Source organism: Podarcis pityusensis (assembly GCF_964106645.2).
Source record: "Podarcis pityusensis genome assembly, chromosome: 2".
Lineage (NCBI taxonomy): Eukaryota > Metazoa > Chordata > Lepidosauria > Squamata > Lacertidae > Podarcis > Podarcis pityusensis.
Genome location: NC_138029.1, coordinates 111,590,998 through 111,732,501, shown reverse-complemented (window position 1 = coordinate 111,732,501; position 141,504 = coordinate 111,590,998). Strand labels below are relative to the sequence as shown.

Below are 141,504 nucleotides of genomic sequence, written 5' to 3'. Positions count from 1 at the left end.
CATTTTATTTTATTCTTAAGAATAGTCATGAATTGCTAATTGTATGGTGCAGTGTGCAGTGAAATTACCAAAGCACCATGAAATTGTAAAATCATAAAATTCAGAACAAATGACCAATGTTAAAAAAAATTCAAATCTCTAAAAAAGCTTGGTTTTCAGCAGGTGATGAAATACTGCAGTTGTTAGTGGGCAATTGTAGCAGTGTTCCAAAAGACTGGTGCCGCAACACTAAAAGCCTTAGTAGTTCATGTAGACACTAAATGAATAAGATACAGTATATCTGTGGGGGAAATCAAGAGGGCTAGAGTATCACAGTGATCTGGCCAGTGAATAAAGTACAAGGCAGCCCTCCAGCTAACCTTGTCCTGGCCTTTTAGTTCTTTATACACTAACACGGGGATTCTCAAACGTACTGCTCCCAGGCCCTTGAAATGACTGAAAGTGATTGAGGCTCAGCAATCACAAAATGGTGTTGCAGGGACAGAGCTGGTCACAAAATGGCGGCAGATGTAGGCTGAGTTTCACATAACCAGATGGAAATTACAGACACCGCTCCATTGTTGGAAATTCCAAAATCTTCCTTGTGGTAAGGAGTTCTATGCGTAGCTCAGCTTTCCTCAGGTTAAATAGAGGCATTTGCTCTGGAGGGAATGTGATTCAGCCTGCCCATTTTAGGCAGAACTTGCTGATTTAGAAGGATCTGAAATGGAAAAAGGATTTTTATTTTGTATTTCTCGCTTCCTACGCCCACATGTCTATCAAAGTATTTTCACTTGTCTCCTGAAATTTCTCCCCCCCCTTCTCTTTTCACACTTAACTTGTATCTTATTCCACCCCCACCCCCAAACTTCTAGTTTCTTTCATCCATCCTCTCTTGTCCTTTTATCTTCATTTCTTCCTCCTGTTACAACTTTCCTCACTTCTCTTCTGTTTCCAGCTGATTTATTGATGATGATTGTTATGTATTGAAGTTCTCACCCTGGCCACCAGGGGTATTGTGTATATAGTTTTCACTCAGGTCCACTTCAGTTAATTAGACGGGAAACCCTGTGGTGTTGCTGTTACAATGTTGACAGCCGGCTGCCTATAAAAGCAGGCCGGCTGAGCTGTTCAGTTCAGTTCAGTTCCAGCTTACTATAAAGAACCACCTGGAGAAATCTCTGTGTCGTCTGCTATGTCCACCCACAACTTAATAATGATGGTATCAAATATTAACATTTCCCCCTAGTTTTCTTCAATATCTCCTCTGGACATTTTTCTTCAGAGGAAGGAGACCTTTCCCCCCATCCCTAACCCTCCACCAACTTCTCTGGCTCCCACCCTCCTTTACTCAGCATCCAAGGAGTTGCTGGTGCTGGCATTGCTCCAACAAAAAGGCTGTGGGATGGCTAGGAAATGGAACAGGTTGAGGAGGCACTGAAGGGTAGGCCATGGCACTGTGACTCACCTGAAAATGGCCCAAGGCCCACACGTAGCTTCCAGCCCACCAGAAATGCTGTAATATCTCGAATGAAGTCCTTTAAAGTTACTTCGCGCCTGACAAGAATTAGGAACTTTTCTTTCTTCAGGGAGAAAGAAAAGGTCCTTCGTTCATGTCAACTTTCCTAGAGTTGCTGGTTCTCTCAACTGCCGTCTCACTTTGAGGCTGCCCTAGATTACTCTCTAGGCCTCAGTTTCCTGTGGGTAAATGTAGCGTCCAACCTGCACTTTGAGAAACAGCTCGTTCTTTCCAGCGCACGGGTTTGTTTGGTGTGCGTGCTTCAGGAAAAGGGAAGCTGGGGGAAGTGAAGTGAAACATCCTTTCGTTGTTATGATGAGGACAGAGGTGTAGAAAAGTAGAAGTGGAGATAAGTGATGCCAAAATGAGTGGGCTGTCTCCGCTGTGGCAAGTCTCAGGTTGTGGTCCGAGGGACACTTGACAGAGCTAAGGAGGACTGGGTCTGAAAGGAGACCCAGTTGCATAAGAAATACAAAAATGAAACAAATATGTAGGCTATAAACTAACAACTAGTGCAGCAGCACTACTAGGGACACATGTGGCACTGTGTTCTAAACCACCCAGCCTCTTGGGCTTGCAAATCATAAGTTCGGCGGATTGATTTCGCATGGCGGGGTTGTTGCAGGTCTAAAACCTGTTCTTCCTGGATTTTGTCAGTGAGACACAGGAGACGGAGAGGAGAGAGAATACAGCATTTATTAGTTTGTGCAGGCTAACTGATTCAGCAGGATATTTCCCAAAGTCTGATCCCCCGGTGTTGTCCGCTGAGAGTTTTTTGTAGGTTTACACACAAAGAATACACACAGTCCAATTAAAAGCCCCCCAAACATCTGCAGAAGATAGCTGGCAAAAACCCACTGGATGCTTTTTGCCGCAGTGCTCTAGCATACTAGAAAGACTGGACCTGTAATCTTGCTGATACAGCCCTATCTGCTAACTCTTATTGTGCCTTTGTGGCCTTCGCCTGCATACATTTTATTGCAATGCTGTTATCAGCAGAGCTGTTTGTTCTTTGAGCTTATGTGATCAGGGAGGTAATTGACTTCCACGTGGCGCTGTGGGTTAAGCCACAGAGCCTAGGACTTGCTGATCAGAAGGTCTGCGGTTCAAATCCCTGCAACGGGGTGAGCTCCCATTGCTCAGTCCCTGCTCCTGCCAACCTAGCAGTTCGAAAGCACGTCAAAGTGCAAGTAGATAAATAGGTACCGCTCCGGTGGGAAGGTAAACGGCGTTTCCGTGCGCTGCTCTGGTTCACCAGAAGCGGCTTAGTCATGCTGGCCACATGACCCGGAAGCTGTACGCCGGCTCCCTTGGCCAATAAAGCGAGATGAGCGCCGCAACCCCAGAGTCGGTCACGACTGGACCTAATGGTCAGGGGTCCCTTTACCTTTGCCTTACCTCAGGGTGAGCTCCCGTTGCTCTGTCCCTGCTCCTGCCAACTTAGCAGTTCAAAAGCATGCCAGTGCAAGTAGATAAATAGGTACCACTGTGACAGGAAGGTAAACGGCGTTTCTGTGCACTCTGGCACTCGTCACTGTCCTCCATGCACCAGTAGCAGTTTAGTCATGCTGGCCACATGACCCAGAAATGCTGTCTGTGGACAAACGCTGGCTCCCTCGGCCTGAAACATAGATGAGCACCACACCCCATAGTCAAATTCAACTCAACTTAACCGTCCAGGGGACCTTTACCTTTACCTACTGGTGCAGCATCAGTAAGGAGAAACCCTCTTTCTCATTCTCTCTCTCTCTGCTGTTACTGTTGAAAATGAGGTGGCAGGGTTTTGCTTTCCATCTTACATATGAGTGCTTGTGGGCAATGATTTGTGACACTTGGGGTGAAAGACTCGGTGGGTTTGAGAGTGAGGATCAAAAGTGTAAAGTAGCTCATATGCCACGGAGTGATGTGAGAGGAAGAGACGCAGTGAGTGTACTGACCCAGGTGAGAGATGGGGTGACTGAAGCGGTTTGGTTTAATTGGAGATTATCACTGTTGTTCTCACCACAGGTTAGTAATGCTGGTTTGATGACAGAGTTCTTGGTTTGTTTAAAGCAGGCATAGGCAACCTTCGGCCCTCCAGATGTTTTGGACTACAATTCCCATCACCCCTGACCACTGGTCCTGTTAGCTAGGGAGCATGGGAGTTGTAGGCCAAAACATATGGAGGGGCAAAGGTTGCCTATGCCTGGTTTAAAACATCTAGCTGACTTGTTTTTTCTGGATTCTGTAATTATTGTCTGTTATTATTATTTGCTGTACATTTTTTTGTATTTCACCTCAGGAGGTTGCAGACACTTCTTCCCTGGAGGTTTTCAAGCAGAGGCTGGCTGGTCATCTGCCATGGATGCTTTAGTTGAAATCCCTACATTGCAGGCGATTGGACTAGATGACCCTTAGGGTCCCTTCCAACTCTGCAATTCTAGGCTTCTAAGATCATTACTCTAGGATTGAAATCATGGCTGGTGCCAGCAAGGGGCGGGGTCAAGTGCTTCCCCAAACATTATTTTTGTTTCAGGGATCTTAACATGTGAGACACAACTTGCCCATGTAGAAATATACTTTTGCCCTGCTGCACCCTGCCCAAATTTATTTTCTTTTGCCATCACTGACTGAAATATTCAGTGAAGAAGGGTTGTAAATATACACATAAATAACAGGTTCCTGAGAATCCTGAATAGCTGTCTGGGAGGTTGCCAGCTGTACCTCATAATTTACTGCTTTGTGTATGTCTCTTTCCAGTCAGACTCCTCTGGGAGCTGGCAACGTTGCCTGTGTTCCTAACTGGGGCCATTAGTTCACTCCTGACCCAGAGAAGCAGTAGAATTTCCTCTGGGGAAGCTTCCTGTTGCTTTCCTGAATGTTGCTGTCTGGGGCTTAACAGGGCCAGCCCTCCCATTAGGTAGTGAGGCAGCTGCCTCAGGCTATTGATTTTGGGCAGGGCTTTTTTTCAGATGGAACTTGCTGGAACTCAGTTCCGGCACCTCTCAGGTGGGCACCGTTGCTGTTCTAAGAAAACAAGGGAGGTTTCATGGTGAGTTCCGGCATCTCTTTTTCTGGAAAAATAGCACTGATTTGGAGCATCATGAAAGAGCAGCAAATCGGCAGTCGTTTAATTTATTAATGTTGCATTTTTAATAACAAGAAAGAGAGAGGGGGAGATGTGCTTGTTGAGGTTTCTGCTAAATATCTTGACTGGCCTTCAGTGTTATTCACCTTGACTTGAGGGGGCAGTGGCTGGCGGGTTCAAATGAGGTGCCCCCTGCTCTTCCCAAATTTGCGAGGCTTATTTGACTTTTGCTCTGTGCCACGGAAGGCTCATGTTTGGAAAGAAAAAATTATTTGTTTTTAAAAGGCCGCACTGAGAGCTTGGAGCCAGAAAAGTAAAGTAAAAGGTCTGGGCTGCTCCTGAGACTTGGTATGCAAAAAAATCAGCAGGAGCAGTTTTTCAGGGCATGAAGTGCAAACTCTTGCTGATGTCTGAACTTCAGTAGTTTTTTTTTTTTTTTTCAAAGGCACAGGGCAGAACCTTAGTTTAGCAGAATTTTAGTGCTTTAAAAAAGTTAACCTGGTCGCTGTTCATCTGACATGCAGCATCACTGCACACACTTTCCCCTGCAGTTTTTTCAACAACTGCCAATATAACTTTCTAGGTTTTTAAAGCACAAGCAAACCTGATGAAAATCATCAGATGCAAACTCAGTAACTTCCCCAGAGAGAGAGCCAACGGAAAACAATGTAGGTGTTGCTTTGGGGTTGTGCATAACCCCTGTCAGCCTTAATATGTACCAGCAAAGTCAACATCAAAGGAGGTAGGGTTTTTTTTTGCTTTTTAACAGCTGAGGCCCCTTACTTGAGTAGGAAAGAGATTGATGATGACAGCAATTAGGGAGAAATTAGTCCCTGCAAAAGAAAGAAACTTAACGTGCAACTACATGAGTGCTTTAAGGCAGAATGGTGTCTTGGGGATTTAGATAGAATAAGGGAGAGGAAAACAACACGCTCTGTATATGGTAGCAAACCTGACTCTCTGTTGGAGAGGCTTATCTTGAGACTGTGGGTGGTGCAGTAAACTAATTCCTCAGAGTAAAAAACAATTAAATGTGTTTTCTTCCACACTGACTTCTTTATTTCACAAGAGTTAGAAGAATGGAGATGATTCTGGGCTGAATCCAACAAAGCTAGAAGTGCTTAATAATATTTAACCCTATGCATGCCTCCTCAAGTGCAATTCTCTTTGAGTCCAGTGGTACTCACTCCCAGACAATGTATTACAGGGGTAGGCAACCTAAGGCCTGTGGGCCGGATGTGGCCCAATCGCCTTCTCAATCTGGCCCATGGACGGTCCAGGAATCAGCGTGTTTTTACATGAGTAGGCCTTACTTCTGCTTAGGCACCTATAGGATTGTCCTGGCCCTCCCTGTCAGATGAAGAAAGTGAACTTCCAACTCCAGTTCTGCCAAAGGCTTTAATTTTTAGGTCAGATAGGTACATAAGGCAAGGCTCAGAGTGTAGAAATTAACAGGTACGTGAGAGTTTAAATGCATGGCTGAGCGCGATCTAAAACACTGATCTAACAAGTGACACTCCCCACACCTTCCTTTTGAAGAGTGGGGCAGACAAAGTTATTTGCATGACAGGCAGATGGTGTTCCAGGACTGGGCAAGCAAATGGGCATCCCTCCCTCTGCATCGTCTAAAAGAGGTTTGTTCATGCACCAGCACTGGAGTCTCCCTGTCCATGGTGATGAAATTGAGGCTGGCTCCACTTTACTCTCAGCTGCTTCCCCTAAAGGCAAAGGATTTGGGGTGACAGGAGGAGGTAGACTAGGCATATCTGAAGGTAGAACAGTGGGACATTCCCCTGTTATCCCACTGTTATCCAGATGTCCTAAACTGCTATGCCTGTCCCTGGAATCTGAGATCTCTTGTCTGGAATTTACCACCTCCACCCTGCAACCCACTCTGGGATACTCTAGCTCTCTGAGCTCCTCCCACTCTTTTCCAGATCTCACTATGCTTCAAGACACCACCACCATTTATTTATTTATACCCCACCCCTCTGGTTGGGTTTCCCCAGCAACTCTGGGCAGCTCCCAACAGAATATTAAAAACACAATAAAACATCAAGTATTCCAAACTTCCCTAAACAGGGCTGCCTTCAGATGTCTTCTAAAAGTCCTTGACATCTGATGGAAGGGTGTTCCACAGGGCAGGTGCCACTACCGAGAAGGCCCTCTGCCTGGTTCCCTGTAACCTCACTTCTCGCAGTGAGGGAACTGCCAGAGGGCCCTCAGAGCTGGACCTCAGCGTCCGGGCAGAACGATGGGGGTGGAGACGCTCCTTCAGGCATACTGGGCCGAGGCCGTTTAGGGCTTTAAAGGTCAGCACCAACACTTTGAATTGTGCTCAGAAACGTACTGGAAGCCAATGTAGGTCTTTTAGGACTGGTGTTATGTGGTCTCGGCGGCCACTCCATGTCACAAGTCTAGCAGCTGCATTATGGATTAGTTGTTTCTGGGTCACCTTCAAAGGTAGCCCCACATAGAGCACATTCATGAGACATGCCCAGGGCTTTTTCCCCCAGCTGGAACTTGCTGGAACTTGGTTCTGGCATCTCTCAGGTGGGCAACATTGCTATTCTAAGAGAACAAGCATTCATGGTGAGTTCCAGCACCCCTTTTTCTATAAAAAAGCACTGCTTATGCTAAGGACTGTAGCGCAACTCTCTTTAATTTCAGCAGGACAGTTAAGCTCATGAAGATTTAAATTTGTCTCATGGCCTGTGCATATTATATAAACGGAACCACTGTAGAATAATTTTTCTCTTTCATTTCATACAGGAACATGTAAATAAAACCAAAGCAGGGCACGCTTACAAAGAAGAAATGCTACACATATAAAAATATACGGATAAATTCATAAAGCATTACAGTGGCAGTGGCTTTGGTGGCGGCAGAGAGCGGCTAGCAAGAGTGTTGCGCATGTCTGCTGTGGCGGCAATGGAAGGGGGAAAACAAAACATTCTGGGGTCAGATCAGAAGCCGGGATGGCTTCTGTAATTCCCTGAATATCCTGGGGAAATAGTGACACTTGAAAGGTCTGCCATTACCCTTCTAAACCCCTTGTAATCAGCAGCCAGCAAAGAACAGGAAGGGCAGGGAAATGCTGAGCACCATGACCTTATGTTTTAAATTATAAAAGCAAAAAGTTATGTGGGGAGGAAATGCAGTTTGGGCCTTCGATCAATCTGGGCCTTAGGTGCAATTTGAAGAATAAAAAACATAACTCATTTTTTTTCTGGTCTTGCAAAAGCAATCAGTAAGTATGTAGCAATAGGCTTCTGTACATAGATCTGAATCAGGTGATATATATAATCACTGACAAGAACTCCTCATGGCAAAAGCCCTACTTTTAGTGCCCGGTACCTGGTACTGATCTGAAGATCTGTAAGAGCAGATGGCAATAGAACAGGCTTCCTCAAACTCGGCCCTCCAGATGTTTTTGGCCTACAACTCCCATGATCCCTAGCTAGCAGGACCAGTGGTCAGGGATGATGGGAATTGTAGTCTCAAAACATCTGGAGGGCCGACTTTGAGGAAGCCTGCAATAGACTAATTGCTCATGGCAAGGAGCTAAGGGCACTTGATCACCTTCTTGGAGGCAAGACAGGCCTGGTTCATACTTCATGCTAAACCATGGTTTGTAATCTGAACCTGGCCAACAAAATGAATTATTAACTACGAACAAGGTGTATTTGTAAGCGATGGTTTGTTGTTGGTTTATAGACCTTGGTTGATGTTAGCCATTCCTTAGTGTTATGTGAAGTGTTTTTAAAAAATCAAAAAGTTAACAACCATGCTGTTGACGAAAAACTCCTCAGCATTTAGAGTGATCTCAGTAATCCTTATAACAGCCACGTATGATAGGCTAGCAGTATCTTCTTACATGTGCAAGGCTGAGACTGACAGGCCCACCTAAGGACATCTAGTAAGTAATGGACGAGGCGAAAATTTCACTTGGGTCTTCCTGACAGCTTGTACAATTACAGCCCCATCCTATACATGTCTGCTCAGGGAAAAAAAATCCCAATTAGTCAAATGGAATTTAATTCCAGATAGGTGGGTGTAGAATTGCAGCCTTAGTTACTATGCTGAGGCAATGGACTTATGAGCAACACAAATGAAACATTTCCAAATAACTACACTTTTTGCAGAAGGTACATAAGCAATGGTTTGGGATAGGGACCTTTGTATAATAGTGTGACTGCAATTTTGAAATGGCTACTAGTGTACAAAGTTATGCATTCAATTTATTTTAAATGCAATTATTCCATTTATGACCCACCTTGTTTCTGTCCTCAGACACAAGGCAGCATACATGTGGTTGCCAGGTGTCCAACATTCAGCCACTAGCCAGTCCCAGATTTAAGTGTTTTTGTTGTGCGTTGCTCTCACAAACTCATAACTTATGATGGGGATAATTTACTGTTACTCCTGTTTTACAGTTGAGGCTGAGAGGTAGGGACTTAGGCACTCAAAGCTGACGGTGCTTGAATTCCACTCTACATGATCAAAGGCCAATTCAGTTACTAGTACACACTGGCTCCAATCTCTCCCACCCATGATGTGCAAAAATGGTCATTTATGGCAAATTCTGAGAACGACTGCTGGAGAAAAGAAATTCATGCGTTGTTGTCATTGTCATTGTACTGTGTCTAGTTTGGCTTGATATAAAGTTCCATCTAGTTCTGTCGATCCGTCTGCTACCTCTTTTGCTATGGAAGAGAACAAAGAACAGAACTATTGCACAAGAACAAAATCTATATTTTAACTATCAGACAAGTGTAGTTATCAAAGGGGATGAATTATGGCTACCTGAATCATACTGTTATGAGTGTTGGGGGGGGCCTGAATGGTGCAAATTTTTACCATCCAATGTCCAGTGTGGTGTAGTGGTTAAGAGCAGTAGATTCGTAATCTGGGGAACCGGATTCGCGTCTCCGCTCCTCCGCCTGCAGCTGCTGGGTGACCTTGGGCTAGTCATACTTCTTTGAAGTCTCTCAGCCCCACTCACCTCACAGAGTGTTTGTCATGGGGGAGGAAGGGAAAGGAGAATGTTAGCCGCTTTGAGACTCCTTCGGGTAGTGATAAAGTGGGATATGAAATCCAAACTCTTCTTCTTCTTCTCCCCCCCCCCCCAATTTGCTCTTTGAATGGAGTGATAAACCGGACGAAAGTCTTTCTGTAACAGTCCTATGTATTACAGTAAAAGATTTCTAAATACCCTGCATTTAGGGCTACATCAAACAAGCAGATTCGCTTCGCCATACAAAAACAAACACAGTAATCTTTGAGTCCAGTCCTGAGAAACTTGGTCATCAGAAAGGGTCTAACACAATGGATTCCTGGGCTGTGGGGTTTTTTTGGTGCACAAGCTGGATTGTAAAGGTTGCCTGATGTGAAGGTTGGGTAATGTAAAGTCCTTCATGGCATTAGTGAATTTATCCCAATGAATTCAAGAGAACTTAAATCACTTATTCTTCGGTTTATATGGTGTTGTGGACTGGACTGCTTGAGCTTCTAGCTCTTTTGTTTGTTTTTAGTTTCAGGATTGAAAGATAATAAATGCACTATAGGATCTGGAATTTAAAAGGTGAAAAAACAGACAAGTAAATAAGCATAAAACTCCAGAAGCTTCCCTAAGTATAGTCACTTACCTCTCCCAGCAACAGCTGAAGAAATTCTCCTGCCATTCTTCAATTAGTGTGATGAATGCCTGCTTCCTTCACCATCTCCTAACATATTTGAAAGGGAAAAAGAAAAACATGGACAGCATCACTCAGAGGTTGGAGTCAAAGGGGCATAGCAGAGGAGGATACTGATCCATCTAGTTCAGTATTATCTACACTGACGGATAGCAGGTCTCCAGGATTTCAGACAGATGTTATCTAGTCTGTGTAGACAAAGCTGAGCTAAATGGATCAATGATCTGACTCAACATAAAGTTGCCCCAGATGTTTCAGGCAGATGTGCAAGTACCCTTTCCCATTCCTGCTCAGAGCCATTCTTCCTTCCTCCCGTATGGTGCTGGAATGATTGTCCTCACTCTGATTTGGCTTCAAATTTCATCACACTGCCCAATCTCATACGTTACATGGCACTGTCATGAAGTCCATTTAGAGGGAGGGCAATGCTGGATGGGAAGTAAAGCTTGCAAGGTCTCCCTGAGAACATCACGAGAAAGGAGAGAGCCCTGTCTGCAGTCTATGAACATGGTGCATTTTCAGCTGAACCCTAATTTCAACATGCAAGAACAAGAGATCAGCCTTCAGATTCGAATTTCTCCAACTGAACATGGAAGAACTGGCAGTGGATATGTTCAGTGCCTTCAATATATTCACTTTTCTAGAGGAAAAGAAATACAAAATGGCTTCCTCAAAGCTCCCCAAAGACCAATTCCATTCCAAGTGGCACTCCAGTACAGTGGTACCTCGGGTTACATATGCTTCAGATTACAGACTCCGCTAACCCAGAAATAGTGCTTCAGGTTAAGAACTTTGCTTCAGGATGAGAACAGAAATCGTGCTCCGGTGGTGTGGCGGCAGTGGGAGGCCCATTAGCTAAAGTGGTGCTTCAGGTTAAGAACAGTTTCAGGTTAAGTATGGACCTCCGGAACGAATTAAGTACTTAACCTGAGGTACCACTGTACTGCATTTTATACTTTGTTAAATCTGCCAGATCTTATTCAAGGCTACATGCCCTCAGTTCATGAGATCTGTGCCTGTACTCTATGTAAGCTACACCCGGGGGGGGGGGAGAACCTTATTTATAGGTTTACAAATACCAAACATGGTACATTTGATCACATCAACTGTAGGTCAGAACTATCACATTCTACAGATTTGTTCTGAAAGTGCACAGAAAGCAATATGTTATGAATATTTAATTAGATTATACCCCATAAGATGCAAAACAGATTTCACATTGCACTATAGACCACTAGGACAAAAAGTCTGTCCCCTGCCTAGCTGTTACTCAGATGTGTAAACACGTTATGTTTGTGCACTTTGAGAGTGCTAGTGTGGTGTAGTGGTTAAGAGCGGTGGACTCGTAATCTGGTGAACCAGGTTCGCTTCCCCGCTCTTCCACATGCAGCTGCTGGGTGACCTTGGGCCAGTCACACTTCTCTGAAGTCTCTCAGCCCCACTCACCTCACAGAGAGTTTGTTGTGGGGGAGGAAGGGAAAGGAGAATGTTAGCCGCTTTGAGATTCCTTAGGGTAGTGATAAAGCGGGATATCAAATCCAAACTCTTCTTCTTGATTGTTTTCTGGCACTGAGGTTTCCTGCTCCCTGCCTCCAAGAACCAGTTTATGCATTTCAGATTCTGTTATGCCAAGCTGGAGAAGGGGTTTGGCACAGTCAAATGCTTCCTCATGTAAACACGCAGAAAACTAGCACAATTTCAATCTCTTGGTAATGCTTGATTTCTGTGCTCAGGGTTCTCTCTCTTCCACCTCCAAGTGGTAAAGAATTCAAAGACCCATCCTCCACCCTGGAGACTGAAAAGGTGCAAACCAGAAAAATGTTTTGCCACTTAATTCTCGGTCACCCAGGATGGTTTTGTAGGCCCAGGTCTGTGCTGAAGTGTACTGAACCTCCATACACCTCTCTGCCTCCTCTTACCTCCAGCCACTGAAAGATTCACAAAACTACATGCATCTTTCATGTTGTTGGATATCACTGTGATTTGGTATCTCCCAGAATCTTCCGGTTGCACATTGCAGATGACCAGCCAAGCGTTCGTCATGACTGACACTCTCCTCCGATGTTTCGGCAACACCTCGTAAAAGAGGTGGCAATAACGCTGCCACCACTTCTGCGGGTTGCTGGTTAGGCTGCATGACCTCATGTTAAGTTTCAGAATGAAGTCTTCTCCCGCTCCTTTGATGTGGTGCCACTGGATTTCAATGAAATCCCAGTCAGTCTTTGGGACTTGGACATCAAGAGGGATGAATGCCGTTTCATTGACTGCTGCAGTGATGGGGGTCTTTGGCACTTGGATGCAGATGTCAGAAGGTTCACCTGCGTGTCAAAGAAGGAAAACCAACAAGGTTGAAATTGAACTTTCATAGAATCATTGAGTTGCAAGGGACCACAAGGGTCATCCAGTCCAACCCCCTGCAATGCAGGATTCTTTTGCCCAACACGGGGTTCAAACCCACAACCCTGAGAGTAAGAGTCTCATGATCTACAGACTGAGCTGTCCCTTTCTAGGAATGTCAAATATGGAAGATTTTCAACATGTTAATCTGAATTTTCAAAGTTTGATATTAAAAATTTAGTGGGTTTGTTTGTTTTTAAAACAGCATTTTGCCCTATTATGATTAAGGGGAGATTCAGGAAGTTGCCATCATATGCTAATGATGACAGTAGAATTTTCAGAATAAGTCAGTGACAAATTCAGCTCTTGCTGCAACTTCCATCTTGCTTAACCCCCAGTTGTCCTATGAGTCATTAGTTCCCCGAAGATGTGAAAAGGTTAAGAAGATCATGAGGTTTTGGATCAAACTGAGCTCACTGAAGAACATAAAATTATAAACAAACATCCATCTGACCTTGGGCTAACATTTTTACATGCCGAGGTTGGCTGGATATAGACACATAAAAAAACCAAAACATTTCAGGAAAACACATTGTAAAGCTCATAATGCAAAATCACATTGCTGAAGGATCGAACTGTACAGAGCCATCTGGTATCAGTGTTATAACACATTTATAATGCCCCCACTTTAACTAATGTAGCTGAGTCCCTTGTTCTCCCTGGAGAGACATTCTGCTCATTTAAGTATGTTGTTGCAGCAGTGGAAACCCAATGAACAATGCCAGAAACCCGCAATTTTCCAGGCAAACTATATAGCATTTTTAACATGTTCAACTTCTACAATGTGCTGCACATGGAGCTGATTTCTTTGAAGACGCTGCAGAAGCTGCCATTGGTCCAAAATACAGCTGTTAGACTATTGAATGGGATCAACTGAATGAAACATTTTGCCCACTCTTAAACATTTTTTTAATGGCTGCTGGTCACAATTCAAAATGTATGTTGAAATTCTTAATGCTTGATTTTAACGTTGTGTGGCTTCCAGGTCTGGGAGTTGGGAAGTTCACCTTTTCTAAATGGGGTTGCATTCCCTGTGAAGCAACAGGTGTATTGTTTGGAGGAGCTCCTAAATTCAGCTTGTCACTGGAGGCTCAGATGATCTCTATGATGATCAGTACTGAATATCAGCTTAGGCTGGCACTATCCCTTTCCTGGACAACAGGTTGTTCATATCCACCCATCTAGCTTCAAAGTCTGGGCAGACACAGCCCCTTCTCTTGAGAAGTCTCCATCTCGGTGTGAGTTGCTGGTTTGCAAGCAGGCACTGGGTCTGGGTGGATGCAGCTTCTCCCATCTCCTGAGGTGGCATCTGGTCCAGGGAAAGAGCACGGGACCTGCCTCCTCGCCCTGATTAGCCATCCTAAGCCACTGCTCAGAGCCTTCCCTAAATTCTGGCAACTCTCCTCATCAGGAAGGGAAGGAGCTGGAAGTTGTGTCTTCACACTAGAACCAAATGGAGACAGGGGTTCCATCTGTTCTTGCCTCATCTTCCTCCTCTTTCTCCAGAGTCTACTATTCCGGGATTGAACCCAAAGGCACTGTCATGACAGCGAGGCAGGTGCCAAACAGACTAAGAACCTCTTTGGTGGTAGCGGGCGGCTCCACATCTGTGGAACTATCTTCACAGGGATGCACACTTGGCACCACATCCACTTTCAGCAAAATATCCAGTCATCTTAACCTACTTGTGTGGGATGTAATCCACTGAGAGCAGTCAAGTACAACGTTCCTTGTTTTGCTAGAGTGGAAATGCAAGGGAATGTTTGGTCCAGCCGGTTGAAACCTCCTGTTCCTCCTGGCCTGGAGCATCCTTCCTTGCATGTGACTAACAGGTGGGCGTGACCTTTCCAGACCTGGTAAAAGGGCAAGGCATGCTGCCACACTCTCTCTTTTCCATCTTCCTTTCATCCTGCAAGCTTCCAAGATTGCCAACTGCAGTCACTAGGTCAACCCACAAATGGGGTAAACCTGTCTGAATATTCTTGTAACTTTAAGCCTTAACCCTGCCTTCAGGGATCACACTGTGCTCTGCCTGAGTAAACTTTCTTTTTATTGCTTATGAATAAGACTGTGGTGTCTTTATTCCTTTAGGATGGATTCAAGGGGTCTTTCCAGGAAAATATTAGAACACATTTCATCTGGACAAGCCAGATTGAATTGTGTATTGTCTTAAGAAACTCATAAAAGTTTGCATCTAGTTTTCTGCTATGTAAAGGAGAATGCACTCTGCTAAGTAAAGAAACTTGGTAACACAAGTTAGGAAGGATATTAATAAACAATATATCCTCTCCTGCCACCCTGAACATTCCCACAACATACCCAGTTTTTCACTTTATTCAACACTGCTGTTTCAACAACTTGCCTATATGGAGGTCACAAAGATAGGGAAAGCTGCTGTAAGATTTTGCTCATCTGAGCTAGTGGCCGATATCGCCGCATCTCAGGGCAATGAATTTCACAGCGTGAAGAAGAAGTGTAATTAACGTTTGTGTTTTTGAATCAAAGGACTCCTGCATCTGATTTGCACCCACCCACCACAGAACTACCGTACTTACGCATACATGAGGCAAAAGCGTCTTTGCATGAATCGTATCTTGGGAGTTTGGAGAGACGTTCCAGCGCATTGCTGTTTGGGTAGTCACATTGTTGTGCTGAGTAGATCACTGGATGTGGCAAGGTCACCTGGCTTCTTTGAGCAGAGCCTTGGGAAGCTTGGAAGACATGGAAGACATTAGAGAACTGATATCAATTAAGGACAACAGGACAAAAAACAACAACAATCAACCAACCACAAGAAATAGGCATGCTGTCTTTGTACAAAGTACAGTCCCAATCTTGCGCTACTTAGCTTTTTTATTTTTTGCTTCCTACTTCCTGTTAGACTTTCAGTTCAGCAAAATGAAGTTTACCAATAGCTCTTGTGAGTTGCTTATATCTCTATACAGATCACATCTGGGCAAATGGAAAAAGCCTCATTTCCTTAGCAACAAAATATTGCTGTTTTAGAGATCTGCTCACTTTCTGTGGTGGGTGGTGTTGCAGCCCCACATCCAGGACCTTTAGTGACCCTGCTGGGGGGCGGAGGAATGCCGCCCACGTCATTCTGACTCACCTCACTGCCACGCTCATGGCTGTCTAAATGGCACTAGCCATTTGGTTTTCGCCTACCTTGTAGCAATCGTCGCAACTTTTTAAGGTTAGGCATAGGGTAAGCCTTTGTTTCAGGGAGGTGAGGTTGTAGCCTCTGCATGCCCCTCCTCAATAAGAGTATCCTGTTAAAGGGATCCGGGGGGCGTGGTTCCTGTCCAAAGCCTGGGCATGGGGCAACCCCAACGGGGACCCCATGGGGTGCCCCAATTTGACGTATGTCATAGGGCTCCCACTACTGGTGGTTCACCCTTAGTGTGACTCCCTGCAGACGGGCAAGAGTCAATATATAGCCAGGTGTCACCCAAACCTAAGCCAAACCGCTCACATCTATAACCAATAAAGCTGTGGCCTAATTTATCCCATTAACCTAAAATAATTGTGTCTGTGTGTTTATTATCTAAGGGAACTCTGGGCCTTGGCTTGCAATTATTTCTTTATTAAGGATATTAATCTGTCTTGGTTTCTAGTCAATATTGGCTACCAAAGCGGCCTACGCTAAAACATCCACATTATAACAAAAAACCAACAACAAAACATTGTATAAGGAGCAAGTGGAAAGTTTATGACATCCTTTCTGGTCGCAGGCAGCTGATAACATTGGCCAGGTTCTTCCCTTCAGAGCATCCTTCCCCAATCTGTTGCTTTCCATATGCTTCTGGACCACAACTCCCATCATTTCAGACCTTTGGCCATGCTGGAATTTGGGCTGGTGAAATTTGGAAATCAACAGCACCAGGATGCAGAAGCCTGCTCCAAAGGGAGGGCACTAAAGGAACAGCAGGTGGACTGCGGGGTTGGCAGATGGAGTAGAAGCACCCACACACACCCCTCAATATGAATAATACTCTGCTTCCTGGCATCTGAAACCATCTAGGCCAGGGGTCAGCAATCTTTTTCAGCTGTGGGCCAGTCCACTGTCCCTCAGACCATGTGGGGGGCCGGACTATATTTTGAAAAAATAATAATGAACGAATTCCTATGTCCCACAAATAACCCAGAGATACATTTTAAATAAAAGGACACATTCTACTCATGTAAAAACACACTGATTCCTGGACCATCCGTTCAGAAGGCAATTGGGTCACATCCGGCCCCCAGGCCTTAGGTTGTCTACCCCTGATCTAGGCTTTTCCCTACAGAAAGAAAGGGCAGAAAGCACTCCAGACAGAAACTGTTCTGCAAGGGAGAATGGACAAAGGCAATATCCCTGCAAGAGAGCAAATGAATAGGAACTCTGCCTTATTTATTGCATGAAAGCAACAGTATCAATGGCATGAGGAAGTCCTCTTACAAACCAGGATGATCGGAACAGGGATTACTTACCTGGAAGAGTGAGAATGATCAAAGCCAGTGTCAAAGTAACAATTCCTGCCAATGAAATGCCAAGACCAATTTTCCACCAGAGAAGATTGGAGGATGGATCTGTGGAATTAAAAGTATGTGGTGAAGACCACTGGCTGCTCCCTTCCCCCCACACTGTTGAGTGTTCACTGCTGCTGTTACTGAGTCTGGTACTAAGTGGCAGCCAAGACCACAGAGGAATCCAATGACTTCATTGCTCTGTGGAAGACCACATACCGCTAAACCAGCAATAGAGATCCACACTTGGAAGCGGAATTCCATGTGTTTAGCTGACATCAATGAGGATTTTAAAAATTTTAATGTTGGGATATGTGTCTAAGTGTATCTCGAGCAGCTGCAGATGTGCAAGTATTTGCTCTTGAGCAACAGTTGAAACTAGACTGGCTTCCTTTTTGTGTCTCAGAGGCTCAAACGTTATTGAGCTTTCTAAAATCACATGTACCGGAGATGGTAAACTCTGAGCCTTTCAACCCCAGGATGCTGTTGGTACTCGTACTATGACTTTCTGACCTCTCCAATCCTATGGTGAGTGGTTCCCTAGTCCAGGTGGCTGGGAGGTCACCTGCTTTTGATGGTTACACTTCCTCTGAAGGAGCAGGTTCGTAGCCTGGGGGTACTCCTGGATCCACTGCTGTTGCTCGAGGTTCAGGTGGCCTCAGTGGCCGAGAGTGTCTTCCTTCAGTTTCGGATGGTGACCCAGCTATGCCACTATCTGGACAGGGATAGCCTAACTACTGTTGTCTATGTTCTGGTAACCTCAAGGTTTGATTACTGCAATGTGTTATACATAGGGCTGCCTCTGAAGACGGTTCAGAAACTTTAGCCCATGCAGAATTCAGCGGCCAGTTTGCTCACCAGAGCAAGACGGTTCAAGCATATTACACTGATCCTGGTCCATCAGCACTGGCTACCAATTAGTTTCCGGGCTCAATTCAAAGTGCTGGTTTTGACCTATAAAGCCTTAAATGGCTCAGGACCGCAATACCTCAAGGACCGCCCCTTTCCGTATGAACCTACCCGGACCCTGAGATCATCTTCTGAGGCCCTCCTTCTCAAGAGGTCCGGAGGTTGGCAACATGAGAACGGGCCTTCTTTGTGGTGGCTCCCCATCTGTAGAATGCTCCCCCCAGGGAAGTTTACCTGGCGCCTTCATTACACATCCTTAGGCACCAGGCAAACATGTTCCTTTTAACCAGGCCTTTGGTTGATCTTATTGACATCAAACACCCTTTTAGAATGTGGCTTTTTTGGGGGGGGGGTTATTGGGTTATTGCTTTCGGTTTGATTTTATATGTTGTGGTCTTGTTGTGAACTGCCCTGAGACCTCTGGGTATAGGGCAGTGTCTAAGTTGAATAAATAAATAAAACAAATAAATAAATATATTGAACCCAAATTCTTAAAAAAGTATATCACATCAAGACCCAGATCTATCCCATTAACAATTTAAAAGAACCCTCCAGTACCATCAGATTTTCAATATCATAACCGAAAAATCTTTTTTTAAAAAAAATGAACTGAATCCTGAAATCTTGTAAAACCTTGAAATTTCCTCAGCTTTTCATTTCAGCTCTGTTGCTAACGCTCATGAAATCAAGGTTATATTTATGGAGTCTTTTGTGTTTTGAATTAGGTCTGGTTTCCTGTGTGCCTGTTAATTTGTATTTGCTTCCTGAGCTGTCATTACCATAGCAATATACTTTTATGTGGTAATAATCACTGTGGTAATCCAGGTGATCAGGCACGATTCAGTAAGAACATCATCTGGAAATTCTGCATGCTCCAGGCAGTTAGTATCCAAAACGTTTACTCAGGTTAATTAACGGTGGTTTGGAGTGAAAGGGAAAATTCCCGTCTGTGTAAGGCATGGAACAAGCAGAAGGGTGGGCAAGCCGGTTTGTTCCATACCATGGAACCTAGCCATGAATCGTTTCAGCAGGTTGGGGTTACAATTTCCGAGTAGAGGAAAGGAAGCCGTCCTCAGAAAATGTCACAAGCACATCTAGTGCAAAGAGGTCTATTATTTTAATTGCTTACATTCCCCATCATACACCACACACTAAAAAGAAAGGAAGGAAGGAAGGAAGGAAGGAAGGAAGGAAGGAAGGAAGGAAGGAGTTCAAATCATGCTTTTATGTGTTACTTTTATTGTTGTTAGGCGCTCTGAGCCCGGCTTTGGCTGGGGAGGGCGGGATATAAATAAAATTATTATTATTATCATTATTGTTGTTATTATTGTTATTGTTGTTGTTGTTATTATTATTATTATTATTATTATTATTATTATTATTATTATTATTTGCTCCGTGCTCACTCCCTGTATCAACAGGGCCAGAGGAGCCAGTTGTTCATATCTATCACAGCAATGATTCATTTATGTATTTGCCTTAGTGCAGTAACTAGCTGGAACAAAAAAAAGTGGTACTTTAAGGATATTTGGTGTCTAAGGATGCAATGAAACATGCCCTGCCCAGAAATGAAGGTGAGGTAGAGGAGGCAAAAAAAGAAGTTTTTAATATGGTTTGTACAGTTTAAGTACAGAAACTGAGCACATTCTACCATTATAAAATCTGTGTACATGCTGTCCCTGACATTGCCTGTCTCTTAAGTGCTTAATAGACACATATATCTATTGTGTCTAATCCCCTGCTCACATTTTCAAATTGCACATTATCAGCTTTCCGGCTGCATAACTTATGTCTGCAACTCCATATTCTGTGGACAACTGCACACTAAAACACACCTGATTTTAATGATTCTGTTGAAGAAGAAGAAGAAAAAGCCACACGCACAAAGTTCACTGCAAACTCCTTCCAAATCAAACCTACAGGCTTCCTCTTAAGAAACTTCCTTTTTTAGTCACAGCGGCTGCTCTCCTTAAAGAAAAAGGGTGGACATTTCAAAGTCAAGTACCTTTGGTTTTCTTGAGAGGTGGTCTTGGGTACGCGTCCCGGGTGGCTGGGTCTATAGCCATGTACCCATCTTCATCCTCCATCTTCAGTGTTAGTCGCCAGACGGACAAGACTTCAGAAAAGGGACTTGCAGGTCCTTGAAATTCTTCCTGGCAGCCTGATGAAATTGTATGTAAACGGGTTTACAAAACCAACTTCCCAGTTGGTGAAAGTCAGTTTCATTTAGCTGGAATCCATTAGTTAAAACTGGTATTGGGCAATGTCCGCAGGGGGCCACCAACTGCTAGTTAGCTGATAGAAGCTGTCCTTTGTGACAAGTTTATGGCAGTCGTGATCCTTTCATCCTCGTCACCTTCCTGGCTGCTGTAGCGAGCCAAACTCCAGGTGCGCAGCACAGCAGCTGGAGGAGAGATCAGACAACTGGGCTGGAAAGGAACGGGAAGGAGAAGCTGTGTGGCTGCAGCTCTTGCATAATCAGTATTTTTAAAGTCACAGAACAAATTTCCAGGCACTGCTTGAATGGGTCTCTCTGTGTGTGCACGCACACACACTCTTGTTGTTTAGTCGTTTAGTCATGTCCACTTCTTCGTGACCCCATGAACCAGAGCACACCAGGCACTCCTGTCTTCCACTGCCTCCCGCAATTTAGTCAAACTCATGCTGGTAGCTTTGAGAATACTATCCAACCATCTCGTCCTCTGTCGTCCCCTTCTCCTTGTGCCCTCCATCTTTCCCAGCATCAGGGTCTTTTCCAGGGAGCCTCAACTTCATGATCTGTCCTTCCAGTGAGCACTCAGGGCTGATTTCCTTCAGAATGGAGAGGTTTGATCTTCTTGTAGTCCATGGGACTCTCAAGAGTCTCTTCCAGCACCGTAATTCAAAAGCATCCATTCTTCAGCGATCAGCCTTCTTTACGGCCCAGCTCTCACTTCCATACATCCCCTTCCATACATTCCCCTACATGGATCACTGCCTTGCCGTGGTGAAGGGGCTTGAATAACTCAGAGAAGCTATGAACTATGCCGAGCAGGGCATACACACACACACACACACACACACACACACACACACACACACAGACAAATGGACCCCGATTCCTTGCCTTTTGTGATGCTTCCAAGCATTTGGCATTCAGAGCTGCACCCCCTCAAATGTTGGGAATTCCATTCCTCCTGTGCTGCTGATGTGTGGCATTGTTACATTTCACATGTCTGTTTACATTCCAGCCCTGATTATTGGAGTCTTGTGAGTGGAAAGGGAGATACGCTGTTTCCGCTCTGTATAGCTATTGCTTTTGCGGTTCTCTCTCCGAGGACGAAAGACAGAGAGAGAAACCATGTTTTCTTTGTTCTGTTACATTTGATTTAATTTGCAATAAATTGGGACGTGGGTGCCACTGTGGTCTAAACCACTGAGCCTCTTGGGCTTGCCGATCAGAAGGTCGGCGGTTTGAATCCCCGCGACAGGGTAAGCTCCCATTGCTCGGCCCCAGCTCCTGCAGTTTGAAAGCACGCCCCCAAAGTGCTAGTAGATAAATAGGTACCACTCCGGCGGGAAGGTAAACAGCGTTTCCGTGCACTGCTCTGGTTTCACCAGAAGTGGCTTAGTCCTGCTGGCCACATGACCCAGGAAAACTGTCTGTGGGCAAACGCTGGCTCCCTCGGCCTGTAAAGCCAGATGAGCGCCATAACCCCAGAGTCGTCTGCAACTGGACTTAACTGTCAGGGGTCCTTTACTTTTTTTTAGGCTTAGCTTCTGTTTGGACTCTGCTAGTCATGTGCTCATGTCCTTGGATATGGGTCACATCAGCGTGATGGGAGACCGGAGTGATGAATCCTAGGTGACGCTGCGTTTGGGGGGCACCAGCCTCAGTGTTATCACCCAACATCAAGCACAGCTAATTGATGCTGATAAACCTTCCCTGCATAATTTTGTCTAAGCCCCTTTTGAAGCCACCCAAACTGATGGCCGACTTCTACACCTTGCGGGAGTCGATTCCATATACAGTGGTACCTCGGGTTAAGTACTTAATTCGTTCTGGAGGTCCGTTCTTAACCTGAAACTGTTCTTAACCTGAAGCACCACTTTAGCTAATGGGGCCTTCTGCTGCTGTCGCGCTGCCGGAGCACGATTTCTGTTCTCATCCTGAAGCAAAGTTCTTAAGCCTAGGACCCTCGTATCTACGGGACCGCCTCTCCCAGTATGCCCCATGGAGAGCCTCAAAGTCCATAAATAGCAACACCCTAGTGGTCCCAGGCCCTAAGGAAGTTAGATTAGCCTCAACCAGAGCCAGGGCCTTTTCAACACTGGCTCCGGCCTGGTGGAACGCTCTGTCTCATGAGACCAGGGCCCTGCGGGATCTGATTTCTTTCCGCAGGGCCTGTAAGACAGAGTTGTTCCACCTGGCTTTGGCTTGGAGCCAATTTGATTCACTCCCCCTCTTTCTTTTTTCTTTTTCCTTTCTCCTCCTGTGATGAGGCTGCACTTTAATATTTTAATGTTTCAATATTTTAATCTTGTTTTTAAGTTGTTTTCATTCAACTTGTTTTTATTATTGCTTGTTAGCCGCCCTGAGCCCAGCCTTGGCTGGGGAGGGCGGGGTATAAATAAAAATTATTATTATGATTATTATTAACCTGAGGTAATATTTCTGGGTTAGCGGAGTCTGTAACCTGAAGCGTATGTAACCTGAAGCGTATGTAACCCAAGGTACCAATGTACAACGCATGAAAAGCATTTTCTTTCGGGGAATCCAGCCTTTGAGAACCTGAACGAGCAGCGAATGCTCAATGCGCTTCTGTATATCTCAGCTGGCCTCTTCTGAACCAGCCAAGCAGGTAACAAGGGTGGGGCTTTCCTGGCAGCAGGCGCTGAGCAAGTGGCAAGAGGTAAGTGCCCCAAATGCCTTGGGGAAGGGCTGTGGCTCACTGGTAGGGCACCCACTTTGCACGCAGAAGGTCCCAGGTTTCATTCCTAGCATCTCTAGGTCGGGTTGGAGAGTCAGCACTGAGCTAAATGAGCCAATGGTCTGGCTCTGTGTTAATCGACTTACTATGTCCCTGTATGATTCGTGGAAAATCAAGGTTGAGAATTCGGGCCTGGCAAATATCTCACAGGCTGCTTGTTTGGTTTCGCCTTTCTATTCAAATGACGGGAGAAGCCTTTAGGCTGCTTCAGTGTGTGGGTGCACTCCAGGTATCTATTAAAGATGCAGGCCACAAAGAGAAATGGAAAACCTAATAATAATAATAATAATAATAATAATAATAATAATAATAATTTATTATTTATACCCCGCCCATCTGGCTGGGTATCCCCAGCCACTCTGGGCGGCTTCCAACAAAACACTAAAATACAATAACCTATTAAACATTAAAAGCTTCCCTAAACAGGGCTGCCTGCAGATGTCTTCTAAAAGTTTGGTAGTTATTTTCGTCTTTGACATCTGGTGGGAGGGCGTTCCACAGGGCGGGCGCCACTACCAAGAAGGCCCTCTGCCTGGTTCCCTGTAACTTGGCTTCTCGCAGCGAGGGAACTGCCAGAAGGCCCTCGGTGCTGGACCTCAGTGTCCAGGCAGAACGATGGGGGTGGAAACGCTCTTATTGGCTCCCTGCTCCAACCTGTTATGTTGGCATACTTTAAAACTGACCTTTTTGCCTCTTTGTGGAAGCTCTCTAGCTCTGGTAGCTTGCAGGGGTGCCAATCCTGCCCTCAGGATTGTGGGTGCCTGGCCCCCCAACATGCAGGCATTGCATGTTGGTGTTGCAGTGGCTGCTGCCAGCTCCTCTTCCTCCTCCTCACTGCAGCCAGCGAGGCACCCTTTTCCATGGGGAGAGGCTCAGACCTGAGCCCCCCCCAAAGGGTGCCTTGCTCAGTGGTTGTGGAGGGCGAAGCTGAATTGCTTCTCTCTCAGAGGCAACACTGCTGCTTGCTGGCTTTTCTCATTGACTTTGTGGGTGCCCAGTCTCCACAATTATATTATTGTGGCTGCCCAAGCACTCGCAGCCCCCTGGAGTTGGCTCCTATGGTAGCTTGCAGTGGTGAAGATTACACAATTCACGTGGCAGGTGCCTAAGTCTGCACACACACACACACACACACACACACAGGCCAAGGTGAAGGTACAAAACAGACCAAACTGAAGTGTGGGGTGAAAGAGGCCACACCTTTATTGTCTAGAGTGATGTAAGCAGGGTTGGCATGGCAATGGAGCTTTAATAATAATAATAATAATAATAATAATAATAATAATAATTTGTATACCGCACAATACTCACAGATCTCAGTGTGGCTCACAACATAAAATCACGGTAAAAATGCATAATAAAAACTTCAAAAGAGCAACCCAAGAGTGGTTATTATTATTATTATAAATTCTAAATTATTATTATTAATTAAATTTGTATACCGACCTTCATTCATAGATTTCAGGGCTGTTCATGCTGCCTGAGTTGTTGTTGCCATGGATATTTGCTTACATATGATAGCAATCACTGTTGTTATCCAAGTGATCCTGTATGATTCATCCATTCAGAAATCCCTATCTGGAAATTCTACCTGCTTCAGTCAGTTAGCGTCCAAAACATTTACTCAGGATAATTAACAACAGGGTGGAGAGTAAAGGAAAATCCCATCTGTGCAACTCCACAAGATCTCCTGAATTAAATGAAATTGGATTTTTCTAGCAGGGTGTAGACAGAGAAAAGAAATCAATGAGTTTTTATTTAGGTCATTGAAGTATTGTAAGATAAATGAACTCAGTGTGGATGCATGGTCACCTGCAATAGTCACACATAGGATTCCATTCCATTTGAACACTGTTCCTATTATGTGGAAGCAGGGCTTTTTGTTCAAGGGGAACTCACAGGAACTCAGTTCCGGCACCTCTCAGGTGGGCACCATTGCCATTCTAAGAGAATGAGGGAGATGTTCATGGTGAGTTCTGGTGCCTCTTAACTGTGGAAGCCTACAGGGAAGCAACTAATGGGCATCCAAAGATGGAGCCAACTTCATATATATATATTTCAAATTTACATTTTGGAATATTTGTTTAAACAACCTTAAACCAATGACTTCCCTTCTTCTCTTTCCGTGGTTCAGTTTGCATACCATACACCCCTGCATATTCTATGTAAGCTAATCCATTCAGTATTCCATTGTTACATCCATCAAAACTTATTTACGCTGTTGAATTTATCTTAATGCTGCCAGCATTTTTAAGTATACACAATTTTCACCCATATATTCCATAGGCATATGTGCTTCTCATTCTCTTCCATAGCTGTCAACTTTTCCCTTTTCTTGCAAGGAATCCTATTCGGAATAAGGGAATTTCCCTTAAAAAAAAAGGAAACATTGACAGCTATGTTCTCTTCTTCTATATGTTAAATCTGCTAGCTGCGCGTATTCTATCAGTTTAAGTTGCCATTCTTCTTTGGTTGGATCCTAGCTCATTTTCCATTTTGGGGCTACCGAAACACCGCAGTGGTGGCATACATAAATAACATTTTTTTGACACCTGGGAATTTCTGACTGAATTATCCCCAACAGAAAGGACTCTGGGGTTTTTTTTGGGTGGAGCAGGCCAGGAGCACTGTCCCACCTCCCAGTAATTTCATGCACCATTTGGGCAGACGAGATTTATGTTTATTTATGTTGCAACATTTACCACCCACCTCTTTGGAGAGCCAGCGTGGTGTAGTGGTTAAGAGCGGTAGACTCGTAATCTGGTGAACCAGGTTCGCATCTCCGCTCCTCCACATGCAGCTGCTGTGTGACCTTGGGCTAGTCACACTTCTTTGAAGTCTCTTAGCCCCACTCACCTCACAGAGTGTTGTGGGGGAGGAAGGGAAAGGAGATTGTTAGCCACTTTGAGACTCCTTCGGGTAGTGATAAAGCGGGATATCAAATCCAAACTCATCTTTGCCCGACAACAGCCCCGCTTTCAAATATGGTCATTATTAAATGCAAACTTATACACACTAATAAGATACTTTTCGAAGATGACTTATGAAGGCTGTTGGGGTGAAGGGATGCACCAATGTTGGGAAAATGTCCTTTTCCTAGGACCTCAGAGCAGACCCAGGAAGTAGGCGTTGCCACCCTGAAGAACAGATTCCTTCACAAGGGCAGAGGAAACACTGTGTGGCACTTGCAGGCTTGCACACATAGCGGGAGCATCACCCTGGTTATTCATCACACAGAGAAGAAGAAAAATGGCGTTGCAACTTGTTTATTTATTTCATAAAATGTATACACCGCTTGACTGTAAGGAGAAACTTCAGTGCAATTTACAAAGAGTTGTTCAGAGGGGCTTCTGGGGCTCAGATTTTTCTGAACAGGTTGTTTCTGAATATAAGGAACTTGCAAGTTTTCCAAGCTCCCGGAAAAGGAAGATTGTAGTCGAAAACATGCAGAGTCTATGTAACAGCCTTGTCTCAGTAAGCGCTGGAACCTGCCCTCATATTTCTTTATGTTCTCCATGGTGCTTTCCCCTCTGCCTGCACAGCGCTAGCAAAGCTGCCAGGTCCACAGAGTGACCATTTGTGGACGGAAGTTTGTGCTTTCTAGATTCTCTGTGCTATTTTTAAAAAACTGTTTTCTTTTTTTCTTTTTAAAGTCCTTTCTCTCACTTTCAGCCATTTCGCTTTGGGATTCAAGGCTGCTTCTTTCCTCATAGTGGGGACCTTGGGACGTGTTTGTGGTTTGCAAGGAGATCTTATGACAGCGCTGGGGATTCTAGGAACCTCTGGCTTCTATTTCTTTCCTTGGAAGTCAAACCAGTTGGAGCTTTTCAAGTCACCATTGAGAGCAGACATGGCTGGGAGGAACTGGCTTTTCATCGAGTCATTCTGCATTTCGTCAAGCGGCTATGGGGAATTCCCCATCTTCTGACCTCATCCCATCCCCCAGGAAATGATAACAAGTCAACTGCCTTACTGGGTTATTAGGAATCTAAATTAGATGAGGATTACAAGGAATTTTGCGTACTACAATGTATAAACAACAAAGGTGGAGTCCAGTTTGTACTCTTGTGCAGAAATAGGGAGCCCATGCCCCTCAGCTGTAGCTGAACTTATAATAAGAATAATAATACAGGCAGCCCTCTATCAGGAGGATTAAACACTTGATGTTTTTATTATGTTTTTAGATAAGCCGTAAGTCGCCCAGAATGGCTGGGGAAACCCAGCCAGATGGGCGAGGTATAAATACAACAACAACTATTATTATTATTACCCCACCCATCTGACTGGGTTGCGCCAGCCACTCTGGGCAGCTTCAACTCCCTGACCATTGGCCAAGTGCCGCCTCAGGGCTGATAAAGGGGGGGCACTTATGCCTTATCAAAAACGAGGAAATGTGTCACCAGACAAAGAGGATACTGATTTGCATAAAATTGCATATAGGTGCAAGTTTAGAAATTTAAATTGAGAAAGGTAGGTAAAGGACCCCTGGACTAAGGTTAACAGATTTTTTTCAATGAATCCGGGGGGGCCACTTTTCAACTTCAACGGATTTTCTATGGGGACTGATTTGTAAATCTGGGGACTGTCCCCGTGAAACGGGGATGTCTGGTAACCTTACCCTGGACGGTTAAGTCCAGTCAAAGGCAACTATGGGGTTGTGGTGCTCATCTCGCTTTCAGGCCGAGGGAGCCGGCGTTTGTCCACAGACAGCTTTCTGGGTTATGTGGCCAGCAGGACTAAACCGCTTCTGGCACAACAGGACACCATGACGGAAGCCAGAGCACATGGAAACACCGTTTACCTTCCCGCCACAGTGGTACCTATTTATCTACTTGCACTGGTGTGCTTTTGAACTGCTAGGTTGGCAGAAGCTGGGACAGAGCAACGGGAGCTCACCCCATTGTGGGGATTTGAACCGCCAGCCTTCTGATCAGTAAGCCCAAGAGGCTCAGTGGCTTAGACCACAGTGCTACCTGCTCCCATATTAAATTGAGAAGCATTACACCTTGCCCTAGTGGGGAAGACTGGGAGCAGGTGATCCATGTCCCTGCTCAATCTGCTGTGCAGGCGAGGACTCTGTTGATAGGCTACTTCCTTCTTAGGGCTCTTTCTCCTTGGAACAGTCAGCCCTTCAAACAGGGGACATCTTCAAATAGAAGCCTGTCCTCCAAAGGCTGATAGGACTTGGAGCCCAACACTTTATGAGGGGCTACAGGCACCCCACCCCTGATCTAGCATCATTTGCTAGTCATGTATGGAAGCCCACTAGAGCCTTCATACACTTCCTGCTCCTTGTTTGGAGAAGCACTTAGCAGGTCACTAAGTATACCTGGCAGGTTGCGAACACTGTGGAGGCCTGGTGTTGGCACTGGACATGAGTAAGCCTAGCATCTGGGGCCTAGATGGCTTTCAAAGTCATCAAGTAGCTCAAACATTTTGCAGCTTGGCCAGTATTCTGTGCAACTGTATGTTGGGATAAAAACCAGGCATTTATTCAGAATGTCAAACAGAACTTCAAATAGTACATTTTCTGTGTGGGTCTAGTAGACAGAGGAGGGCAACCAAAATGGTCAAAGGCCTGGAAACGATGCCTTATGAGGAACGGCTAAGGGAGCTGGGCATGTTTAGCCTGGAGAAGAGGAGGTTAAGGGGTGATATGATAGCCATGTTCAAATATATAAAAGGATGTCATATAGAGGAGGGAGAAAGGTTGTTTTCTGCTGCTCCAGAGAAGCGGACACGGAGCAATGGATCCAAACTACAAGAAAGAAGATTCCACCTAAACATTAGGAAGAACTTCCTGACAGTAAGAGCTGTTCGACAGTGGAATTTGCTGCCAAGGAGTGTGGTGGAGTCTGCTTCTTTGGAGGTCTTTAAGCAGAGGCTTGACAACCATATGTCAGGAGTGCTCTGATGGTGTTTCCTGCTTGGCAGGGGGTTGGACTCGATGGCCCTTGTAGTCTCTTCCAACTCTATGATTCTAAGATAAGTAAAGTAGCCGTGCCATGAGTGATACCTCCTTAGTATTTATGAGTCTGTGGTTGAGTGGCTGGGCCATAAAGTATATTCTTGTATGTCTTCCAGAGCTATAGAGTCTGGTTTCAGACCCTAGAAGAACAGCATTGGGGTGCTCCTTTCTCTCATGGATGGACTGTGAGCTCCCCATTCCACCCATAAATCAAGAACCAGGCATGGACCTTTTCCCCAGAGAATTTTGCTTTCGGAAAGGTAAAGAGATGGGCATCAGTATCACCGTCAAAAAATCCCACCAGGCCCTCCGAGTAGTCCAGGGCAACCCGGATCCTACTTGGGTGATGGCATAAGGACAAATTCGTCCTAGGATTGTCAGTAATTGACTGGTACTGCCCATCAATACGCTGTACCGCCCAGTACCCTCCCTCTGGTGCAAGGCGAATTGCCCCATTTCTGTTTGCATCCTCCCTCACAATTCCCACACCCCACCAACTGCCCCCTTCCACCACTTCCACTTCCCAGCAAAATTTCCCCGAGTTGATGCCCTGGTGGCTTAGGACGCTCGCCATCACGTCATATCTCAAGGGACCGGCAGACACATTTTGCTTCATGCCTCTCCATTTCACACTCTTCAGATCTTCTGATACGTAGAGCTGGGGATGAGCTGTGCTTGGATCCAGAGTCAGATTTGCTGTGAAGAAAAGAGCAGAGAGAGGGAAAGGAGTCATAACCCATTGAACATTGGCTTGCTTTTATCAGCCATTTAAGAAATAATAAATATTATTAGCAGCCCTCTGGTTAGAGGTCAACATGAATTTACATTTATCACTCTTAAGCTGGTGGTGTTGGGAACCCACTTTATTAACAGTCCTGGAAGCAGGTAATAATCAGGTAATAATTAATTCAGATTTTTATGAAAGTGATACTAGGTTGTCTAATATAAAATAAAAGTGGGACATGCAACCATCTGTTTCAGTGTGCAGATGTCCTGTTCTGGGTTGCAATCAGCCAGTCAGTATTCTGTGTCCACTGAGCAAGCAGGGCCGGATTTACGTATAAGCTAAACAAGCTATCGCTTAGGGCCCCACTCTCATGGGGGCCCCAAAGAAATTTAAAGGAAAAAACAACTGGATGTACATTTCCAAAATATAAGATAAAAAAATAAAACCTACATACAGCAACTGTGTTTCGTGTTGTGTAGGCCCCATATTGGGTCCATAAATTACCATATAGCATATATTCAACACAACAAACAGCAACAATTTGTTGTTGACAAAGGACAGCTGGACATATAAAGGGCCCCATCACCTTCAGTAGCTTAGCGCCTCGTCAAACCTAAATCCGGCCCTGCTCAGGTCTCATTATTTTATTTTTTGTTGCCCTACTTGGAGTTCCCCCAAGCCTGCTGATACTTCCATTTTGTGCATGGATGGTTTTGTGACATTATGGTATACATTTGGAGTATATTATTAGCCTAAAGGATGGTTAATGGCTGTAGTTTATAACTACAGCCATACAGCTAACAGTCATGCAGAGAACATATAGTGGGGCGGGGTGGGTGGGGCTTCAATAGTAAAACATTAGGCTTCAAATAACTTGATTGGTTCTCTCCCCACCCCCTAAGCTTTGAACTCCAGGAGGTCTGACTACTACTACCAATGTTAAGACTAGGGGCTTGTCCACACTGGAATGCTCCTGAATGAAGGAGGGTAGCCTTTTCAGGAAGTCTATTTCAGGTTCACTTAGTTTCTCATTTTCCTAATCACGTTCTGCAAAATCAGTCTGCAAAATTTCTTAAAAAACGAAACAAGACAAGTCATCGTGAAAATTCAGAAGTGAATTTCTCCTAATATACATATAGTTTTGTGTGCAATTTTGCCTATTCAACACAACTTTGCAAAGCAATTCTCCCTAATATAACACATTTTTCTGTTTGTTTGTTTGTTTGTTTGCTAATGTATGCATTTTTATACACATCACTTTGCAGGAAAACTGCATTGCAAACTTCAGAGAAATGTAAATTTTGATGGATGGCTGTATTTTGGTTTGCATATTGCTTTGGAAAGTTTGCCTTTGAATCCAAACAGAATTCAATTTCTCCTTCATCTCCGAGTGGTGACCAAAACTTTGAACCTGCTTTTTAAAATAATTTTTATTCTGTCATCATGGGCAGCTGCCTCCTCTGCCCTAAATGATATGAATCTCTTCATCCCTTCCCCACTTCATCCCATTTTGAATTTTGCCCAGAATGCTCTCTCCAACCCAGGGGAATCCAAAACAGGTAAAAAGAAGAAAACTCCTACCTTACATATCTAGGGGATACTAGCCTAATTTCTAATGTTAAGTGGCAATTCAGGGCTGATTCACATTGCCATTTGCCCTGCTGCTTTCTCCCAGGAAAACCTGGGAGCACAAAATCAGAACTAATGGCAACCGGGTTTTCTGCAGGTTGCCGTTTGTTCTGATTTACAGTGGTACCTCGGGTTAAGTACTTAATACATTCCAGAGGTCCGTACTTAACCTGAAACTGTTCTTAACCTGAAGCACCACTTTAGCTAATGGGGCCTCCTGTTGCTGCTGCTGCGTCACCGCTGCATGATTTCTGTTCTCATCCTGAAGCGAAGTTCTTAACCTGAGGCACTATTTCTGGGTTAGCGGAGTCTGTAACCTGAAGCGTATGTAACCTGAAGCGTATGTAACCCGAGGTACCACTGTAGCACTAAAGAGTAGGGGGAGGCAGCAGGGCAGAGGCAGAACTGCTTGGACCCATGGGACACACAGAAAACCACTTGTTTTCTAGGCAAAGGGCAAGTTGAAGTGTGAGTGAGCCCTCAGTCACCAGAGGAAAACGCCTGTAAGAAAAAGCAGAGGGACAACCCTTGCTTTACTATCAACTTTCAGACTCAGGCTTCCATTCCCTGCAGACTTCTCTGGTAAGCAATGCTGAACACAGTGGGACTTTTTGAGTAACCATGCATGAAGTTTTGAGTAACTATGCATGAAGTTGCATTGTCAGTGACTTTCAGTAAGTCATGAGGCTGCTTTGGGTTGAGTTTTACTTCCACATTTTGTAGATCTTTTAAACCAACAACAAAGAGAAGCAAATATGTAGTTCAGGGCTGGGGGTTACCTGTTGTGCGCGTCTTATCCGAGCTGCAAGGGACACATCTTTTCAGGCAACTCCGGATTTGGTTGTGTGGAGGTTTGCTGGCAAAAATGTCCTGGGAAACTTAGAAAACAGTTCAACTTTAGAGAATTCCCATCTGTTTACAACGTTCGTAATTTGCTGTCATTGAGAGAGTTTTGTCGAAAACTCATTATTGGCGGAATCTGTATTTACTGTTTTTTCTTCTTCTTAATCCTTTATTATTTTATTCACATAATATACATTCTTTACAACAAACAACTCCAAAATAAACAGACAACTCCAAAAGAAAATCTTATGTAACAAAACCATAAGTCTCGTGTTTTCATTTACACTGATCTCCTCCCTGATACCTTTACTTGATATTTCTTGCTGCTTTCCTTAGAGAATCTTTATAAAAATTAAATCTCTTAAATCCTATTCCAGTCTTTAGCAATTTCAATTAATCCCTTCACCTCCCTCCCCCACAGCCCAGTACTTCCCTCCACCCGCGTGCGATCTTCTTTACCTACTATTATTTTTGTTATTGTTGCGTTACTCACTTTATTTGTTATACCATCCTCAATATATTATTATCCTATCTCCTTGCGCCTTTTAAACTTTTGCGTTGTATTTATTGTGGCTACTTTGAGTTAGAAGGTAGAAGAGACAATCCCTCAACATTTAACAGTAAAAAATTCAACACTAAGGGCTGTACCCAATGTTAGTCAAACTCAGAGTAGATTTTTGAAATTAATGCACATGATTAGCTGAGTTCCATTAATTTCAATGGCTCTCCTCTGATTAGAACTCAGTTGGAGACAACCCTAAATTTGATTGGCTTTCCTGCTTATGTGGGGATTAGGGATAAGTATGCTCCATTTCAGCTTTACTGACATTCAATCATACTGTTGTATGTGGATGATAACAAAGGAATGAAGAAAGAAAGAAAAATCTGAATTTCGATTTAGTATGCATTTCCCCTGAAGCAGACAATTGCTTTTCAAGCATTCCCCTATAAAATATGCATTATAATAGTAAGGTAAAAGGTAAAGGACCCCTGGATGGTTAAATCCAGTCAAAGGCGACTATGGGGTCGTGGAGCTCATCTCGTTCTCAGGCCGAGGGAGCCGGCGTTTGTCCACAAACAGCTTTCCTGGTCATGTGGCCAGCAGGACTGAACCGCTTCTGGCGCAACGGGACACTGTGATGGATGCCAAAGCGCACAGAAAGGCCTTTTACCTTCCCACCACAGCGGTACCTATTTATCTATTCACACTGGCGTGCTTTCAAACTGCTAGGTTGGCAGGAGCTGGGTCAGCGCAATGGGAGCTCATCCTGTTGCAGGGATTCGAACCTCTGACCTTCTGATTGGCAAGCCCAAGAGGCTCAGTGGTTTAGACCACAGCACTACCCACGTCCTATATAACACAGAGATGCACTGCATAATCCAATTTGAGCCACATAATTGCACTGGGAGGAAATGGATGTGGAACCTTCTGCATTGCTTCAGAGGTTGATGGGTTAGGAAACTGGCAGCACCATGGGTGGTGGTGAGGAAACTGACAACCCCAGAACACTTTAGGTATCTGGGCAATGGGATGAATATTATTTTTGCTCCAAAACAAAACTTCATTTTATTAATATTGGGGGAAAGCAAGGGAGAGGGGCTTGGTTCCATTTCACATATATATCACAATTGTGTATTCATTGCATGACCCCCCCCCCAAAAAAATCCCACCCCACACATAAACCTGAAAGCCTTACGTGGAATCTTCTTACTTGGAAGACTAAGGAAAATAAGAACAAGGACCAGAGCAACATTCCCTGCCAGAGCAATGCTGAAAGCGACTTTCCACCAGACATTCGAGGAAGAACCTGTAACATTGAAGGTAGAGACGAAGTCCAGCGTTAGTTTCCCTCTGCCTTGCATGAAAAGTGGGGTGGAGATTGGTATTTGTCATCTGTGAAGTTGGGAGGGAGACAATTTTCTGCTGCTTTTGGAGGATGGGAATATAACACTGCCCCCTTGCATTTAAAACATTTATTTATTTATTTTTAATGAGATTCCAATGAAGAAGAGAAGAGAAGAGTTTGGATTTGATATCCCGCTTTATCACTACCCGAAGGAGTCTCAAAGCAGCTAACAATCTCCTTTCCCTTCCTCCCCCACAACAAACACTCTGTGAGGTGCGTGGGGCTGAGACACTTCAGAGAAGTGTGACTAGCCCAAGGTCATCCAGCAGCTGCATGTGGAGGAGCGGAGACGCGAACCCGGTTCACCAGATTACGAGTCTACCACATTGGCTCTCGCACCACACTGGCTCTCAACACCACACTGGCAATGAAACATCAGGAACAACTTTCTGACAGTAAGAGCTGTTCAACAGTGGAACGCACTCCCTCTGGAGGTTGTGGAATCTCCTTCAATTGAGGCTTTTAAACAGAGGTTGGATAGCCATCTGTCATGGATGCTTTAGCTGAGAGTCCTGCATTGCAGGGAGTTAGTCTAGAGTACCCTCGGGGTCCCTTCCAGTTCTACAATTCTACGAAATGTTTAAATTTTGGTTTTGCAAAGCATCCAGATCGCTACGCTGCTGGATGGACTATTTATACATTTAACAAACAAGCGTATCAAGCAAGCAGATGTTGACCCTGTCTTGCTCTTTGTCACCCATGCGGTCTGATGGGAGGAAGTGCTCCATAACCAGGAAGAAGAAAAAGATGGAAAGCAGCAGTTTTGACATCCACCCGCAACTTCCCCCAACAAGGGTATTTTCCTGAAGACATAAGGAAATTAAGCTGTGTGCTATTGTGTATTTTAAAAGCATATGAAGTATAAACTAGACATTTTCCCCACTCTTCAGTTGCTACATTATTAGGAACCAACTACTCAAGAACTCCTACTTTGAAGAGTTGTGCAAGTTGGCACAAGTTACCGTATTTTTTGCTCTATAAGACTCACTTTTTCCATCCTAAAAAGTAAGGGGAAATGTGTGTGCGTCTTATGGAGCGAGTGCAGGCTGCGCAGCTATCCCAAAAGCCAGAACAGCAAGAGGGATCGCTGCTTTCACTGCGCAGCGATCCCTCTTGCTGTTCTGGCTTCTGGGATTCAGAATATTTTTTTTCTTGTTTTCCTCCTCCAAAAACTAGGTGCGTCTTATGGTCTAGTGCGTCTTATAGAGCGAAAAATACGGTGCTTGGGGGATAAGCCCCATTGATTTGAGACCCTTGTTGAAAACAGTGAAACAATCATTTTATTCGGTGGGACTGAGTCATGAATCATTTGAGGTGGAAATGGAAATTTCCAAATGAGCAAGTGACAAGTATATCTCAGAAAGACATCTCTCACACAAGTGGCAGCAAAGGTTGATCTACTTCAGGGATAGCCAATGAGATGCCATCCAGATGTTGTTGGACTACAATGCCCATCATCCCTGACTACTGATGATGCTGGCTGGGGCTCATGGGAATTGTAGTCCAGCAACAACTGATGGACAGCTCCAATTTCTTATTAAATTGCCCCCAAAGATGCAGAAACCCCACCAAAGTCAACATTCTATTGTCCACAGAAACCTTATTTGCATGCAGACTGGTTGCCCTTTTAAAAAAAACAAAAATAAAGGAGGAAGAAGTTAAAGAAGCAATGATTAATAGTCAAAGGACTTTGGTTTTACCATTCAGATGAATGTGTGGGAAAATTATGGACTAAAGACCTCAGGTATAAAAGGGGAAAACTGGATGTACATTTCCAAAATATAAGATAAATAACAAATAAAATAAAACCTACATACAGCAACAGTGTTTTGTGTTTTCTAAAAAGTAAAGGTTTAGGACCCCTGACAGTTAAGTCCAGTCGCAGACGACTCTGGGGTTGCGGCGTATAGCATATATTCAACACAACAAACAGCGACAATTTGTTGTTGACAAAGGACAGCTGGACATATAAAGGGCCCCATTACCTTCAGTAGCTTAGGGCCTCATCAAACCTAAATCTGGCCCTGCGACACCACCTCATTGGAAGAACGGTGTGCTCTAAATGCAACAAACCAACAAATAAATCCCATTGAAACCAAGAGAACTAGTTAGTCACAGTTAAAGCCCTGTTGTAAATACCATTTTTTTTGCTAGATGAGATGAAGACACACTCAAAACGTTGCCACACACACATATAAAATGCAAAGCACATTCCACATTTTAACATTTAAGAAGTGTGTGTGTGAATCCAATGGAAGAAGTTCATAACAACACTTCCTAAATCTTGTTTACAGGTGATGATTAAGTTACTGCAACCGCTGCCCTGCTTTTTGCTTTATTTGTAAAGGTCAACTGAGAGATTTCCCCCCAAACAATACCTTTGGTGCACTTGGGAAGTGGTGTGGTGCACTGTTGCTGGCTTTTCGGGTCTATTTGCATATATCCATCTTCATCTTCCATCTTTCCGAGCCCTTGTTAGCTGCCGGCGCAACACTCTTTAAATAAGGAATTGGCAGTTCCTCAAGGTTCAGAAAACAGCTGGCCTGTGCAATTACAGAAAGTTACACAACCAGGCTTGCAGTTTGCCAGTTTCATTCAGCTGGAGTCTGACAAGTTTATTTCTTCGTTAAAACTTCCTGTGGGCATCGGATGTCTCTGGGCCCAAATCCGGCCTGCAGGTTCCATCCGCTTCTCCTTCCTGATCTGCTCTGGTGGAGCAGGAATCGAAGTGTGCATCACAGCAGTTGGGGAAGAAGTCAGATGACTGGATTGGGAAAGGATCTGGAGGGAGGGAGAAGCTGTGGTACCTGTACTTCCTGCTACTGATACAGAACACATGTTCAAGTTGTGAACATGCAACACGGCACTGTTGGTGACGGAACAGTCCTTGATCATGTCAGCTGCTGTACTTCCCTTTGGATATCCCTCTTTTGCAGTGACTCAAGCAGCTGCAGCTACAGACTTCAGATCCTTTACCCATACAGATTATGGGCTTATCCACACTTACCTTGCCTCCAGTTTTTCCAGGCATGGTCCATGCTTCAAAGGTCTATGTCCAAGCACCCTTCCCGCCCCCCAGCCCGCCCACCAGAGCTTTCCCCATAAAAACCTGCTCTCTAAAACTCAGTTGGAATAAATGTCAATTCATACAGAGAGAAGAGACAGTGGAAGAAGACTGGAAGAAGTTTAAGGAATATTTGAAATGGCAGATGAAGATGATGGACTATATGGAACTTGCCGAACTGACTGGGAGACTCCGAGACCAGAAAGAAGAGACGGTGGAAGAAGACTGGAAGAAGTTTAAGGAATATTTGAAAAAAATATGTTAATATTTAAACCTTAGAATAGCTTTGGAAGTGGATAGAGGCTGTAGGGTTAGAAGTAGAAGATAGGGTATTTTAAAATAGTATTATTTGTAAGTGATAAAATGTGAAGTTATTTTAAGTGTGATTAAAAAAAAAAGATGGTTAGAAATTATGATGTATGAAAATCAGATAGGTGGGACTTGGGGAAGCCCACTTAACAATTTTTAGAAAAATGAGGATATGACAAGAATTTGTTCGTATTGTTTGTCTTTTCTGTTTGTGTTTTGTGTGTGTGTTATAAAATGAATAAAAAAATTTGGGGGGAAAAGGAATAAATGTCAATTCATGGAAAACCAGAATTGACATTTGCTCCGATTCAGCTTTAAAGAGTGGATCTTCGCAGGGAAAAATCAGGGCAAAAAACCCTCAACAACAATGTTTGGACATGGAGCATTAAAGAGTGGACCTCTTAGAAAGAGCGGGGCAAAAGGTAAGGGTGAATAATCCCTTACACACAAGGTCCCATAAATCCTGCTGCTGCTGAACATGGAGGCTCCTTTTAGCCCACAGCATCATCTTCCATAGATTGGGTCTAATCTCCCAAACAACCTCAGGTCCAGATGCTGATAGCGGCCTTCCAGGCCTCCCTGATTGGCCCTTGGAACTCTCCTCAGGCCACAAGCTATATCCTTGCTTTCATAGAATCGTAGAATCATAGAATCTTGGAGTTGGAAGGGACCCCGAGGGTCATCTAATCCAACCCCCTGCAATGCAGGATTGTCAGCTAAAGCATCCATGACAGGTGGCCCTCCAACCTCTGCTCATAAAACTCCAAGGAGGTTTGCACCCTCCTAGACTGTTTCTGCCTGGCTCAAATGTATCCTTGAACTACAATAATATTTCTTGCTTGCCTGAATAGAGAGAGATGTGTGAGTCAATTTCTTACTCCACCCACTTTTACCCCTAGCCCCACCCACCTGTCAGGAACGAGCCAGCTCCAAGTGGAACTTTACAGCCAGCTGCAGAATACGGGAAGGAACAGAGAGGTTTAGATTTGACGCAGGCTGAGCAGAGGCCAGAGCTGCCAGCGTCGACTCCCTCTGACCTTGGATGCCGGTTTCCAAGGGAACAGCTGAGAGCAGGCTGAAAGACAGGATCATGGCAATGAAAATAATAATTAGAGTTGGGGCAATAACACAACCCTGTTTAGCACCTGATCCCACTGTGAATGGTTCACTTTGCGAGCCATTGTTATCTGCGATTGTTGCTGTCATATTATCATGGAGGAGTTGAAGGATATTCAGAAATTTATCTGGGCAGCCAATTTTCAGAAGGACAGATGGGGCGAATTTTGTGGCATGGAATTCCATTATGCATTCTAGGCATTGTGGAGGAATCCAGCACTGGGAAAGTTAGCTGTATAGTGAATGCTCAGAGCGCTTCTGCGTGAGTGAGCAGGCCCCTTCTGAACCAGCCAAGCAGGTAACAAGGGTGTGGCTGAGTTGGGTGACTGCCTGCCTAACTGCGATTTCCTGGCAGTGCAAATGGAGGTGTGACTAGCTTAATACCAGGAGTGTGAATTTTCACGGTCTGGTTGGTCGATTCATCCTTTAAACATTGCAAGATTGTAGCAGCCAACACCAAGACTTTCTTCCTCCCCTCCCCCTTTATTTGGATACAATAAATTCATAGACTGCAAACACCCTCCCATCAGATATCAAGGAGATAAACAACTACTTGAGCTTCAGAAGACATCTGAAGGCAGCCCTGTTCAGGGAAGTTTTTAATGTGTGACATTTTAATGTATTTTTAATCTTTGTTGGAAGCTGCCCAGAGTGGCTGGGGAAACCCACCAGAGGGGCGGGGTACAAATAGTAAATTATTATTATTATTATTATTATTATTATTATTATTATTATTATCTTATTCTAGGCTGCATCCACAGAAGTATAGTGTCCCAATCAAGGGAAGTAATAGTACCACTCTATTCTGCCTTGGTCAGACCACACCAGGAATACTGTGTCCAATTCTAGGCACCACAATTTAAGAAGGATGTTGACAAGTGGGAACGTGTGCAGAGGAGGGCAACCAAGATGATTAAGGGTCTGAAAACTAAGCCTTACAGGGAAGGCTTGAAGGAGCTGGGTATGTTTAGCCTAGAAAAGAGGAGACTGAGAGGAGATAGGATAGCCATCTTCAAATATCTCAAGGGCTGTCACATGGAAGATGGAGCAAGATTGTTTTCTCCTGCTTTGGAGGGTAGGACCCGAACCAATGGTTTCCAGGTACAAGAAAGGAGATTCCAATTAAACATGTGGAAAAACTTTCTGACAGGAAGAGCTGTTTGACAGCGGAATGGTCTCCCTCAGGAGGTGGTGGCCTCTCCTTTCTCAGAGGTTTTTTAAGCAGAGGTTCAATGGCCACCTGTCATGGATGCTTTAGCTGAGATTCCTGCAATGCAGGGAGTTGGACTTGATGACCCATGGGGTCCCTTCCAATGCTTTGTTGTTGTTGTTGTTTTAGTTGTGTCTGACTCTTCGTGACCCCATGGACCAGAGCACGCCAGGCACTCCTGTCTTCCCCTTCCAACGCTAAAAGATGCTATCTCCCCATTCGCTTGCCAGAGCAAGAACATAAGAAGAGTCTGGTTGGATCAGCCCCAAAGTCCATCTATATTTCAGCATCCTGTTCTCACAGTGGCCGACCAAATACTGATGGGAAAGCCCCAAGCAGGTCCTGAGAGCAACCACACTTGCCCTGGTGATACCCAGCCATTCATGCTTCTGACCATGGAGAGAACATAGCTAAGGCTATCCATGAATTTGTCCAGTCTCCCTTTAAGGCTGTTCTTTATTTCTGTAATCCACCCACCAAGAAACCTATGTGTTTTTCCTAAAGAAGTAGACAGATGTAGATAATAACTGGATTTTATATTTTGGAAAACGGGAGCCCGGCCATTGTGTGTTTCATCTTACCAGCAGTCCATGGTGCAACAGGAAAACCCCACAGAATCTCATTTGAATGTCTGTCTCGACTCCCACACAAGACTCCATAACATCAGCCAACACCAAGGCTTTCTTCCTCCCCTCCCCCTTTATTTGGATACAATAAATTCATAGACTGCAAACACAAATTGTTTCAGAGAGGTGTGCCTATTAAAAACAAGACGGTGTTGCAAACAACAGAGATAAAAATCACAAATCTTATGAAGAGTTCTTGAGGAAATTGAAAACTTGCATGCTGTTTTGTGGCATTTGGGTTTGCCTGGTAAAGGAATAACTGTCATGTCAGTTTAGGGATATGAAGGGCATTCCTGTATGAGAGTCCTCCAGGCCATATACTCCAGGCTCTGTACACACTAAACCATGGGTAGGCAAATTAAGGCCCGGAGGCCGGATCCGGCCCAAGCGCCTTCTAAATCTGGCCCGCGAATGGTCCGGGAATCAGCGTGTTTTTACATGATTAGAATGTGTGCTTTTATTTAAAATGCATCTCTGGGTTATTTGTGGGGCATAGGAATTCATTCATTCTTATTTTTTTCAAAATATAGTCTGCCCCCCCCCCAAGATCTGAGGGACAGTGGACTGACCCCCTGCTGAAAAAGTCTGCTGACCCCTGTAACTAAACTTTTAAAGCACATTTGAAACACATCAAAGAATTCCGGGCACCCCTCACAGATACAATTCCTTGCATGACATTAAGAGATGAGAGTGCCCATAATTCTTTGAAGGCAATGCGTTCTGAATGTGATTTAAAGGTATAGTGTCCACAGAACCAGAGAGCGGTTTGAGGCCTTTGAACAGCAGGGTCGAGAGACTCTGATAGCATCAAGACAGTGGTTCATAAACTGCCCCACCCCACCCCCCATGGACAGTAAGAGCAGTTCAACAGTGGGACAAACTTCCTTGAAAAGTGGTGGACTCTCCTTCATTGGAGGTTTGTAAACCTTGAGGTCATTTCCAACTTTACAGTTCTATCATTCTATGACACCTTGAAAAGTGCTGAAGGTCTTGGCTGGCCACTTTTTCTGCCTGTTGTGCCAATTGCAAGTCCAAGAATTCAAATCGCAATACAACACAGCATAAACAGCGACCATTTTTCTTGGGGGTTCCGTTCCCAGCCCCGGCCCCCCCACGCAAAAGTGCGTTCCATCCCATGACACCCCACCCCTATTCTGCCCCACCCTGCCCCCATTACACCCCCGTTCTGCCCTCTTCTGGGTCCAAAAGGACTCACACGTTAGCAACCATGCATCAGTTGGACACGCCCAAAATAGTCACCGCCTGTACAGTATAAGAAATAAAAGAAGCTATAATCAACAGGACTATTTGATGTGGTGGATGTTCTGCCAGCCATCTTCAACCACAAATCCAGATAAATGCTATGGACCACCTGAATGATGATCATGGACCACAGCTTGGTAACTCTTGATTAAGATGCTCCTTTCTCTCATGGATGGACTGTGAGCTCCCCATTCCATCCCTCAATCAAGAACCAGGCATGGACCTTTTCCCCAGAGAATTTTGCTTTCGGAAAGGTAAAGAGATGGGCATCAGTATCACCGTCAAAAAATCCCACCAGGCCCTCCGAGTAGTCCAGGGAAACACGGATCCTACTTGGGGGATGGCACAAGGACAAATTAGTCCTAGGATTGGCAGTAATTGACTGGTACTGCCCATCAATACGCTGTACCCCCCAGTACCCCCCCTCTGGTGCAAGGAGAATTTTCCCATTTCTGTTTGCAGACTCCCTCACGATTCCCACACCCCACCAATCGCCCCCTTCCACCACTTCCACTTCCCAGCAAAATTTCCCTGAGTCAATGCCCTGGTGGCTTAGGACACTGTCCAACAAGTCATATCTCAGAGGACTACTGTTCACACTTTGTTTCATGTATCTCCATTTCACACTCTTCAGATTTTCTGATACGTAGAGCTGGGGATGAGCTGTGCTTGGATCCAGAGTCAGATTGGCTGTGAAGAGGAAAAAGAGATCTCAACTTTTGGGGAAGGTTTTCAGGCAGGGTGGAAGGAGAAAGAACTTGCCCATGTGAAGACCACCTGGTGGAAACCCTTACACATATGGTTCTTAATTTAAACTATATGCTGATCTCCGCCAGCAGTTTCTAGATCAACTCTGCATCCCCAAATGGAAAACAGAGTTCGAGGTCATACATTTTCTATTACTGGGGAATGATCAGGAGCTCACCAAGTTAGTGGCTAAATATCTCTACAGTGGTACCTCGGGTTACATACGCTTCAGGTTACAGACTCCGCTAACCCAGAAATATTACCTCGTGTTAAGAACTTTGCTTCAGGATGAGAACAGAAATCGTGCAGTGGTGACGCAGTGGCAGCAGGAGGCCCCATTAGCTTGGATACAGCTCATCAGGCCCTGGAGATTTGAATTCATTTAAAGTAGCTAGGTGTTCCCTTACTACCTCTTTTCCTATCTTGGGCTGCAGCTCCCTCCTCACATCATTTATTCTGTTATCACCTGGTTGGGTGAAGACAGGGGCAAAGTAGGTGTTAAGAAGTTCTGCCTTTTCTCTGTCAACCAATAGCATTTCTCTGTGTTCCCCACACAGAGGACCTACCACTTGCTTCTTCTTCCTCTTACTTCAGACATAGCTGAAGAAACCTTTTTCATTACAGTGGTACCTCGGGTTAAGAACTTAATTCATTCTGGAGGTCTGTTCTTAACCTGAAACTGTTCTTAACCTGAAGCACCACGTTAACTAATGGGGCCTCCTGCTGCCACTGCGCTGCCACTGCACAATTTCTGTTCTCATCCTGAAACAAAGTTCTTAACCCGAGGTAATATTTCTGGGTTAGAGGAGTCTGTAACCTGAAGCGTATGTAACCTGAAGCGTATGTAACCCGAGGTACCACTGTATTTTTAACCACTCTTGCAAGCCTGAGTTCATTCTGAGCTTTAGCCAGCCCGACTTTCCCTCTGCAACTGTTGGCTACTTGTGTATACTCCTCCTTTGTGGTTTCCCCTTTTTTCATTTCTTATACATGTCCTTCTTAACTTTCAACTCATCTGTAAGCTCCTTATGCAGCCACACTGGTTTCCTTAGATGCCTCCCGCATTTCTTTCTTGTTGGTATTGTCTGCATTTGGGCCTTCACTATTTCTCCTTTTAGAAACTCCCATCTTCTCACTGAGTATTTCTGACCACGGGATCACACCCAGTAGCTCCTTCAGCTTTCAGAAACTGGCCTTCTTAAAGTCCAGAGTGTGAGTCCGACTACACTCAATTTCCCCTTGCCTCAGTATCCTGAAACCCAGGAGAACAGCATCACTTCCTCCCAAGTTTCCAAGCACTTCCACTTCATCTATCAGTTCCTCCCTATTGGTGAGGACCAGGTCCAAAATAGATGATCCCCTTGCTGGTTCTTCCACCTTCTGGGGAATGAAATTGTCAATGATGCAATGGAGGAATTCGTCAGACCTTACACTTTGAGTCCCAACAGATATTGGGGAAGTTGAAGTCCCTCATGGCTACTATTTCTCTCCTTTTTGAATGTTTGGTAATCTTCTCTAGTAAGGCACCATCTGAGTCTTCAGTCTGGCTTGGCAGTCTATAGCAGACACCCACAGTAAGATCACTGTCGTTTCTCTCTCCTACAGTTTTACCCATATACTCTCAATCTGCTTTTCATGCTCCAGTTCATAGATTTCATCACAAGTGTACACATCCTTTATGTACGATGCTACTCCTCCTCCCTTCCTGTTTGGTCTATTCCTTTTGAACAGGCTGAGGTTCAAAGAAGAACCAGAGAACTAAAAAACACCTGGTGGATAAATAAAAGCTCAAGAGATCCAGCACTTAGCCGACACTCATGATGCACAGAGTTTCTTTGAAGCCACAAAGACCATCTATGGGCCAATAAATCATGGCATATGCCCTCTACGCTCAGCAGATGGTAGCACACTTCTAAAAGATAAAGAAGCTACTGCACTGCGCTGGAAAGAACACTACCAACATCTCCTTAACTGCAACTTCCCCGTAGCTGCTGAGGGCCTCTCACAAATTCCACAAAAACAAATTAGAGATGAGCTTGCAGTATCTCCAAATCTGGGAGAGTTGTGTGCAGCTATTAACCAAATGAAAAACAAGAAAGCCAGTGGACCTGATGGGATACCTGCCGAAATCTTCAAAGTGGGCGGAATGGAACTTACAGAACAACTTCACAAGCTCATTGAAAAAATATGGGAAAGAGAAGAAATCCCAGCAGACTTTAGAGATGCCAAAATTATCAATCTCTTTTAAAAAAGGTGACAGAACTAATTGTGGAAACTACCAAGACATCTCTCTATTAGCTGCGGCTGGCAAAATTCTTGCAAGGATCTTAGCAAACCGTCTCGTAACAATATCCAAGGTGACCCTTCCTGAATCCCAAAATGGTTTTCGGCCTTCTAGGGGGACAGTGGACATGATTTTCACCGCTCAACAGCTTCAAGAAAAATGCAGAGAGCAAAACCAACCCCTGTATATGGAGTTTATTGACCTGACTTAAGGCTTTCAACACTGTAAATAGTAACACCCCGTGGACTGTCCTTCTGAAAATTGGCTGCCCAGATAAATTTGTAAACATCATTCGGCTCCTCCATGATAATATGACAGCAACAATCGCAGACAACAATGGCCTTTTTTTTTTAAAAAAGGGCTCTTTAATCCACACAGTTATAGGAGCATCAACTGCAGCTACAGTAAGCCGGCCTGTCATATTGCATGACGCGGTCCGAGCCACAAAAGCCAAATTATGCTATCAGACCAGACTGACACTCAACCACATCCTCCTATGTCTGCAGAAGAATGAGACCATAGTGGCTTGGGGTGTGCACAGGTATTGTCCACAGAGCTAAACCGGCGTGGAACTGATACCTTCCTATATCTGCATTTGATGAGTGGGAGAGAACTGAGAGTAGGCACTACACTCAGAAGCTGGTTACTATCGCAGTGAACAGCGCCATCAAATATTGCATTGAAAGCTGGCTGTCAACAGAAAGCGAAAAAAGATGTCCTAGCATTGCGCTCGCTGTGGGTGGAGGGAGTTTCTAAGACACTACCAATTCACATGAACATTTTATCCATTCCCAAATGTGGAGGGGCCCTTAGCCGGGTCACTTCTGCACCTGGAGTTGAGTTCTGTATCTGGTGCCAAAGTGGTTAGATATAATGGATGCATCTGAAGTACCAAAAGGTCAGGGGGTTACCTGTCACATGGCTGTTAGCTGATCTGCAAGGGATGCATTTTTGACGGCAACTCTGGATCTCATGTGGATTCGTTTTCTCAGCAGGAACCTTGGAAGCTTAAAAAAAAAGCAAAAAAAAAAAAAAGCTTGGTGTCAGAGCAAGGCTTTCATCCATTTTGCCGTCATGCAGAGAGCTCTTCTTATGCATAGAATGTCAGTCTGTCTGTCATCCAAAAGACATCTTCTTATTTAAGGTGGTGTCCACAACAGAACTCTGAAGCACATTCAAAGCATGCACACCAAAAAAGGAACCCTGGGAGCTGTATAGTTTACCACCCACAGAGATACAATTCCCAAGCACCCTCAACAGACTACAATTCCCAAGATTCTTTGTGGTGGACGGCTGTGCTTTGAATGTACGGTGCTGTGAGTGCAGTGCTATTTTTCTAGAAAAAGAGGTGCTGGAACTCACCATGAACACCTCCCTTTGTTCTCTTATAAGGGCAATGGAGCCCACCTGAGAGGTGCCAGAACTGAGTTCCAGCTGAAAAAAAGCCCTGCGTAAATGTATGGTGTGTATGGAACCCCGGTCATAGACCTACAGAGGAACATGGAGAGGATTGGCTAGGAAATAATAATAATAATAATAATAATAATAATAATAATAATAATAATTTACTTATTACTTATCTGGTCGAGCCTCCCCAGCCACTCTGGGTGGCTTCCAATATTAAAAACACAATAAAACATCAAACACCCCCCTTTGTTTTCCCTTATACAATGGTACCTCGGTTTACGAACAGTCCTGTTTATGAACTATTTGGTTTATGAACTCCGCAAAACCGGAAGTAGTGTTTCGGTTTGCGAACTTTACCTTGGTCTATGAATGGAAGCTGAAAGGTGGAAGGGCACTGGCAGCGGGAGGCCTCATTAGGGAAAGTGCGCCTCAGTTTAAGAACGGATTTGGTTTAAGAACGAACTGCCGGAACGGATTTAGTTCATGAACCGAGGTTCCGCTGTACATGGGATCTGTTTCTCTTTTTTGTTTGTGACTCACCATGTTTGATGCACATATAGTTATGTACTTTTTGAACTTCCATTTTTTCAAAAAAAGAAAAGAACAACCATGCCAGCGCAAAACAAAAACAAAAACCTTAAAAACTTCCCTTCAGTATTCTTGTACATAGTAGGCTGGCGTTTGGGTTTTAGCCCTGGCTCCTATTTTTAGACTACATGATGAAACTGTACAATTACCCGACAAGATCATGAAGATCAAAATGCACTTCAGAGCGACGCTTGCTGCCAGCAAAACCCCCAAAACCATTCCAGGCCAGAAGAACATGGAAGAAGAACGATCTGTGGAGAACCAAATGGTGTGAAACTCAGCAATACAGAAAGTGTACATGAAACCTTTAGCAGCCAATTGAGAGCTTTCATGATCTAAGGGCACATGGTGGTGTAACTTGATCTGAAGTTGAAGTCGGTCCACATCTGGTTCGTGACTGAGCGGAAATAAGCAGCCTACAGTCATAGTACACGGGGCCATTACAGACAGTGGCGCAGCTGAATGCTCCACTACCGGGGGTGGAGAGCAGGCGGGGGCGTGGCTGGCCACCCGCGAGGGCGTGGCACGTGTTTTGGGGGTGTGGCGTGCTGCCTGTGGGGGCATGGCACCCGCCGCCTGGCATGTGTCCAGGGGGGCCGCCGCGATGGCACCCTACCGGAATAGTGGTGCCGGGGGCGGTCCGCTCCCTCTGCACCCCCGTTCCTCCATTAGTGACCACAGACCCCACAGCCATCAGGATCCCCGGACGGTGAGCTTTCGTTTCTTTAAAAAAAAAAAAGCATCTGAACCTCCTAAAACGAACGTTACGAAAGCATGTATGAAGGTCGCCTTCCAAAAAATTTCTGTGAAATGAAACAGTTGCTCCCTTTTAGTGTTTTTAGTCAATGAGTCAGAGCTGTGACTAACACTTGTGTGCTTTGTACACCAGGCAACAGAAGTCCTAAAGAGGTCCCTTAAGAGCTGCTGTCCCTACCCACCAGCTGCGACCCTTTTGTGCAGTTCTTCTGCGTTTGTTTCATTTTCTAGTTCTTGGAATCTCTGTAATTTGCCTCCCCCCCCCAGCAACCAGGAGGCATCTTTCCCCCGGTGGCCCAGGGGCCAGATCCAGCCCAATCACCTTCTAAATCTGGCCCGCGGATAGTCCAGGAATCAGCATGCTTTTACATGAGTAAAGTGTGTGCTTTTATTTAAAATGCATCTCTGGGTTATTTGTGGGGCATAGGAATTCATTTTTCTTTTTTCTTCCAAAATATAGTCTGGCCGCCCCCCACAAGGTCTGAGGGACAATGGACTGGCCCCCTGCTGAAAAACTTTGCTGACCCCTGCTATAGCTAGCTACATCTGGGACAAGTAACTTTCTTTATGCTCACCTCAGCTGAAAATAAACAACAGCCATAACCCTTCTCCTCCTCATTTGACCTTCAACTTCTCACTTGTCTGTCAAGTACTTGCCCTGTGCCTTATGTTTGTTTTTCTGTTAATGTATTTGCAAAATATTTGTTCTGAAACTTAAAAGAAAGGCTAGCTAGCTACATCGGTTGAAAACCAAAAGCAATATTTAGAATATTTTGATCCATACCTTTGGCCTGAGTACGAGGTGGTAGTGCAGGCAACTCTCCTCTCTCTGGTCCAGTTGTCCTTTGCTTTTCATTCGCCATGTTCATCAACTATTTGATCTGACTTATTCGCTTAAAGAGCACCACCCTCCAGAAAAGGAACTAATGATTCCTCAAAGCTCTGAAAATCTGATAAACGTCAGGAAAGAACCCACACAGGAAGTGGTCATACAACTCTTAAATTCAACTCTTTTCGGGACGAGCCAACCTCTGACATTTCTCACCAAATTTGCTCAGTTATACAAATTTTGAAGGGATATCATATTACTTTAAACCAGGGTTTCCCAAACAGAGGTCTCCAGCTGTTTTTGCACTACAACTCCCATCGTCCCTAGCTAGCAGGACCAGTGGTCAGGGAGGTGGGAACTGTAATCCAAAAACAGCTGGAGACCCACATTTGGGAAACCCTGCTTTAAACAGTCTGGAATGTGTAGTTTGTTAAGTTTGCTGAGAGTTGTTAGGAGACCCCTATTCCCTGCACAAAGCTACTATTCCCAGAATGATTTAACAATAAATCCCTCTTCCCAGAGAACAGGGCTGGCCCTACCATTAGATGGAGTGAGGCAGCTGCCTTAGGCAAGAGACTTGAGTATCATAAAACTCCATCAACTTTCAATTTTAATTTAATTGTGTTTAATTTTTCACTCCCAGAAAGACACGCTTGTGGGATTTTCTGCCTTATGTGCCAAAATAACTTGCTATTTTGCACTTTGACTTTAAGAGCAGAGTGGGAGGGGTGACATTTTTGTTCTTCCTCAGGTGGCAAAAGGGCTTGGGCAGCCATGTCACCAGAGGTCCTTTTCTGGATGTTTCCTTCCTTGGAAGTCAACTGATTGGCTACAGTGAGAAAGTGGCACCTTCTCTCCATTCAGTTGGTACCTGCTATTTTGGCAGTTTAAATGGAATTTTTCCCCATTCACCCAGGTTTTTCCTTTGTGGTACGTAGAGAGGCTGAGTTATTTTCACATGCTATTTTTATCTAGCTGTTTCTGGTTTCCAGTTCTGCTGTTCATTTAATCATTTGTTTGGTGTTATTTATCTATTCACAGCGGGTGGCACTGTGGTCTAAACCACTGAGCCTCTTGGGCTTGCTGATCGGAAGGTTGGTGGTTCAAATACGCACAACAGGTTGAGCTCCTATTGCTCTGTCCCAGCTCCTGCCAACCTAGCAGTTTGAAAGCACAGCAGTGCAAGTAGATAAATAGGTACCACTGTGGCACGAAGGCAAACGGTGTTTCCGTGCTCTCTGGCTTCTGTCATGGTGTTCCCTTGTGACAGAAGTGGTTTAGTCATGCTGGCCACATGACCCGGAAAGATGTCTGTGGGCAAACGCCGGCTCCCTCAGCCGGAAAGCAAGATGAGCACTGCAGCCCCATAGTCGCTTTGTGACTGGACTTAACCGTCCAGGTCTCCTTTACCTTTACCTCATTTAATTAATTGTTGTTTCTTTCTTATTAAGATGATTTAAAGCAAAACATAACAAAACCACAAAAACAAGTCATGGGATGCCTTGAGACCTGTGTCTAAAAATAAATAAATAAAACGATGGCCATAAACTTATTTCAACAAACGTGATTGTGACCTATAATAAGCAGATTTAAAATTGAGATTTATTAATTTTTTTAAAAAAGTAGTATTCATCCCAGGGTGATGCTTTGTTTCTAATCCACTTCTGGGATACTTTTTTATTCAAGAAGATAGTCATAAGATGAATATGGCAGGGAGTCAGGAGCAATCTGTTGGTAAAGGTAAAAGTAAAGGTAAAGGACCCCTGGACGGTTAAGTCCAGTCAAAGGGCACAAGGAGAAGGGGACGACAGAGGACAAGATAGTTGGACACTGTTCTCGAAGCTACAAACATGAGTCTGACCAAACTGCAGGAGGCAGTGGAAGACAGGAGTGCCTGGCGTGCTCTGGTCCATGGGGTCACGAAGAGTCGGACATGACTAAACAACTAAACAACAACAAAGGACCCCTGGACGGTTAAGTCCAGTCAAAGGTGACTGTGGGGTTGCAGCGCTCATCTCTGCTTTCAGGCCAAGGGAGCCAGCATTTGTTCACAGACAGCTTTCCTGGTCATGTGGCCAGCATGACTGAACCGCTTATTGGCACAACGGGACACCATGATGGAAGCCAGAGCGCACGGAAACATATAGCATACTGGCAGTTGTGGGACTGGAACCAAAAGTGGGTGGAACGAGAGGTGGGGACGGGGGACGGGACCATGTCACAGCAAGCTTGTCTGCAGGCACCATCAACAGATCTTCATCCAAAAATCTAAATGATGAGGGTGGGATGTAAAGGAAGAGCAGCTTCTCAGATACCCTGGTTCAAAGTGGTTTAGGGCCTTATATACCAACCGTAAAACCTTTTTTTAAAAAAAAATAATAATATTTATTAAGATTTGAAAGGTTACAAAAAGGAAAAATAAAAAAACCAGCATATTAAGCAAAAACAGAACATCACATCACAATATGGAAAAGAAAAAGAAAAAGAAAAAAAATACAATGAATCTTCCCATAACTTATCTTTCATTTACTTATTTCCTTGACCTCCTCACACCTCCCTTTTTTGTATTCTAGTTCAGTTAGCTGTTTCAGCAAATCCTTTCCATCTTTTCCAGTTTTTGTCCTATATTTTATCTTAATATAATGTAACTTTACCTTCCCTCCTTTCACCATTTAACAATCTGTTTTTTCTTAATCCTTTATAGCATTTCTGCTAAAACCACATTACTTCATTCCAACATCCATCTAACATTCCTTAATGTTTCTGTAAATAAACTTTAAATTTCTTCCAAACTTCTTCCAACCGTAAAACCTTGAGTTAAATTTGGTAGCAAATTGGTAGTCACAGCACACTTGGTAGTTCAGCTGGTAGAGCATGAAACACTTAATCTCAGGGTTGTGGGGTCGAGCCCCATGGTGGGCAAAAGATTTCTGAATTCTTCAAACAGACGCATTGCCTTTTTATCAATATGCAGCACAGTTGGGCACTAGCTGCAAGAAGGGCAATCCATTGTTTGGTCTGAGCAGTGGAAGTTTCAAGCCAACATTGGAGGCCCTAAAAGCCAGTGCTTGAAGATCCCACTTCTTTTAAATGGACATAGTATCCCATTTCTTCCCCCCACTTACCCTTTGAAATCACCCCACTTCCTTTTATGTCATACTTTAGGCACCTCTTGAGAGCATTGTGTGTCTCTTTTGCAGTTGCATTCCAAATACCGTGGACGCTCGGGATGCGAACATGATCCATACAGGATGCACGTTCTCAACCTGCAGCGTCCGCAACCCGTAGCGGCATGTCTGCGCACGTGTGGGTTGTGATTCGGCGCTTCTACGCATGCGCAAAGTGCGATTTAGTGCTTCTGCGTATGTGCGACCGCCGAAAACCCAGAAGTAACCCGTTCCGGTACTTCTGAGTTTTGGCGGTCTGCAACCCAAAAAATCACAACCTGAAGTGTCCATAACCTGAGGTATGACTGTATTTTATTGATGAAAAAGCAGACAATTTAATGTATTTCCTGCAGATGGCACTGTGGATCTTAACACAGTGTGCATCTTTAAGTAAAAGACATTTAACTAATTTACCTCAGTTGGTGCCTGTAAACCTGAAATCTGTAATTCAATATGATGTGGAAGAAGAAAAGTATTTGAACTATAAATTGTAGTGCTTTCCGGTAAGATTGTTCCTTATCTACTTCAGTTTATACAAGGTGGTTAGGATCCCACCCACCCATATATACCTCACTAAAATAGTTAATCAGCTTAGCAGAAATCAGCAAGCCATCTGCTGTCTGCTTTGGTAATGTAGCATTTCATATGCTGGGTTGGGTGGGGGTTGGCTTCCCATGTGAGCACGTAAAAAGGTTAACCATCTATCTGAGCGTTTTCACATTCCAGTCTTCAAGAGGGTTTGACTCCCCTCTTGCTTTACCTCAACCTTAATCTTTCCTTCTCATCATTAAGTGTGCCTTTGTATTCAAATCAGGCCTCAAGACAATGATGTAGCATTTGGGAAGGAAGATGCAACCCAGTAACCCACCACTGGAAGCCAAGATGGAGAAGATCTGCACAGCCACCATGTGTTTCCCCTTGGTGCTCAAGTAAGTTGGCACAAAGGAGACCCAAACACTGCAAAACACCAGCATGCTGAAGGTGATAAACTTGGCTTCATTGAAACCTCCAGGGAGTTTCCTGGCTAGGAAAGCAACCGTAAAAGAGATGGCAGCCAGAAGGCCCATGTAGCCAAGGGCAGAGTAAAACATAGTGACGGACCCTTCATTGCACTGCAGAATTATCTGTGTGACCTGGGAATCCATGTCCAGTTCTGGGAAGGGGGGATATATTCCGATCCAGGCAATACAGATGCCAAACTGAAAGGCAGAACCAAAAAGGACAATACCATTTGCCAGACTCTTTCCCACCCACCTGCTAATGCTGTTCCCTGGTTTTGTGGCCATGAATGCCAAAAACACAGTTATAGTTTTTGCCAGCACAGAAGAGACGGCGACCGAGAAGATGATGCTGAAGATGGTTTGGCGGAGAAGGCAGGTGACCTTTTGAGGCTGGCCGATGAATAGAAAGGAGGACAAAAAGGAAAGCAGGAGAGAAATGAGGAGGATGTAAGTGAGGTTTCGGTTGTTGGCTTTAACAAGTGGAGTGTCTTGGTATTTAATGAAGATTCCCAACATAGTACTTGTGATTAGGCACAAGAATAGGGCAAAGAAAACCAAGGTAACCCCCAGAGGTTCTTCATAGGAGAGAAAGACTATAGTCTTGGGGATACATTGATCCCTCTCATTGTTTGAGTATTGATTTTCTGGACACTGATGACATTGATCTGCATCTGAAAGAAAACATTATTTTTGTACATCAAACCCCAGAAATTTCTATATCATCCGTATATTCCCTACCTAAATAGAGCATTTCCCCCCTTTTTAGTAATTTTATTCAATCTTCTGAATTGTACTGCAGTTCCTAAGCAACACCTCAGAGTGGATAGGATGCAATGAATACTTCAGCCAGTTGTCATGAAGACCCAGTCCTGTTATGTGGTCTTCTGTGGAAGTCAAGAACTGAATAGTAATTGAAACTAGGGCTGTGCAGCAGATTTGGCCAAATTGTGAACTGACTCAGGCCAATTTGTGCCCTGTCTTGTTTAGGCTGAAGCAGCTACAAATGACTACAGAGTGGATCAGGTTTTCCTGAATAGATATGCAGCAATATGTGCTAACTGGTTGCCCCAATCTCTGAGAAATCCAGGCAAACTGTCTCCAAACTGTTGCAATTGTTAACACCATATAAGGACAACATCATATAAGGACAACGCCAGTGTTGGGAGAGCAAAAGTTAAAAAAAGGTCAGAACCTTACTCAGCACTCTCCTTTAAAAAGTTAGTTGTCTGTGTCTTAGTATTCCCCTACCCCTTCCAATTTTGACTCTAGTTTTTAAATAAGGTTTCTTTACAGCTGGGTTCAGTTTTCTGTGTCTGGCCAGAATTTAATCTTGTGTTTGTGTGGGGGTATGTCTGCATTGTGAGTATATTCTACACCTTCCAGCAGATACCAAATTTAGCAAACTAATGCCCTCTACAGGGGCTGCTGTGGCTCAAAATTTCATGTCTCTATTTTTTAAAAAGAAGAAATCGATGGCCATTTTGGTTTTGCAGTGCAAGTCAATTGGCTTTTCAGGAGATTTGTATTTACTGGATCACAATCTGGATTTGAATCCAGTGCAGGTCAGATCAGGTCTGGAATGAATCAGGTCTGATCCAGATTTACAAGTCATGACTGCAAATCAAATTGGGGTGAAGTCTATGCACAGCTTTTCTGCCATTGCAATTTTGTGATTAGCAGTGTAGCACCACTGAAACAACTCATGACAAGTCTTGAGATTTCTTTCCAAATGTCTCTTTTTAGACCTAGCATGATTACTTTCACAGTGAACCTGCTCTTCTTTTTTTTTTTTTTGAAAAATATTTATTGGGGTTTACAATAAAAGTGAACATAATGAACAATATAACAAATATCTTAACATAATTTCACATTTTCTTTGGACTTCCTCACATCTCTCGCTCCCACTTTCATCATTATAACTTTTTACCAGCAATTTATTATCTTATTTGCATTCTTATATCTCATTTATGTATTTATAATCTTATAATTCTCAAAAAGGTTTATATTTTCTCAATCTCACTTATTATCTTATATCATCTAGGTTAGTGGTTCACTAACACAGTGAACCTGCTCTTCATCCCTCAGAGCCTGCTGTTCCTTCAAAGCTGTTTTACCTGTGTGACTAGAAATGGCTCCTTCCAGGCATGGGGCGCATTTATAGCAGCAAATTTGCTGTCCTTCTGGCACCACTTTGCTGGATCCTGGCTGGCAGCTTTCTGAACATGTGGAATGGGGCCTTGTCTAAAGGGCATCAAGAAAACAAACAGCATTTTAGGAGCTCTTGCATTCTCTGTAGGTACTATACCATTCTGCTCTGATGGGTCTGTGTCTTAGAAAACTGAATAATAATACTGATGATGATGATAAATTTTATTTATACCCTGCCCTCCCTGGCTAGAGCCGGGCTCAGGGCAGCTAACACCAGTAAAATTACAGTAAAATCATACTAGGGGGAAAAACCAATTTAAAATACAGGTTAAAATGCAATTTAAAATGCAGCCTCATTTTAAAAATAGCTCATAGATCAAAACCTTAAGGGGAGGGAAAACATAAGGGTCAGATTGAGTCCAAACCACTGGATCAGGTTCCTCATTCTTGCCTTAAAAAAAATGATCTATATCTACATCCAATGCTTTTTTTCTTTTTAAAAAAATGCTTAGGGGTACTCTTGTTTTCCTACTCACATTGAAATACTGCTTCTCAATGAGACCAAACTTAGATTCACAAAATGCGTACCCCCAGTAACCATACAGTATTATTATATTTAAATAACAAATGTGAGGTTGCAGCTGAGACCAGCTTTTACATTCACTTTTAGCACAAAACACAAATACACTCCCCACCTGGTTGAACCATTTGGGCCACACAGTGGCCTCTTCGTCGATAGTCATCTCTAGACCTGAGGATTCCTGGGTCTCCAGCTTCCCCACTTTCACTTTTACGGCAGTTTGGTTAGGAAATGTGACCAAATTCACAATATCGTAGTCAGCCACTAGCTCCCTATCCTCATCAAAATGCACCTCGTCCTCCATTGTACTGTTGAAACGGACGCTTCTCAGAAAAGGGGCGAGCTAGTAAGAAAGAGAGAGTGTGTCAACATCTGTAAATGAATTAGATTCATCTCTTCTTCCATCCCAATCTTCATTTTTAAAAATTTATTTGAAAGAAACAGAGGTAGTCCTTGAATGTGGGAACAAGTGTGGAAAAAGTGAAAACAAGTACAGTGGTACCTCGGGTTAAGTACTTAATTTGTTCCGGAGGTCTGTTCTTAACCTGAAACTGTTCTTAACCTGAAGCACCGCTTTAACTAATGGGGCCTCCTGCTGCCACTGCGTCACCACTGCACGATTTCTGTTCTCATCCTGAAGCAAAGTTCTTAACCTGAAGCACTATTTCTGGGTGAGCGGAGTCTGTAACCTGAAGCGTCTGTAACCTGAAGCGTCTGTAACCTGAAGCGTATGTAACCCGAGGTACCACTGTATTGGATCTATGATGGGGGGGGGATTCATGAAAACAATTGTTTTGCTCAGTTCCACAGCTACACACACTTCATTAGAAAAGTGATTCGTAGAAGAAAATTTTTAATTAAACATGAAATAGAAAAATGTTCTTATGATATGAACACCTTTTCAGTGTGAAAATGGTGGGGAACCTGTTATTTTTCTCCTGACTGGTCCCAGAAAAGTTATAACGTAACTGTGAGTTCAGTGGTAGTCTTCCAAGAGGAATTAGACTTACAGATCCTTTTTTAAAAAAAGATTTCAGTTATGGCAGTTAACAGTAGGCTCTTGCTTTTACATGGGACAAGAGAATTGAAATGGGTCAAATCGTGATAGGTCCTTTAATGGTCATTCAAAATCATTAGTCCTTTGCTACAGTCCAATGAGAATACAGATTTCTAGGCAGAACCTGAAGACTGGTCAGAGAGGGTTTTAGTAAACAGATTAGCAATTTAGTTGAATCTAGCCTAAATGGTTAGCAACAGGAGGCACACTCTATTTAAGCTGTGTAATTATAAATAATTGGTGGGGTTTGTAACCCCCAGTTTACACAGGCCGGGTTCTTGACAAGGGGTGACTCAGTTGCACTGGCAGGAGTGAGCAGATGAATCAATCAATCAGTCAGTCAATCAATCAATCAATCAATCAATCAATCACAACCAATGAAGAATTGCGACAGAATGACACATGGAGAGGCAGAGGCCAAAAGCAGAACAGAAAACAGGAAGGGACACAGTGAGGAATCACTTCTGTGGGTTGCATTATTCAATTACCCTTTTTCATCTGGCATACCAACAGCCATTTTATGCCCCAGATCACCAGCTCAGAATTATTGACTTAGGCAGATACTATCGTAAATTGGAGCTGGCTTAGAAACACGAGAAACAGCTTTATGCTAAGCCTGGCTACTTCTCTATCTAGACACATTTTTAAAAAACCTCTGATTAGCGTTGCCTCTTTAGGAACTCGGGCAGAGGCACTTCTTCACCTGCTTATTTGAATCCTTTGAACTGGAAAGGCTAGAAATTAACCTCAGACCTCCTGAATGCAGAGCAGATGTTCTACCACTGTGCTACAGACCCTCACTAGTGGTGTAGGAAAAAAATGCAAGTGGCCAGAGTTTAAGGGGTCATCCAGACTTGCACTTGTCCTGCACCTAGAAAACATGTGTCCTAGTGGTTTTCTGATTGTCCCACACTTTCTAGGTATAGGTCCAAGCAGTTTTGCACTTGTCCCACTGCTTTCTTCTGGAAAAATCCACTCTTTAGTGATGAATTGGAGCAAACATCAATCCAGAGAAAACCCAGTTGGTGTTTCTTCTGGGGAAAGCAGTCTGAATGAGTGTTATGGCTTGGTCTCTCCCACAAATGTGAGATGACTCTGGCTGTTAATTATTTCAGATTTATTGCTAAAACAACAAGCTAGGATGGAGCTCCTCTACTCATCGTCCTCCCCAGAAGATGGAGTTGTCCAGACTGAGCTCCTCCCCCTTCCCCAGCACTGAAGCCCCCACTTTCTCTTCCAGTATCTTTCACATCTCGGCCACTTTTGAGATCCTACGAGATTTGGGAGAGAATGTTTCCCGCATTCCAGCGTCTGCCTTCCGCTGCTAACTGTTCTCTCCCTATGCCTGCTTCTTCTCCTCCTATCAGCATCTGAGCTTCGCTGACAATGAGCCCTACATGAAAGAAAATACTACATGAACACAAAACCTTACAGTCAACCCATAATATTGATATATAAAATTTGATAAAAATTTCACCTACAATGGATCTCTTTCCCTCTCCTTCTTACCTGCCATGGGCTTATGCTCAGAAAATCCACTCTTCTGTCTTCTGCAGGCATCACGTGGCTAGATACAGATGTGAGGAGCTCATGGAAGGCATGTGCCACAACATAGACTGCATTATAAACATTGTAGCTCTCAGCAGACATTCTTTTCTCAAGCCAATGTGTGGGGAAATCATCAAGCTTTCTCTTCCCCATACATCTTTTCCAGGTTTTTCTTGACCATCTATGGTTGGAATCAGAGCAATCAAATGCTTCTGACCAAAACTGATCGAGGAAATATTCATCTTGAATCAATAGGTGGTCTTGGAATTTTGACCTCTTGTTTGTTTGGATGGTAAAGGACAATGCACCGTGGAAGGATTTGACATCCCAGAATGCAAAAGATGTGCTTAAGGTGAAACCCCACAGAGCTGTGGAGACCCAGACTTTCCCTACAGGGGTCCGTTTTCCTTCTTCAATCCTGTTCAGTATGACAGGCAACAGACACATGGAGTCAGGATCCCCAAAGTAAATGATCACGTTAGCTTTTCTCTGTGTAAGGTGCGCTTCCAAATAGGAAGGTTTTCTGCGTGAAACATGAACGCCAGCAGCAATTAGTTGTTGAATCCTATCTGTGAAGGCTACACAAATGCCGTTCGAAAAGAATATTGTCTTCATGGTTCTCAAAAACCAATCTCCACCATCATGCTTCGGAGCAATGAGACCGACCCACATCCACCTGAAATGGAGAAGCATTTTCACCATTCCCATGTACTGGTGAGTTTCCTTTGGGCTCATCCAGTAGGAAGAGGGAAACTGGGATTTATCATTCAGAATATTGTTGACAAAGCCGTAAGTGAGCTAGTAAGAAAAGGAATCAATGTTTAGTGTGGGAAATAAAGCTCAGACATTGCCAGCCTAAAACCTGCTTAGCTGCACATCCTTACACATAGAATCATAGAATAGAATCAAAGAATCATAGAGTTGGAAGAGACCACAAGGGCCATTGAGTCCAACCCCCTGCCAAGCAGGAAACACCATCAGAGCACTCCTGACATATGGTTGTCAAGCCTCTGCTTAAAGACCTCCAAAGAAGGAGACTCCACCACACTCCTTGGCAGCAAATTCCACTGTCTTACTGTCAGGAAGTTCTTCCTAATGTTTAGGTGGAATCTTCTTTCTTGTAGTTTGGATCCATTGCTCCGTGTCCGCTTCTCTGGAGCAGCAGAAAACAACCTTTCTCCCTCCTCTATGTGACATCCTTTTATATATTTGAACATGGCTATCATATCACCCCTTAACCTCCTCTTCTCATGTCGCACTGAGTTCAGTTGAACTTACTCCCAGCTAAGTGGATACCAAATTACTGACATATCTTTCCAATCACCCTATGCTTGACTACCTTTGCGGAGCTGTTTCTGGAGTACAGCCTTGCATCTGTGCTCTGGACAAACTTTCCCAAACCGAACTCGTTTGGCTCCATTTTTCTTGCTGACACACCGAACAATCAAATTCTTACAGATGCAGGCCAGGTATTATGTGGCACCTGTACAAATAAAGTTCAATTCTGCCAATCAAAGGGGTTCAGTGGGGACGCATGGGGTGCGGCAGTCTTGTAGGAAAACTGGTTCCGAGTTTTTGAGGAAACAACATGCAGAAGCAAATAACAATAAGAATTCTCCCATTTCACTTTGTTAGATGCTACTTGGGGAGGGCATGTTGATGTGTCACTTGCAATGCAGCCTGCCTCTGTGTTCAGGGTTCCAGCCAGTCAGACACAACCTTTTTCCATGGATGCTATCACACACACACACACACACCCACACCCCACAGGTTTTCTAACCCCACACCCACTCTTGAACAATCAGCTGGCATTCCAAAACCCCATAGCAGGCTCAGACCTCCTTTAGCAGTTTCTGTATTTGTGTGGCCAGGCATCCCCCACCCCCCACCCCCCAAAAATATATCATCTAGCACCATGAAAAAATAAGACATGACCACTTGCATTTGGGTCAAATCAGACCAAAACTTTATTGATTACAGGTGGAAGAGGCATTGTAGGCATTGTTGGAAACTAAAATGGCAGCTTCCACTTAAATGCCCTGGAACATTACAAGCTTAGGGGCATTTCAGAGTATAGCAAGAAATGTAAATGGCAGCTCCAATCTACCCTGGGGCTCACAGCAATGCTTCTGCCATCCACTGCTGCCCAGTGCCAGAACCCATGTGGTTTTGCTATGATGAGAGATCTCTCTCATGCTGACCCTGAGGAGAAAACCATCCTTCAATATCTGTGCATGCCTGTTATGTCCATACCTGAGGGACCTTGTAAACATCTAGCATGGTTGCCATCTGGAAAAAGGTTTCAAAGCCCCCTCCTTGAATAACAGCCAGGAGCTTCCCTTGCCTCCCACACTTGAAATTAGGGACCATCCAATGTCCGGTAGAGAACAGGTCCATGGTTGCTTCATAAGTATTCCTGACACTGAAGCAGTTTTCATAGATGCTGTAGCCAAGGGTGATATTGGGTAAGAGCTCAGGGTTTTCATTGATCTCATTAATGGCAAAAATGATAGCCAGGGCATGCTGGTAGTTCCTTTCCAACAGTCTGGAATGAAAAACAATTGGAATGTTTCATATAATCATAAATCTCAGCTCCTGTGGTATTTCATAATACCAGGAGAGGAAGGAGAAATATTGTTCTATAGTTCTCCATGACTTAGTTATATCTCTGATTAAAGTCTCAACCAACAAGCAAGTAATATGCAACCATCTATATATACAAGAAAAAGACAGCTCTCTATATATTGGTAGTGTGGCTAATTGGAGCTATATCAGTTTCCCCAAAACATTAAGATACTTCTCCACTTCTTCAAATACTAAAAAAAAATGCTGTATTTGGAACATTTATAAAAAGAACAGTCCTTTAGAGAATGCTTCCCTCTGCCTTCCCTGCAAAACATGGCAAGCCAGGAGTTAATTAACTATTAATAAACTATTAATAAATTGATACCTACAAACATCTATCAAGTTCAATCTATATATAATTTCACACTAAGGTATTTAAAGGTATTTATAGATAAGTTGGAAAATATGGGAATTTCTGAATTGTATGATTAATATCTAGCAATTTATAGGTGATTTTGTGCTCATTTTATACCTGGATTTTTCTCCCAATATTTATCTCTATAAATCAGTACAACTGATTATGTCCTACTGAACACAAAGGAACTTACTTCCAAGTAAACAGTCACAGTGAGGTTTACTTCCAAGCACAGATGGGAGAGAAATTGTATTAAACAGAGGGGGAAATGTGGAGAAGCAAACTTATAAATGGAAAAAGGAGAAACCGAAATTGCCAGGTTCACTCAACCCTATTTCCAAGAACACTGTAATCAAGTAAGTCTCTGTGACTTCTTTTCAAATGTGTTGCTGTGTAGAGTCCTGATCAGGATTGTAGCCAGCCAGTCATGCCCCTTTCCTGGATATGCCAGTCGATCCCTCCAACAATTTTACTAACAGCACTCTGCCTGCATTCTGTGTCCACTAAGCTTTCCTTTTTAAAAAAATAAAATAAAACGTGTTTTTCCAAATGTCGGGATTCACCCAAGCCAAATGAAACCTTCCATTATGTCTAAATGATGTTGTTCTTTTCTATATAAGAATCTAAACTCAGAGAATGAGTTCCCTATTAGCACAGACCTCACAGCAGTTTACAGGGACAGGCAGTTGCACGGAAGATCAGAATTGGCTGAGGACAATTAAAAGCTAAGAGCAAACAACACTTACGGGAAGAAGTCGCGGACAGGGTTAGACCTGAAAGCATGTGTCGGATACACAGCTGTCCTCACAGGTATAACTCCACTAATAAAGTAGTCTCCTGGTCTGTAATAATTATTTGGAGACATTCGTAGGCTCGAGAGATCTCTGGGTCTGTTCATCGCTAACCCCAAGTGCAAATGAAGCAATAGCAGTAGCAGCAGAGTCATTTTTGGCAGAAACAAGCAAGCCAGAGGCACCCTCCAATCTGCAAAGAAAAACAGAATCGCCTTGCAAGCCTCATCCTATGCTTGACTTTGCAGAAGAAGATGGCAAGTCTGGCTTGTGTGTTAAAGGAATTGTAATGAAACATCAGACTGTCAGACTATGTCTGTTGGTCTAAATCCCAGCCCTCATCCTTACTAGCCCACTAAATATATTCATGTTACTCTCTTTCCAATTTTGGAGCAAGAAGTTATCAGTGATTCTTGGTTCCTTGGTGGTGGTGGTGGTAGTAGTAGTAGTAGTACTGACCTCCAAAGTCACCTATGGAAAAACCCTGTTGAATTTTGGTCACAGGAACACAAAATCAATCACAATGATTTTGATAATTGCAGGGGATGTATAATCACCTCCCCAAAGTTGTACACTTTCTCTGAGGTGCACAGGTGCACAGCAGAAGAAAACATATTTGCAAAAGTTCAGCCTGAGCTATGTCATGCTTTCTAATTAAACAATTGACAGGACAGAAAACTTGGACTAATGTTTAGTGGAGGTGTTAGTAACTTTGACCCTCCAGACTTCTTTCATAAATATGTGAATTCCCTTTTTGATACAATATATGTAGGTCCTCTTTATTTTTCTTTGTGGTCCTTCTTCACCCTTCATCTGCCAGATTCTGGAGGGTGCTCAGCTCTCAACGTCAAAGGAGCCTTTAAAAAAGGGTGTCGGGTTTGTATGAGAATTGAAAAGTTAACCCAGTGTTTCTCAAACAATGGTCTGGGACTGAATTGTCCCAGGCCTGGTTTTGGTATAGAAACTGCCTTGATTGGCCTGTATGATGACTTCTACTGGGAGAGAGACTGAGGAGCATGTCCCAGTTACTTATTCTTGACCTCTCAATGGCTTTCAATACCAGATGTGTTCTGCTGGAGCAGCTGTCCTAGTTGCTGGTGGGCAGCACTGCTCTGTGCTGGTTCAGGTCCTACCTGGATGGTCATTTTCAGAGGATAGTGCTTGGGGCGTATTTTTGGCCCTGTGTGTGGCCCTGTGGAGCCTCCAACGCGGGGTTCCACAGGGTTTAAGTTGATCCCTCATGCTGTGCAAAATGAACGTGAAACCACTGAATGGGGTCATCCAGGGCCGTCTTTAGCAGATGTGGCGCCGGGGTGCAAATACCCGCTCAGTGCCCCCAAATTACCATGGATGGGGGGGTGAAGCTGCGCACTGCCAACCATGGGGGAGGGGTTGTGCAACTCTCCCCCATGCCGCTGTGGGAGAGCAATCCCCGCAGAGGCTTGGGAGGGAAGCTGCGTGCCTGCCAGCCATATGGTTGACGGGGCGCAGCTGGCAGGTGTGCAGGGAAAGGGGAGGCCACCGGCAAAGCCGCGCAGCTCCCCCACTCACTGGGGTGGCCCTGAGAGGCCTGCGCCCTGGCGCAACACACCACTAAGCCATATGGGAAAGACGGCTCTGGGGTCATCAGAAGTTTTGGAGCACTTGTCAGCAATATGTTGATGACACGCTACTTTACATCTGCAGGTGTGACAGAGGAAATGGGAGATCAAGGTCTTGCTTAGCATTTGACTGGATGAGAACCAATAAACTGATGCTTAATCCAGACGAGACTGATGCACTGTTAGTGGGTAGTTCCCTAGATTGGATTGATGGGATGTGTCCTGTTTTGGATGGGGTTACATTTCATCTGAAGGAGCAGATCCATAGCTTGGAGGTACTTCTGGGTCCATTGTGGTCGCATGAGAACTTTATGCTTTGCCGCACCAATTTATGGAAGATTTCGAGGTTTTATGACTTCAAAGCGATCCCTTTTCGACGTAATCACCCAGAACTATCGGACCTGAATACTTCTTGTCATTAAAATAATCATTTCCAATCAAAACAATTATTCGACATGGCATTTTACCCCCACCAACTTCTTCTAAAATGCTCCACACAAGTGTACATGTGAACAAAAACGTAAAAAAACGACATGTGGCCATAGCTCAAAAACTTGACCAGATTGAGCAAAACCAATGTGATTTTTGGATTCAGTGCATCAGATTCGTCCTAAATCAACTGAAAAAATGCAGACAACAAATTTGTTGTTGACCAGTGTAATCTACCCATCAGAGCAGAATGGTATAGTACCTACAGAGAATGCAAGGGCTCCTAAAATACTGTTTGTTTTCTTGATGCCCTTTAGACAAGGCCCCATTCCACCTGTTCAGAAAGCTGCCAGCCTGGATCCAGCAAAGTGGTGCTAGAAGGACAGCAAATTTGCTGCTATAAATGCAGCCCATGCCTGGAAGGAGCCATTTCTAGCCACACAGGTAAAACAGCATTGAAGGAACAGCAGGCTCTGAAGGATGAAGAGCAGATCACTGTGAATGTAACGGTAATCATGCTAGGTCTAAAAAGAGACATTTGGAAAGAAATCTCAAGACTTGTCATGAGTTGTTTCAGTGGTGCTACACTGCTAATCACAAAATTGCAATGGCAGAAAAGCTGTGCATAGACTTCACCCCAATTTGATTTGCAGTCATGACTTGTAAATCTGTAAGCACTCCACATTAAGTGTTGTAGTTTTTGCACTTCCTAAAAATTACAGAAATTCTCTGTTCATCCTACAAGGAATGTAGACAGGTAGAGATTTTCACTCCATTCAAATTAGACTGGAAGGTCTGAAAGGAGGGACCTGTTTTTTGTGTGGCAGTGATACTACGCTGTAAACTCTCATCTATAGCACTGGTGCTTTATAAATATAGTAACAATTTTGACAGATAAAAGCCTTCAATTTAAAAGAAAAGGGGCGAAGTTCTTCACATTTATTAATCCTCCACCCTCAAATGTAAATTGTATATTCAGAATTTTCTCTTAACTTCTGCAAAATGGAAGCAGTAAAGATTCAACGCAGTCTCACACGTCATTCTCATAATTTAGACTCTGTAGTTATACTTTCTCTTGGTGTTTTAGCTCCTTTCTCTAAGGACAATAACAATTAAACTTTTTATATTGTGGAGGCACAGGACACCTTGGTGCACACTGACAACCTGTTTTTTCAGGAGCCAGTGGTGACAAAGGAAACTGCTTCCCAGGGTTGTCCAAAGGCATTTTTCTGCCTTAGGCAAAATACAAGATGACACTTATGGTCAGCTGATGGTCACCCACAGCTCCACTAAACATGGTCGAAGTTCAGTGCCCTTTCAGTTGTCCCTCAGGAAAGCATGACATGACTTGGGTGAACTTTTGCAAACATGTTTTCTCCTGCTCTGCACCTGTGCATTTGCCTCAGAGAGAGCATGCAAAGAGGTGATTATACATCCCCTGCAATTATCAAAATCATTGTGATTGATTTGTGTCCCTGTGACCAGAATTCCACAGCATTTTTCCAGAGGTCACTTTTGAGCATTATCAATAAATAAAAATAATTCGAACCCAAAATTATCAATCATTTCTTCCACCAAATTTGGATAGATAGATATATATGGCTAATAAGGATGGGGACTTGGATAAGCAGAGGTGGTCTGTGGGTCTGATGTTTGACTGCATCCCCATTAGCCTAGATGACAGACCTTGAAGTGAGACACAGGATGAGGCTTGTAGGCGGTTTTATTTATTTCTTGGCAGATCTCTCTACAAATTTATTGGTATAATAAAGTCAATTGAAGGGGGGTGTCTGTTGTATGCTTGGGCCTAAAATGATGCTGCCGCTGTTATTGTTTCATTTGCACTTTGGGTTAGTGATGAGTGTAGATGCAGATATCTCAAGCCTGCGAATGTCTCCAAATAATTATTACAGACCAGGCGATTACTTCATTACTGGAGTTATACCGTTGAGGACAGCTATCTATCCAACACATGCTTTCACATCTGACCCTGTCTATGACTTCCTCCCGTAAGTGTTGCGAGCTTTTGATTTTTCTCAGCTAGTTCTGGTCTCCCCTTCAGGATTCTAACATGAGCTTCAGACTCCCAGGTCCTCAATTTCAGAATATGTTTTGCAAGGTGCCTTGGGTAGCAACCAACTCACTCATAACTATGAATGGCGGCTGCCCCAATGGTCCCAGTTTTCTGGGCACAGATGCAGTTTTTCAACACCTACTCTTGCCAAATCGCTTTCCCTTCTTTGCTGTTTGCTGAGATTTAGAAGAAGCTGCTTCAAAGTACTAGTCCATATTTCTTGAGGTGCCCTTTTCCTTCAGGAACTCTTGAACAGCTCTTGAACAGCTCAGTAGAACAGTGTCTGCCTTGCATGCAGAATGCCCCAGCTTCAGTCCCCAGCATCTCCAGGAGCTAGCCCTCTTGAAATCTAGGAGAGCAACTACGTCAGTGTTGATTACACTGAACTGGATGGAGTAATGCTCTGATCCAGAATACATCAGCTTCCTAACATCTGACGCTTTGTGAAGTCTACATTGGTGAACCCTAAATTTAGCTGGCACGCTAAATCAGTTTCCCCCCTGACTTGGTTAATTTTAACTGACTTTATGCTGCAACCCATTGTCCCACTGTTGTAGTATATAAGGACTGAGAAAAAAGTGACTTTTTAAAAAGTCACTTTTCTGAGAATTATTATTATTATTATTATTATTTCTATACCACCCTATACCCAAAGGTCTCAGGGCGGTTCACATAAAATATCAAATACATCAAGTCAAAACAAAACCAACAACCCAATAACACCCCCCCCCCCAAAAAAGAGCCAGCATTTTTAAAAAGGGTATAGGATGTAGATCAAGGCAGGCAGGCCTGGTTGAAAAGGAACGTTTTTGCCTGGCACCTAAAGGTGTATAGTGAAAAAACAGAAGAAATTAGTAAATGTGAGGTAAAAGTGTATTTAACAGATAATGTACAATGAAAATGTTTGGAAGTATTTTTTAGAACTTCAACTACTTTTTCTTCTTCTTTATTTTCTTTTCTTTTATTTTCTTTCTTTCTTTCTTTCTTTCTTTCTTTCTTTCTTTCTTTCTTTCCTTCTTTCTTCATAAATTGTAGTGTCATGTGTATTGTGAGGTATACAAAGTATCTTTGCTTCAGTTGCCACCATTTTCTTTTTTTTTTGTTACAAACAAAAACAGAGAGTGTTGTATAAATGTTGTATAAATGTATATTTTTAAAAATAATAAAGATTGAATTGGAGGGGAAAGAAAGAAAGAAACCCTAACGTAGCCAGGGCAGGGTTTTTCTCTTTCTTGCTATGAGACATCTACAAGACGAAGCTCAGGTCTGCTTCGTACATTTTTAAACTAGTGGAATAGACATGTTTTCAGGTCTTCCTTCCAAGTAGGTCACTCATAGTCTCTGGCATTTGGGGGGGGGGGAGCAGGACTGGAACATACCATTTTACCAGTTGATATGCCATTTGCTTTTCATTCCAGGATAGTGGAGACAAACTATCAGCACGTCCTGGCCATCCTGTTCACCATTAAAGAGATCAGTGAAGATCCTGACCTCTTACCCAATATCACCCTTGGCTACAGCATCTATGAAAACTGCTTCAGCGTCAGGAGAGCCTATGAAGCCACCATAGACCTGTTCTCTACCAGACATTGGATGGTCCCTAATTTCAAGTGCGGGAGGCAAGGAAAACTCCTGGCTGTTATTCAAGGAGGGGACTTTGAAACCTTTTTCCAGATGGCAACCATGCTAGATGTTTACAAGGTCCCTCAGGTATGGAGACAGGTTGCTAACCATGCCACACATGTATAGAGATACAAAGGGAGTCTTTTTCTCAGGGTCAGTTCCTTGGTTGAGAAATTCATTGGTATAGTATCCCCCTCCACAAAATAAGCTGTGGTACTGATGGGCTTAGCTGGTGGTGAGCAGCAATGGTGGTGCTACTGAGAACACCAGAATGGGTTGGTTTGAGCCAGCATTTAAATTTCCTGCAATCCCCTAGTTCAGCAGCACACTGCATTGTGCCTTGAGTATTTGGGGAAATTTAGGTGGAGACTGCTACTGGAATTTCCTACAATAATCCATATTGATGATGCATCAGGCCACTTCAGCGCACTACAGGAAATGTGAATAGTGTGAGGTTGGGAAAGGTGGGACAGGATGCAATTCTGCTCAAAATTCCTCCATCCTTGGCTGCTAATGGAAGTAGGAAGGGAATTATGATGTTCATGGGGTCTGCAAAACAATGTTGCAATAGTGCTGGTGTGTGCCAGCCACGCATAAGATTGTGGAAGTCAAATGTACAATGATTCAAAAGCAGGTCAATCAGTTGCTGCCACCCCAGGCTCACTTACCTGGGAGTAAGTCCAGTCAAAGTCCCCAGAACTTAGAGCTGAGTAGATGTTTGGAACATTGCATTCTTCAGTGGAAACCATTTTTCGGCTAACAAATGTCCACATTATATTGAATGTTAAGTATTTATTGCTTTCCTCCTAGCTCACTTATGGTTTTGTCAACCATATTCTGAGTGATAACACCCAGTTCTCCTCTTCCTACTGGATGAGCCCAAAGGAAACTTCACAATACATGGGGATAGTTCAGTTGCTCCTGCATTTCAGATGGATATGGGTCGGTCTATTTGCTCCAGATAATAATGGTGGAGATCACTTTGTGAGAACTATGAAGGTAGCATTCATTGAGAATGGCATCTGTGTAGCCTTCACATACAAGATTCCAATAGTATATTCTATTAACATCCGTATTCCAAGAAGAGGACTCAATGATTTCCGAGCACACATTATGCAGAGGAAATCCAATGTGATCATTTATTATGGTGATACTGACTCAATGTTTCTGTTGCCTCATGTCCTAAGCAGAACTGAAAGAAAATTCAGTGCTCCTATAGGGAAGGTTTGGATCTCCACCGCTCTGTGGGGCTTCACCTTAAGCACATCTTTTCAATACTGGGATGTCAAATTCTTCCATGGAGCTTTGTCTTTTGTCATCCAAACAAACCAGCGGACAAAATCCCAGGGCCTTTTCTTGACTCAAGATGGGCATTTCCTTGATCGTATTTGGTCCGACACGTTTGACTGCTCTGATTCCAACCAGAGATGGTCACGGAAAACCTGGAAAAGATGCCTGGGGAGAGGAAAGCTCGAAAGCATTCCAACATCTTGGCTTGGGAATGGTATGTCTGCTGAGAGCTACAATGTGTACAATGCTGTGTACACTGTGGTACATGCGTTCCATGCTCTGATCACATCTGTATCTAGCCGCATGATGACCACAGAAGAAGACAGACTGGATCTTATGAACATAGAGGCATGGCAGGTGAGAAAGAGTGGGAGCCATTGAAATGACAGCTGAAATGGATAGCCCGTGTTTGTTGTCGTCATGCACCATTTTCTTCTGCTTGGGTTCTGGAAACCCTTTAAGCAGCGGGATGTGCTCGCTGTCCCACTACTGAGGGGGTGCATTGTACTGGAAGGGCACATGTTTTGCATGCAGAAGGCGACAAGCTGATACTTTGGCATCACCTCTTAAAAAGGATCCAGACAAGAATGTGACGGGAAAGAGATTTTGACGATCCACTGCCACTTAGAACCAGCAATATTGGGCGAGAAATTGTAGGTGTGTTCAGTATGTGTGTTGTGTATATACATCCATATGTGTGAATGTGCATGTTGAGTATCTGACTGTGTGTGGTGCGTGAGTGTGTGGTGGGATTCCACCTTCCCACTCACTCAATTTTTTTATGGACCTGCCTACCATTGGCAGGTAGCTCCCGGGAAGTCGGTCACATTGCTGCCCACTCTTGAGCTACCTGAGCAAACACTCTGATCTGCGGCATAAGACACTTAGATCTATTGGGTTCAAACCCAATAGGCTGGTGTCAGGCTTCAGGGAATCGGCTTCCTCCCCCCTTTGGCAGTAGATAAGAAGAACAAAGGGAAAGGAGTCTTCTTACCAGTTAGAAACTTTAATGATCACAGCGAGAGAACAAACAATCCATTTCCTAGGAATGACGGTGCTCCCAATTAAAGGTTCCACCACTTCCTCCCTAGTCACCCACGTCACTAATGCATCTGTATTTTTTAAAGCAAATTTTATTAATTTTAAACATTAATATTCAACACATTCATCATATAAAAGAAAAATAATAAAAGAATCAAAATCCCCCCCCCCATGACTCCCCTCCACTTCCCCTTCTGGTTTTTTAAATATTTGCTGCTTCTGCTTAATTTATTTTTCCTTATTTTTGTAATCTTTTAACTAAATGCTCTTATATTCTTATCATTTTTATACCATACCTTCTTTCAAGTCAGAACATCCATTTAATTAATTTACAGATTATTGTTTTTTAACTTTTACATTTGTTTTCTAAATTGTAAGTGTTTACTCAAACCCTGCTAGTGAGTCAATTTCTTTACAATATTTCTGTAAATACAGCATGAATGGTTCTCATTTTTTAAAAAAGGTCTCTATTATCATTGTCTCTAAGTCTTCCCGTAAGTTTCGCCATTTCTGCATATTCCATAAATTTAACTTGCCATTCTTCTTTTATTGGTATCTTGTCATCTTTCCATTTTGGGGCTGGTAGAATCCTAGCCGCCATTGTAGCATACATAAATTGAGGAGATTTCACCCCTCCCATACCCAAGAATCTCCTGATCATCTCCTGATGGTCTCTGCTGACTCTCCAGAGAAGAGGAGGCGTGTCCTGCCTATCTACTTATTCTGCCCAGCAACATGTCTGTGTGTGTGAGTGAGAGACAGTCAGTCAGTGTATCGGAGAGAGTGAGAGTGTTGGAGATCCTAGAGATAAGGTTGCTGCTAAGAGCAGCTGCAGACTCTCAGTGTAGCATTGATTTATGCTTAGAATATTCAGCTCTGTATATAGTTTTGTATCATAGTTGTAGTTATAGAATAAAAGGAAGATATTTTACAGAGCTGCTCTCCGAGTGGTTTATACTCTGCAAGACTCTGCAAAACTCTGCTGCGCAACGACTGTATTATTGAGACAGTGAATCCGGTGCTCTCAGCTCTGAGCTGTGAGTCCACAGCACTGTGACCGTTTCCTGTGAGAAGGAGGTCTCTGGCGGTGCTACCCAGCTCGCCTAGCCCAGTCGGGGTTGAGGTGCAAGAGTCCAGTTGGTGCACTGGCTCTAGGGCGATGCTGACATAAATAACTTCTTTGGTTCTTTTGGCAGTTCCTGTCCTATAATACTTAACAAAAATGCACCTGGCTTTTTAACAAAAGTTATCCTGAACATCTTTTTTCAATTTATTATAAATCATTTCCCAATAATTTTTAATTTTGGGTGGAGATGCTCTCAAAAAACGCTCAACAACTTTGTCCAGATTTTCAGTTTGGGGAATATGGCAACCCTACCTACAGGGAGATTTGGCCAAATGACCTGCTCCCAGTGGAGGCTGGCAGGAAAGAGGCAAGGACAAAACAGGGAAAGAGACAGTAGGAAACTACCTTTGTAGATTAGTAGTTTGGGTCAGAGCATTCAAACCTCTCGCTATGTATTTGTTTAGTTTATCTTGGCACATTAACTGTGCATTGAGGCAGATAGTCATGGTGGTTGGACATGAACTACCACATGAAAGAACAAGACCCAAGTTTTGAATTACACATGCCTCAGAAAATCCCCTCATCCAATGTTTCCTACAGAGTTTGGACTTCCAAATAGTTAATTGCACTGGGATGCTTCATGGCAAGTGATTCATAAATGAAAAGAAATAAATAAAACAGTTTAATTACCCATCTTGAAATTACTGCTCCTCTAGCTTCACCCTTTTCTGAGAAGCACCCACTTCAACAGTACGACCATGGACGAAGTATATTTTGATGAAGATAGGGAGCTGGTACCTGACTATGGTATTGTGAATTTGGTCACGTTTCCTAACGAAACCACCATAAGAGTGAAAGTGGGGAAGCTGGAGACCCAAACCTCCTCAGGCCCAAAGCTGACTATTCATGAGGAGACCATGGTGTGGCCCATCTGGTTTAATAAGGTGGGAAATGTACTCACATTTTACAAGCTGGTGTAATGTAGTAGCTAAGTGTGGACCATGTGAACCGAAGCCTCTCCAGATAACAATCATCCTTTTATCCCTTATTGATCCATGAGATCCTTGCAATCTGTGAGAAAGTTTCTCCTGTGAGTTCCAAAGATGTCAGAAACCTGCTCTGGAGCAGGACTTTGAATGGGGCTATCCTTGTGGAATGGCGTTCCTGTCAAGCTGTGCATTTTCTGGAAGCAATTTAAGACATTTTGGTTCTGACAGGCTTTCCCAGATGACAAACTGGTCTTTGCCATGAGTCTGTATTGTTTTAGCTTTGTTTTAAATGCATTGGCTGCTTTAATTGCACATCGCCTTGAGATGATTCTCTTGAACAGTGTTTCCCAACCTTGGGTCTCCAGCTGTTTTTGGACTACAACTCCCATCATCCCTAGCTAGCAGGACCAGTAGTCAGGGACGATGGGAGTTGTAGTCCGAAAGCAGCTGGAGACCCAAGGTTGGGAAACATGGCTCTAGAAGGTGATTAATAAATTAATCAGAAAAATTAACAATAATAAGAAAGTTAACAACAAACTCTGTCAGTGGTCTCATTCAAATCACTGTCTCACAGCCTCTCATTTGCAATACAGGGGTTAAAATACTGTGTCATAAGTTCTGCATATAAGATTAGAAGAACCACTTTACAGCATCTTGAACATTAGCAAATAAATTGCCACCTAAGATTTTGTAGACTAGAGTCCACCTAAACTTGTAACACTCTGGGGGAAGTGCTCTGACAGTGCCAGCTCTACTATTGGGCAAAATGAGGCAGTTGCCCCATTCACTGGGTGCTAACAAGTACAGGGTGGTGTCAAGGCGATGGAGGAAAGAGCTATGTGTTCTACAGTGCTGTAGGCTACTCTTCTGCCCTCAGGTGTGGGGGAAGATGCTGTCCCACAACAAACAATGAGGCAAAATTCAGCTTCCAGTCCAGCATGTGTAATGGAGTGGAGCAAGTTTGTTCCATCAATGGATGCTGGCCATGATAATGATGTTGTGCCTCCACGGTTGGAAGAGGCAACAGTGCTTCTGGGTATCTGTTGCTGGAAGCTACAGGAGGGAAAGATGCTCTTGTGCTTAGATCCTGCTTGCTGGCTTTCCACAGGCATCTGGTTGGCCTCTTTGGGAAGAAGGTATTGGTGTTTCGCAACTTTGACCTGTTGCAGGATCTTAGCCAGACCCAGTTGAATATAGCAGAGCATATGCAGCCTTCCAGAAGCAATCAGCTGCAGGCAGGAAGGATGAAGCAGGAACAAGACGCTGCTACTAGTAACTTGGTTACTTAGAGGTGTTTATTATTTACAGCAGACTTTACAAGTTACTATATACAAGATACAGACATGGATCTTAAACTCTCTCTCTTAACAAACTCCAAATGACTCTCAGAACACCACACTGACCAACCAACTATCCAGCCAAGGAAGGTCATGAGTCATCATGCCTAAGTGGTGACCTCAACCAATACAGAGTTGCATCCAAGGTCCCATATCTCTAGGCAGAATAACTCCCTCTGCTCAGTCTCCTTGGCCTTTGGCCAACTCTTAATTGCCTCTGTGGGAAGCTGCACATAGGCAAAATCCCAACAGAAGGATGCTGCACCAGATGAGCCATTGACCTGATCCTGCATGCTGTTCTTGTATTCTTATGTCCAGTTCTTCATGACATCAAAATGGCTTGGGCAGGCCTTGTTCTTCGATCACAGGAGAGAGTAAGATTCAACTCACACAAGACACAGGCCCATCAGAATAGGACGATTTATTCTCTACAGACAAAGCAGAACCTCCTCAAACACTCTTTGTTTTCTTGATTCCCTTCAGACCAAGCCTTGTTCTACTTGTACAGAAAGTTGCCAGCCTGGGTCCCACAAGGTGGTGCCAGAAACAAAGCCCGTTTGCTGCTATAAATGTGTCCCATGCATGGAAGGAACCATTTCTACTCACACAGGTAAACGGCTTTGAGGGAGCAGCAGCTTCATTGTGAACGTAGTAATGCTAGGCCTGAAAAGAAATGTTTGCCAAGGAGAAAGTACAGCAGTCGTCTTTGCAAAATCCAGATCCAGAATTTCAAGATGCAGATTTCCACAGAACAGTTACCTTTTAAATTTCAGTTCTGGTAAAACAGTTTCAGGGCAATCATCTGTCTGATGGACTGCTTAGGAGTAGAGACCCAAATGGGCTCAAGTTCAACCTTACTCCTCTACTAGGTGCTTGCAGGGAACCTTTGCTAAACCACCACTTTTAGTCATCCGACTTCCTGAGACCATCTTGGCTGTGAGGCCTGGATGACCTTCTCCCTGCCTTGCAGGCCTTTCCGCACCTGGCCTGGCTGGGCTTGGACTGACTCCAGCTACAAAAGCCGAGGCTGCTGAACAGGCTCTAGGGTTGGGGTATCGCTTGCTGCCATCATTGATATCAATCTCTTGTGTCTTTATTTTTAGATCTTACTATGATTTAATGTGGAAATTGTTCATATTGCTTGGGTATATTTTGATGTGTTTTCTTTATTGTTAACGACTATCTTTCTTACCATTTGAAATTATGTAATGTGCTACATGTTGCAAGCTGTCTTGATCACGGTTTTAACTATGGAAAGGCAGCAGACACATAAAATGATGTGTATATGTATGAGTTGACCATGATGCATGGTACTCGTGTTTTACGGTCACAGTTTTCCATCAGTTTGGAAAGATGCCTCAGTCATTTCTCATAACCGAATCTCTTGTCCCAAGTCCATCATGCTTTTCTCATGAGTTGTGGTGCAGCACTGCTACCCACAATATTGCAATGGTATAAGGGCCTGGCTTCTAGTACTGTTTAACTTCCACAACAAAGTGCAAAACATATGGTTCAAGTAGTCCTTGTTTCAGCTCTGAAATAATAATAATAATAATAATAATAATAATAATTTACTATTTATACCCCGCCCATCTGGCTGGGTTTCCCCAGCCACTCTGCAGCATATGTCTTGACAGTATCCAGCTCAACACCATTCCATTATCTGATAAGTACCGTATTTTTTGCTCTATAAGACTCACTTTTCCCCTCCTAAAAAGTAAGGGGAAATGTTTGTGCATCTTATGGAGTGAATGCAGGCTGTGCAGCTATCCCAGAAGCCAGAACAGGAAGAGGGATCACTGCTTTTGCTGAGCAGCGATCCCTCTTGCTGTTCTGGCTTCTGAGATTCAGAATATTTTTTTTCTTTTTTTCCTCCTCCAAAAACCAGGTGCATCTTATGGTCTGGTGCGTCTTATAGAGCGAAAAATACAGTAACTATTTTCCCTGCACTTCAGCTATGATCCTATGACTCCTGATTCCTGATTCCCTAGATCTGACAGGCTCCAGAAAACTGATTTCATGCTGTATCCGTGAGAAAGGTTCATTAGGAACTTCGAGAGAGAGAATGTTGAATAAAACTATTACAAAAAGAAAATGCTACATTTTGCAAGGAATGTTTTAACAAGGAAAATATTTGATGTTTGGGGTATTGAAATATTTTTTCTTTCTTTCAGATGCAGATCACTGCCTTGCGTGTCTAGAAGATCAGTACTCAAACAATGAGAGGGATGAGTGCTTCCCCAAGACTATAGTCTTCCTCTCCTATGAAGAACCACTGGGGATTACCTTGGCTTTCTTTGCCCTACTCATGTGTCTAGCCACAGGTTTCATTTTGGGGATTTTCATTAAGTACCAAAGCACTCCACTTGTTAAAGCCAACAACCGAAACCTCACTTACATCCTCCTTGCTTCTCTCCTGCTTTCCTTTCTTTCTTGCCTTCTGTTCATTGGCAAGCCTCAAGAAGTCACCTGTCTTCACCGCCAAACCATCTTCAGCATCATCTTCTCGGTCGCTGTCTCTTCTGTGCTGGCAAAAACGACTACCGTGTTGTTGGCATTCATAGCCACAAGACCAGGGAACAGTATCAGGAAGTGGGTGGGAAAGAGTTTGGCAAATGGTATTGCCCTTTTTGGTTCTGCCTTTCAGTTGGGCATCTGTATTGCCTGGATCGGAATGTATTCCCCCTTCCCAGAACTGGACATGGATTCCCAGGTCACACAGACAATTCTGCAGTGCAATGAAGGGTCTGTCACTATGTTTTACTCTGCCCTTGGCTACATGGGCCTTCTGGCTGCCATCTCTTTTACAGTTGCTTTCCTCGCCAGGAAGCTCCCTGGGGGGTTCAATGAAGCCAAGTTTATCACCTTCAGCATGCTGGTGTTTTGCAGCGTTTGGGTCTCCTTTGTGCCAACTTACTTGAGCACCAAGGGGAAATACATGGTGGCTGTGCAGATCTTCTCCATCTTGGCTTCCAGTGGTGGGTTACTGGGTTGCATCTTCCTTCCCAAATGCTACATCATTGTCTTGAGGCCTGATTTGAATACAAAAGAGCACCTGATGTTGAAAAGCAAAGATTAAGGTTGAGGTAAAGCAAGGGGGGAGCGAAACCTTCTCAAAGACTGGAATGTGAAAACGCTCAGATAGATGGTTAACTTTTTTTACTTACTCACATGGGAAGCCAATTCCCACCCAACCCAGCATATGAAATGCTTCATTACCAAAGCAGACAGCAGATGGCTTGCTGATTTCTGCTAAGCTGATTTTTTATTTTAGTGAGGTGTATGTGGTTGGTTGGGATCCTAACCACCTTGTATAAAGTGAAGTAGATAAGGAGGAATCTTACCTGAAAGCGCTACAATTTATAGTTCAAATACTTTTCTTCTTCCACATCATATTGAATTACAGATTTCAGGTTTACAGGTACCAACTGAGGTAAATTAGTTAAATGCATTTTACTTAAAGATGCACACTGTGTTAAGATCGACACTGCCATCTGCAGGAAATACATTAAACTGTCTGCTTTTTCATCAATAAAATACAGTCATACCTCAGGTTACAGACGCTTCAGGTTGTGTTTTTTCTGGTTGCGGACTGCTGAAACCCGGAAGTACCGGAACGGGTTACTTCTGGGTTTCGGCAGTCGCGCATGCACAGAACCGTTAAATCACACTTTGCACATGCGCAGAAGTGCCAAATTTCAACCCACGTGTGCACAGACACGCTACTGCGGGTTGCAGATGCTGCGTGTTGCGAATGTGCATCCTGTATGGATCATGTTCGCATCCCGAGCGTCCACGGTATTTGGAATGCAACTGCAAAAGAGACACACAATGCTCTCAAGAGGTGCCTAAAGTATGACATAAAAGGAAGTGGGGTGATTTCAAAGAGTAAGTGGGGGGAAGAAATGGGATACACTTTGTTTTTGTTTAGTCGTTTAGTCGTGTCCGACTCTTCGCGACCCCATGGACCAGAGCACGCCAGGCACTCCTGTCTTCCACTGCCTCCCGCAGTTTGGTCAAACTCATGCTGGTAGCTTCGAGAACACTGTCCAACCATCTCGTCCTCTGTCGTTCCCTTCTCCTTGTGCCCTCCATCTTTCCCAACATCAGTATCTTTTCAAGGGAGTTATCATGAGGTAGCCAAAGTATTGGAGCCTCAGCTTCATGATCTGTCCTTCCAGTGAGAACTCAGGGCTGATTTCCTTCAGAATGGAGAGGTTTGATCTTCTTGCAGTCCATGGGACTCTCAAGAGTCTCCTCCAGCACCATAATTCAAAAGCATCAATTCTTCGGTTATCAGCCTCCTTATGGTCTAGCTCTCACTTCCATACATCACTACTGCAATTTGCTGTATGTGAGGCTGCATTTGAAGATGGTTCAGAAATGGATGCTGGTGCCAAATGGATGCTGGTGCAAAAATTTGCTATATGTGAGGCTGCCTTTGAAGATGGTTCAGAAATGGATGCTGATGCAAAATTCAATTGCCAGGTGTCAGGAGTCCAGGTTCCAGCTTGATAACAAAGTAAGCATAGGTAATTAAAAATTAGGATTTATTGCAAAAACAGACAGATAGCTCTGGACGGCTCTAACAAAGCCGCCGACAATATCACTCAACATGACCCTTCTGAAGACTCCTTCCGGTTCCTATAGAAGATATTGAACCTTCGCTCCTTACGTCTCTTGTTTTGCTTCCTGTCCAACAGCTCTCCCATTCACCAACTCTTCGGACTTATTGGATCAGCTCCAAGCTCTTCCTGTTCTGCAAGACTGTCTCTGTTTCTGTATGTACCTGTTTGAGCTTCCTGAAAGCTTTGGCTGTGTTCCATCCCGCTCTCAGTTGTTCCCTTGGCAACCAGCCATCCAAGGTCAGAGGGAGTCGATGCTGGCAGCTCTGGCCTATGCTCAGCTTGTGTCAAATCTAAACCTCTCTGTTCCTGCCCGTATTCTGCAGCTGGCTGTAAAGTTCCACTTGGAGCTAGCTCATTCCTGACACCAAGTTGTTGACTTGGGTAAGGCAGTCTGAACACTGCACTAGCTATCAATTAGTTTCCAGGTTCAATTCAAATGCCAGTTTTGACCTATTAAAGCCTTATGTAGCTCAGGACCCCACTACCTCAAGTACCACCTTTGCTTCCATGAACCACTCCAGACCCTGCAAACACAATCAGGGCCCAGCATGTGCCCCTCCATAGGATGTTTGGAGGGTGGCAACCCCAAAACCAGTGGTGGCCCCCTGCTTGTGAAATGCTGTCCTTGTGGATGGTCTGGCACCATCCTAGACATCATACAGTGACGTTTCTCTTTACTCAGACTTTTGGCCCTTAATTTGAAGGGTTGCATTGTGGCCTCTTTGAGTAAGGCAAGCTCTGTAAGTCCTGCCATTGTCTCTACAGTTGTGTTTTTAGCTTTTTATTTTGCTTTTAATGGGTCACTCTGTGAGAAAAGCTACTAACAACAACAACAATTTATTAAATTTATTGGTCACTTTTTTGCCACAGCAACTCGAAGCAACATACAATATTGTGAGCAAAAATAAAATACAATCTCCCTTGATTTCAAATGGGCTCACAGTCCCTTAAGAGGCTCTCTAGTCAGTCAGAGAAGAAGGAAAAGAAAACGGGAGTTTTGCAACCAAGCATATCTGAAAGCCTTGATCATTTGTTGATCTGCTGCAAAAGAGATTTCTCACCTCAAAAAAGAAGAGCCCCAATCACATGTGTGTCAAAGATTTTGAACGCTTGGTCGGTGTCCAAAGGGCCACCCATATAATTGTCACAGAAATGTCACTGAAATGGGTTGTACAGGTAAATCATGACATGCGCAGAAAAATATGATTCAGGAATATTTACAAGGCTGTCAGTTGCAAAGGTTGGCAATGTAAGCTGAATTGTCTTTTCTGAGTCGCCCAAACACTCTTTTGACATGTTGGGCAATTCCAGTACCCAAATCTATCAACCAAGACTCAAGTCATTCATACAAATATATGTTCCTTTTGACAAATCTATTTGGGTAGTTATCTGTGCTTAACAGCTAAGCCACAGCCTTCAGTCTTCAGGAGATGTTTCCCATGATGTGCCTGGAAAAGGTTTCAGAGGTCAACTAGAGACTAATATGGCCTTGGTCTTGCTCAGTGTTTCTGTTTTATTAACATTGTATTGTAATAAAGTCACATTTTAATGAGAAACATATGTTTTCCATTGAAATAATGAAAGTAAATGAAAGTATCCCTGCTGCATGTTTGACATTATACACAGAATACCCCTAGAAAGAACAGTAGACCATTCTCAGGGGAAATTGCTCTCAGGAAAAATGGCTGTGTCATACTAAGGTTTTTTATGTGTTTAAAACACCCCCACACCCCAAATATCTGAATTCATTGGCTCCTCATGTGCACCTCTGAAATGGGACTGGGGCCTACATTTTAGACAACCCTAATTTTTCCTTTTCATCATTAGGTGCTCCTTTGTATTCAGATAAGGCCGAAGAACAATGATGTGGCATTTGGGAAGGAAGATACAAACCAGTAACCCAGCACTGGAAACCAAGATGGAGAAGATCTGCACAGCCACCATGTATTTCCCCTTGGTGCTAAGGTAAGTTGGCACAAAGGAGACCCAAACACTGCAAAACACCAGCATGCTGAAGGTGATAAACTTGGCTTCGTTGAAACCCCCAGGAAGCTTCCTGGCTAGGAACGCTACAGTAAAAGAGATTGCAGCCAGAAGGCCCATGTAGCCAAGGGCACAATAAAACATAGCGATGGACCCTTCATTGCATTGCAATATTATCTGTCTGACCTGCGAATCCATGTCCAGTTCTGGGAATGGAGGAGAGATTCCGATCCAAGCAATGCAGATGCCAAACTGAATGCTGCAACAGAAGAGGACAATGGAGTTTGCCAAATTTTTTCCCACCCACTTCCGGATGCTGTTCCCTGGCTTCGTGGCCATGAATGCCAAAACCACAGTTATAGTTTTTGCCAGCACAGACGAGACGGCAACTGAGAAGATGATGCTGAAGGCAGTTTGACGGAGAAGGCAGGTGACCTTTTGAGGCTGGCCGATGAATAGAAAGGAGGACAAAAAGGAAAGCAGGAGAGAAACAAGGAGGATGTAAGTGAGAGTATGGTTGTTGGCTTTAACTAGTGGAGTGTCTTGGTTTTTAATGAAGATTCCCAAAACAGAACCTGTGGTTAGGCACAAAATTAGGGCAAAGAAAACCAAGGTAAACCCCAGAGGTTCTTCATAGGAGAGGAAGACTGTAGTCTTGAGGATACATTGATGTTTGTCATCGTTTGAGTATTGATCTTCTGGACACTGATGACAATGGTCTTCATCTGAAAGGAATTAATAATTTAAGTACATCGAATGTCAATAGTTTTCATTATTAACAAGAATCTCCCTACATAAATGAGGCCGCTTGATTTGCTTTTGTGTAGTTTTACTCAACATTCTGCCTTCTACTTCACATCCTGCGCAACATCTCAAACAAATCTAGAATGGCGGTAGGCTACTGGAGCCTGTCAGATCTATAGAATGAGGAGCATAGCTGAACACCAGGAGAAATAGTTATTCATCAGGTAATGAATTGATGTTGAGCTACATAAGGCCACAATTAGTGCTTTGAATGAATTGGTTCAGCTGAACTAGTTCAAAAATATCTGAATAATACAGTTGCCATAGTTGTGGGTGAATTAATGACACATTAAATTCATTCCAGGCTAGAACTTTGAACAATTTATAGTTCATCCTCGTGTTCAACCCCCCGCTATCCCCATACTCTTAGCTTTCATTACACTTAGCTTTCATTAAAAGAAAGAAGTGAAATGGAAATCCATTTAACAGTTTCCTGGCTGGTACAAATTAAACAGGGTAAGCCATCTTGGTTGTAAGTCCTGGAGGACCTGCTCCCCACCTTTCAGACCTTTTCCCACCTGGCCTGAGAGGATAGGGCCATAACTGACTCCAGCTACAAAAGTTGAGGCTGCTGAAGAGGCCAGAGGCAATCTTGGCTGTGAGTCATGGAATACCTGCTTTTTGTGAGCTAAACAAGTTCTCTTGACTGAACGTGAAGTGAACCAGCTCATTTTGGGGGGGGGGGGGATTAACTTGAACTGAAACCAGTTCCTTTTTAAAATGAACTTCCAAAGCACTGGTCAAGAAATGTGGTGCAGCGATGTCTAAATCGGAGCAGGAACAACTGGGGGGACTAAAAAGAATTCTTCAGAGAATGGTCTGGAACGCCCAGCGCACTGATGTGTTTTACTGAAATAATGAAAAATGGAATAGTACTAGAGGTCAGCATTTTAATACCATTGTAACAACTCAGAACGAAGCATGATTGGACAGAAAAAGAACTGTGGCTGTGGCAAAATGGCCAAGATGCATTTTTGTGCCATTGAAAGACTGCAGCCATAAAATCTGAAAACTGTTCTAAAACTATGCACTGGATTCAACTGAAGTCCTGATTCAGGACATGGCAGTGGGGGGCTTGAGATAAATTGGGTTGAGACAGCCACTGATATGGCCCATCCAGAGCAACCCAGGGCCTGAGTGTTAAAGGAGTTGTAGGGATGGACAACCCTATTATGGTCAATAGCCTTCACAGACCACATGCTGTTTAGTGGCTTGAATGGGTGAATGTGGTGCAGCAGAGGCTTTCTGAGAGTACCTAGCAGGGGAACAAGCTATAACTTCAGTCTCTTTGGGGCTACATTGCATTAGGCAAATTATTGCCTTGGAACTGATTCTCAAGAACTGAAGATTAAAAATGTAAAGGTGTTGTGAAAAATCAGCACCTTGGTGTTCTGGATCTCCGTTTTGCAAATCGTCCCGATTGTGCCAGAATTCTTTTCTGGCCTAGCTTGACTACTTTCATTTTGAACCTCCTCCTCAGTCTCCCAGGGTCTGCTGTTCCTACAAAATCATTTACCTGCCTTGGTAGAAATGGTTCCTTCCACACAAGGGTCACAATTATAGCAGCAAATTGGTTGTCCTTCGGGCACCACCTTGCTGGATCCGGGTTGGCAGCTTTCTGTACAGGCAGAACGAGGCCTTGTCTGAAGGGCACCAAGAAAACAAATAGGGTTTGAGGAGTTTCTGCTTTATCTGTGGCTACTAAACCCTTCTATTGTGATGGAAACCCAAACAAAATATATTATAGCATAAGAGCATGTGACACAATTCATTCTGAGTTTTTAAGGTGCTGCAAAGTACTTGTTAAAAATGATCAGCATAGCATCTTATTCCAAGATTATTATGTCCAAATAACAAATGAGAGGTTAAGGCTGATGTCAGGAGTCCAGGTTCCAGGCTTGATAACACAGTAAGCGTAGGTAATTAAAAAGGAGGATTTATTGCAAAAGCAAACAAATAGCTCCAGATGGTTCTAACAAAGCTGCCAACATTATCACTCAAGACGACCCTTCTGAAGACTCCTTCCAGTTCCTACAGAAGATATTGAACTTTTGCACCTTACTTGTTTTGCTTCCTGTCTAGCAGCCCTCCCATTCACCGACTCTTCAGACATTGGATCAGCTCCAACTGCTTCCGGTTCCGCAATACTGTCTCTGTGTCTGTTCACACCTGTTTGAGTTTCCTGAGAGCTTTGGCTGTGTTCCAGCCCACTCTCAGTTGTTCCCTTGGCAACCCGCATTCCAATGTCCAGGGGATTCGGCACAGGCCACTGTTCCTCCTGGGTCAAATCTAAACCTCTCTGTTCTGCAGCCGGCTGTAAAGTTCCACCAGGAACTGGCTCATTCCTGACAGCTGAGATGAGCTAATTTTTTCATTGTTCATTTGAACTGGAGATCTCCAGGATCACTGCTCACTTCCTTAACTACAATTATATCAGTTTGGGGGTGCTTTTTGTTTTGTTTTGGTTTACAAAGGATATATTCCCCACCTGATTAAACCAGTTGGGCCACACTATGGCCTCCTCGTGAATAATCAACTGTACACCTGAGGAAGCTTGGGTCTCCAACTTGCCAACTTTCACCCGTGAAACAGTATTGTTAGGAAACACAACCACATTCACAATATCATAGCTGGCTACCAGCTCATCTTCATCAAAATATATTTCATCCATGGTAGTGCTGTTAAAGCGGACAGTTCTCAGGAAACGGTGAAGCTGAAATGAGAGGCAGGGAGAGAAGGCCAACATTTGCGAAATGGGTAAAACAATTAAGATCCCATTCCTCTTTTCATTTCCAGTCTCCAACTGTTCTATTCCCCCATCCCCTGCCCTAGAATTGATGTGATATGGCTGTAGCCTCCACTTGAATGTTGAAGTCACCCAGAATTATCAGCCAGGATTCCTTCAGAACCATGCTGAAAACCGTGTCAGAGATCAAATATCGCAACTGGAGAGAGACCTGTTGGAATGTAATGTAAAAGTGCTGTCTAAAATGTATAAAATATTATTGGAATGGGAGACAAAGGGTGAGCAAGCAAAATCCTCAATGTTGCACTGGGCAATAGATATCGGTCATAATATAGATATGGAAGCATGGGAATGATTGTGGAATATGGATATAAAATTTACAGCATGTTATGGTTGAAGAGAAAATTATATGAAAATGATATGTCATTGGTATCTAACACCAAGTAAACTGGTAAAAATGTATAAATCTAAATCAAACAAGTGTTGGAAATGTAGAGAGAAGGAAGGTTCTTTTTATCATATGTGGTGGTCTTGTAGTAAGGTTAAAGCTTACTGGGAAATGATATACAATGAATTGAAAAGGATGTTCAAAATAACTTTGGTAAAAAAAACCCAGAAGCTTTTCTTTTGGGAATTATAGGGACAGTGCTACCTAAATTGTATAGAAATTTATTTATGTATGCTACTACAGCAGCAAGAATGTTACTTGCCCCAGACTGGAAAGAAGCAGAAGTCCCAGCAAAGGAAGAATGGATACAAAAACTTATGGAATATGCAGAAATAGTGAAACTTACTGGAAGAATAAGAAATTAAGATAACTTTTTATAAAAGAATGGAAATGGTTTATTGAATATTTACAGATAAATTGCAAACAGATAAAAACATTAGCAGGATTATTGTAATAACCTGCAGTTTCTTAAGAGTATATATTTAAAGTAGATAATTAAATGAGCAAATTAAATGAATTTGGATATGCAGAAGTTGTTAAAAAATAAATTTAAGGAACTACAGGAAGAGGGCGAAGGAAGTCAAACTTTGAAATGTTAAAGTGATTGTAAAACTAATGAAATGCATAAACCTAAAGAGTATAAATAAAAACTTGGAGGGAAAAGGAAAAGCAAAGAAAAAGAAAACCGTGTCAGAGAAGCTTTTGGGCAGATGAGTGGGTGGTACACCAACAGCGGCCCTGACCTGTCTCTCAGACCCAGCAGTAGATGCAGGCCCTCTACTTCTGCTCCAAGGCAAAGAGAGGTTTCCTGGTGAGGGAGAACAAACTCCTGTGAACCATGGCAAGCTTTCTTCTCCACCCAGGTAGTCATGTAGTTGCACCAACCCAAGTCTCAGTAATGCACCCCAGCTTGGTGCCCTCACCCCTAATTGAATAATGAATGAGCACAAATGAGTACGTTTCTGAGCACAATTCAAAGTGCTGACCTTTAAAGACCTAAACGGCCTCGGCCCAGTATGCCTGAAGGAGTGTCTCCACCCTCATCATTCAGCCCGGACACTGAGGTCCAGCACCGAGGGCCTTCTGGCAGTTCCCTCACTGCGAGAAGTGAGGTTACAGGGAACCAGACAGAGGGCCTTCTCAGTAGTGGCGCCTGCCCTGTGGAATGCCCACCCATCAGGTGTCAAAGAGATAAACAACTACCAGACTTTTAGAAGACATCTGAAGGCAGCCCTGTTTAGGGAAGCTTTTAAAGTTTAACAGACTATTGTATTTTAATATTTTGTTGGAAGCTGCCCAGAGTGGCTGGGGAAACCCAGCCAGATGGGTGGGGTATAAATAAATTATTATTATTATTATTATTATTATTATTATTATTATGAGCAACTTGGCATTCAGCAACAACACCACCATGCTGTTGGACACAGGCGATGAGCGCACAACAGCACCATGGGGTCGCAGAGAGTCAGATTTGGCACACTGTTTTCCCCTTCCTGCTTTTACCTTCACAGCAGCCCTATGGAGTAGGTTAGGCTGAGCATTGGTGGCTCAGCGACTAACTGCAGTTAACTGCACGCAGTTAGGGCAGTGCTTTTCTTCTAGCCAAAAAGGTGCCGGTACTGCATACCCTTGAGTACCCCCAAGGAAAAAAGCACTGAATTGGGGTATTTTCAGCTTGTTTATATATATATAGGGTAGAAAATGTTTGTTTTTTGTTATTTTACTGTAAAATATGAGGAGACGATGGGCTGAGATGCTTAAAGCAAGGGGAAAGCTGCTTTCATGTGTTTGTACATGTTTATTTATCGCTACACAATAATAATAATAATACCTTTATTGTTATTGTACAACCTGTGTACAATGAAATTAAACTAGCCTCCCCCCCAAAAAACACTCATGTTTATTTTTCTCTACACAACCTGTGAATACTACATTCTAGAGATGTATATTTTTCTGTCCAGGAGCTCAGGGATGTGCCCATTGCCTTCCCTGCTTTTTCTTTCTTTCTCCACAACAACCTTGTGAGGTAGATGGAACTAAGTTATTATATGTACATAAGCAGGAGTTTTTGCCTGCCTTTCAACACTTTAAACAGCCGTGTCTTCTCCCAAAGAATCCCATGAACTGTGGTTTGTGAAGGAGAGTTGTTAGGAGACCTCTATTCCTCTCACAGAGCTACAATTCCCAGACTGTTTTAACAATCTATCCCTCTGCCAAGGGAATTCTGCAAATTGTAGCCTTGTGAGGCGAATAGGGGTCTTCTAACAAACCTCAGCACCCCTAAAAAAACTACAGTTCCCATGATTCATTGAGGGAAGCCATGACTGTTAAAGTGGTACAGGAGTGTGTACCACACACACAAATGACCCAAGTGAAAGAAAATGGTGTGTGACAACAACAGACATGTTCTTCCTATTTCAGTTGTGATTTCAGTGAATCTCTCCCACTCTTACCTGCCATGGCTCTACACTCAGAAGGCCCGGTATACCTTCTTTTGCAGTCATCATGTGGTGAGATACAGGTGTGATCAGAGCATGTAAGGCATGTGCCACGACATAGACAGCATTATAAATATTGTAGCTCTCAGCAGACATAACCATCCCACCCTTGGGGAGGTTTCCCCTTCGCATGCACCTTTCCCAAGTTTTCCTTGACCATCTGTGGTGGGTATGAGAGCCCTCAAATATGTCTGGCCAAACACTATCAAGGAAAACCCAATCTTCAGTCAAGAAAAGTTTCTGGGATTTTATCCTTTTGTCCGTTTGAAAGACAAATGACAAAGCGCCATGGAAGAAAGTCATGTCCCAGTATGAGAAAGATGTGGTTAAGGTGAAGCCCCACAGTGCTGTGGAAATCCAGACTTTCCCTACAGCGGCATTGCTTTGTCTTTCAACTTCCTTCAGCCCGTGTGGCATCAGAAACATTGATTCGGAATCGCCGTAATAAATGATCACGTTGGCTTTCCTCTGAGTCAGATGTTCTACGCAATTTAAAAGTATGTCTTTCGGAACATTCATTTCAACATAAAATAGTCGTGGGATTGCATATGTGAAGGCTATACAAATAGCACTGCTAAAGACCTCAGCCTTCATGGCTTTCACAAACTGATCTCCGCCATCATTGTCTGGAGCAATGAGACCGATCCACGTCCACCTGAAATGCAGCAGCAATTTCACTATCCCCTTGAACTGTGGAGCTTCCTTGGGGTTCATCCAGTAGGAAGAGGGAAAATGAATTTCATCACTCAGAATATTATTGACAAAACCATAAATCAGCTAGTAAGGAAAGGAAAGAATGTTTAGTGTTGGAAATAACATTGCTAGTCAACAATGCCTTCTACTTAACAGCACAACCTTACACATGTTTGTCTACTCAGATGTAAAGTCCCACTGAGTTCAATCGGACTGATTCCCAGGAAAGTGGGTATAGGATTGTTGATATTTCTTTCCCATCAGTATACATTTTGTTCCCTTACAGAACTGCCTCTAGAGACAGTTTAGAGTACAACTGTTTGAACTTTTCCAAACCAACCAAAGTTTGCTGCATTTTCCACTTGAATATTGTTTTCATTTTCCACAATTGGCCTTCATTTTACAATGGTGATAGAAATCACCAATTTACTAAACTTTTATTGGATTTGGACATTTTATCATCCTGACACAATTTTTATGCACATATGACCCAAACCAAGAACTCAATGGTACTTGCTTCCTTCTGACTGGCTATATTCATGTTCTTATTTTATTTGTTTCCTGTTCTTCAAGATAATATTCCAGGGAATATTTAAATGATTTAAAATTAAAGATTAAAAATGGTTTAAAACAAGTCCAAAACATTGTCAGGTAACACAATATCTTTCCAGCCATCTGAAATACAAGCTCCAGATTTTAGTTAGAAATGCAACCCACTTTGCAAAGAAATAAACCACGGAGCCTTGGGCTTGCCGATCAGAAGGTCGGCGGTTTGAATCCCCACGATGGGGTGAGCTCCTGTTGCTCGGTCCCTGCTCCTGCCAACCTAGCAGTTCGAAAGCACGCAGTGCAAGTAGATAAGTAAACCCCACTTTCAATCACAAGAGTTAAGGCATTTGGTCTGAGATTTGTTCTGCCCAGCCCATGTTGTTCTCCCTACCTGAGGGACCTCGTAAATGTTTAGCATGGTTGCCATCTGGAAAAAGGTTTCAAAGTCCCCTCCTTGAATAACAGCCAGGAGCTTCCCTTGCCTTCCGCACCTGAAATTAGGGACCATCCAATGTCTAGTAGACAACAGGTCTATGGTGGCTTCAGAGGCTGTCCTGGAACTGAAACAATTTTCATAGATCCTGTAGCCAACGGTGATGTTAGGTAAGAGCTTGGGATTCTCATTAATCTCATTAATGGCAAACAAGATGGCCAGGATGTGTTCATAATTCCTTTCCAGTATCCTGGAATGAAAAGGAAATTGAGCATCTACCATCTACCTGTTGCATCTGGCTGACGTTTTGTTTCCTAAATTTTATTTTTTGCAAACTTTGGAGTTCCCCCAAGTCTGATGCTACTTCCCTTTTTGTGAGAATGGTGACATTTCAACTACATAAGAATTAACACTCAGAGAATGAGTTCCTTATGATGTAAAATTGCATATTACAGTACAAATAAGATGGATCTGCTCCCAACTCAGAACTGGAACTTTTATATAACGTATGGAAAAGAACATATTGTGTTACTCACACCAACAATTGTGTGAAACAGCATCTCTCATATCTCACCAAAGCGGGGACAGTTATTTTGCCAAGATTAAGTTTGGAAAGCCCAGGTTTGTGTCTGGATATTTGTGAGCACTGGAGCATATTTCCTTCATATTTCCACTTCCCCAGTCACCTTTCATATCACTTTTCAAAACCAATTTGCTTAAGAATCTGCTGCTGATTCTGAATACAATCTGTAGCAGGGAAGATTGGAATCGACTGGAAACAATTTAAAGCTAACAGCAAGTAACACTTACGGGATGAAGTCATGGACAGGGTCAGACTTGAAGTCATGGGTTGGATACAGAGCTGTCCTCACAGGTATAACTCCAGCAATGAAGTAATCTCCTGGACTCTGATAATTATTTGGAGGTGTTCGTAGGGATGAGAGGTCTACATTTTCAGACTTTACTACCCCAAAAAACCAGTGAAGCGATATTAGCAGCAGGATCATTTTAGGCACAAACAAACAAGGGGCACCTTCCTTCACTTGGCTTTATGGTATATCCAGAAAGTACACTGCCAGAGAGATCTGTCGGGGGGAAATACAACAGCCTTGCAAGCCCCATTCTGTGTCTGACTTCATAGAGGAGGAACATGGCCTCTATGATTGCCTCTAAAGAAGAGGAAATCAAACATCCAACTGGCAGACCAGCTCTGATGGTCAGAACCCCAACCCTCATCCTTATTAGCTCAGTATATTTGTATTGATGTTCCTCTCTTTCCATGTTTGGTGCAAAAAATGATCAGTGATTTTCAGTTCCAATATTATTATTACTATTATTACTGATTTTAAAAGGGACCTCTAAAAAATAAAACCCTATGGGATGTTGGTCCCAGGAACACAAATTAATCACCATGATATTAATAATTGCAGGGGACATAAGAACACCTCTTTGTTGCGTATGCACAGGAGAATACATGTTTGCAAACGTTTATGCCACACTTACCCCTGGGACAACTGAAAGGACAGTGAACTTGGATTAAAGTTTAGCGGAAGTGTAGGAAATTTGTGACCCTACAGGTGTTGCTGGACTGCAAATCCCATCATCCTTGACTGTTGGGGGTTGATGGCCATTGGGAGTATAACAATATCTGGAAGGCCAGTTTCGCCACCACCAGCTTAGTGGGGGAGACTCCCCAGAGAGTCAGGAACATGATTTTTATGTATGCTTCTGCATTGCCTGGAGAGACAAAGGGGAACTTGGCCGGAGAGTTAGCTCATCTACTCTTCTGCTCCTGCCACACTGGGTGATCCCCTCCCTTCTACACCCTTCTCCAGCACTTAACACAACTGTTGTTGTTTGCACTGCATTTGGTTGGGATTGTAGAGCAATGCTTAATTGTCCTCAAGATGTTTCCAAGGGAGAGGGATTGGAAGAAAATGTGAGCAACTTGCTCCTGCCATCTTGGCTACCAAACTGAAGGAGCGTCTCCACCCCCATTATTCAGACACCGAGGTCCAGCTCCAAAGGACTTCTGGAGGTTCCCTCACTGTGGGAAGTGAGGTTACAGGGAACCAGGCAGAGGGCCTTTTCGATAGTCGCGCCCACCTTGTGGAACACCCTCTCATCAGATGTCAAGGAAATAAACAACTATCTGACTTTTAGAAGACCTCTGAAAGCAGCCCTGTTTAGGGAAGTTTTTAATGTTTGATCTTTTATCGTGTTTCTAATATTCTGTTGGCAGCTGCCTAGAGTGGCAGGGGAAACCCAGCCAGATGGGTGGGATAATAATAATAATAATAATAATAATAATAATAATAATAATACTGCTCCAACATGTCCAGGGCTCACACTAGAACTTCTGTGTAAAACCTAATCTGACCATAACCGTACACCTCATTTGCAGCCCCATTGATGTTAATATGTCTGCCCTAAGCTCTTACAAGCAGGTTAGCCCCATCAGGCTAAGGTAAGGTTGCCTATTCAATCCACTCACAAGTACTAATATTAATCACAGATCGCATGGTGTGTGCTCTCACTGTTCCTTCATTCTGTCATTCAATAAAATGTTTAAATAGTCTGGGAGTCGCCTTTTTTGGAACTGCTTAGCCCATATTTCTCAACTTCCAATCCTGCTTTGAGCTTTGTCAACTCACAAATTTAAAAGAAATGCTACTGTTTGGTAAGAAGCCAGCAATATATGCTGGCAATTCTGGAGCTGATACAATTTCCTCACAACTCTGTAGAACAAAGACCCTGACCTGGATGTATTACAGGTCTAGCCACATAATTTAGAACAGTATCAATTGTCCCAGAAAGCAGCTTCTTAAAGGTGTTTGCCTTCCATTCTATTATTTATTTGAGATCCAGAATCAATTTAAACAGGTTTGAATTCACTTAAGCCACATGTTGTTATTGTTTAGTCGTTTAGTCGTGTCCGACTCTTCGTGACCCCATGGACCAGAGCACGCCAGGCACTCCTGTCTTCCACTGCCTCCTGCAGTTTGGTCAAACTCATGCTGGTAGCTTCAAGAACACTGTCCAACCATCTTGTCCTCTGTCATCCCCTTCTCCTTGTGCCCTCCATCTTTCCCAACATCAGGGTCTTTTCCAGGGAGTCTTCTCTTCTCATGAGGTGGCCAAAGTATTGGAGCCTCAGCTTCAGGATCTGTCCTTCCAGTGAGCACTCAGGGCTGATTTCCTTAAGAATGGATAGGTTTGATCTTCTTGCAGTCCATGGGACTCTCAAGAGTCTCCTCCAGCACCATAATTCAAAAGCATCAATTCTTCTGTGATCAGCCTTCTTGATGGTCCAGCTCTCACTTCCATACATCACTACTGGGAAAACCATAGCTTTTACAATACGGCATCTAAACCCCTGAGGAATTGATCAACCACAGGAGGTGTGCGTTCGTCCATCATTTCTGATTAACTGGCCACTAAGGTTGGTAATGTGGGTGGTGCTGTGGTCTAAACCACTGAGCCTAGGGCTTGCCGATCGGAAGGTCAGCAGTTCGGATCCCCATGACAGGGTGAGCTCCCGTTGCTCAGTCCCAGCTCCCGCCAACCCAGCAGTTCAAAAGCACGTCAAAGTGAAGTAGATAACTAGGTACCGCTCTGGCGGGAAGGTAAACGGTGTTTCTGTGTGCTGCTCTGGTTTCAACAGAAGCGGCTTAGTCATGCTGGCCACATAACCAGGAAAAACTCTGCGGACAAACGTCAGCTCCCCTGGCCAGCAAAGTAAGATGAGCGCCGCAACCCCAGAGTCGTTCGTGACTGGACTTAACTGTCAGGGGTCCTTTACCTTTTTTAAGGTTGGTAACTGGAAAAGTCTGTACTTTCTGGCTAAATGTAACACCTTGAAGTGTTACAAATCAGAGGTTCTTTTGATCTGTTTGTAGCTGGTTCTTTATGAGAAAGGAACTCAAGTAGACCCAGAGAGTTGCAACTCAGGAAACATTTTTATTGTATACATTAAAATGGCAGTCCCTAACACACACACACACATTCTCAATCATACTCACCAACACCACTACACCAAGGAGCGGGTGGTGCTGTGGTCTAACCCACAGAGCCTCTTGGGCTTGCTGATTGGAAGGTCAGTGGTTCGAATCCCCACGGCGGGGTGAGCTCCTGTTGCTCTATCCCAGCTCCTGCCAACATAGCAGTTCTAAAGCACGTCACTGCAAGTAGATAAATAGGCAGCTGTGGTGATCACACAGGGTCCCCGGACGTTTGAAGGTCTATTGACCCTGTGCCACCACTGTGATTGCTTTCCCACTGCCACCAACCCATTTCTCTCAGGTACACATAGAGTCAAGATAGTTGTTAACATTAAATCAAATAAGCAAGTTTATTTTATAAGCCTTAACAAGTTTATGGTTTCAGATAATTTTTCTTGTCAGTTTCTTAATCTTAGTTTCTATACCAGCTTATACCTTTCCTAATAACTGCTAACTAATTATCCCAACTGTCTATCTGACTCCTCCTATCAGTTTCCCTCACTCCCTCATAACACAACTCGACCAACCCACAGACTTATCCTCTCTCTTCCTTCTCCAACTCCCAACTGACTTCCCAACAACTCGAACTCGAACTCTAACTCCTCCCCTTGGGTTCCCACTGGCCAATCACTTCTCACTCATTTAACCCTTTCCTTATGACCCACCTAGGAGGCAAACACCACAGTAGCCAGAAGGTAAACAGTGTTTCCATGTGCTCTGGTTTACATCACAGTGTCCCGTTGCACCAGAAGCGGTTTAGTCATGCTAGCTACATGACCTGGAAAGCTGTCTATGGACAAACACCGGCTTCCTCGGCCTGAAAGCGAGATAAGTGTCACACCCCATAGTACCTTAGACTGGACTTAACCATCAAAATGATGATGGTTCCCTCCCCTTACACTTATAAAAAAAAATAGGTGTGCAGAGATCAAAAGCCTGGTTGCTGTCCACTTTGAAAATATAACCAGAATTCTCCTGGGAATGATGGTGTATATTGAAAGGGCACTCCTGGGAGGGAAAGATGGTCATCCCATTCTAACATGTTGAGTAAAATATGAATTCGTTTCTGAAATTTGGCTGAGCTATACATTTGACCAAACTCTAATCTTTTCTTTTCATCATTAGGTGCACCTTAGAATTCAAATCAGGCCTTAGGACAATGATGTAGCATTTGGGGAAGAAAATACAGCCCAGTAACCCAGCACTGGAAACCAAGATGGAGAAGATCTGCACAGCCACCATGTATTTCCCCTTGGTGCTCAAGTAGGTTGGCACAAAGGAGACCCAAACACTGCAAAATACTAGCATACTGAAAGTGATAAACTTGGCTTCGTTGAACCCCCCAGGAAGCTTCCTGGAGAGGAAAGCAACCATAAAAGAGATGGCAGCCAGAAGGCCCATGTAGCCAAGGGCAGAGTAAAACATGGTGGTGGACCCTTCATTACACTGCAGAATTGTCTGTGTGACCTGGGAATCCATGTCCAGTTCTGGGAAGGGGGGATACATTCCGATCCAGGCAATGCAGATGCCAAACTGAATGCTGCAACAGAAGAGGACAATGGAGTTTGCCAAATTTTTCCCCACCCATTTCCTGATGCTGTTCCCAGGTTTTGTGGCCAAGAATGCAAGCACCACAGTAGTTGTTTTTGCTAGCACAGAAGAGACGCCAATTGAGAAGATGATGCTGAAGGCAGTTTGACGGAGAAGGCAGGTGACCTTTCGAGGCTGGCCGATGAATAGAAAGGAGGACAAAAAGGAAAGCAGGAGAGAAACGAGGAGGATGTAAGTCAGGTTTTGGTTGTTGGCTTTGACTAGTGGAGTGCTCTGGTACTTAATGAAGATTCCCAAAATAGTACTTGTGGTTAGGCACAAAAATAGGGCAAAGAAAGCCAAGGTTACCCCCAGGGGTTCTTCATAGGAGAGGAAGACTATGGTCTTGGGGAGACATTGATGCCTCTCGTTGTTTGCGTATTGATCTTCTGGACACTGATGACAATGATCTGCATCTGATAGAAAAAATGATTTCAGTACATCAAATTCCAAGGTGTTCCAGAAATTTCATACCAAAATTTGATCCCCCCCTATTATATTTTTACTCAGCATTCTCCCTTTTAACACAGTTCTTAGGCAGCATCTCAAACAACCATGCAATAAGCCTGTTGGAGTCTGCCAAATCTTGGGAATCAGATGCAAAACTGAAGTCCTGGAGAAATAGTTACTCATCAGATAATGGATTGATTTTGAGCTTCATATGGCCATGATTAGTGCTTGGAATTAAGTAGGTTATTGTTAATTTTAGTGTTTTGTTGGAAGCCGCCCAGAGTGGCTTGGGAAACCTAGCCAGATGGGCAGGGTATAAATAATAAATTATTATTATTATTATTATTATTATTATTATTACACCTGAAAGTAGTTCCCATAATTGCCATGGACAAAGGTGAATAAAGTCCATTTGAAGATAAAACTTTGAATGCTTTCTAGTTCATACTCTGATTCATCCCTCCATCCCACCAAAAGCCTCAAAGTATTAAGCCTTTGTTGTTGTTTTTTTAAAAAAAGTAAGTCAATTGGTCATGTAAAAAAAAGTTGGAAAGCAAAAAGTGGAGTCAATGTTCTATGGCTTATTAGGCAGATAAGGAGGTGTGCTGCTTACAGTATTAGTCATTTAATCACTGCAGTGGAAGAGGTTATAGTTTGAGCCTGCTTGGAGCTGTGCACTCAAACAGTGTGTTGGCCTAATTGTTTCACTGAAATAGATTCACAAGAACCAAATAATAATAATTTTGAAATGTTGTGAAGAATCTGCATCTTTATTTTGGAAAGCACCACACACTTCCTTTGCAAAATTTCATTTCAAACCTAGCATGCCTACTTTCATCCTGACCCTCTTTCTCAGTTTCCTAGGGCCTGTTGTTTCTTCAATACCATTTACCTGTGTTAGTGGAAATGGTTCCTTCTACGCATGGGTCACAACTATAGCAGCAAATTGGCTGTCCTTCTGGCACCACCTTTCTGTATCCAGGTTGGCAACTTTCTGTACAGGTAGAGTGAGGTCTTGTCTAAAAAGGCATCAAGGAAACAGTGTTTGGTGAGTTTCTGTTTTGTCTATAGGTACCAAACCATTCTATGGTGATGTATCCATGCTTTGCAGAATGGTATATATGGCTATACTAAGTATTTCAGCCTTGTTATCTCCAAATGAGAGGTTCAGGCTAAGGCCAACTTTTTATTCATCATTTATACACTATCTAAGTAGAATCTTGCAGGGATCCAGCATTATAATCTCCAAATAACCAAGGAGAGGTTGAGTTTGAGGCAAATATTAGCTATTTTGAATTTATTTGAACTGGAGTCCTCCAGACTCACAGTTCACATTCCTAGCTACTGCTGAATTAATATGAATACATCCTCCACCTGATTAAACCAACTGGGCCACACGGTGGATTCCTCATGAATGGTAAGTTTTAGACCAAGTGATGCTTGGGTTTCCAGTTTACCAACTTTCACTCTTGCAGCTGATTCGTTAGGAAATGTGACCAAATTCACAACATCATAGTCGGACACTAATTCCCCATCCTCATCGAAATGCACCTCATCCATGGTAGTACTGTTGAAGTGGAGACTTCTCAGAAAAGGGTGGAGCTGGATGTGGGAGAAAGAGAATGTCAACATTTGCAAGATGGGCCAATTAGATTCATCCTTTCTTCCATCTGAGTCTTCATCCCCCAACCCTCTTTTCTTTGGCGGAAACTGATGTAGTGTTGGATAAATTTAAAAGCGGGTTCCTAGACTGGAGGTATCTCTCCCAGAAACCCAAAAGAAAAGGATGTAAGCTCCAAGTAGAAAAAAAATAGGCCTTTATTTATATGCTTATTTTCACTACATGATCTGTGCATTATTATCGTCTTCCAAAGCAGCTACTCTATTCTGAACTTAAAAATGGAAAGCTTAAAGCTGGTGGTCAACAAAAGAGGTTTAAAGACTTTCCCAAGGAAAATCTTTTAAAAATGTAGTATAAACACCGACAACTGGGAAACAATGGCTTGCGAGCGCTCCAATTGGAGAACAGCCTTTACCAATGGTGTCATGGGCTTTGAAGACACTCAAACTCAGGAGGAAAGGAAGAAATGTGCTAGGAGGAAGGCACGCTTGGCAAATCCACACCGTGATCAACTCCCATCTGGAAACCTATGTCCCCACTGTGGAAGGACATGTGGATCCAGAATTGGCCTCCACAGTCACTTACAGACTCACTGTTAAAACTGTGTTTATGGAAGACATAACACAGCTACGAGTGATCACCAAAGAAGAAAGAAGAAGACATTCTATACCTGTATTTTGCTTTTCTACCCAGGAGCCCAGAGCTGTGTACATTCCCCTATCCCCCCCCCCCCTTTAAATCTTTGCAGCAACCCCATGATATAGATTAAACTGAGATAATATATGTGCATAAGCAGGATTTCTGGCCAAAAGACTGCAGGAGTGTGGGAAGGCGGGCAGAATGTCCACCCATTGCAACTGTAGTAAACGGATTTCACTCTCCCTCACCTGCCATGCTTCTATGTTCAGAAAATCCAGCCTGCCTTTTTCTGTAGTTCTCATGCGGCTGGACACAGATGTGATCAGAGCATGGAAGGCATGTGCTACAACATAGACAGCACTATAAACATTGCAACTCTCTGCAGACATGTCTTTCCCAAGCCAATCTACAGGGAGACCTTCCAATTTTTCCCTCCCCATGCATCTTCTCCAGGTTTTCCTTGACCATCTGTGGTTGGGATGAGAGCAATCAAAGGGTTTTGACCAAATCTGATTGAAGGAATCTTCATTTTGAGTCAAAAAAAGGTCCTGTGATTTAGACCTTCTGTTTGTTTGGGTGCTGAAGAACAATGCCCCATGGAAGAATATGATGTCCCAGTACTCAAAAGATGCGCTTAAGGTGAAGCCCCACAGAGCTGTGGCAATCCAAACTTTCCCTACCGGGGCATTGGTTTTTAGTTCAATTCTGTACAGCGCATGTGGCAACAGAAGCATTGAATCAGGATCCCCATAATAAAGGATCACGTTGGCTCTCCTCTGAATAAGATGTCCTAAAAACCTTAAAAGTATTTGTTTGGAAACAAAGAGGTCAATAGAAAATTGTGGGATTGCATATGTGAAGGCTAAACAAATGTCACTCCCAAAGACCATCGCCTTCATGGTTCTCATGAAAAGATCTCCACCATCATTGTCTGGAGCAATGAGACCGACCCACGTCCACCTAAAATGCAGCAGCAACTGAATGATGCCCATGTACTGTGGAGCTGCCTTGGGACTCATCCAGTAGGAAGAGGGGAACTGAGTTTTATCACTCATAGTATGGATTACAAAGCCATAAGTGAGCTGGTATGGAGGAAAGGAATCAATGCTTAGTTTGGAAATAATGCTCAGGCGTTGCTTGTCTGAAATGTTTTCCACTTAACAGAGCAGTCTCACACATGTCTATTCAGAGGCAAGTCTTTTTTTGCACTTGGGCAAAAAAAATGAGAGGCACAAATACAAGATGGGGGACACCTGGCTTGAGAGCAGTACATGTGAAAAGGATCTAGGAGTCTTGATTGACCACAAACTTGACATGAGCCAACAGTGTGACGCGGCAGCTAAAAAGGCCAATGCAATTCTGGGCTGCATCAATAGGAGTATAGCATCTAGATCAAGGGAAGTAATAGTGCCACTGTGTTCTGCTCTGGTCAGACCTCACCTGGAGTACTGTGTCCAGTTCTGGGCACCACAGTTCAAGAAGGACACTGACAAACTGGAACGTGTCCAGAGGCGTGCAACCAAAATGGTCAAAGGCCTGGAAACGATGCCTTATGAGGAACGGCTAAGGGAGCTGGGCATGTTTAGCCTGGAGAAGAGGAGGTTAAGGGGTGATATGATAGCCATGTTCAAATATATAAAGGGATGTCATATAGAGGAGGGAGAAAGGTTGTTTTCTGCTGCTCCAGAGAAGCGGACACGGAGCAATGGATCCAAACTACAAGAAAGAAGATTCCACCTAAACATTAGGAAGAACTTCCTGACAGTAAGAGCTGTTCAACAGTGGAATTTGCTGCCAAGGAGTGTGGTGGAGTCTCCTTCTTTGGAGATCTTTAAGCAGAGGCTTGACAACCATATGTCAGGAGTGCTCAGATGGTGTTTCCTGCTTGGCAGGGGGTTGGACTCGATGGCCCTTGTGGTCTCTTCCAACTCTATGATTCTATGATTCTAAGTCCCACTGAGTTAGATTGGAATCATACCCAGGCTATAGATCTGTTGACAGGGGGATGAAAAAACTCCCTATGGGGAAAGGTTGCAGAATTGGGGACTTTTCACTTTAGAGAAAAGGTGAACAAGAGATGGCATGGTTGGATCTAGACACATCAAAGAAGCGTTTCAGTTAAACGCATTGCAAACTTTATTGTAAGAAATCACATTGGAGAAAACAGAACTTCACAGCACCGTCTGGTGTCATGGTGTTATAATGCATATACAACACATACGAAACACTTTTTCTTCCCCAGTCTAGATGAGTCCCACAACTCCTGCTCTGAAAAAGACAGCGCTGCGTTGTGGAAGGTTCACCCTCCAGTACATCCCTCTTCCTTACCCTTCTCCTCCAAACCTTATTGGGCCTCAGAAAACGGAAACAGCAATGAGAAGCTTTTTCTGATTGAATTTTTAAAAAATTACTCAATACAGGTCTCATCTTCCTGCTTGTGGTGCAGAGTTGCAGAAGGCAAGCAGTGTGAGGTCACATGTTCATCCCAACTTTCCTGAGGCAGACATCAGCCCCAAACTCCTGAGCTGAGGAAAGGGTTCCACATTCTTCAATCCCCATTACCCCACTTTCAATCACAAGAGTTAAGGCATTTGGTCTGAGATTTGTTCTGCCCAGCCCATGTTGTTCTCCCTACCTGAGGGACCTCGTAAATGTTTAGCATGGTTGCCATCTGGAAAAAGGTTTCAAAGTCCCCTCCTTGAATAACAGCCAGGAGCTTCCCTTGCCTCCCGCACCTGAAATTAGGGGCCATCCAATGTCTAGTCGACAACAGGTCTACGGTGGCTTCAGAGGCTGTCCTGGCACTGAAACAATTTTCATAGATCCTGTAGCCAAGGGTGATGTTAGGTAAGAGCTTGGGATTGTCATTGATCTCATTAATGGCAAACAAGATGGCCAGGATGTGTTGATAATTCCTTTGCAGTATCCTGGAATGGAAAGCAAATTGAACATCTACCACCTGAAATACTATGTTCAAATCCTGCTTTTTCCACTCGAGGTGTCAGTGACATTTAGATCTGAGTGGTTTGTCTACTTGGGGGGGGGGGGAGAGATCTCCACCCCCATCATTCTGCCCGAACACTGAGGTCCAGCTCTGAGGGCCTTCTGGCAGTTACTTCACTGTGAGAAGTGAGGTTACGGGGAACCAGGCAGAGGGCCTTCTCGGTAGTGGTGCCTGTCTTTTAAGAACATAAGAAGGGTCATGCTGAATAAGAGCAAAGGTCCATCATGTAGATGTCTAATAGGAAGAAGGCATAAAAGCCCTGGCTTGGCTAGGACTCATCCCAGCATAGAACAGTCTCCTTCAGTGGCCACAGAACCATAATTTACTTATTTTCCCCTTTCCTACCCTGTCCCCCTTTTCCTTTGACAATGTGTTATTTTAAATACAGTAACTGTAAACAACCTTGGATGTGTTGGGAAGAAAAGTGGCCTGTAACGGTAGCAATCAAAAACGGAATTATATACTATAGATGATGAATTCGCATTTTCTGCAAGATTGCTGTGAAATCTACCCATAATGCATTCAAAACAAAACAATAGTTTGCTTGTGTATCAATAGTTTGTTCCAGTAGTTCACTTACAGTATCAATTCAGTTAATAGTCCGGCAACAATTCATATACATTTAATTTAAATATTTCAGAACTTTGCATTTTTCTTCTCCATTCCCCTGATGGTACTACAACAGAAGTTGTAAGAAGTTTTAAAAAAATATATTCTAGGAGTCAATGTTCATTTTAATTTAGCCAAACTTTTTCAGGTTTCAAATATTTAAAATGTCGGTGGATTTGGTAATTTTGGGGAGAGAGCAGAGACCTACAGACAGGCACATTCCTCTCTTTGAAGAGTGAAAGAATTTCTCTGCTGAAGCAGACCAAAGATCCTTTTTTTTCCAAGCAAAAGCCAAGAAGTTAATGAATATTATGGGAGTCAAAGTGCATTTGAATTTTTCCTGGTGATTCAGGTTGCTATTAGTAAAACTTTTCACGTGAAATTCTAGGAATTGGATCCTGCTACCTTTTATAACACCATGTAAAATGATCCTGGAAGACATCAGAGACATCACCTTGCCAACAAAGGTCCGTATAGTTAAACCCATGGTTTTCCCCGTAGTGATGTATGGAAGTGAGAGCTGGACCATAAAGAAGGCTGATCGCCGAAGAATTGATGCTTTTGAATTATGGTGCTGGAGGAGACTCTTGAGAGTCCCATGGACTGCAAGAAGATCAAACCTATCCATTCTTAAGTAAATCAGCCCTGAGTGCTCACTGGAAGGACAGATCGTGAAGCTGAGGCTCCAATACTTTGGCCACCTCATGAGAAGAGAAGACTCCCTGGAAAAGACCCTGATGCTGGGAAAGATGGAGGGCACAAGGAGAAGGGGACGACAGAGGACGAGATGGTTGGACAATGTTCTCGAAGCTACAAACATGAGTCTGACCAAACTGCAGGAGGCAGTGGAAGACAGGAGTGCCTGGCGTGCTCTGGTCCATGGGGTCACGAAGAGTCGGACACGACTAAACGACTAAACAACAACAAAAATGATCCTGGAGGATAAGGAGAAATCTTTTTCTATAATTTAATGGGTAGTTCCACTTCTCACTTTTTTCCAGGGATGACGAGGAACCATTAAGGAGTACTCTTTGGGTTTCGGTCAATCAACCAGCTTCAAATCCACCTAACAGTTACCTCGTTCAACCCACGTTTTACCAGCTTCCTTGCAAGAGTATCATAAGTTGAGGGACTTTGTCCAAAGCATTACTGAAATCAAATAGGGAGCTGAAGATTCTGCTGCTCATTCAGAGCATAGGCTGCAGCAGGGAAGATCAGAATTGTCTGAGGACAACCAATACTTAATAGCAAATAGTACTTACGGTTGGAAGTCATGAGCAGGGTCAGACTTGAAAGTGTGTGTTGGATACACTGCCGTTCTCACGGGTATAACTCCGGCGATGAGGTAATCTCCTGGACTGTAATAATTATTTGGAGGTGTCTCTAGGTCTGAGAGATCTATCTCTATATTCATCACTACCCCAAAGAGCAAATGAAGCAATATGAGCAGTAGGGTCATTTTAGGCACAAGTGTGATGGCCTGGGAATCCGATTCAGAGGCTGAACCGGAGGAATCCCAGCCTGCACAGGAGTCCCCGCCTCCAGGGCCGGCTGAACTGGGGCAGGGCCTTGATTCTGAAGCGCCTGCACCTGTGCCGGATCCTCAGGAGCAGGCACCAGGTGAATCCACTCTGGCTCCGGAGGTGGTTGAGGACTCAGTGTCTACAGGTGAGTCTCCCCCTGAGTCCAGTAACCCTTCAGCCTCTCCTGAACTGCAGAGGCTCAGGGCAGAGAGGCGGAGGGAACTGGTTTCTCCCAGGAGGAGTGCTCGCCTTAAGGCCAGGCCAGGAGAGGCAGGTTTCCTGGGGGGCCAGGACCGCCCCTGGCCTCAGAGAAGATAAAGGCCAGTCAGCCTGGTCCCAGGTTGCGGGAGCAACGTCGTTGAAGAGCTTTTTTGGCCAGCACCCAGTCCGGTTCCCCCAGAGTTCCTGTCGTTGCCCGGCTCCTCGCTGTGGACCCTGCTTCGCCCGTGGAGGACTGTCTGCCGACCCTCGACTCAGGTCCTGGACCTCGCCCCACGGTAACCTCCCCCCTGGACCAGCACAACAATGAAGCAAGTGGCTCCTTTATTCAATTGGCTTTAGAATAAACCCAGTCAGTGGACTACCTTGACTGAGTTCACAGATTAAGAGCTTGGCTTCAGTGCTAATGGAGATACATTAAAGCATTTAACTGACAGACCAGCTCTGATTGTCTAACTCTCAGCTCTCGTTCTTATTAGCTCTTTTCAAATTTGGTGCAAGAAATTGCTGGGTTCTGATTATTACTATTATTATTACTGGTCTCAAAAGTGACATCCGGGGGTGGCGGGAGTCTTATGGGACTTTGGCCACAGGAACACTTATCAATCACATTGATTTTGATAATTGCAGGGGACATAAAACCATCTCTTCATTCATTCTCTTTGCAGCACATGCACAGATGGAGAAAACATGTTCGCAGCAGAGGGCTGAAATAAACACACAGAGACATATCTCTGTGTTGAATCAGGGTCACTTCTATTAATGTAAACCCCAAATTTATAGGTGTGGGAATTAATAATAATAATAATAATAATAATAATAATAATAATAATAATATACTACCCTTCATCAAGAGATCCCAGGGCAGTTCATAGAATAAAACACAAGATAAAACACAAGTAAATAATTAAACCAAAACAATATCCCACCTCCCCAGATACATTTAAAAGGCTGTAGAATATTAATCAGCCAAAGGCCTGGTTGTAGAGGAATGGCTTATATTCATGGGAATCCTGAAGATATAAGGGTGATCAGACCCCCTGCTGGGTCAGAAGCAAGGTAAATAGGGAGCGTTTCCTGTATCACTGTCCCATGTTGTTATAGAAAAAGATTTCTCCTTATCCTCCAGGATCATTTTTGTTGTTGTTTAGTCGTTTAGTCGTGTCCGACTCTTCGTGACCCCATGGACCAGAGCACGCCAGGCACTCCTGTCTTCCACTGCCTCCCGCAGTTTAGTCAAACTCATGTTCGTAGCTTCCAGAACACTGTCCAACCATCTCGTCCTCTGTCGTCCCCTTCTCCTTGTGCCCTCCATCTTTCCCAACATCAGGGTCTTTTCCAGGGAGTCTTCTCTTCTCATGTGGTGGCCAAAGTACTGGAGCCTCGGCTTCATGATCTGTCCTTCCAGTGAGCACTCAGGGCTGATTTCCTTAAGAAAATCACTGTCCCTAGAGCCCTACAATTCTGGGTGGATGAGGCAGGTTGGTCACAGACAAAGCCCCTAGTCTGCTCCTTAACCCTTAAATGCAGGCCTCAGGTGCCGCCAATCATCCCCAAGGAAGTGCAAGGGAGTCACCAAGCTGCCTTGGCTAGTTCTCCTTCCCGCACCTCCCTGCCGCAAAAGGGGATCAAATCTCAATTTAGGCCCCCACTTTGGCCCACTGCTGAGAATAAGCCTGTGCAGGTCACCAGAGGTAACACATTTCCCCATGTCTACAATATCTCAAGTACCGCCTCTCCCCATATGAACTGACCTCGGACCCGGCAATCATCGTCTGAGGTGGTCAGGCGGCTGCCAGCAACTCCCACGGCCGGTTGCCCAGGAACGTACAAAGACAAGGAATGTTCTTACCGTCTGCTTTTTATTCAGCATTTACAGAGAGAGGCTTTGTAACCCAGCCTCTTGGATAATGGCGTTGTCCTGAATGAATCTCCACCCTCTCCCCATCTCTCCCACTTCCTCATTTGTCATCCCTATTGGTGCTGACAAGTGCCCTCTGCCTTTGAGCTCTTTGCTCTCCTACTTTCAAGGCTCTCCGGGTTCTGGGAGATGGAGGATCTGGAATGCTTTCAAAAAACACTGTATCCGTCAGCTGTCACCCCCCTGGTGCTTCCTCCTCCTCCTCTCCCATTATTTCCCAACTTTTCCCCTCATCTGCCTCTGAGATATGACCTCCCCCAAACCCCTGTTGTAATTCTGAACTGTCTTCCTCTTCTCTGGAAGGGTCAGGTTGGGGAGGTGGTCTCCACCATTCCTCCTCTGTCCAGTCCCTGACAGAGGTCCTTCTTCAAGTCCCGCCCCCCTCCACAAGAGGTGCAGAGAATGGCAACGTGAGAATGGGCGTTTTTGTGGTGGCTCTCCATTTTTGCAATGCTCTCCTCAAGGAGAAGACCAGGGTGGTGAGAGGAGAAGGGGAGGAGTGGAGCTGGAGGAAAGTTAGAATGATCTCACCCCACCCAACACTTGCCTGGTGTTGTAATCTAAAACTGCAGCACTCCACAGACACTGGCTTTCTGGGGGACTATTCTATGATACAGATCTGCAGAAACACCTGCAAATCAATTCAGGACAACCTGATCAGTCCTGTAGTGATTTGTAGCTGCTTCAGTCTGATATGGGCAGAACAGAAATTGGCTCAGAACAGCCTAGTTTGGTTTGGCCTTTGTCCAAATCCAGTTCACAGCCCAGGTACACACAACCTACATTGTGAGAACAATATAGACCTTTCCGTTTTGTTTCAGTTATTTAATTGGACCAGCTTCTCCATACTGTTTTACAATATATGTCATCTAGCACAACCTCCTGCTATGCTGGGATGTTCTTTAGTTTACACTGTTATGTCAGTTTGATCATTTTGTATGGTTTTACACAATGTTGCCAGGGTGTGTGTGACACAAGGAGGTGTTGGCCCTGAATGTCCCTCTTGAAGAAAGAATAGAGAAACTCTGTAAAATCCAGGGTGTGTGACAATTGCAGCACTTTTCAGGTGGGGCCTGTTTATTTTTGGCTGAAATTTACATAGGGTTGCCATATTTCAAAAAGTGAAAATCTGGACAGAAAAGTTGTTGACATCTCCCCGCCCCCCCCAAAAATGTCAAAGAAAGTTTAAGTTTTTGAGATGTTTTTAAAGGAAAACACCAAAACAACGAACTTGAATTCAATTTGAACTTGAACTTATGGTGTTAATGAACTTGACTGAAAATGGAGGTTAAGTCTGAGAATGATTGCAATGTTATTTAATGGAATAAAATTTTCTTCTCTGGAAGAAAGACAGGACTGACTCTCTGAATATCTCTATACTTTTGGGAAAGAGTTTTTGGACTTTTCAGAGTGTTGAAGATACCAAACCTAATGGAGTTACAACTGTGGACTTATTTTATTAAAAAAGCATCGGCTGGTTAAAAACCAAGATTGAAAGAAAAGGACTATAATATCCATAGCTAAAATTGGACTAAATGGGATTTAAAATGAAAATCAATATCATAGGTTTATTTATATTGGATACTAAAATTTTTGGTGTGAATGGATGTTAAGAATTGAATATATAATGGTTAAAATTTGTGAGCAATATGGGAGGAGGGGAGGGAAGAAGTTGGAAGAACTGGTTTTCTCTACTGAGTCTAGCAAAATGACCTTGACAATGTACTGATAAAGTTAAAAAATAACACTTTCCTTGGTGGGAAAGGACTCGTTGTTTTGAAATTTAACTTTGTAGAGGAAGCTGGGAAACAGGGAGAGAATTGGCCCCCCTCATACCAGATTAGAAATGGCAGAAGGAAAAATGTCAGTGTTAGAAGAAATCAGCAAGGCCATAACACAAGACATCATAAGATCTGGACTACAGTGGTACCTCGGGTTAAGTACTTAATTCGTTCTGGAGGTCCGTTCTTAACCTGAAACTGTTCTTAACCTGAAGCACCACTTTAGCTAATGGGGCCTCCTGCTGCCGCCGCGCCGCCAGACCACGATTTCTGTTCTCATCCTGAAGCAAAGTTCTTAACATGAAGCACTATTTCTGGGTTAGCGGAGTCTGTAACCTGAAGCGTATGTAACCCGAGGTACCGCTGTAAATTGTATTTTAAAAAAAGAGATGTGGCTGAACTATACATCCTTCACAAGCCTCCTTTTTTTCTTCCTTTTCATCATTAAGTGCTCCTTTGTATTCAGATCAGGTCTCAGTAAAATGATGTAGCATTTGGGAAGGAAGATGAAACCCAGTAACCCACCACAGGAAGTCAAGATGGAAAGGACCAGCAAAAATGTCATGTTGTTTCCTTTGCTGCCTACGTACACTAGAAAAGTACAGACCCAAATGCTGCCAAACGTTAGCGTGCCAAAAGTGATAAACTTGGTTTCTTGGAAACCCCAAGGTAGTTTCATGGTTAAGAAAGCAACACCAAAAGAAGCAGTAGCCAGAAGGCCTACGTAGGTAAAGGTATAATAAAATACAGCGGCAGAACCTTCATTGCATTGCATTACTAACTGATCAGCTGTGGATCCCTTGCCAAATTCTGGGAAGGGGGGAGATATTCCCGTGAAGACCAGGCAGATGACAAATGGAACGACGGAAAAGAAAAGGAAGATCGCATTTGGCAAATTCTTTTCCACCCATTTGCTGACGGTGTTCCCTGGCTTTGTGGCCATGAATGCCAACAGCACAGTGGTCATTTTTGCCAGAACAGAAGAGAGGGTGACTGAGATGAATGTGCCGAAAACTATTTGACGGAGAATGCAGTTGAGTTTTTTAGGCTGGCCAAGGAATACAAAGGAGGACAAAAAGGAAAGCAGGAGAGAAACGAGGAGGATGTAAGTGAGGTTTCGATTGTTGGCTTTAACAAATGGAGTGTCCCTGTATTTAATGAAGATTTTCAGAACACAACCTGTGGTGAAGCACAAGAACAGGGCAAAGAAAACCAAGGTAATCCCTAGGGGTTCTTCATAAGAGAGGAAGACTATGGTCTTGGGAAAACATTGATCCCTCTCATTGTTTGGGTATTTATCTTCCGGGCACTGGTGGCAATGATCTGCATCTGAAAGAAATAAACCCAGTGATTTCAGTCAATCAATCAATCAATCAATCAATTTTATTATTTATACCCCGCCCATCTGATTGGGTTTCCCCAGCTACTCTGGGCAACAGAATTAAAATTTAAAAAATGATAAAACATCAAACATTAAAAACTTCCCTAAACAGGACTGCCTTCAGATGTCTTCTAAAAGTCAGATAGTTGTCTATTTCCTTGACATTTGACGAGAGGGCGTCCCACAGAGCAGGCACCACTACCGAGAAGGCCCTCTGTCTGCTTTCCTGTAACCTCACTAATCACAGTGAAGGAACTGCCAGAAGGCCCTCGGAGCTGGACCTCAGTGTCCGCACTGAGTGATGGGGGTGGAACCACCATGTATTTCCCCTTGGTGCGCAAGTAAGTTGGCACAAAGGAGACCCAAACACTGCAAAACACCAGCATGCTGTAGGTGATAAACTTGGCTTCGTTGAAACCCCCAGGGAGCTTCCTGGCAAGAAAAGCTACAGTAAAAGAGATGGCAGCCAGAAGGCCCATGTAGCCAAGGGCAGAGTAAAACATAGTGACGGACCCTTCATTGCACTGCAGAATTGTCTGTGTGACCTGGGAATCCATGTCCAGTTCTGGGAAGGGGGGATACATTCCGATCCAGGCAATGCAGATGCCCAACTGAATCAAAGTACCAAAAAGGACAATACCATTTGCCAAACTCTTTCCCACCCACTTCCTGATACTGTTCCCTGGTCTTGTGGCCATGAATGCCAAAACCACAGTTATAGTTTTTGCAAGCACAGAAGAGACGGCGACCAAGAAGATGGTGCTGAAGATGGTTTGACGGAGAAGGCAGGTGGCCTTTTGAGGCTGGCCAATGAATAGAAAGGAGGACAAAAAGGAAAGCAGGAGAGAAAGGAGCTTTGTAAGTATTTCTATACGACTGTTGTAAACGCTCTGATACTTTTTATGAATATGTATATAAAAAATAACTGCTGAAATGTGGCTGAACTATACATCCAACACAACCTCCCCTTTTTTCTTCCTTTTCGTCATTAGGTGCTCCTTTGTATTCAGGTCAGGCCTCAGTACAAGGATGTAGCATTTGGGAAGGAAGATGTAACCCAATAACCCACCACTGGAAGCCAAGATGGAATAGACTTGCAAAGCTGCCATGTTTTTTCCTTCGGTGACTGCAAAGACTGGCAAAGCTAAGACCCAAACGCAGCCAAACATTAGCATGATCAAAGTGATATACTTGGTTTCTTGGAAACCCCAGGGTAGTTTCAGGGTTAAGAAAGCAGCACCAAAAGAGGCAATACCCAGAAGGGCTATGTAGAGAGAGAGAGAATAAACTATAGTGGCAGAACCTTCATTGCATTGCAATACTATCTGTCCAGCTGTGGATCCCCTGCCAAATTCTGGGGAGGGGGGAGAAATTCCAATCAAGACCAGGCAGATGACCAACTGAATGATGGAACAGAAAAGGACGATCGCATTTGGCAAACTCCTTCCCACCCATTTGCTGACGCTGTTCCCTGGCTTTGAGGCCATGAATGCCAACAGCACAGTGGTCATTTTTGCCAGAAGAGAAGAGAGGGTGACTGAGATGCAAGTGCTGGAAGCTATTACACGGAGAATGCAGTTGAGCTTTTGAGGCTGGCCAAGGAATAGAAAGGAAGATAACAAACCAAACAGAAGAGAAACAAGGAGGATGTACGTGAGGTTTTGATGGTTTGCTTTAACTATTGGAGTGCCTTGGTATTTAATAAAGATTCCGAGAACAGAAGCTGTGATGAAACACAAGAACAGGGCAAAGAAAGCCAGGATAATCCCCAGAGGTTCTTCATAGGAGAGGAAGACTATGGTCTTGGGAAAACATTGATCCCTCTCATTGTTTGGGTATTTATCTTCTGGGCACTGGTGGCAATGATCTGCATCTGAAAGAAATAAACCCTAAGATTTCAGTATAATAATGATGATGATGATGATGATGATGATGATGATGATAATGATGATGATGATGCTTCTCTGGGTTATTTGTGGGGCCTGCCTGGTGTTTTTACATGAGTAGAATGTGTGCTTTTATTTAAAATGCATCTCTGGGTTATTTGTGGGGCATAGGAATTCATTCATTCCGCCGCCCCCCCCCCCCCAAAAAAAATCTGGCCCCGTACAAGATCTGAGGGAAAGGGGACCAGCCCCCTGCTGAAAAGGTTTCTGACCCCTGGTCCAGATGAAGGGAAGTAATAGTACTTCTCCATTCTGCCTTGGTCAGCCCAACCCTGGAATACTGTGTCCAGTTCTGGGTTCACAATTTAAGAAGGATATTGACAAGCTGGAATGTGTGCAGAGGAGGGTGCACAAGATGATCAGGGTCTGGAAACCAAGCCTTGTGAGGAATGGTTAAGGAAGGTGTGTATGTTTAGATTATCACTTTTGAGATCTTTGAGATCTAGGGAATCACTAGCATAGTTAAATTCCTGGAGAAATAGTTACTCATTAGATAATGGTGTTAATGCTGAAGTGCCTAGCACCATGATTAGTACTTGTAATTACCTAGTTCAGCTGAACAAACGTGACTGAAATAATTAAAAAAATGTTTAGGAAACAGTGGAAGGTTGCTCCCATAATTGCTGGTGAACAACAGGTAAATTAAATACATTTCAGGCAGAATTTTGAATGATTTTTAGTTCATACTTATGTCCACTCCCCCATGCCACAGAGGGCTCAAATTCTTAGCTTTCAATTTTAGAAAAGGAAGTTGTACATCTATAAAGTTAGTAAGCAAAATATGGAGGCAGTGTTTGTGGCTTATTAGGCAGATATAGAGGTACTGCTGTTGCTAAGGATTTTTATTCATTTTCATAATCATTTTTATTAGTTTTCAATTACAACAATCCAACAAAAGCCTCATTATAACAATGCCAAATTATAATACAATGAATAATACCAATCATTGAGATGCCAAATTATACAATTTGGGTAACCCCCCGCATGCTAGAATTAATGGTTTGATGATTTTCTTTGTTTCTGCGTTCCTATTGCTAAGGATTTTTAGTCATTTTAGATGAACAAGCTGTAATCTGAGCCCACTTAGAGCAACACTCTTAAGCGATGCACTAGGAAGATTGCTTGCCTAGAATGGATTCACCAGAACTCCAAATTAATATTTAAATGTGCCTCTTGAAATTCTGGATCAGAATTCAACAAAGCTGAAGTTACTTGGTTTGCAAAATTTCAGTTCAGACCAAACATGACCATTTTCATCCTGAACCTGCCCCTTGACATGCCCCTCCCCCCCCCCGGATCTTCTGTTCCTTCAAACCCATTTACCAGTATGAGTAGAAATGGTTCCTTGTCTGCACGGGGCACAATCATAGCAGCAAATTGGTTGTCCTTCTGGCACGATCTTGCTGTATCCAGGTTGGCAGCTTTCTGTACAAGTAGAATGGGGCCGTGTCTGAAGTGAATCAAGAAAGGAAAAACATATCTGAAGGATATCCATAGGTACTATACCATTCTGTTTTCATGTGTCCATTCTTTGCAGAACAACTGGATCATGTTCCCATCCCTGATCTCTAAACAACATATATATATATATATATATATATATATATATATATATATATATATATAATAATTGTCCAGTAGCACCTTAGAGACCAGCTAAGTTTGTTCTGGGTATAACCTTTCGTGTGCATACCCAAAACAAACATAGCTGGTCTTTTTTATATATATTTCGACTGTGTCAGACCAACACAGCTACCAACCTGACTCTGAACAACCAAGGAGAGATTGAGGCTGAGACCAGCTATATTGGTATTTGCTAATTTGAACAAGAGACTTCCAGGCTCAAAGCTCACTACTACATTATGCCAGCTTGTAAATTATGAATAGGTTGGGTGGCCATCTGTCATGGATGCTTTAGCTGAGATTCCTCAGTTGGACAAGACAACCCTCAGGTCCCTTCCAACTCTAGGTTTCTATGATTCTATGAATAGATTCCTCACCTGATTGAACCAGTTAGGCCACACAATGACTTCCTCATGAATAGTTAGCTCTAGACCAGAAGATGCTTGCCTCTTCAGCTTCCCAACTTTCACTCTTATGGCAGATTGGTTAGGAAATGCAACCAAATTCGCAATATCATAGTCAGCCACCAACTCCCTGTCCTCATCAAAATACCTCTCATCTATGGTAGCACTGTTGAAGTGGAGCCTTCTCAGAAAGGGGTGAAGCTAGAAAGAGAGAGATAAAATGTCAACATGTGCACTATGGGTCAATGAATCACATTCCTTCCTTCTTCCATCCTAATCTTAATTCCCCACCCCACCTCCATTTCTTTAATGGAAACTGATGCACCACCTGATTGCCTTAATATATTTTACCACTGAATCAGAGCAAATGGCAGAAAACCCAAGTTGCCACTTGTTCCAATTCAGGGCAAAAAAGGGACTCTGACCTCTGCAAAGAAAGCGCTGGGTGAAAAGGGAAATGTGGGTGAGCCCTAAGTGAATGAAAATAGTGTATGACAACAAGAAACCCCTCTCTCCCTCTCTCCCTCTTGCCCCACCCCGTGTGTCTCTCTCACCTGCCATGGCTCTACATTCAGAACATCCTGTCTGCCTTTTTTGGTACTCAACTTGTGGCTTGATGCAGAAGTCATCAGAGCATGCAAGGCATGCGCTGTGACATAGACAGCGCTGTAAACATTGTAGCTCTCAGCAGACATGCCTTTCCCATGCCAATCTGAGGGAAGACCTTCCAGTTTCCCCCTCCTCATGCATCTTTTCCAAGTGTTCCTTGACCATTTGTGGTTGGGACGAGAGCAGTCAAATGTTTCTGACCAAGCATGATCCAATGTATCTTCATTGTGAGTCAAGAAAAGTTTCTGAGATTCCGACCTCTTATTTGCTTGGATGATGAAGGACAGTGCGCCGTGGAAGAATTTGATATTCTCATATGCAAAAGATGAACTTAAGGTGAACCCCCACAGAGCTGTGGAGATCCAAACTTTCCCTACAGAAGCATTGCTTTTTGTTTCAATTTCATTTAGTGTGTGTGCCAACAGAAACATTGAGTTGGAGTCCCCATAACAAATAATCACATTGGCTTTCTTCTGTGTAAGGTTGGCTTGAAAATATATCGAGTGTTGTTTTGCACCATGAATTTTATCAGAAGACAATTGTGGGATTCCATAAGTGAAGGCAACACAAATACCACTCTCAACGAATGTTGCCATCATGGTTTGCAGGAAGTGATCCCCATCATTATTTTTTGGAGCAAGGAGTCCAACCCATGTCCACCTGAAATGCAGAAGCAACTTCACTATCCCCATATATTGCAGAGTTTCCTTCGGACTCATCCAGTAGGAAGAGGGGAACAGAGTTTTAGCATTCAGAATATGGTTAGCAAAACCATAAGTGAGCTAGAAGGAGAGGAATCGATGCTTAATGTTGCAAATAATCTGCAGACATTGCGAAATGCAAATATAGAATGTAGCATTTGCAGATCTTATGAAGAAAATAAGGATGCACAAAACTATAAAAGCTCCCTGTCCACTTTAACTTCAACATTCCAAAGTCCTGATATTATTACTTCTGATAATCACAACAACAACAACAACAAAGTGTGCTAACCCCGATAAATAAAACAGTTTTTGTGCAGTTTTGCAACTCTCAGCTTGGATTTTTTTGTCTTGACAGCTTAACAACAGTGACTAAATGACAAGGAATCCTTTAGCAACACGGTTCCTGTTTAAGGCTTTGCAATGTTGCCCTCACATTCTGCTTTCTAACTTTCTTAATAAATTTCTGAGTCACTGACTTCTTATTTAAATTCCCTGAGAATTTAAAGTTTCTTTTATATAGGTGTCATCTTCCTAAGTGTACTACAGAGCTGCAAAAGGCAAACAGTGTGAGTTCACGTGTTTATCCCAACTTCCTTGAGACAGACGTCAACGGAAAACTCCCAAACCGAGAAAAGGGTTATATATTCTTCAACCCCCATCGCCCCTGTTTCAATTACAAGAGTTAAGCAGTTAGATCTGAGATTTGCCCAGCCAGGCCTCCCCTTGTTCTCCATACCTGTGGGACCTTGTAAGCATTTAGCATGGCTGCCATTTGAAAAAAGGTTTCAAAATCCCCTCCTTGAATAACAGCAAGGAGCTTGCCTTGCCTTCCACACCTGAAATTAGGTACCATCCAATGCCTGGTAGAGAGCAGGTCTACCGTGGCTTCAGAGGCTGTCCTGGCACTGAAACAATTTTCATAGATGCTGTAGCCAAGGGTGATGTTAGGTAAGAGCTTGGGATTTTCATTGATCTCATGAATGGCAAACAAGATGGTCAGAATGTATTGGTGGTTCCTCTCCAGTATCCTGGAATGAAAAGCAAATGTCATATCTATTGGTGCAATGAAACAATAGGTATAAAAGAGAAATTTCAGGATGCCAAGATCTAAGTTTGGGGCAAGTTCTCTTTGAGAGAATCCCAGCAGAGATTTAGAATCCCAAAACATGCAGGAAAGTAAAGCATGGAACTGTAGTTTGTTAGTCCTACAATATATGCTCTTCTAAGATCCTTCCAAAGTTTCCCACTTCCCCTAGCATTGAAAAAGATCACATGTTTGGTAAGTTAAAAATGGTTTACTTGCAGAGTCTTCAAAGGTCAGGTTTATGTTATTTAATTTATATATATAATTTTTTAAATTAAATTTTCTGTTTTACAATTTAGAGTATTCACTTAAACAGCCTTAAAATATCAACGACTTCCCTTCTTCTCTTTCCATGGTTCATTTTGCATAGCATAAATCCCTGCATATTTTACATAAACTAAACCATTCAGTATTCCATTATTACTTCCATCAAAACCTATTTACACTGTTGAATTTATCTTAATGCTGCCAACATTTTCAAGTGTACACAATTTCTCCCCATATATTCAATAAACATTTTCCAATCTTCTTTAAACGTATGTTCTTCTTGTTCTCTTATACTATATTAGGTCCACAAGCTGTGCATATTCCATCAGTTTAAGTTGTCATTTAAGTTGTTGACAGTATTTGACCAAGAATAGATGTTTGTTCCTTGGGAAATGGAGACTTTGGTGAGCAGCTTCCATTAATACAGCCAAACGAATCTTCCATTTTCATAGTCACCTTTCAAGTCGTATTTCAAAACTAAGGAGCTTAAGAAACTGATGCTCACCCCACATATAAACTGCTACAGAAAATAACAGAATTGTCTGAGGACAGTTAAAGACTAACATGAAGGCACACTTACGGTTGGAAGTCGTGGGTGGGGTCAGACATGAAAGCATATGATGGATAGACAGCTGTTCCCACTGGTATAACTGCAGTAATGAGGTAATCTCCAGGTCTGTAATAATTATTTGGAGGTGTCGATAGGTTTGAGAGGTTTACATCTTCGTTCATCACTACCCCAAAGGGCAAATGGAGCAATATTAGCAGCAGAATCATTTTAGACACAAGGAAGAGACACCTTCCTTCAGTTAACTTCAATATACCCAGTCCATGCACTGGCAGAGAAATTTGCCAGGAAAACACCGCGACAGTCTTGCAAGCCTCATCCTGTGTCTGGCTTCTCAGAGGAAGAGCCCAAGCCTGGCTTCCGTGGAAAAGAAGATACAAACATCAGACCGACAGACTAAATCTCAGCCTTCATCCTCATTACTTCAGTATATTTATATATTTATGTTGCTCTTTTTCCAGATTTGGGGAATAAATGATCAATGATTCAGGGTTATTATTATTATTATTCATCCCAAAGTGACCTCTGGGTAAAAATAACTTATGGGACCTTGGTCACAGGAACACACATCAATGACGGTGATTTCGATAATTGCAGGGCCTCCTCTTTGCATACTCTCTGCGGCACATTCACAGGCTCTGGGAAGGCGAAAACCTGTTTGCACAGCTTTATGCCATGCTTTCCCTTGGGACAATTGAAGAGATGATGAAAATGGACTAAAGTTAAGTGGAGCTGTGGGCAGCTCATTATTCTCCAGTTTTTTTGCTGAACTACATCTCTGACTATTGGCCAGGCTGTCTTGGCTGGTGGGCATTGTAGTCTAAAGTCAAGGGCACTCCCTAGCCATGTGGCAGATAGTTAACCCTTTATAGTCCAAGCTGACACTTAACAGTAGTTTCCATGGCTCTGAATACCCATGCACACTAGCCTTGCATCTAAGCAGTCATTCTCAGGTCTGTCCTCTTTGCAGAGGTTGCAGCAACTTGGGGGGGAGGGGCACACCAAGTATTACCAAGTATTGACAATACACTATGTGTTTGTTGAGATGCAGCCAAAGGAATCGGGGGCAATTGGCAGGCCCCCAGCTGGCCCCAGCCCACTCGCTGCTGTGCCAGACGGTCTCCAGTTCTTGGATGAGCATAGGGTGCGACCCTAGCTTCAGAAGCCTTCAGAAGCTGAGCACGCACACTCAGAAGAGTAAATAACACTGCGCAACAGAAGTGGCAGGGAGAGGCTGTGTTGAGCATATTTACAAGCAATTTATTCAGCATACATCAGGACAAAAGGAAAACATGTCTTCTCCCCTTCTTGTCCAAAGCAAGCAGGAAGCAAAAGCTATACACAATCGGAAGTTCCCAGCAAGCTGTGCTGGAGTATAAACAGACATGTGACATAAAACAATCATGCCTGTTCTTAAGGTGGAACGGAATATCCCAACAGTATTGTCTCCCGATGGGCTGCACGCACATGGCCAGGGGTTGTGCCTACATGGAAGCTGCCTCTGCTCTTCTTGTTTCAATTATCCTGAACATTTGGCGTACAGTCCCGTAGCAGCCATCCTGTACGACATCTGCGACATACATCCAATGGAGCTGTATGCACACGTTAGCAGAGTTCAGCAGAAAGCCAGACTGTTTAGGAATGTAGAATCGCGAAGTTCTTTATTCATTACAGCAACTTAAAACAAAATAACATGGCTAGTGTGAACAGCATCTCTCACACACATCCTCTCTTCAGAGAGAGGGGGGGAGCGGAAGTATATCAGACAGACTTCCGTTCCCAGACATACAACAATAAGGAATGTAAACAGAGGATCACATGATCCAGCAATGGGAGAATGAAATACTAACATCTTCCCCCTTTTCATGGCATCCTTGCTGCAGACTTAGCACATTAGCAGCTTATTTTCAAACACATCCAGTTGTTCTTTATTAACAACTTGTGACAGCAAATCAGCAGGAATTTCTTTTCCTGGCATATAGGACACATTTATGGGTCCTCTCAGGATATAATTCCTTGCATGACATAACTTGATCTTCAAGTATTTGGTTCTTTGCTTACACCCTTCAGAATTAAGCAAAGCCAAGCATGATTTGCTGTCCTGATAAACCTGTATAGGACACGACACAATCGCTCTCATGTCCTTACACAATTGCAATAACCATTCAACATCCTTGAGTGAATATGTCACAGCATTAAGTTCAGCTACACAGGAACTTAAGCTCACAGTAGTTTGCTTCTTGCATGACCAGTCAAACAAACAGTTGTTATACATATAACATACACCAGAAGTGCTTTTACCATCTCTGGGGTCACTTCCAAAACTTGGACAGGGTATAAATAATAAATTATTATTATTATAAATTATTATTATTATGAGCATATATTTCAAGCTCTCCAGACTTCTGATTAGTAAATTGCATTAGTTATGCATTGTACCTTTCAGGTAGTGAGCAATGCATTTTAACGCTTTCCATTCCTTAACAGTGGGCTTGGTAACATGTCTGCTTAACAGTTTCAAGTTAACTGCAATGTCTGGTCTTGTGCATTTAGCAATTAAACTGAGTTTGCCTAAAACACTGTGGAATAAACTAGCATCAGTTAAGCCCCTTGCAGTTAAGACCAAAAAAATGATCTCATACTTTTTAAGAATAGCAGCATGTTATATATATATATATATATATATATATATATATATATATATATATACAGTGGTGCCCCGCAAGACGAATGCCTCGCAAGACGGAAAACTCACTAGACGAAAGGGTTTTCCGTTTTTTGAGCTGCTTCGCAAGACGAATTTCCCTATGGGCTTGCTTCGCAAGACGAAAAACGAAAACGTCTTGCAAGTTTGTTTCCTTTTTCTTAGCACCGTTAATACAGTTGCGACTTGACTTCGAGGAGCAACTCATAGAACGCGGTGTGGTAGCCTTTTTTGAGGTTTTTGAAGACTTTGGTGATTTTTGAAGCTTTTCCAAAATTCTTTTAAACTTTTAAAACTTTTTTTTGGGGGGGGTGGATTTTGGGTTGGGGTGTTTGGAATTCAAGGACTTGGTGTTGGGGAGGGGTTTGCAAGAATCTGGAAGCTTGTGTGGTTTTTTTCTGCATTTTTATGATTTTCTGTGACCATTGGGCCACTCTGCTGTTTTTTTTAAAAAAAATCGGGATTTGAATTTCTGTGTGGTGGGTGGCTGGGGGAACAGTTGTGAAGAGAATCAGAACTTATAGGGTTAAACAGTTCTGAGTGACGTCTCACATTCTGAGGCGTGGCTATGTTCACATACGGGAATCTTTCTCTGTGTGTGAGTTCTCTTTCGAGTTTGACCGAGAGGTGAAAGATGTGCGCTCTGTTGCCGGGCTGATGTATGATGTTTTTCTACACGATTAAAGGCTGTTGGAGATAAGCAAGAAAGCCTGCGTGCAGTCTGATTTATTACACACACATTGCAACAGTTTTCTACCGCTGCGAAGACTCTGCTACAGGAAGCTGATGGTGAGCTACCCATGGGAGTCCAGTGTGGCGCAGGGAAACGTGCCGGACTCCATCCAAAAGCCACAGTTTGCAAGAATCTGGAAGCTTGTGTGGTTTTTTCCTGCATTTTTATGATTTTCTGTGACCATTGGGCCACTCTGCTGTTTTTTTAAAAAAATTCTGGATTTGAATTTCTGTGTGGTGGGCGGCTGGGGGAACAGTTGGGGAGGGGGTTCTTCAGCAAGAAGCAAAGAGTGGAAGAGGAACCTTCTTTGAGTTGTCCCCCAGAGTCTTAGAAAATGTACTGTACACTTTGTTGATTTTTAAATGTTTTTCTGTCATGTTTAGAAACTTAATTTATTGTTCCTTCAATTTTTGAAATGCTCTTTACAGTATGTGTGACTTTAAAGAGCACTTAATAAACTCTTCTTGTACCAAATTTGGCTTTGTTTGGACTTGTTTTGACCATAGGAACGCATTAATTGAATTTCAATGCATTCCTATGGGAATTCGTGATTCGCAAGACGAAAAATTCGCTAGACGAAAAAACTCGCGGAACGAATTAATTTCGTCTTGCGAGGCACCACTGTGTGTGTGTGTGTGTGTGTGTGTGTGTGTGTATGACTGAGCCATGATAATGTAGTAAGTGAAATATATACAGACTGCTGAAATGTGGCTGACCTATACATTTGACACAACCTTCTTATTTTCTTTTCACCATTAGGTGCTCCTTTGTATTCAGATCAGGCCTCAGTACAAGAATGTAGCATTTGGGAAGGAAGATGCAGCCCAGTAACCCAGCACTGGAAGCCAAGATGGAGAAGATCTGCACAGCCACCATGTATTTCCCCTTGGTGCTCAAGTAAGTTGGCACAAAGGAGACCCAAACACTGCAAAACACCAGCATGCTGAAGGTGATAAACTTGGCTTCGTTGAAACCCCCAGGAAGCTTCCTGGCGAGGAAAGCAACCATAAAAGAGATGGCAGCCAGAAGGCCCATGTAGCCAAGGGCAGAATAAAACATAGTGATGGACCCTTCATTGCACTGCAGAATTGTCTTTGTGACTTGGGAATCCATGTCCAGTTCTGGGAAGGGGGGAGAGATTTCGATCCAGGCAATACAGATGCCAAACTGAAAGACAGAACCAAAGAGGACAATACCATTTGCCAGACTCTTTCCCACCCACCTGCTAATGCTGTTCCCTGGTTTTGTGGCCATGAATGCCAAAAACACAGTTATAGTTTTTGCCAGCACAGAAGAGACGGCGACTGAGAAGATGATGCTGAAGATGGTTTGGCGGAGAAGGCAGGTGACCTTTTGAGGCTGGCCAATGAAAAGAAAGGAGGACAAAAAGGAAAGCAGGAGAGAAACAAGGAGGATGTAAGTGAGGTTTCGATTGTTGGCTTTAACAAATGGAGTGTCTTGGTATTTAATGAAGATTCCCAAAATAGCACTTGTGATTAGGCACAAGAATAGGGCAAAGAAAACCAAGGTGACCCCCAGTGGTTCTTCATAGGAGAGGAAGACTATAGTCTTGGGGATACATTGATCCCTCTCATTGTTTGAGTATTGATCTTTTGGACACTCAAGGCAATAACCTGCATCTGAAAGAAAGAAAAACTTATTTCAGTACATCAAATTTCAATGTTTTCCCTTTTTATAAATGGAGAATCCAAAAACACATCAATGTCACGTTTTCTGGTTTGTATAGATTTTGGCGGAATCTCTGGAATTCCGTTGTGTTGGAGGACTACAACCATGCAAAATCAGCACCTTGAAACGTTGTGTTTCAATTTTGCAAAGATCACTGTATTCCTTTGCTAATACGTCTTTTCAGGCCGAACATGGATGCTTTCATCTTGAAGCTGCTTCTCAGAACCCCTGTCTCCCAGGACTTGCTGTTCCTTCAAAACCATTTACCTGTCTGAACAGAAATGGTCCCTTCGAGGCACAGGACACAATAATAGCAGCATATCTTCTTTCCTTCTGGCACCACCTTGCGAGCTCCAGGTTGGCAGCTTTCTGTGCAGGTAGAACGGGGCGTTGTCTGGACATCAAGGAATGAAAGAGTGTTTGATGAATTACTGCTTTGTATATAGAAGCAGAGTTTGAAGTTATGGCTCAGGACCGCAACACCTCAAGGACCGCCTCTTTCCATATGAACCTGCCCGGATCCTGAGAACATCTTCTGAGGCCCTTCTTTGTGCACCTCTTCCCCGAGAGGTCCAAAGGGTGGCAACACAAGAACAGGGCCTTCTCTGCAGTGGCTCCCCATTTGTGGAATGCCCTCCCCAGGGATGTCCACCTGGCGCCTTCATTATACACCTTTAGGCACCAGGCAAAAACATTCCTTTTCAACCAGGCCTTTGATTGACATCCTATGCTCTTTTAAAATGTGGCTCTTTGTGTGTGTGGGGGGGGTATTATTGGGTTATTGCTTTTATTTTTATTTTATATACTGCGATCATTTTATGTGAACTGCCGAGACCTCTGGGTATAGGGCTGTAAATAAATTCAATAAATAATAATAATAAAAATAATAATTACTAAACCGTTCTGTTCTGGTGGGTATATGCCTTGCAGAAGAAATGATATCTCTCCGTGTCTCATGTTCAAAGCACTTCTCCTAGAATATTAACTGTGTTAATAGTTTTTCTATTACACTCAAACAAGGAATCCTTTATCACCTTAAAGTGGGGGTGGGAAACCTCTGGCCCTCCAGAAATTCATGGAAACTTAGCTCTTGGCCATGTTCACAGGGGTTTATGGGAGTTGGACGCCACCAGCATCTGGAGGCCACATCTTCCCCACCCCTCCCTCATTGGAAGACTAAATAAAATAGGATGGCATGAGATTGCTTTGTTTTCTCTTATACATCAGGCATTGCCAAACTTGGCCCTTCAGCTGTTTTGGGACTACAACTCCCATCATCCCTAGCTAACAGGTCCAGTGGTCAGGGATGATGGGAACTGTAGTCCCAAAACATCTGGAGGGCCAAGTTTGGCCATGCCTGTTATACATGATCACTTATCTATATCACAATGACCTTGTAGCTATTTTTGACAGAGCCCAGCTGCTGTAGTTTGTTCGTTGATAGATCTTCAGGCTCACAGTTAGCATTGCTGTTTTACTGTTATTGTTGTTTGCCGCTCTGAGCCTGGCTTCAGCTGGGGAGGGCGGGATATAAATAATTTTTTATTTTTATTTTTATTTTTATTTTTATTTTTATTTTTATTTTTATTTTTATTTTTATTTTTATTTTTATTTTTATTATACACTACACTTGCTACGTTTATGGATGGTGGAGAGAACTCAGCATTAAAAAGTAAGCCTACCTAGTCTACACTCTCTAAAACAATATGATAATGGAAATACAGTCCTCCTTTGGAATCTGCACTTCTCCAAAATCTGCAATGCAGTTCTCCAGCCAAGGAATGTGGGTGGGTTGGTGGGTGTACGTACATGCATACACATGCATATATGAAAATATTAAGAATCTATGACAATGAATATGTTAGTAGCAAGAGTGGCTGGGGAAACTCAGCCAGATGGGCAGGGTATAATAATAAAATCTTTATTCTTATTCTATGTTAGTGAGATATACCGTATTTACGCAAATCTAATGCACCATCAAACCTAATGCACACCTCCATTTTCAAAACCTTAAAACCAAAAAAAGTATTTTGCTGGCGAATGTAAATGCGCCATCAAATCTAATGTGCAACCCAATTTTCACGATGTAATTTGTCCCAAAAAGGTGAGCATTACATTTGAGTAAATATGGTATTTGGGGGAAACTGTGAACATCTGGCAAAATTGCATGAAGACATATTGGGATAAATTTGTACCAAAATGCTAATAGATTTTCACGAGGATTAAAAAAATAATAAAATCCTTCCAGTAGCACCTTTAAGACCAACTAAGTTAGTTCTTGGTATGAGCTTTCGTGTGCAAGCACACTTCTTCAGATACTGAAGAATCTGAAGAAGTGTGCTTGCACACGAAAGCTCATACCAAGAACTAACTTAGTTGGTCTTAAAGGTGCTACTGGAAGGATTTTTTTATTTTGACTATGGCAGACCAACACGGCTACCTATCTGTAAAAAAATAATAATATTGTAATTATGCCAGAATGTGGAGAACTGAATTTAAGATTGGAATAATCTTGGAGAACCAAAACTGACAGGTTCACCCATTGCTAGCTACACTTCCCCAACTTGTAAGATAAGAACCCACCCCCTACCTGGTTAAACCAGCCGGGCCATACGGTGTCCTTCTCATGAATGGTCAGTTCTACACCCAAGGAGGTTTGGGTCTGCAGCTTTCCAACTTTCACCCGTGCGGCAGTTTGGTTAGGAAATGTGACAAAATTCACAACATCATAGTCAGCCGCTAGCTCCCTATCTCCATCAAAATACACCTCGCCCATGGCAGTACTGTTGAAGTGGATGCTTCTCACAAAGGGGTGGAGCTAAAAAGACAATATTTGCAAGATGGATAAACAATTACGCATTTCACTTCTTCCTCCAAAACCTTCAGTATTTGTAGACCTTTTGCCGCAACCAATGCAATTCTGGAACGTGGGAACAAGTTTCTAATCTCTGACAGAGGTCTGGGCAGCTACATAATGAAATCCTGGGGCAGTGATTCATGCATATGGTGGGTTCAGCTGGAGGTCTGCCAAGAAGCAGCAAGACTGTGACAGATTAGCCATATGTGTCTTGATGAACCACAGAATCTAGCTTTTATATGGGTCGGGATAATTGAAAAGGGTTAAATTGTGATAGATCCATGAGTGGGCATTATATTCAAAGTAATGGGCCCTCCAATGAGAATATAAATTATAGGCACAGCGCTATTTAGGGGGCAGTCAGGCAGTATGTTGATTGAGTTGTCATTGCATCAGTGAAGTGTCTGAAGATAAAGCTAAGAATCAATGAAGGCAGAAGCTGAGAGGAGCCAGCCGGGGTAGGGAACCTCCACTAGAGAGGGGAAATAGGTCAAACCTATAGCCATTTCTAGAGGGATGCGGGTGGCACTGTGGGTTAAACCACAGAGCCTAGGGCTTGCCGATCAGAAGGTCAGCGGTTCGAATCCCCATGATGGGGTGAGCTCCCGTTGCTCAGTCCCTGCTCCTGCCAACCTAGCAGTTCTAAAGCACCTCAAAGTGCAAGTAGATAAATAGGTACCACCCCGGTGGGAAGGTAAATGGCGTTTCCGTGTGCTGCTCTGGTTCGCCAGAAGTGGCTTAGTCATGCTGGCCACATGACCTGGAAGCTGGCCAATAAAGCGAGATGAGCGCCGCAACCCCAGTCAGCCACGACTAGACCTAATGGTCAGGGGTCTCTTTACCTTTACTATAGCCATTTCTCTTGAAGTAATATTAGTTTAAAAACAACATTTTCCACCAGAACAGTAGAATGTTTAAATTGATTGTAAACTATTTACTAGAACTGTGCACACCAGCACCTTCCCCTCTCAATGCAAGATGGCACCCAATCTGGTACTTCAGATCAGCCCCTATCCAACCCTGAGCCAATCGCCAAACTTATTTGAAAGCCAGACCCAAGTGTTTTAAACTCTAATTGAACATGTGCTGGGGAGGGAAGAAAGGGAAGCAGGAGATCCTTTGCCTCCACCCCCAACCCACATGCACAACAGGGTTGCAAAAACTAATCCAGTGGTTCTCAATTTTATTTTATTTTTTTGTGGTAGTAAGAACCTTCACTTTAAACCAGTGGTGGCCAAAGTTGGCCCTCCAGCTGTTTGGGGACAACAACTACCATCATCCATAGCTAACAGGACCAGTGGTCAGGGATGATGGGAATTGTAGTCCCAAAACAGCTGGAGGGCCAACTTTGGCCACCTCTGCTTTAAACAAAACTTCCATGGAGTCCTCCATGGAAGGACATGGAGCTGTAATCTCTCTCTCTCTCCCTCTCTCTCTCCCTCTCTAAGCTGTATAAAATCGAAATTATAAATAACTGGTGGAACACTAAACCCTGGTTATAAGTCCTGCTCAGCTAACCTTCCTGAATATTCACAAGGGATAAGGTAAAGGGACCCCTGACTATTAGGTCCAGTCGTGACCGACTCTGGGGTTGCGGTGCTCATCTCGCTTTATTGGCCAAGGGAGCCGGCATTTGTCCACAGACAGCTTCTGGGTCATGTGGCCAGCATGACTAAGCCGGAAACGCCATTTACCTTCCCGCCGGAGTGGTACCTATTTATCTACTTGCACTTTGACATGCTTTCGAACTGCGAGGTTGGCAGGAGCAGGGACCGAGCCACGGGAGCTCACCCCGTCGTGGGGATTCGAACTGCCTAGCAGGAGTGAACCAAAGGATCACGTCCAATGACAAGATGTAGCAGAGTGACATTCCCCACCCTACCAAGCAGTGACTGATTTGGAAGTAATAAGTGAGGATACAACAGATAATAAGCACAAGCACAGTGAGGAACCACCTCTATAGGTGGCTAGTTTTCTTTGTCTCCCTCCCTCTCTCACCCGCCATGGCTCTATGTTCAGAAGGTCCAATCTGCCTTGTTCTGTAGTCATCACACAGCTAGATGCAGATGTCATCAGAGCATGGAAGGCATGTGCCATGACATAGACAGCACTATAAACAACATAGATCTCCGCAGACATGCCTTTCCCAAGCCAAACTGCTTCCATTTTCCCCTTCCCCATGCACCTTTTCCAGGTTTCTCTTAACCATCTATGTTTGGAATGAGAGCAATCAAATATTTCTGACCAAATCTGATCGAAGGAATCTTCATCTTGAGTCAAGAAAAGGCCCTGGGATTTTGAACCCTTCTTCATTTGGATGCTGAAGAACAATGCACCATGGAAGAATATGACGTCCCAGTACTCAAAAGATGTGCTTAAGGTGAAGCCCCACAGAGCTGTAGAGATCCAAACTTTCCCTACCGGGGCATTGATTTCTAGTTCAACTCTGTACAGCGCATGTGGCAACAGAAACATTGTGTCAGAATCTCCATAATAAATAATCACATTGGCCTTCCTCTGTGAAAGAAGTGCTAGGCTTCTTAAAAGTGTCTTCTTTGAAACACGAAGGTCAGAAAATATTTGTGGGATCCCAAAGGTGAAGGCTATGCATATGCCATCCCTAAAGAGCATCGCCTTCATCGTTCTCACAAATAGATTTCCACCTTCATTGTCTGGAGCAAGCAGACCAACCCATGTCCACCTAAAATGCAGCAAGAGCATAGAAATCCCCCTGTACTGTGGAGCTTCCTTTGGGCTCATCCAGTAGGAAGAGGGGAAGTGAGCTTTGTCACTCAGAATATGGTTGACAAAACCGTAAGTGAGCTGGAAAGGAAAGGAAAGAATGTTTAGCGTTGGAAATAATGTCCAGAGATTGTGGGAGATTTGCAGCCAAAAATCTAAGAATGTATATTCTTGTTAATTAGTAAGCCTAGAGGCTAACAACCACAGAGCTGTAAATTTCTAGATAGGCAGACTCAGAACATAGTAATGCAACTGGTAGAGAGAGAGCTCTGTGTGGTTTCAAGGTGAAAGAAAAGAAAGATTGAAACCCTTCTCCTTCCTGTTGCTCACTGGCTCTTTTTCCTTTTATATCATGTCTTCAATGGAGATGGATGGATGTTTACGCTCTTCCTCAGCTTAGACTCCATTTTAGAATTCAACTATGTACAGTGGTACCTCAGGTTACAGACACTTCAGGTTATAGACTCCGCTAACCCAGAAATAGTACCTCAGGTTAAGAACTTTACTTCAGGATGAGAACAGAAATCGCGTGGCAGCAGTGGGAGGCCCCATTAGCTAAAGTGGTACCTCAGGTTAAGAACAGTTTCAGGTTAAGAACGGACCTCCAGAACGAATTAAGTTCTTAACCCGAGGTACCGCTGTATTTTGTAACCTGGAAGTATTTTTACCGGCATTATTTTTGCTCCTGCTGTTTGTTGAAAATGAGTGCAAGAAATTAAATAAGTAAACACTATCTTTCATTTACTTTACAATCTGTGTTGTGGTTCTGTGCTGTGGTTAATCAGGGAGAGAAGGGGGAAACCAATACATAGTTGGTTAGCTGGACTTGCTCAAGACAAGGTTGTATAGCCTAGTTCTCATGCTTTTAATTTTGCTGCCAAGGATGGGATTTCAAAACTCTCTTCAACCCCACTGCTGCTAGGAGAGATAACTTGTAATTAATATATCCTCCTCTACCTACTCAATCCATCCCACAAGAGAGATTGCCATCCTAAAATAGCTTCCACTCAAACTCAGATCTAAGTCCCACTGAATTTTTTTGGACTTACTGCCAGGTAAGTGGGTTTAGGATCATCGGCATTTATTTTCATTCACTGTACGTTTGGCTCCATTGGCAATTGTGTGTGTGTGTGTGTGTGTGTGTGTGTGTGTGCATGCAAGAAACCATCCATCTGTGTGGTGCAACAAGTTGGTATCAGCTGCACTGTGTATAAACGTTTTCAAACTTAACTACTTTTACTCTATTTTTAACAATTTATATTCTTTTTCTGTATCACACAGAATGTGAAGTGTGAGAGTACATGTGCTTATCACAACTTTTTAAAAACTGAGTAGTGATTTTCATTATTGTTTTGTTCTGCTTTTTAATATTATATTGCTTTTATACCACCCTCACATTTTATGAGAAAGCTTTCAAGTTTAAAAAGTTGCATCTGAGATTTGCTCTGACAGGTCCCCCCGTTCTCCATACCTGGGGGATCTTGAAGAGGTCTAGCATGGTTGACATCTGAAGAAAAGTTTCGAAGTCCCCTCCTTGAATAACAGCCAGGTTCTTTCCATGTTGCCCACACCTGAAATTAGGGACCATCCAATGCCCAGTTGAGAGGAGGTCCATTGTGGCTTCATAGGTTATCCTGACACTGAAACAGTTCTCAAAGATATTGTAGCCTAAGGTGATATTAGGTAAGAGCTTGGGATTTTCATTGATCTCATTAATGGCAAGCAAAATGGCCAAAACATGCTGGTAGTTCATCTGCAATACTCTGGATGGAAAACAAATGGAATGTTGACCAGTTTAAACAGTGTATTAAAATGGATATTTGCAGAAAATGTGACAAGAAGCCACTCAAGCTGATGGAGTAAAGCAGTGCTAGGGTAGAGACCCTACAACTTTGGGGCAAATTTCCTTCATATCTGCAGGTGAGCCTCCTACTGTCCCGGTCACATTTCAAACCATTCTGCTCAACTATGGAGCTTAAGAATCTGCTGCTCACTCTCTATATAGACTGTATACAGGAAAGATAAGAATTGGCTGAGAAAAATCGAAAGCTATGAGCAAATAGCACTTACGGGAGGAAGTCACCAACAGGGTCAGACCTGAAAGCGTGTTTTGGATACAGAGCGGTCCTCACAGGTATAACTCCAGCAATGATGTAATCCCCTGGACTGTAATAATTATTTGAAGATGTCCGTAGGTCTGACAGATCTAGATCTTCCATCATTGCTACCTCAACTGGCAAATGAAGCAAGACTAACAGAAGGATCATTTTAGGCACAAACAAGTGAGAACTTCCTTCAACTGATTTTATGATATTCAGAGCAAGGACAGAAGCATTTGCTAGGAAGGATACACATAATCTTCATCCTGTAACTGACTTCTCAGAGGAGGAGCTCGGGGCTGGCTTTGGTGCTAACAGAGAAACAAATTTCAGACTAGCCTACCACCTCTGATGGTTTAACTCCCAGCCCTCCTTCTTAATAGCTCAGTATATATATTTATGTTGCTCTGTTTCCGTACTTGGCAAAAAGAATGATCAATGATTCTGGATTCTGATTATTATTATTATTACTGATCTCAAAAGTGACCTCTGGAAAACCCTATGAGAACACAAATCAATCACAATGTTTTTGATAATTGCAGGGGAGATATAATCACATCCTCGAAGTTTCACGCTCTCTTTGCGGCTGCTTGCGCAGGTGTACGGCAGGAGAAAACATGTTTGCAAAAGTTTGCATCATGCTTTCCTATGGGGCAGCTGAGAGGACAATGAACTTGGAGGGCGACGTGTGATTCTCTAGACCCTTTGTTGGTGACCCTTGACTTTAAACCAATGAGAGGGTAGGACTGGGCTGTAGCGCAGACTTTCAGCCCAGCTGCCTGAGCATTCAAATCCCTTGCGTCAGTTTCCTTCCAAGACTTCAGAGGAGGGCAAGTTACTTCTCGCCCTCTCTCTAGCTTTCTTTCTCTCTTTCTCCCCCTGCTACTTTTTGACAGCCAATAGTGAGGCCCGGAAACAAATGGAGAAACAGCACACAAGCACTCTGCTGGCTACCCTCTGGTCATTTTCTGCATGCTTGGTCTCCCTAGGACAGCGGTTCTCAACCTGTGGGTCCCCAGATGTGGTTGGACTACAACTCCCATCATCCCTGAGCTCTGGCCTTGCTAGCTAGGGGTGATGGGAGTTGTAGTTCAACAACATCTAGGGACCCACAGGTTGAGAAAGGCTGCCCTAGGAGGTTATGGACTCTCCTTCCTTGGAGGTTTTTAAGCAGAGGTTAGGTGGTCATCTGTCATGGATGCTTTAGTTGAGATCCCCGCATTGCAGGGAATTGGCCTAGATCACCCTCAGGGACCCTTCCAACTCTGCAATTCTATGAGAAAACTGTCCATTTAATCCTACCCTCTTTTTCTTGCTATTTAACTTGTTACTGATCCACAAGAGGACCTTGCCTCTTACTCCATGACTGCTAAGCTTATTCAATAATCTTGGGTGAGTTACTTTGTCAAAAGCTTTTTAAAAGTCCAAGCACACAATATCAACTGAACCACCTTTGTCTATATGCTTGCTGACGCTCTCAAAGAACCACCTCACTAGGCAGTCACCTGATACTAATGTATTTAAATCTTTCGTTGCTGTTAGTCTTCAGGTTTTTAGCAATGTGCTCCACAAATTATTATTTTTTGCATCCCTTATTGTCCTCTTGCATGTTTTTAGGCAAAATTTGTGTTCTTTTTTGTTCTCCTCATTTGGACAAGGCTTTCATTTTCTAAAGTAAGCCTTTGTGTCTCTAATACTCCCCACACACACACTTTGCTTATCAACCACGTAAGGCTAACTCCTGGCCCTGCAGTCTACATTATAGCTGAGCTTTTATACAGCTCCCAAACATATTGGAAAGATTTGACCCTAACTACGTAACTGTTAGGCAGTGTACATCTGATTCCACATATGTGTTCACCACAGGCATGAACTCAATGCACAGCTCTGGGAATGTGGAAACTTTTATGTGGAGCCAGGCTGTGCATCCGCTAAAAACATGTGTATACCTTTAGCTCGCACACCCAATAAAGAACTTGTCACACCAGGTAGAAGAAAAAGATTGATTTATTGAACATACATGAAGAAAGACAGCATATATAGGTGCTGCTTCAGACAGCAAGGTTAAAAATATCCAGGCAGCAAATAATCATTAAGCATTTACAGACACACCTTAATTCTAAAGTATCCCTGACTACTGAAAAGCCTAGAGAATAAGCAAAGCAATTTCTCATAGCCTTATACTGAAAAGAAAAGAAAAGAAAAGAAAAGAAAAGAAAAGAAAAGAAAAGAAAAGAAAAGAAAAGAAAAGAAAAGAAAAGAAAAGAAAAGAAAAGAAAGGAAGGGTAGGGAAGGGAAGGGAAGGGAAGGGAAGGGAAGGGAAGGGAAGGGAAGGGAAGGGAAGGGAAGGGAAGGGTAGGGAAGGGTAGGGTAGGGTAGGGTAGGGTAGGGTAGGGTAGGGTAGGGTATACCTGATCTTGGAGCAAGCAGGATTTGAGAACTACAGCATAGCTGTCAACTTTTCCCTTTTCTTGCGAGGAATCCTATTCAGAATAAGGGAATTTCCCTTAAATAAAGGGAAACATTGACAGCTATGAACTACAGTCATACCTCGGGTTGAAGTAGCTTTGGGATTAATATTTTTAGGTTGCGCTCTGCGGTGACCTGGAAGTAACGGAGCGCATTACTTCCAGGGTTTGCCACTTGCACATGCGCAGACACTCAAAATGATGTCACGCAGAAGCGCCGAATCGCAACACGCGCACATGCGCAGTCACAGGTTACGCTCTACTCAGGATGTGAACGGGGCTCCAGAACAGATCCCATTCGCATCCAGAGGTACCACTGTATGCCTCTGGTGAGAATTAAGCTCCCTCCTTCAGAATACCATGCAGGCAAGGCAACAAAGTTTCTCACCCATTATTTGGTCTAGAAAATTGTAGAGTTGAACTTTGGATTCACCAAGAAGCAAAGGTGGGGTCACATGGGAGCTGGGAACTGACAAGCCATTGAAAATTCTTTGCTTAACTATACTTTGAACCTAAATAACCTCTATGGAGAGGTCAGAGGGCTTCCTTAGTGAGTGAATAACATTACACCTCTTTTGAAGTCTAAAGTGGCTGTGTTGGGTTTTCTCGGCAATTATCTAGCTACATATATATTGAATTTGAAAGCCCTGTGACCGCTAGTCCTTATTGGTTCGACAACACTTACATCTCACACCAGGCCTTGGGTACCACTTAAGATTAAGTCCAGGGTTACCACCCCTCTGGCTGTTCCATGGCCAATTCTTCCTGGGCACAGTCTGACCTTTAGAGTGCCTAGAAATTGCCCTTCTTTGTTGTGACTTGAGCACACATGAATATTGCCTATCTTGCTGTAATACAACTCCCTTCATACCTGACCATTGGCCAAGCTGACTGGGGCAGCTAGGAGTTGAAGTCTAAGAGCTGAAGTCCAGACACTGGTTCTCTCTCTGCTGCCTGAACTTAAGGGCTTCACAGTGCCGGGTGAAGTCATATTTGTATGCCTGTTTCAATTCAAGATATTTGGTTACTTCCAGATCATGATACTTGAGTGGCTGAAAATTGCAGCCCTGCAATGGGGGTAGATGGGGTAGACAACAGTTCCCAATTTTTGATAGGTGTCCTGTTGCTCTCCTTGATTCATGAAATGAGCAGATGGATCATTCATGACGTATCAGCTCCAGTCAATAGTAGATTTCCCAGGATGGCCCACAGTCTTCCTTCCCTGAGTGATGCTTCCATCCACTGTGCAAAAATGCTAGGATAAAAAGAGTGGAGTTTGGCCCTCAAGCTGTGCAGGCTTTAGTAAAGATCCCTGTTCCCATAATGATTATTTTGCAGCAACAGTTTGCTAGCACAACATAGAAATCAGGTTCCCCCTTGCCACTTGGCTTGGAACAGATGAGGAACCTCTGGCATATGGGCAGAACATGGCACTCCAGAATTCTCTTTCTTGACCTCTAGAACTTCCACTAGGGACGCGGGTGGCACTGTGGGTTAAACCACAGAGCCTAGGACTTGCCGATCAGAAGGTTGGCGGTTTGAATCCCCGTGACGGGGTGAGCTCCCGTTGTTCGGTCCCTGCTCCTGCCAACCTAGCAGTTTGAAAGCACGTCAAAGTGCAAGTAGATAAATAGGTACCGCTCTGGCAGGAAGGTAAACGGCATTTCTGTGTGCAGCTCTGGTTTGCCAGAAGCGGCTTAGTCATGCTGGCCACATGACCCGGAAGCTGTACACCGGCTCCCTCGGCCAATAAAGTGAGATGAGCACCGCAACCCCAGAGTCGGTCACGACTGGACCTAATGGTCAGGGGTCCCTTTACCTTTGCTAGAACTTCCACAGGCCATGTCTCTCTCTGGCTCTTGCCCTGTGCCCTCCTTGGGTGCTTTAGCTTGGCTGGAATGTGACTCCAACCATCTTTTGTATTTGGGTTGTTTTCTTTTTTAAAAAAATGGGTGTTATTCATTTAAGCCTTCTTCAGAGGGTCTATTCTGAGGAAGACACCCAACATCTCCCTTTGCTCTTTTTCCAAGCAATATTTTTTTTTAAAGAAATGCATCACTTACATCTACCACCAAGAGCCCAAGGAAGCAGAGGAGGAGGCCACCCCAAATCATCCGAACCATATTCTCAGTGTTGAGTTTTTCCTGGGTTAATGATCCTGCTCCTACAGTAAATGTGGAGGTGAGAAAAAGGGGATATTGAATCAGAAAAGGTGAAAAACAAGAAACATATCACGTCTTCCTTAAAACACCTTGGGTGCTTTAGGCTTGGCTGGAATGTGACTCCAAACAGCTTTTGTTTTTGTTTTTTAAAAAAATATGGGTGTTATTCAGTTAAGCCATCTTCAGGGGGTCTGTTCTGAGTAGGACTGAGCTGAAAGCCATCCTTTATTTTTATTTAATTACATAAAGAAGATAAAGCAGAATAAAAGAAAGAAAAATACTGTTAATGTGATTTGTTTAAAACAAATATCCATAAGTTAGAGCAGGCTGGGATAGCAGGCTTGTTGGTTTTTTAATGTCTGATGTAGATTTTTTCAATTTCGTTGTTCTGTATGGGCCAATGACAATAAAGATTATCGTATCATTATAGGTGAGTCAGAAGCAATCAAAAATCACAAGCTGACCACCTGTACGTGGAACATCGCAGGGTGGGGAGCTAAAAGCAAAGATCCCAACCTAATGGACTTCCTCACTAAATTTGACATCCTGTTCATCCAGGAAACCTGGTCGATAGACGAGCTCTACCTGGATAATTACCACTCATGTATTAAAAGAGCAACACCTAGTCAAAGAGGGGGCAGACCCAAAGGAGGCTTAGCCTTACTGTTCTCAACACAGATACAAGCTAATATTATCCAATTACCCTCCAATGATGAATGGTCTGTAGCAGCAGTTTTAGATTTCGGACAAAGCAAACTGCTATGCATAAACTTATACTTACCTACATGTCGTCGGCAGGCACAAGTAGAACAACTATGGAAAGAAGTGGAAGCCCACGTGGTGCAATGGAGGAGACAACACCCGTCAGCCATGATATTACTAGCTGGTGACCTAAATGCAAGAGTGGGCCCTAACGACAACGCCCTATATGCACATTTTCACCAATGGCCTCCGGAAATGGAAACTATCCCACCCCTAATGATAAGATCATCCTACGATAAGACATGCAACATTGGAGGACTACATTTAGCACACATGGCCTACAGACAGAATCTACACTTACTGAATGGGGCTATACAAGGAGATTATCCTGGTCAATACACATATTGGTCAGGACACAAACTGTCAACGATAGATTATTGCATTGTTTCCCAGGACCTGATCCCTAGGATATCAAAATTCACCATTACAGCAAGAGCTGAAACTGATCATCTACCTTTATCCCTCGTGTGTGATTTACCCTTTGATCTGCCCAAACCACAACACAGATATCAACCAGATCTAACACCCGGAACAGGCCTCAAGAAAATCAGATGGAACGGACAAGTGAGCGAGCGGATATCTAACTGGTATAAAACTGAGGAGAGCTACTGTCTCTCAAAAGCAATTATGGAAGGGTGCTTAGAAATAGAGAGCGTCCCGAACATGATGACAACATATGAAATGCTTATACAAAAAATTCAAGAGTTTGTTCTAAAACCGAATTCCAAGTCTCCCCACCGTCGGAAAACTTCCAGGGAGTGGTTCGATCATGAGTGTATAACCTCCAAGAAATCATTGATCCACTCCTTCATCTGCCATAAGAATAATCCAACAGAGGACAACAGACAAAAGACGCTTGAAGCCAAAAGAAGTTACAAAAAACTTCTGACACAAAAGAAAAGATACGCAATGAAGTTATTATGGCAGCAACTGATAGAGGCCTCCAAATCAAGTAACCCATCATTATTCTGGAGAATCGTAGCTGTACAGCCGGATAGGGGCCTATCACAACTATCCTGCTGCATATCAATGAAAGCCTGGGAAACGCACTTCCATAATCTTTACGAGGAATCTAGCGATGAGTCCTATGCATTAGACATACCGGATGATCAGATACAGCCATGGCCAGCAGTCTCATTAACAGAGACCCATCTGCTGATTGACCAACTAAAGAACGGGAAAGCCCCCGGAATTGACTGTATACCAGCAGAACTATTTAAAACCAATGCGAACTGGTGGGCCCCCTTGCTAGCCTCTCTGTTCACATATATAGATAGAACTGCACAGATCCCATACGACTGGGGGACTTCCATCATTATTCCCATTTACAAAAAAGGCTTGAGGGACGATCCCTCCAACTATAGACCTATAAGCCTCCTGAATATAATAAGTAAATTATACGCTAAACACCTCAGCGAGAAACTGTGCGAATGGATAGAAAGAGCGAAGATTCTTGATGATGCACAGGCAGGATTTAGACAAGGGAGATCCACAATGGATCACTGCCTGATCTTACAGCACCTAGCTGAGAAATACACGTCGCATCACAATCACCACCTATTCGCAGCATTTGTAGATTTTAAAGCAGCCTTTGACTCCATCCCAAGAACTCAACTCTGGGACAAACTCAACAAATCATCCATAGACCGACGTCTGCTGCTACTAATATACAAACTGTACAACAACACACGACTTCGTATAAGATGCAGCCAAGAAGGTCAACTCTCTAATTTCATTAGAACAACAAAGGGAGTTAAACATGGATGCATTTTGGCCCCCTTTTTGTTCAACATCTATATAAACTCCCTAATAGACCACCTACAAGGAGCGGATACACACGCCCCAAAATTAGCAGACAAAAAACTGCCTATCCTACTCTATGCAGACGATGCGGTTATATTGTCCCAGACTCAGATGGGCCTCAAAAGAGCTCTTAACAGCTTATCCCAATATTGTAGAGAAGAGAAACTAGCAGTGAACTACCAAAAAACAAAAATCATGGTTTTCTCTAACAAAAGGAAAATATACAGATGGAATTTAGACAATCAGGAGATTGAACAAGTGACATGCTTTAAATATCTAGGAGTGATATTCCAAGCATCAAGGAAGAAGACTGCCCACATAAACTACAGCTCCTTTACAGCACAAAAAAGTACAACAGCAATCCTAAGATTCCATCATACAACGGGAGGAAATTTCATTCCTGCTACAATTAAACTATTCGTTGCAAAACCAACAGCACAAATCCTATACGGCGCACCACTCGTCTCCCTCTCTAATCTAGACCCATATGAGAAGATACAATCAGGTTTCCTTAGATCACTCCTGCAAACACCTAAATGCGTCCCAAACGCTGCCTTACGACTGGAAGCGGGCTTATACAGCATTAAAGCCAAAGTATGGATAAGAACCTTATGCACTTGGCTAAGACTTAACAACTCGCCGGTTGGACTACTTTCCCTGATGCTTCTTGACAAATTCCAATCTAGCTGGTTGAAGGGCATTCTCAGAAAACTGGCCACATATGGTCTCTCCCCAGAGTATTTATTAAGTTTAGAAAGGGGAAGGGCCAAGAACATAATCAAAGAAAGACTCAGGGACATTGAAACCCAAAATGACTTTAACCAACTTCCGATAACATATAAACTTCTATACAATTCCCAAAGGCCACATCTAGCAAACTATCTCAAAGTTCTAGACAACGCTAAACACCGATGGGCATTTTCCAGGGCCCGCTTTAACGCTCTCCCTTCAGCTCTTCTAGAGGGAAGATACAATAAAATACCGATCGAACAAAGATTATGCCCCTGTAACAGCAATGAAATCGAAACCATTGGGCATGTCATCTTATACTGCCCATTATATCGAGACTCAAGAAAAGAGCTGATCGAACCGATTCTGAGGAAAATACCTCGTAGTACAGATGACACCTATATCAGACACCTCTTAGCTGACAAAGAGCCCGAAATTAACAGGTCCGTGGCAAAGTACTGTTACATTGCAACAAGAATAAGATGAGCAATGATGTCTACAAAGGAGTTCAAACTGTAAACATCGAAGGAACAATAATAAACAGTAGCGACTCCTGAATTGAATTTTAAAAACTTAAAACTCGAAACCTGGTCATAAATATAAGCACCAATTCTGTGAATTGGCCATATTTTTACTGTTACTTGTAGCACAATACTACTCTTAATGTCATATTTTATAAATTGCTTCCTGGTCATTGACCGTATTAAAGATATTTGATTTTGATTTGGTGAGTCAGAAGGATTATACAGTGGAACCTCGGTTTTCGAACATATTCCGTACCGGAAGACCATTCGACTTCCGAAACATTCGGAAACCGAGGATCAGTGGGCGGTCAGCAAAATCCATTGAAAAAGTTGAGAAATGCACCTTGGAAGCTGTTTGACTTCTGAGGTGAGTTTAAAAATGGAAGCAATTACTTTGGGGTTTTTGGCGTTCAGGTTCCGAATTGTTCATCAATGGAGGCATTCGAGAACTGAGGTTCCACTGTATAGTGTCAGGATATCAATGAGGGCTCACAAGTATACCTTTACGTTTGCATCTGAGTTTTTCCTGGGTTAATGACTGCTCCTACGGCAGTTGTGGAGGTGAAAGAAAGGGGATATTGAATCAGAAAAGGTGAAAAACAAGAAACATATCACGTCCTCCTTAAAAACAAGCCAACATCAAGACATGGTGTATGAAGCTGGCTTGTTTTACTCCGCTATAGTTAGGATGATCTGTCATTTTTCTGGCTTCAGACCAGAGCTACTGCTAAATATTTACAGGGTTCATGGCAGAAGCCCATGTCAGGTACTGGGCAGAGGAGGAATAGTGGAGACCACCTCCCCATCCTGACCCTTCCAGAGAAGAAGAAGACAGTTCAGAATTACACCAGGGGTTTGAGGGAGGTCACAGCTCAGAGGCAGATGAGGGGAAAAGCTGGGGAATAATGGGAGAGGAGGAGGAGGCAGGGCCGGAGCAACTGGCTGACACATTATCACTAGAAAGCATTCTAGACCCACCATCTCCCAGAACCCAGTGGGCCTTAAAAGTGGGAGAGCAAAGAGCTCAGAAGCAAAGGGCGCTCAGCACCACCATAGAAGAGATGACGAATGAAAAGGGGGAGGGGAGATTTACTTGGGGGCAACACCATTATTCCAAGAGGCTGTGTTCCCAACCCTCTCTCTGTAAATATTGAATAAATAGCAGGTGGTTAGGACTTTTCCTTATCTTATCTTATCCATTCCTAGCAACCTGTTATGGGGGTTGGTTCCTCTCCTGCCTGATGGCCTGTGATGACATCCCCCTTGGCGTCCCTTGTAACTCTACACTTCTACAACTTGATGAATAACATTTCCTGTATGTTAAGTTTCATATAAATATAAGCTTCTGGGAAATTAAGATGGTTGAATGGGGTCTTGCCAGCCCTGTGTTGTACAGTGCAGCCAGCTGCCCTACGTTTTGTTTTTAAGGAGAAAGTGATATGGTGACCAGTACAAACAACCTGGGGCTCAGAGATGAAAAGAAGACAGAGTCCCTACCAGAGAAGAATGGCAGATTAAGTTGATGGACTATGCCGAAATGGCAAAAGTGACCAGAAGAATAAGAAATCAGGAAGATGAAATTTTTAACAAAGAATGGGGGAAATATATAATTTGCCTTAGAACCATTGTAAACAATAAAAATTATTAGTAGGATTGGAATAACAACTGTAGTTTAATGTTGAATTTGGGGTATAATGGAGATTTAAAAGATTTGGATTAATACATAAGATGCAGGAGGAAAAAGTTAATATAAGGACCCACAAAGGGGAGGAGGAAAGTTCAGGAGATTATTCGGAATTCTCTTTCTGTGCTGGTTGTTTGTAAATTTTTAAAATCTGAAAAACTAAATAAAAAGAAGAAAAGAAAAGAAAATGTGTGGCGAGGGTGTTGTGGGGTTTGTAGCTTTCTTGTAAAGAGAATGACATAAGAACAATAAGTGGGGGCTATTGGGTTGTTGTTTTTATTTTTATTAGGTATTTTGTGGTTTTCTATCCTGATTTTATTCTGTGAACTGCCCTTAGGACCCCCCCCCCCGAAGGTATAGGGCAGTATATAAATTCCATAAAGGAGGAGGAGGAGGAGGAGGAGGAGGAGGAGAGGAAGAAGAAGAAGAAGAAGAAGAAGAAGAAGAAGAAGAAGAAGAAGAAGAAGAAGAAGAAGAAGAAGCAGCAGCAGCAGCAGCAGCAGCAGCAGCAGCAGCAGCAGCAGCAGCTTGGCCTAGATCAGGGTGTCTCAGCATCTAGGAACTGGCCGTGCCAGATGCTGAACCTTAGGTTATAATTGTTGGACAACCACCAAAATAGATTTAACTCCACTTAATTCAGTGAGGCATAAGGTATGACTGAGAATGCCATTGTTTCAGTTCTATGCGAATAGAACTGAAACAATGGCATTCTCAGTCATACCTTATGCCTCACTGAATTAAGTGGAGTTAAAAACGCATAGGATTGAAGCCCTGGAGATCACATCAGGACAGCAGGCAATCATTCCAAGCATGAAGCACCCTAAATATTTATTTATGCTCATTGCTGTCCATTACCTTCAGTCACGGTGAGATTCACTGTCGCATGCAGTCTTAAATCCATGGACTTAATTGTCGCGCGGTACATTCCCGCATCATGAAGCCCCACGCGATGAAGCACTAGCGTGCCATTCTTGAGAACGTCTGCCCGCTGCTGATACATCTCATCCACCAGTTTGTTAGTATTACATTCTTTCCCCCACCATTTGAGGGCTGTTCCACTGCAATTGTCTACAATGTATGCAAGGATAAGGACATTTCTGTTGCCGGCAATAAAAGTCCATGTGATGTGGAGGAATTCCCAGGAAGGACTGGGGGGCTGAAGGGAGAAGGGTAACTGAACAGTCTGGTTGATGGTAGCGTTGACCCAACTGTGAGCTGAAGAGATGGGCACTGCTGATGCCATGCCTGGAAGAAACAGAGAAGGAAAATGCATGTGTTGTCTGCTATACATAAATGGTAAGGTAAAGGTAAAGGGACCCCTGACCATTAGGTCCAGTTGTGGCTGACTCTGGAGTTGTGGTGCTCATCTTTCTTTACTGGCTGAGGGAGCCAGCGTACAGCTTCCGGGTCATGTGGCCAGCATGACTAAGCCACTTCTGTCGAACCAGAGCAGCGCACAGAAATGCCATTTACCTTCCCGCCGGAGCGGTACCTATTTATCTACTTGCACTTTGACATGCTTTCGAACTGCTAGGTTGGCAGGAGCTGGGACCGAGCAATGGGAGCTCACCCCATCGCAGGGATTCGAACCACTGACCTTCTGATCCGCAACCCCTAGGCTCTGTGGTTTAACCCACAGCGCCACCCGCGTCCCATACATAAATGGTATTTGTGGCTAATACCCATTGAAAGCCTTATCCTCGACATATTTATCTAATCCCTTTCAAAAGTCACCCCTGTTGGTGGCCATCATCATGTTTTTCTTGGAACATCTGTACAGAAAAAGCCTGTCAGAGAAGGGGGCCCTGCCCAGTAGCTGATAAGATAATCTAGTGCTTTTGTGAAGAAATAGCATTTTGGAGAAAGGCAGAGAGTCTGAGACTGAGAAAGAGAGGAAGATGTATGGAAGGGTATGCAAAAAATCCTATGACACTGGCTGTGCCACTGAGACAGCATCCACATCAGTGCTAAATAATGTATTATTTATACCCTGCCCATCTGGCTGGGTTTCCCCATCCACTCTGGATGGCTCCCAACAGAGTATTAAAAACACGATGAAACATCCAACATTAAAAAAAGTCCCTAAACAGGGCTGCCTTCAGATGTCTTCTAGAAGTCAGATAGTTGTTTATTTCCTTAACATTTAATGGGAAGGTGCTCCACAGTGAGGGCGCCACTACCCAAAAGGCCCTATGTAATCGCATAGAAAGCCACCCACAGGGAAAGTGTTCATCCCTGACATTTCTCACCATGTGAGGGGCATTAAAAAAATAGCAGGTGTCAGAGCCTATATACATGTCTTTATGCACGGCTGCCCAATGTAAACATTTTTGGACACTAATATATGCATTTTGCAGTCTTTTTATGTGGCATGCCAACGCGAAATTCAGAAAAGTATAAAACTTCAAGAGTAGGTGTATTTTGGTCCATGTGTTGATTCAGCGGGGGGGATTCATCTAATGAAACTTGTCATCAGAAGCCCTGCAAAAGGGCTTCAACCCATTCAAAAGAGATTTCTCCCTTCCTCCCCTTGTACATCCCACAAATTTGGCCTAGGATGGGTCAAGAGAACTCCCAGAACCAGAGACATAACTAGGCCCCCTTGCTTCTTTGGCATGGAGATATATAGGTGCCTCCAAAGCTGAGAGAGACCATGGACCAGAAACTCAAAGAGTTTCCTTTTCATTGCCTTTCGCGCTCCGCCAATGACTTCCTAAACTGAGGGCAATTTTTGCACCCTTGGCAGCCACCACCCTATCTAACTCCTAGGTACGCCCCTGCTCAGAACAGCACACAGGGGAAAAGGGATTGTTTTGTTTGGCAAGCTGAATTGCTTGTGCAGATGGAAGATTCAACATAATTCGTGATGTTGAATTCCACCCAGGGTGTGGGGTGATCTGCTCTGGGTTTTCTAAAGGAGAACAAAGTGTCTAAACTCACTGCCATTCATTTGGTTCTCCTGCCCTTCAGAAACTCACTCCAGCAGCCTCACTATCCCATTTGTAGAACGCTTATAGCAATAACCACCCATCTTGCAGGCTCTTCTGCCCAGCGTTGTCCCCAAAGAACCGACTTCCAAAGCACAATCTGCTCTTGCTTTTACTCACCTGAAAATGCCCAGAAGAATGCCACACTGATCAACATCCTGGAGGGTCGTACAATTAGATACCGCACCAATTCTGAAATCATACCCGTCTCAAACCTCCAACAATTGAACTGCTTCCTTAATTGAATGTTTCAAGATTGTGTCTCTCATTTTCGTTCTACGTGGTAAGTGAAAGATCTGGTCTCTGGAAAATGAGAGAAGCAAGCAGCTCTGGTGTGATGAGACCACTCGAGATAACACGATCAGCAAAGGATGTGGTCTAGCAGGGTCAGGTACCTGCAGCAAAATACATTTAGGCTGGGCAGCTAGGAAGAGAATAGAAACTTAACTTGCACCATTTCAGAGAATTATGGCCTTGAAGCAGAAACCGAGGGGAAGGGTGACAGCTCGGCAAAGTGGTAAGCAGAAGGCTGGTGAGGAATAGAAACGTCTCGTAGAAACCGCAGTCTTTATAATGTATTAAATTAGGGTTGGTTGCTTGGTGAATGGGACGTATACAGCTGTGTGTGTGCAAGAAGGGGACTGCCCAGAGGACACTCAGCGTTCTACTTGCCTGCTTCTTCAAATGGCAAGATGTTCTAGGGGTGCAGCCTTTAACCAGGGTTGTTTTCCTCTCCGAAAAGGTCACCAGAGGCTTGTGACAAGACTCCCTTTGACACTGGACAAGAACCTTTGCCTACTGGCTTCCAGGTCCTGAGGAATATTGCAGGTGGAGGATGGATAGGGATGGGAAATCACATGGGGACAGGAGATTTAGCAGTTTGAGTCCATAATCATTCATTGCATCCCAGAGGGAATGGGGGTTAAGGCTGGGAGATGCACACCATGACTTTAAAAGAAAAACAAAATAAAAACGATCCCTATCCTCGCTGCACTATATGGGAAGGTTTCAGGAGGGAGAGGGAATTATACATTTTGTCTTCCCTGATTTCCAGAAAGCTGTTCGTCCTAGCTATACAGTCATACCTCGGGTTACAAATGCTTCAGGTTGCGAGTTTTTGGGTTACGGATGCACCGAAAGCCAGAAGTAGCGGAACAGGTTACCTCCGGGTTTTGGCAGAAGCGCTAAATCACGCTTTGCGCATGCGCAGAAGCACCGAATGGCAACCCGCGCATGCACAGACATGGCGCTGCAGGTTGCGAACGCTGTGGATTGCAAACGTGCCTCCCGCATGGATCACGTTCGCAACCTGAGCATCCACTGTATAGCAATTACTCAGGTATGTTTGGGGTTGATAGACAGCCAGTGGGGAAATGTTCCTACATCATCATCATCATTTTTTATTTGTATGCCGCCTTTCCACAGTTAAAAAACAATGCTCATAGCATAACAAGATTCACATAATTACAAAAGTCATAAACAATCAATAAACCACATCAAAAAAATACACAACCAAATGGGAAACAATTTCCACATAAATCAAAACCTAGAAACTAAGAATACAGCATTAATGTCACAGTTTAAAATGACATAGGTAAAAAAATAACAGCAATTTAAACAAACAAAAACAAAACAAAATGAAGCCCTCTCTGCCCAGCAGCAGCAGCAGCAGCGGCAGCAGCGGCAGCAGCAGTCCTTTATAGAGCCCATCAGACCCCGCCCTGGGCCAGGTGTTGAGTGGCAGGACTTTCTAATATATAGACACCCAGTTTTAACCCCAGTCTTCCACAAGGC

At 43.5% G+C, this 141,504-nt stretch overlaps 9 protein-coding genes and 2 long non-coding RNA genes across 19 annotated transcripts; 2 read left to right on the top strand and 9 right to left on the bottom strand.

Moving 5' to 3' along the window:
* Nucleotides 1-174: 174 nt before the first annotated feature.
* Nucleotides 175-20,732, bottom strand: LOC308470059 (uncharacterized protein). 2 transcript variants are annotated; one of them, XM_080993306.1, is made up of 6 exons: nt 20,082-20,732; nt 17,132-17,230; nt 15,214-15,369; nt 12,181-12,579; nt 10,214-10,291; nt 175-700 (listed from the first exon to the last, which is right to left on the bottom strand). In XM_080993306.1, the coding sequence occupies exons 1-5, from the start codon at nt 20,161-20,163 to the stop codon at nt 10,257-10,259; spliced, it is 771 nt and encodes a 256-aa protein (XP_080849432.1). In that variant the 5' UTR covers nt 20,164-20,732; the 3' UTR covers nt 175-700; nt 10,214-10,256. The 2 variants fall into 2 exon arrangements, with proteins under 2 accessions (XP_080849432.1, XP_080849431.1); XM_080993305.1 differs by lacking the exon at nt 175-700 and adding an exon at nt 5,945-9,271 and having other exon boundaries at nt 20,082-20,731.
* A 3,761-nt stretch (nt 20,733-24,493) lies between these two features.
* On the top strand, nt 24,494-28,443 carry LOC308470185. Its single transcript, XR_013982232.1, has 2 exons — nt 24,494-27,282; nt 27,357-28,443. It is a non-coding gene; the product is annotated as an uncharacterized lncRNA (long non-coding RNA).
* A 591-nt stretch (nt 28,444-29,034) lies between these two features.
* On the bottom strand, nt 29,035-36,882 carry LOC308470164. Its single transcript, XR_013982207.1, has 4 exons — nt 36,499-36,882; nt 33,911-34,021; nt 32,150-32,248; nt 29,035-29,710 (listed from the first exon to the last, which is right to left on the bottom strand). It is a non-coding gene; the product is annotated as an uncharacterized lncRNA (long non-coding RNA).
* A 4,755-nt stretch (nt 36,883-41,637) lies between these two features.
* LOC308470750 (zinc-binding protein A33-like) lies at nt 41,638-48,478 on the bottom strand. 3 transcript variants are annotated; one of them, XM_080994164.1, is made up of 4 exons: nt 48,275-48,478; nt 46,884-46,985; nt 45,651-45,746; nt 41,638-42,398 (listed from the first exon to the last, which is right to left on the bottom strand). In XM_080994164.1, exons 1-4 carry the CDS (start codon nt 48,357-48,359, stop codon nt 41,875-41,877), a joined length of 807 nt encoding a protein of 268 aa, XP_080850290.1. In that variant the 5' UTR covers nt 48,360-48,478; the 3' UTR covers nt 41,638-41,874. The 3 variants fall into 3 exon arrangements, with proteins under 3 accessions (XP_080850290.1, XP_080850291.1, XP_080850289.1); XM_080994165.1 differs by lacking the exon at nt 46,884-46,985; XM_080994163.1 differs by lacking the exon at nt 48,275-48,478 and having other exon boundaries at nt 46,884-47,245.
* Nucleotides 48,479-51,912: 3,434 nt separating this feature from the next.
* LOC308469501 (vomeronasal type-2 receptor 26-like) lies at nt 51,913-58,660 on the bottom strand. Of its 4 annotated transcripts, none has more exons than XM_080992053.1 (4): nt 57,782-58,660; nt 55,331-55,558; nt 54,602-54,728; nt 51,913-53,158 (listed from the first exon to the last, which is right to left on the bottom strand). In XM_080992053.1, the coding sequence occupies exons 1-4, from the start codon at nt 58,553-58,555 to the stop codon at nt 52,254-52,256; spliced, it is 2,034 nt and encodes a 677-aa protein (XP_080848179.1). In that variant the 5' UTR covers nt 58,556-58,660; the 3' UTR covers nt 51,913-52,253. The 4 variants fall into 4 exon arrangements, with proteins under 4 accessions (XP_080848179.1, XP_080848181.1, XP_080848182.1 ...); XM_080992055.1 differs by having other exon boundaries at nt 56,976-57,894; XM_080992056.1 differs by lacking the exon at nt 57,782-58,660 and adding an exon at nt 56,140-56,219.
* A 410-nt stretch (nt 58,661-59,070) lies between these two features.
* LOC308469503 (vomeronasal type-2 receptor 26-like) lies at nt 59,071-76,246 on the top strand. 3 transcript variants are annotated; one of them, XM_080992064.1, is made up of 5 exons: nt 59,071-59,289; nt 67,114-67,405; nt 71,432-71,659; nt 73,525-73,651; nt 75,216-76,246. In XM_080992064.1, the coding sequence occupies exons 1-5, from the start codon at nt 59,279-59,281 to the stop codon at nt 76,118-76,120; spliced, it is 1,563 nt and encodes a 520-aa protein (XP_080848190.1). In that variant the 5' UTR covers nt 59,071-59,278; the 3' UTR covers nt 76,121-76,246. The 3 variants fall into 3 exon arrangements, with proteins under 3 accessions (XP_080848190.1, XP_080848189.1, XP_080848188.1); XM_080992063.1 differs by lacking the exon at nt 59,071-59,289 and adding an exon at nt 65,243-65,630; XM_080992062.1 differs by lacking the exon at nt 59,071-59,289 and having other exon boundaries at nt 67,269-68,965.
* Nucleotides 76,247-79,355: 3,109 nt separating this feature from the next.
* Nucleotides 79,356-88,830, bottom strand: LOC308465219 (vomeronasal type-2 receptor 26-like; the record flags this gene model as incomplete). The annotated part of the gene is made up of 6 exons (XM_080984967.1): nt 79,356-80,377; nt 81,973-82,099; nt 82,945-83,169; nt 86,104-86,925; nt 87,782-88,073; nt 88,634-88,830. 6 exons carry the CDS (start codon nt 88,828-88,830, stop codon nt 79,473-79,475), a joined length of 2,568 nt encoding a protein of 855 aa, XP_080841093.1. The 3' UTR covers nt 79,356-79,472.
* A 3,849-nt stretch (nt 88,831-92,679) lies between these two features.
* LOC308465203 (vomeronasal type-2 receptor 26-like) lies at nt 92,680-95,424 on the bottom strand (the record flags this gene model as incomplete). The annotated part of the gene is made up of 3 exons (XM_080984966.1): nt 92,680-93,830; nt 94,757-94,858; nt 95,322-95,424. 3 exons carry the CDS (start codon nt 95,422-95,424, stop codon nt 92,926-92,928), a joined length of 1,110 nt encoding a protein of 369 aa, XP_080841092.1. The 3' UTR covers nt 92,680-92,925.
* A 10,924-nt stretch (nt 95,425-106,348) lies between these two features.
* On the bottom strand, nt 106,349-113,808 carry LOC308465188 (vomeronasal type-2 receptor 26-like; the record flags this gene model as incomplete). Its single annotated transcript, XM_080984965.1, has 7 exons — nt 106,349-106,360; nt 106,880-107,416; nt 108,203-108,415; nt 109,832-109,933; nt 110,509-110,736; nt 112,729-112,876; nt 113,780-113,808. 7 exons carry the CDS (start codon nt 113,806-113,808, stop codon nt 106,349-106,351), a joined length of 1,269 nt encoding a protein of 422 aa, XP_080841091.1.
* Nucleotides 113,809-117,942: 4,134 nt separating this feature from the next.
* LOC308465173 (vomeronasal type-2 receptor 26-like) lies at nt 117,943-125,990 on the bottom strand (the record flags this gene model as incomplete). The annotated part of the gene is made up of 4 exons (XM_080984964.1): nt 117,943-118,844; nt 119,161-119,376; nt 121,477-121,711; nt 125,964-125,990. The coding sequence occupies 4 exons, from the start codon at nt 125,988-125,990 to the stop codon at nt 117,943-117,945; spliced, it is 1,380 nt and encodes a 459-aa protein (XP_080841090.1).
* Nucleotides 125,991-129,300: 3,310 nt separating this feature from the next.
* On the bottom strand, nt 129,301-140,093 carry LOC308470762 (uncharacterized protein). Its single transcript, XM_080994170.1, has 4 exons — nt 139,831-140,093; nt 137,579-137,968; nt 131,123-131,223; nt 129,301-130,314 (listed from the first exon to the last, which is right to left on the bottom strand). Exons 1-4 carry the CDS (start codon nt 139,910-139,912, stop codon nt 130,231-130,233), a joined length of 657 nt encoding a protein of 218 aa, XP_080850296.1. The 5' UTR covers nt 139,913-140,093; the 3' UTR covers nt 129,301-130,230.
* Nucleotides 140,094-141,504: the final 1,411 nt, after the last annotated feature.

Coding starts and splice junctions, on each gene's coding strand:
- LOC308470059 (XM_080993306.1), bottom strand. CDS start 20,163: ATGGAGGATGAAGATGGGTACATGGCTATAGACCCAGCCACCCGGGAC. Junction 17,231..20,081: donor ACCTCTCAAGAAAACCAAAG/GTACTTGACTTT, acceptor TTAATTCCACAG/ATCCATCCTCCAATCTTCTC. Junction 10,292..12,180: donor GAATCTTTCAGTGGCTGGAG/GTAAGAGGAGGC, acceptor CAAATATGTTAG/GAGATGGTGAAGGAAGCAGG.
- LOC308470750 (XM_080994163.1), bottom strand. CDS start 47,175: ATGGCCCCGTGTACTATGACTGTAGGCTGCTTATTTCCGCTCAGTCAC. Junction 45,747..46,883: donor GATCTTCATGATCTTGTCGG/GTAATTGTACAG, acceptor TTTTTTTTTAAG/CTTCCAAGGTTCCTGCTGAG. Junction 42,399..45,650: donor AGCTAACAGCCATGTGACAG/GTAACCCCCTGA, acceptor TCCTCTTCACAG/CCAATCTGACTCTGGATCCA.
- LOC308469501 (XM_080992053.1), bottom strand. CDS start 58,555: ATGAGCCCAAAGGAAACTCACCAGTACATGGGAATGGTGAAAATGCTT. Junction 54,729..55,330: donor GGCCCAAATGGTTCAACCAG/GTGGGGAGTGTA, acceptor GATGCCCTTTAG/ACAAGGCCCCATTCCACATG. Junction 53,159..54,601: donor AGCCATTTCTAGTCACACAG/GTAAAACAGCTT, acceptor GTTTTCTTTCAG/ATGCAGATCAATGTCATCAG.
- LOC308469503 (XM_080992062.1), top strand. CDS start 68,192: ATGAGCCCAAAGGAAACTTCACAATACATGGGGATAGTTCAGTTGCTC. Junction 68,966..71,431: donor TGAACATAGAGGCATGGCAG/GTGAGAAAGAGT, acceptor CTGCTCCTCTAG/CTTCACCCTTTTCTGAGAAG. Junction 71,660..73,524: donor GGCCCATCTGGTTTAATAAG/GTGGGAAATGTA, acceptor GATTCCCTTCAG/ACCAAGCCTTGTTCTACTTG.
- LOC308470762 (XM_080994170.1), bottom strand. CDS start 139,912: ATGATTTCAGAATTGGTGCGGTATCTAATTGTACGACCCTCCAGGATG. Junction 137,969..139,830: donor ATTCTTCTGGGCATTTTCAG/GTGAGTAAAAGC, acceptor TGTTTCTTCCAG/GCATGGCATCAGCAGTGCCC. Junction 131,224..137,578: donor GAATCTCACCGTGACTGAAG/GTAATGGACAGC, acceptor CATTTACTGTAG/GAGCAGGATCATTAACCCAG.